The sequence below is a fragment of the Nothobranchius furzeri genome, chromosome 17 (genome assembly GCF_043380555.1).
Source record: "Nothobranchius furzeri strain GRZ-AD chromosome 17, NfurGRZ-RIMD1, whole genome shotgun sequence".
NCBI lineage: Eukaryota > Metazoa > Chordata > Actinopteri > Cyprinodontiformes > Nothobranchiidae > Nothobranchius > Nothobranchius furzeri.
The window spans coordinates 56,928,968-57,065,543 of NC_091757.1; the positions used below are offsets into that span (position 1 = coordinate 56,928,968).

General features: G+C 42.7%; 3 protein-coding genes and 1 long non-coding RNA gene across 9 annotated transcripts in view; 3 read left to right on the forward strand and 1 right to left on the reverse strand.

Annotated features, from left to right (window-relative positions):
- Window positions 1–9,438, forward strand: part of LOC107394311 (transducin-like enhancer protein 4) — a 79,854-nt gene extending 70,416 nt beyond the window's left edge. For all 5 annotated transcript variants that reach the window (XM_015973207.3, XM_015973208.3, XM_054731670.2 and 2 more), the window contains 6 exons: window positions 1–74; window positions 160–407; window positions 1,428–1,575; window positions 2,319–2,469; window positions 4,895–4,971; window positions 5,189–9,438. The exon at window positions 1–74 is cut by the window's left edge and continues 176 nt beyond it. In XM_015973207.3, coding sequence (XP_015828693.3) covers window positions 1–74; window positions 160–407; window positions 1,428–1,575; window positions 2,319–2,469; window positions 4,895–4,971; window positions 5,189–5,296 — 806 coding nt within the window. In that variant the 3' untranslated portion in view covers window positions 5,297–9,438. The remainder of the gene's footprint in view (window positions 75–159; window positions 408–1,427; window positions 1,576–2,318; window positions 2,470–4,894; window positions 4,972–5,188) is intronic.
- A 10,474-nt stretch (window positions 9,439–19,912) lies between these two features.
- On the forward strand, window positions 19,913–46,858 carry mccc2 (methylcrotonyl-CoA carboxylase subunit 2). 2 transcript variants are annotated; one of them, XM_015973209.3, is made up of 17 exons: window positions 19,913–20,152; window positions 20,970–21,036; window positions 21,275–21,359; window positions 21,467–21,568; window positions 26,860–26,987; window positions 27,118–27,230; window positions 30,121–30,234; window positions 30,391–30,455; window positions 30,709–30,808; window positions 30,895–30,990; window positions 31,671–31,743; window positions 31,827–31,903; window positions 34,661–34,727; window positions 34,825–34,981; window positions 38,900–39,014; window positions 41,028–41,113; window positions 46,473–46,858. In XM_015973209.3, the coding sequence occupies exons 1-17, from the start codon at window positions 20,021–20,023 to the stop codon at window positions 46,588–46,590; spliced, it is 1,695 nt and encodes a 564-aa protein (XP_015828695.3). In that variant the 5' UTR covers window positions 19,913–20,020; the 3' UTR covers window positions 46,591–46,858. The 2 variants fall into 2 exon arrangements, with proteins under 2 accessions (XP_015828695.3, XP_015828696.3); XM_015973210.3 differs by having other exon boundaries at window positions 41,028–41,147; window positions 46,473–46,658.
- A 4,107-nt stretch (window positions 46,859–50,965) lies between these two features.
- On the forward strand, window positions 50,966–117,050 carry tmem8b (transmembrane protein 8B). The gene is made up of 13 exons (XM_015973211.3): window positions 50,966–51,240; window positions 55,210–55,399; window positions 72,774–72,981; window positions 76,189–76,322; window positions 80,622–80,890; window positions 86,107–86,489; window positions 97,692–97,788; window positions 99,186–99,309; window positions 103,204–103,346; window positions 105,326–105,504; window positions 107,244–107,390; window positions 110,668–110,784; window positions 116,573–117,050. Exons 1-13 carry the CDS (start codon window positions 51,156–51,158, stop codon window positions 116,906–116,908), a joined length of 2,412 nt encoding a protein of 803 aa, XP_015828697.3. The 5' UTR covers window positions 50,966–51,155; the 3' UTR covers window positions 116,909–117,050.
- On the reverse strand, window positions 106,028–106,552 carry LOC107394315 (uncharacterized). The gene is made up of 2 exons (XR_001573979.3): window positions 106,343–106,552; window positions 106,028–106,218 (listed from the first exon to the last, which is right to left on the reverse strand). It is a non-coding gene; the product is annotated as an uncharacterized lncRNA (long non-coding RNA).
- Window positions 117,051–136,576: the final 19,526 nt, after the last annotated feature.

A 136,576-nucleotide genomic window follows, 5' to 3' on the forward strand; every position in this document is an offset into this window, starting at 1 on the left:
GCAAAGGCTGCGTGAAGGTGTGGGACATCAGTCACCCAGGAAACAAGACTCCCGTCTCCCAGCTGGACTGCCTTGTAAGTACAAACAACACAGACTGAATGCATCTGAGTTTGCCTTTAACGATTTTTCCTAAAGGCGGTGCTGTATGTGTCACATCAGAACAGGGATAACTACATCCGTTCATGTCGATTGCTCCCAGACGGTCGAACACTTATCGTTGGAGGCGAGGCGAGCACCTTGTCGATTTGGGATTTGGCCACACCAACTCCTCGGATCAAAGCAGAACTAACTTCATCAGCACCGGCGTGTTACGCTCTGGCCATCAGTCCTGACTCCAAAGTCTGCTTTTCCTGCTGCTCTGATGGAAACATAGCTGTTTGGGATCTCCATAACCAGACTCTGGTTAGGTGGGTGTGGCTGAAGGTTTGTGTCGGTAAATTCAAGCAACTAATTATGAATTCTGCTGAGTCAGCCTCTGTAGAAAAGTGCAGCTCCTGGTTTTACTGTTGATGATAAAAGCCAAGCATGCAGAGATGAATCATGTCAGAAGAGAAAGAACAAAGTGAGAAAAAGTGAAATACCAGTAAACATTACACGCTGGATCTTTGGAGTGTAGGCAGACACATTTGTCTAGATTTACAAAATGGAGACAAAATAATTTTTTAAAAATTTCCAAAAATGATCAGGACATGACAACCGAAACTATGACACACACAAACTAATCCAAATAATGTTGTTTGGGTCTATTAACAAAGCCACCGATGATTTCAAGGGGACATGTTGTGCAAATCTGACTTTTTGCATCCTGCTGTGTTGCCATGTGGGTCTCTACTGCCTCCATAAACACTCCAAATACCAACAAAAACCATTCATCCTCTTCTGTTGGTGTTTTGTTTCATGAATTATGTGCTTAAAATGAGAAGTTTGTAAAAGTCCCCGTTTGCGGCGTCACAATCGGTGGGCTTGGCAAAGAACCACACACACCTGTCAGTGCCTGATGAGTGGTGGCTCTACAAGGAGCCCCTGCCAGATTTCTAAGCTCCTCACCTCATAGCAACCAATCTGAGAGTAGAAGGGTGTGGCTAGCTCCAGCTTCTTTTTAAAGGTGCAATATGTTTTGCAGAAAATATTTTCCATCATCATTCTGTATCAGTGGTGTGTTTATTCTGGTGCTGCTGGGGGTTTTGTTAGAGCTAAAGGTGAAGTACCCCCTGTTTGCATGCACACTCACACTGTTTTATATCTTATTGAATTATCCACAAAACACTAAATATATTTTATTGAGTTGATCTGCCTATCAAACCCTTGCAGTTTTGTCTTCCTGATGCTGACTATTAAAAATATGGAACATTTTTGTTTATTTCCCAAACACAGAATACACTTTCGTAAGCATTCTCTTATTCAGAGTGAATTTGTTTTCTTTACAGGCAGTTTCAGGGCCACACCGATGGGGCCAGTTGTATAGACATCTCCAATGACGGGACCAAGCTGTGGACCGGAGGTCTGGATAACACGGTCCGATCCTGGGATCTGAGGGAGGGACGGCAGCTGCAGCAGCATGACTTCACCTCTCAGGTTTGCAAAAAACAAACAAAAATTAGTTTTTTATTTGGTTTAGTCAAAATTTCTGTCCTAACTTTCAGCATGAAACTGAAGCCACCTACGGTTAGTCCAGTCCCTTCTGAAGTTCCTAATAGTGATGGAAAAGCTCATTTCTGGGTGTTAGCTGGTGGTTATGTCAAAGTAAAAATGTCAGTGACGGATAAAAACGTGTGCATCACAGGACGAGTTGCTGCCAGCTGCAGTGTGTGTGATTACCGTCTCAGCTTTTGATTTATTGCAGCCATTTACAAGCTCAGTTCAGAGCATTTAACCCACACTAAAGGCCAGGCTGTTTTTGTCCTGCCCTCAAATACTTTTAACGTTAATCATACTTGCAGTTTGAATTTAGGGGTTTTCTTTTTTTTTTTTTGTCCAGATAAGAAGAAAAGCAGTAATAATAGACCATTACTGTAATTTTCCCGAATAGAGCCATTTCAGAGCCTGAGTGTGCACACGAGGATGTGAGTGTGAAATAAAGAGATTTCAGCAATGGGAAGAGCAAACAGGGAGCGATAAGGCTGAGTTCTCGTGCATTCTACTCTACGACTTTCAAGTCAAATGAATTACTCTGTGTTTAACAGGCTTTTGAAGCTATATGGTGCATTTATGGGAACATTTTCCTTTTATTCACCATGTGGGAAAATATAACTTCTTTTGTCGTGCACAGTTATTTTATTTATTACCTTTAAAATACTACGGGTTTGATTTTATGGCAGATCTTCTCCTTGGGTTATTGTCCAACGGGTGAGTGGTTGGCCGTGGGGATGGAGAACAGTAACGTGGAGGTTCTGCACGTCACCAAACCAGACAAGTACCAGCTCCACTTGCACGAAAGCTGCGTGCTTTCTCTCAGATTTGCTCATTGTGGTAAGAAATGAACCCATCCAGGTGGAAAACTGCATTTCTAATTAGTTTCTTTTAAATCTGCTTGCATTTGAATTATAATAAGAACATTTATGGCTGGTTTTAAACAAAATCCTTCATAGCATCCTCATAACTTTTTTTTTTTTTTATAAAAAAATTCTCCCTGGGCTCTTAAACACCTGTAACTGAGACAAAACGTGATGCAAGAACAAAAAAAAAACCTCCTCCATTCATCAAGCTGGTTTGCTCACAGTTCAGAGACTGGAGAGTTCATTTTGGGTCACCGATAACGCTTCCTTTTACACTCCCCTAATTACTAAGTACTTACATGGTAATTACTTAGTAAGTTAAAGTGTAATATTGTTTCTGAGTTCTTAAACAGTTATTACCACGTAACTCAGGTTCAATCATAGTTTTTATTTTATTAATCATTCCCAGTAAATACTGCTTTAAACAATGATTACACATTATTACAATTATACACTTTAATTACACAATAATATACTTTAACTTACTATGTAATTACCAAGTAAGTATAGTTATTAGGGCACTGCAAAAGGAAGCCTTACTGGGTCACCTAGGTGAAGCTTTGAAATCACAAATGAGAAAAACAAAAGTTACATCTTTTATTGCATCTATATGCATCTTTACTGACTTGAAGAATTCCATGTTTAATTACAGGTGTGTATTGGCAATAATCTGGTGATACTATATGTATCACAGGGAGATGGCACACAGTAAAAACCAGATTATTTTTGAATGAATTCGATTGGAAAACCCAGGCAAGATGCTTCCAAGACACACCCAGCGTTGTGGTAAGACGCCCCATAGGGAGCCTAAGTCACCTCCGTATCACGGGTCCCCGGAAGAATGCAAAATGAATGCAGGTCAACGGGGCTAAAAATGCAATTTTCTAATTCCGCTTGTTTTGTGCCATGGATTTCACATATGATATCCGTGAATTTTAAAGACGCATTTTGATAACAAGAATGTGCTTGTTTTCAAACGGGGGAAATGCTATTTTAGGTTTTGTGTGAAAACAAGTCCAAAACCACAAATACGCTTCACAAAAGTGACTTCATCGAACCAGACACAAAGCAAACGGAGGGAAAATGGCTGTAAGTTCAGCAAACCTCCCACAGGAGGAAAGAACCATCATAAATCTGGTCATTTGGTAAGTAGCAGCTACTTTGGGGAGAGGAGTGGTGACGTCACATATGCGGCGTACCGATTTCTAGTTTGTAGTAGTGCTATTTACGAACTTTTACAAGCTAATAAATCTCAAAGTACATGACTGGCGTGGTCGAAACACCCAGCATTACTTTTCATTTAAACTGCAGCACAACATCTGTAGGTCTATCCAGGGTGTAAGGCAAAGCAGATTAGAAAATAACGTTTTTAGCTCCGTTGACTTGTATTCTTTTTTTGTTCTTGCGGGGACCCATGATGCGGAAGTGACTTAGGCTCCATATAGGGCGCTGGAGAGCATAACAGTGTCGCCGCCATGTTAGATGGGTCTCTTCATTCTCCAAAGTCAATGCAGAATGAGCAACTATGCCCACTTTTGTGCAGCCTATGGTTGCAACAACAGATGTACTACTGAAAACAGATCACGTGGGATTAACTTTTCTAGCCTACCTAATGGGAATTTATTTTTCATTAACTTTCATTTATTTTGTGTAATTATATCTATATTTCAATTATAATGCCATACCATGTGTCTGATTTTGTGAAAAAGCATGATAACGTGTTTATTAGTTGGGTAAGCACCTTCCTCAGTAGAAATAAATGCACTGAGGGTGAATGAAGAACCATTTAAGATGGCGGCCGGCCGCTATGGCAGCTCCAAAAGGCAGCGCCAGTTCACGGGACATCTACGTGTCTATGGTTATAGACATCTTGTTTCATCAGAATGAAGCTGGTAACAAATGCTGCCACCTAGCAGTTGGAGTTTGAATTGCACACAAAAGAAATACAGCAAATGTTTGCTTTTAAATTCACACAAAAAATATCAATAAACTGCTTTTAAATATTGACTTAGTATAACGTGAGATATCTCATTATTTCAGTGTTTTTTTTACATTCCTAAAAATAATATAATTCATAGGTATTTTGTGCTAAAACAGCTGATAAATCGCACAGCATTGCACCTTTTAAAGCTTAATGTTCATGTTTTTCATAATATTTTTTGTTGCATTTCATGAAAGACATTGTTCATGTTTTAATTTACTGTAACCAGAGGTGATAAGGAGCCTGTTACCGTTGTATACATTTTCTCTGGCTACTCTTGTAAACCCGTGTGACTGTTGGATAATAATGACGGAATGGAGGTCTGAGACTAAAGTGACAACAAGAAAGTATACAATAGATGTACATCAACACACAGACAGGTAATCATTACGTTTATAACTTTTTCTGTTTTCTGCAGGGAAGTGGTTTGTAAGTACAGGAAAAGACAATCTGCTCAATGCCTGGAGAACCCCGTATGGAGCCAGCATCTTCCAGGTTCGTGTGCGTGGCAGAGATAAAACTGTAGTGTTTAACATTTTTAGATAAATCAAAAGGTTAATATTTGTAAAGCTTATTAAAATGCAGTGAATGCTGAATTATATGCTCTCAGAGGTAAAGCATGAGCTGTCACTGCTGCTAAAGCATGGTTTCATTAAAAAAAACAGATTTTCCTTTGTGATTGTCTCACGCGTGGCTTCTTTCCCCCTCACAGTCGAAGGAGTCCTCCTCAGTTCTGAGCTGCGACATCTCCATAGATGATAAGTACATTGTGACGGGCTCAGGAGACAAAAAAGCAACAGTCTATGAGGTCATCTACTAGGGCTGATGTCAACCGGCCACAAAACCTCCGGTATCCGGTACGAATTTAAATGTGTATCAAAGTCAAACAGTTCAAACCAAACTCTTTCATGGACCACGATCGTTGAACTTCCTGGTCCTGGCTGGCCGGGGGATCAACACGAACAAGTGGAACTAAGCACAGAGATTATTTTTCTGTCTTTTAATTTAATTTCTATTATTTTGTTGTGAGGATTAATGAATGTCCATGTGCACTGAGTTTCGAGTGACATGATAACATTTCTTTATGTAACACAAGCCTCTGCTTCTGTATATTTGACTTTTTATAGACAAACAGCTGTAACACAAGTGTCTTTGTTCACATATAATATTATCTATATACTTTGTATATATCTGGCTTTATAATCTGGGTTTGCTCTGTGCCTAATTACAATTTACCCTCAAAATAAATTAGGTATTTTTATTTTCATCTATGAATTTAAAATAATTATCCTGCATTATTGCACCTAAAAGAGATGTGATCATTTCTGAGACTTTTCTGAGACTTCTTGATAAATTGAAGTACGCCCAAGTGAATTAGTGTTAAAAAACAAATATGTAGGAGTTTGTTAAAAAACAAAGTAAAGTGCTTTTATTAATATGAGCTCTAAAGGCAAAATTTATTTTTACTTTATAATTTTTTTCTTTGAGTGCATATTTTAAGTCACTTTTTAAAAATGGTTATTACTTATGAAAATCTTCTCTAACAAGTCTTCTACATGTGAAAACACAACTTAATTTCATTACAGTTGCATGCTGAGTGGTTCTTTATCTTGAAAAGGTTTCTTATTATCTCTCAGCTCCTTCAAGGACTGACAAACCGAAGCTACGTGATGAAAAAATTGTGGTGTCCTCCTTCAGGGATCTGCTGTAATCACACACAAACACACTCTCACTCGCTGCAGAAAGAATAATAGGACCGAAGCCTGTTTCACAGTGGGGCGTGCACGGAGGCGGTCCAGTTTCCATGCAGCTTCTGGACGGGCTGTCATTCACTCTATCTGTGGTTCGTGTGCAGAAAGTCTCTGGATATCTGCTCCCACAAGTGCATCAAAGGATTAGAAATTTAACACAATCTGTTTAATTTTTCTTTACCTGTAAAAATAGAGAACTTTCAATATTTTCAAATCATTTTCATTTTCTTGAACCAGTATGTACTAAAATGACCCTTTACAGGGTGAATTAAATGTCTCTCAAACCCCCACCGTCCTCCGTGGCCAGAGTATTGCACTTGCAACTTCAGAGTGGCAGCCTGTTGGACTTAGTAAAATGGAGCTGACATGCCTGGTACTGGAGTCTGCTTCCAGCATGCTTCCAGCATGTTTTAGATGGTGAACGCAGCTGATTTGAATGACTGAGTGATTAACTGCTCCTGTAGTAACTAATGAAGGCTGGGGAGACATTTCAGCAGTTAGATTAAGGTGTTAAAAGACAAACGCACAGCGAGGAGATACGTTTTGTTTTTTGTTTCACTTATGGACACTGTAGGGTGCTAAAACTAAGAAAAAATACATATTATCCCTTTAAAAAAGAAATAATCAACGGCAGAAATAACGTGACACAGGTTTTCTTTTGAAATATACCGGATGCACCCCGCTGCAACACATCTCACTTCCTGTCGGGCTCATGTGAATTTCCTAAATGTCATTACAATCAACATGCAGCAACTTTCTGGAGCTCCACGTCTCTATCCATGTGAAAGCTATGATCGGACTAGATTTTTGATCAGTGCTGCAGCCGTAATGAAACCCGACCGCACCCATTCCACATTTGGTGTGAAAGAGGCTTTAGCATAGCTTAGCATCAAAACGGAAATTATGCTTAGCTACGTCAAAAACAGATGATGTTAGCTGTAAATACACACGTGATGCATTTCAACTGTAACAAGTGAACACTAAACAAAACCAGTATGTTAAAGTGAACTATGTTTAAAGGTACATTTGCTCGATGCCAACATTTATTGAAATGCGGTTTTATTTTCTGTACCCTTTGTTTAATCAAAGTTTTGACTTTAACGACATTTTATGTGTCTTGTGTGTGTGTGTGTGTGTGTGTGTGTGTGTGTGTGTGTGTGTGTGTGTGTGTGTGGGCACACGCGTGTGTGGTGTGAATGCTTTGATCTCGTGGGCGCTATGTGAACAAAATAACAAGACTGCCCTCGGTGTCCTCACTACTGACTGACACTTGCACTTGGTTCTGACCCTCGGTTTGGACTCATGTGGCTGTTTCTTCTGATAGATTTCAGTGAAACTGATTTTGTTCAGAGGTCAACCTTCTCGTCTCTAAACTTGATTTCTTTTTCTTCATTTTTTTTTTAGTCTTTTTGGCTTTTATTTGAAAAACAAGTGGACAGTGATAGGGACATGATTCATCTTGGACATTTATTCTGTTGGCTTGTAAAAACAGACACAGTGCCTTTATGCTGCTATGCTTCTGGCATTTTATCCTGATGATTGTTCAACACAGCAGAAATTGAACTTTTTTTGATCTTGCAACTTTTAAGCACATATTTTAATAAGATCAGCGACAGTATCTCAGATTCACCACTTTTGTTTGTCCCCTTTTGGACAAAAATAGAGATTCTAAACCAAATCATCTAAAACACACTGACCAAGGTCTTTGCTGTGACTTATGTTGCATTTCACTTCTGACTGTGCCTGAACCCGACCTCTTGGTTAATGTAGTGTGATTGCACTTGCACGTGTGCAGCAGATGTTCTGCAACAGGAAACAGTCTGACCAGCAAATGGGGTATAATCACTACTGTTGAGTTTTGTGTTCCAGATCCTGATATCGCAGATAATTTAATCACTTTGTTTTGCTCTGTTAAAATGGACACATGAGCAAATATTTTGCATGTCTGTGCAAATTAACCAGTTATGTTCTTTAATTTTTAGTATTTAAAGGAGACATATTATGCAAGACCACATTTTGCATCATTTTGTGTTGACATGTGGGTCTTTACTACCCCAATGAACACTCCAAACGTTAAAAAAACTGTCCGTTTTCTGTCAGTGCTTGGTTTTAACAATTTTGTGCCTATTAAAAGCAGTTTCAAACAGTCCCTGTTTGTGACATCACAAAAGGAGAAATTAGTATAGAACCATCTCTCACGTATAAGAGCAGCAGCTCTACTCTGAGCCCTTTCCGGATATTGGAGTTTTTCAGCTTATAGCAACCTGAGAGGGGAATGGGTGGGCTTGGCCAGCTCCATTTTGTTAAAGTGACAGTGCCCTGAAACAGCTCATTCTGGAAGGAACTGAAACTTTCAAGAATAAAACTGCTGAAATGGCTTTATATTCGAGACTGATTTAGTCTGGGCCCCCCTGCTTAGGCCACTGCCCCCGCAACCTCGCAAAGAACTTCATAATCATGATTTGTATCAACCTTAAATTATTCTAGTGTAAAACAGTCATAACATGTCTCCTTTAAAAACAGATCTAAGGATAAGAACAAAAACTGTCAAGAAGCTTTAATGCAAGTATCATTTTTATGTTTCTGCAAAAATTCCTTACAATCATTTTTCTGTTTGAATACATTGGGAAACATTTATGTTGATAGTGAAGACAAAAAGAGCACAAATGCATTTTTTAAAGCAGACATCAGGATTCAAATGTTAGTTTTCATGCAGGAGAGACTGCAAAAGACAGCTTATTATAGTAAATGTAATTGTGTTTCAGTCTTTGCTTCACAGTTTCAAATGTCCTGTTTGCTGCAGCTACATAAATGACTAATATTCACTTTTCTGTCACTGACTTCTCTCCTGTTTCTGCTTTCAAAGAGATCCTCATCAGCTCCTCTTCAGTCTTCATCTGGAAACTGTTAAATGTTCTTTACATGGTTTCCTGTTTGTGTAAATATTCAAACCTGATTGTTTCTCATTTGTTTGCTCTTAGATACACGACCTTATACAGAAATGTTGTTACATATTATAATGATGCACAGAGCACAGCGCTTGACTGAACTCGCGAAAGTGGAACAACTCGACTGTAAACATGTAATTATTTGAGCTTATGGCAGAAAAGAAACTTCCTGTTGCCAGCTGAGCTTTTTTCCATTCTGTGTAAATTGCCTTTGCTCTTTTTTCTAGTCTGTGGTTGATTTGATTAAATTATTGTGTGGAGTATTCTGTCTGCATCTCATTCACTGCTTCAAGGAACAATTAAAAAGATGTGCTGAAATTTTATAGTTGAAAAAAAGTTGGCTCCTTTTTTAACTAATGAAAAGATTTGGAGATATTATTATTATTATTATTCCATTAGAATTTCCTGTTAAACACAATTTGTCTCATCTGTATGTGGTGAGCACGATAATTTTGTGGGCTGTGAAACGCGGATATGAAGTGTTTCAGGTTGGCATTTCACAGCGAACCGACAGGTCAGCGCTCGTGTCAGTCCCGCCTCCCATCGTGAACGTGCCGTGCTCATGCAGAGCACAGCACAGGACTGCTGAAGTGGATTAAGTGAACTAAGTGAGAGCTGTGGAGGAGGATGCTCTACCATCATAGTGAATGATACTCCTGCTGCAGTTCTTTAGTGACCACTTCATATGAGAAGGAGGAAAAGTGGGAATGTAACGTGGGAATGTGCCACTCTACTTTAGCGTGAAACACGAAGGGCGCTTAGGAGGATGCAAATTGCTCCTTTTTCCTGACAAGCAATAGATGGATCAAACAAACAGGCCACATAATCACTTCAGCTTATATGCACTGCAAAAACCCGCTGTTGTATTTGGCTACAGTGATGGCAATTTCTTTTCAACACAAGAGCTCGTTTTGATATTTAAAGTGTTGACTTTCTTGTCCTTTCATAACCCGCCATGATTACATTAGAGACCTCCCAGGCTGCTGGAATAATGTTTGCGAAGTGCCACTTTAACCTCCACCTTCGGAGTGCTGTCAGAAACGCTCTTGATTAATTCAATGTTTTACCATCCAACACGGCACACTCTGGAGATGCTATAGAACGAGGCCTGGAGAGGCAGCCAAGTGAATATTTATAACAGTACCAAACAATTACATGAAGTTCTCCTGAGCACAGCTTAGAGCCGAAGCATCGACATCCTCACCAGCAGCTCTCTGATGTCAGGCTGAGCGAAAACAACTAAAACGTGCTGGTGTTCAGCAGGTTAACAGCGTTTAGTTTAGCCCTCCAGAAACCTGGAGGACCACAACCCTTCGTGCTTCTGTCTTTCAGCGCAACTGGTTTGAATCAACGACTGACTAGGATTCTGCAGAACTAGAGGAGATGCTAAAGAGAGACTTCAAGCATCAAATCAGGTGTGTAAGAGCAGGGAAATTATTAAAACATGCAATATACATTCACTGGCCACTTTATTGGGTACACCTGTCCATCTGCTTATTCACATGATGGCAACCCGATGCATTTAGGCGTGCTGACATGGCCAAGACGATCCGCTGCAGTTCAAACCGAGCTTCAGAATGGGGAAGAAAGGTGATTTAAGTGACTCCGAACGTGACGTTGTTGTTGGTGCTAGACGGGCTGCTCTGAGTATTTCAGAAACTGCTGATCTTCTGGGATTGTCACACACAACCATCTCTAGGGTATACAGAGAATGGTCCAAAAACGGGAAAACATCCAGTGAGTGGCAGTTCTGTGGGTGAAAATGCCTTGTTGATGCCAGGTCTCTGAACGCACAACACGTCAAACCTCGAGGCAGATGGGCTACAGCAGCAGAAGACCACACCAGGTGCCACTCCTGGCAACTAAGAAGAGGAAACTGAGGCTACGATTCGCACAGGCTCACCAAAATTGAACAATAGAAGATTGGAAAAATGTTCCCTGGTCTGTTGAGTCTTTATTTCCTCTACGACACTTGGATGGATGGTCAAAATTTGGCATCAACAACATGAAAGCATGGCTCCATCCTGCAGTGTATCAACGGTTCAGGTTGCTGGTGTAATGGTGTGGGGGACATTTTCTTGGCACACTTTGGGCCCCTTAATACTGATTGATCATTGTTGCTACACCACAGCCTACATACTAGAATACTAGAGTGCTGCTGACCATGTCCATCCCTTCATGTCCTCAGTGTACCCAGCTTCTGATGGCCACTTCCAGCAGGATAACACACCATGTCATAAAGCTTGAATCATCTCAGACTGGTTTCTTGAACATGACAATGAGTTCACTGTACTCACATGGCCTCCACACTCACCACATCTCAATCCAATAGAGCGCCTTTGGGATGTGGTGGAAGGGGAGATTTGCATCATGGATGTGCAGCAGACAAATCTGATTGATTGAATGATTGAAACGTTTATTTGAACATAAGACAAAATATTTTCAAAAAATCAATTAACATAGTGGAAAAGAAGATATACCAATAAAAAAGAAGTCTTTGTCCAAATGGAGTAAGAAGAAGCAAAGTGCTTATTCAATCCCACCCCCTTGTCTCACATTACTAATTTACTTTACAAGTTACCATCTATACATACATACATACATATTAATATATATATATATACATATATGTATGTATATATATATATATATATATATATATATATATATATACATACATACATACATATTAATATATATATATATATACATATATATGTATATATATATATATATATATATATATATATAGATAGATAGATAGATAGATATATACATATATATATAACTATATGTACATATATATATATATAACTATATGTACATATATATATATATATATATATATATATATATATATATATATATATATATATATATATATATACATACATACATACATATTAATATATATATATATATACATATATATGTATATATATATATATATATATATATATATATATATAGATAGATAGATAGATAGATATATACATATATATATAACTATATGTACATATATATATATATAACTATATGTACATATATATATATATATATATATATATATATATATATATATATATATATATATATATATATATATCAGCTACTAATGAGAGCATTTTGCATTAACATTTTATGGTACTAGTGATAGTAATAATAATAATGATAATAACAATAATAATAATAACAATGACAATAATAACATAAACAACAGCAAAAGAATAATGACAATATCATAGTTTCCATAACCTCAGAGAAACTCATTTTCATATCCATTAATTATCATTTAATGGATTTAAATGTGTTTATATTTGGACTGTTTGTGTATTTCCTGCATCCCATTCCACAGTTTCACACCACATACTGATACACAGACACTCCTTTTAGTGGTTCTTACCCTGGGCATTTTAAAATTGTTAGTCCTTCGTAAATGATATCCCTCATCACTCTGGTTGAAGAGCTTTTGAATATTAGGTGGCAATAAGTGCGTACTAGCTTTAAACATGATTTGAGCTGTTTGATAATGAACCAGGTCTTGAGTTTAATGTATTTTGACTGTAAAAACAAAGAATTAGTATGATCCAGATACCCAGCTTTATGAATGACACGTATTACCCTCTTGTGCAATACTGATAGTGGGTGTAGTGCATTTTTATAATTGTTTCCCAAAAGCTCTGTACAGTAAGTGAGATATGGCAGAACTAATGCACAATACAGAATATGGAGTGATTTACAGTCCTACAGTTGCTTCATTTAATTGCAATGTTTTTGCTGCTTTGGTTTGTATGTGTTTAATGTGGGGCTTCCAACTGGGTTTCTTATCCAGTATCACACCCAAACATTGGATTTCATTAACATTCTCAAATTTTCCATCGCCAATCTTTATTCATACTTCTGTTTTGTTTTTACAAATGCCAAACGTCATTACTTTTGTTTTTTCTATATTCAATGATAATTTATTATTATTCATCCATTTTTTAGTTTACTTAATTCTTTACTAATAATATTAATTATTTCATTGAGATCATTTCCAGTGTGGAACAAATTTGTATCATCAGCAAATAAGATCATCTTCAGAGTTTTGCAGACTTGAAAAATGTAATTTATATATACATGAAATAGAGCAGGTTCTAATACTGACCCCTGAAGAAGAAGAAGAAGAAGAAGAAGAAGAAGAAGAAGAAGAAGAAAATATCATTTCTATAGCGCCTCTCAAGATAAAAATCACGAGGCGCTTCACAAAAACATAAAAAGTAAAAATATTAAAAAGCATTTAGAAAATGTTGAAAAATATATTTAAAATGAGCAAAAATAGATAATTGTGATTAAAAAAATGTAAAGAAAGAGAGAGAGTGAACAGGAAAGAGGGAAACCAGTGGATCCTGAGGAAGGTGGGATAGGTGGGGAGAGCAGAATAAAGAGAGAGAGGTGAAGAAGGTCATACAAAAGCCAGCTTGAACAAGTGAGTCTTCAGCTGCTTTTTAAAGGAGACCACTGAGTCCACTGATCTCAGACTCAGGGGGAGAGAGGTCCAGAGTCTGGGGGCCACAGCAGCAGATGATCTGTCACCTTTGACCTTTAGCCTGGTGCTGCACAACCAGTAGGCTTTGATCACTGGACCTCAGGGACCTGCTGGGGGTGTAGAGACTAAGAAGATCACCAATGTAAGATGGTGCTTGTCCATGTAAGGCCCTATAGACCAGAACCAGGATCTAGAAATGAACCCTGAAGTTGACTGGCAGCCAGTGAAGCTGGAGGAGAAGCGGGGTGATGTGGGTGTGTTTGGAGGACTTGGTCAGAAGCCGAGCACAGGCGTTCTGAACCACCTGTAGACGGTTCAGGGAGGTTCTGCTCAGACACGTGAAAAGAGAGTTACAGTAGTCTAAGCGTGAGGAGATGAAGGTGTGGAGAACTGTCTCAAGTTCAGAGCGGGACAGAATGGGACTCAGCTTAGCAACGTTCCTGAGATGGAAGAAGGAAGAGCGAACAAGAGAACTGACATGAGAATCCAGGGTGAGAGCTGGGTCAAAGGTCACACCAAGATTCCTGACGGAAGGTTTGGTGTGGGAAGCAAGCTGACCAAGAGAGTCTCTGACTTTGGGAACCAGCTTGTCTGGGGCACAGATGAGGATCTCAGTCTTATCTTCATTCAGCTGAAGAAAGCTCCCACCATCCAGGTTTTGATAGAGTCTAAGCAGGTGTGTAACAGCTGCAGCTTAGACATCTCATGGGGCTTAAAGGAGATGCACAGTTGGATGTCATCTGCATAAAGATGGTAGGAGATTCCTTTGAAGGAGCTCAGGATGTGCTGAAGAGGAAGCAGATAGAGGAGGAAGAGCAGAGCCCCCAGCACAGAGCCTTGTGGGACACCATGGGTAAGAGAGGTGGTAGAGGACCTAAACTTGGAGACGGCCACAGAAAAGGAGCGCTCAGAGAGATAAGAGGAGAACCACTCCAGAGCAGTTCCTGATAGGCCTACCCAGTCTCTCAGCCTCTCCAGTAGCAGGTGATGGTCAACAGTGTCAAAGGCTGCAGTCAGGTCCAGCAGGACCAGAACAGAACAGTCCCCTGCATCACTGTGAGTCAGAAGGTCATTAGAGACCCTAAAAAGAGCTGTTTCAGTAGAAAGAGCTCTACGAAAACCTGACTGGAAGCTATCATAGAAGTTCTGTTCATCAAGAGCAGCTGTGAGTTGTTTAGCCACAACCTTTTCCAAGATCTTGGAGATGAACGGAAGTTTAGAGATGGGTCTGAAGCTGCTATGGAGAGAGGGGTCGAGACTCGGTTTTTTAAGAAGCGGGTGGATTACAGCGTTCTTAAAGTAAGCAGGGACCTGACCAGAAACCAGAGAAGCATTAATTATAGAGAGCACGCTGGGACCGATGGACTGAAAAGCACTTTTAAACAAAGATGAGGGTAAGATGTGGAGGGGGCATGCAGAGGTCTTCATAGAGTTAACTAGTTTGGTTTACTCAGGCACAGAAACAGGAGCAAAGCTATCTAGGATGATGGGCCTGGTTGGAGTCGGGAGAGGCGGCGATAAGGCTGAAGGAGAGATGCTAGATCTGACCTTATTGACTTTGTCCACAAAGAAAGACAGAAAGTTCTCACAGTCTGCAACAGAGTGGATGGAGGCTGTAGGAGAGGCAGGAGAGACGATGCTGCTGATGGTGTTAAACAGCACCTTGGGGTTCCCTTTGCTCTGGGACACCAGGTTGGAGAAATAGGAAACCCTGGCGTCTCTGACTGCAGAGTTAAAGGATGACAGAAGATCCTTTAGGTGCAGCAGATGGACATGGAGATGGGTTTTCTTCCACAAACGCTCAATTTTTCTGCATTGGCGCTTCAGGCTGCGAAGGCTGTCATTAAACCAGGGAGTAGGGTTCACTGCAGGACCTGATCTGGTTCTGACAGGACAGATGTTGTCCATAATGGAGAGGCAGTGCTCGTTAAACTGAGAAGTTAAGGAATCTGGGTCGTTATCAGAAGAACAGGGTGGATCAAAAGCAGCAGAAACATTGCTAGCTGTGCTCTCATTAAGAAAACGAGAACTAACCATACGGCGAGCAGGAGGTGGGGACGCAGAAACTGACAAGTTAAAGAAAATGCAATGGTGTTCTGAAATATAAACGTCCTCAGGACAAACACTGTCAGCATTTAGACTCAGGGTAAAAACAAGGTCTAGAGTGTGCCCCCTGGTGTGTGTGGGGCCAGAAACATGCTGGGTAAAGCTGAAGGAGTCCATAAGGCTGGAGAAATTCATGGCAAAGTGATCGGAGGGATCATCAACATGGATGTTAAAGTCACCAACAACCACCAGTCTGGACAGCTTCACAGTGGAGGATAGAAAGTCACTAAACTCCTGAAGGAAAGAACTGTTTGGACCAGGTGGACGATAGACCACCTCGTCCAATTACACCACCAAACAGTTCCCAAACAGTTCCCTAGCACGGCCGTGTCTGCAGCTCAGTAACACTAGGAAAACTCAGAGTGAACAGAAAGACAAGTGAAACCAGTAACCTGTCCTGTACTTTAACAGTCTAATAGAAGATCTTTGATACGTACAGAATTCTTTGCATAATGCATCAGACAAAAATCCGTCCTTGTCATATCTGACTTACTAATTTTCCTCTTTATCCATTTTCACCTTGCTTGTACCGCCACATCTTTAAAGGAGACGGGATCGGGATGCTTGCTTGTACCGCCACATCTTTAAAGGAGACGGGATCGGGATGCACAGGCAAGCTTCTCTGGTGAACGCTGGAGGACCTGTAAGATGTTGCGCTCTTCAGGACAAGTTAAAGGGACCAGGCCCAGCTGATGCCGCTGACAATACCTGCCTTGTTGCAGGGAGGCCAGATGACTGTTTCATGTTTCTGTCATCCTAACAAGGAGTTGCCATTAGCAGGAGGGGGCCTGCAGCACTCTACACTAATGATTACTTTGAACTGTGAAACGAGCATCATTATCTTGTTTCAAAAAAGGAAAGGATGAAAGCTTTCTGCTTCAACAAGACATGGGAGGAAGAACAGTGATGAGTGAGTGATTTACAAAGCCTTGCACCTTAGGGAGAGGATGGGAGAGGGATCATTGTTCATGTTTAATCAAACAAACAAACTATTCGTTTGATTAAAATAGATCTAATTGGAATCATTTACTTTAAACCCTCTTATTGCTTGAACTGAAGGACCTGGAGCACAAAATGCCGTTGTGTGGAATGATGTAAACTGTTACCCTGGTGGTTGTCCAGCAAAGTAAGCTTTTGTACACTGTTATACTAATCCACACCAAACTGACCTTAAAGCGACCAAATAGAGCCTCGAGATAAGTGTCTTCATCAGAAACCCGTCATATCCAGTCCTATACGTGTCAAATTCAAAATGAAGTTCGATTTACCGGTCGATCTACGTTCCTACCCTCACCTGTGCTCGCGAGCTTTGAGTAGTGACCGAAAGAACGAGATCGCGGATGTAAGCGAACAAAAATGAGTTTTCTCCGCAGGGTGGCTGGGCTCTCCCTAAGAGAAAGGGTGAAGCTCGGTCATCCGGGAGGGGCTTGGAGTAGATCCGCTGCTCCTCCGCATTGAGAGGAGCCAGTTGAGGTGGCTCTGGTATCTGGTCAGGATGGCTCCTGGACGTCTCCCTGGTGAGCTTTTCCGGGCACGTCCAACTGAGAGGAGACCCAAAGGAAGAGGACACGCTGGAGGGACTACGTCTCTCAGAGAACGCCTTGGGATTCCCCCAGAGGAGCTGACCCAAGTGGCTGGGGAGCGGCAAGTCTGGGCCTCTGCTTAAGCTGCTGCCCCCGGATGAGCGGAGGAAAACGGATGGATGGAATTCCAAATCAAGTTCCTCCATGTATTACGCGTGATTGTCATGAGCCGGGGTGAGTACTCCTCATTCACTTAACATCTCTGAGTCTCTTGCCAGGAGAGGGAGTGCCACCAGCTGTCCCTGATCTGCAACCAGCGGGGTGCTTCCTACATGAGGTGGATGGAGGACACAATTCAACACTGGAAGATTGCCACAGCTTGGTAGTACCCAGCCACGCATGTTCTCTAGGATCTCTAGGATTCATCTTTGCTAGTGGTGTTTTGCTCTAGGATTTAGAGTTTTGGATTTTACTCACCTCCAGGATTCCAGTGTTTCCCTCTGGACGCTGAGCCATTTGGATACTCACCTCAGGACTCCTGGGTTTGGAAACTCAGAACCTCCAGGACCCACTCACCGTTCTCCGTAACGACTCACCGGACATTTCGGCTCAGTGTCTCCCATCCACCAGGACGCTCTGCTCACCTCCACCTTTGCTCCCTCTCCTGCGCTTCTCCCGGCTCTCGACCTGCTCCCTCCTCCAGCCAGCTACTCTTACCTGACTGTAAGTCCCTTGAACCTACCTCAGGACATAAATGGACCTCAGGACATACCTGCAAATACTCACCAGTGTTCTCCCTCCTCCAGACGCAGAGCTCCCATGTCTGTGAACAAACCACTGACACTCAGTGCACCTTCAGTTCTCTTTTTGTAAATAAACAGATTATTTTTTCTCCCATCTTTGGTCTGAGTTGTGTCCTGCATGTCTTGGGTGAGGCGCCTTCCCCCAAACATGACAGTGATTATGAAATGTGATTATTGATCACTTATATGGTTAGTTTAAAAATGAGTCATCGTGTTTTTTTTTACATATTTACTGCTTCATGTGTATGAAAATACTATTAGTTCTGGTCTAATTTGCTTATTACAAATTACTATCAATTTAAATTATTAAAATTCATTCAACTAAACACGTAGCAGCAGTACGCCAGTCCATATGTTTTTTCATCATTTTTACTCTGCGCTCTCCTCTGAGTTGTCTCAGTATTTAATCTATCTTTTTTTTTTCACTAAAAAAGTAAAAAATAAATAAATAAATGAGGCTTTTCATGCTGCTACATCTATTCAGTCACCTCACGGCTGCAACATCGAAGAGTTGAAAGGTCCCAGAAAAGAGCGGAGAGCTGTATGAGTGAGAAGGTTTGGGTTCATGCACAAAGTGGAGGATTGGATATTCCCTAAGAAAACAGGAGCAGCCATTTGAGTGGAGGTCACGGACATTTCTATGCACGCCTTTAGAATAGGTGCGAGTGTTGGAGGAGAGAGGCCTCTCAAAACCAAATGAACTAAAAGCTCTTGGTTTGAATGCTCTTCAGCCCATATTCTCTGGCAAAGGTACTCCAGCTCGAATAAAGCACTCAGGTCAGAAGGGATGCTTTTTTAAAGCTTTTAGGCTAACTCTGATTCCCACTTAAAACCAACTTTAGTTCCCATTTCTGAACAAGAAAAATACCTTTTTTTATGTTTGAATTTAGAGCCGTTGTATCACACTGTGAAAGAGGCCTTTTGTGTGTGAGTGAAGTGTTTTAGACTTTTGGGAAACCAAATAGAAGACCAGACATTGAATGTTATTCAATTCCTAAAGTAAAAATGCACAATGTTCAAATATTCACATAGGCTATGGTCCAGGCTGAACACAACATTTATGCTATTTTGATGCAACCCGTGGTCAAAATTTTACCCTGAAAACGTCTTTCAGCAGAGCCAGCATACTATTTTATTTTAAAGATTAAAAACTTATAATATTTGACTTTCATGGATGAAACTAGAGGAAGACAATAGTAAATTACACAAAACAGTCTTGTTTCAGTTTATTTGGGGAATTTCCCCCCAACAACACAGACTTTTCAAAATTAACTGGATCTTAATCATTTAAAGAACTTGCCCCTTTCACTCAGAATATTTACATATCAGGACCGTGACGACAAATTTGTTTTCCCAATAAAAAAAAATAAAATAAAAGAAGAGAAAAACACTTCTGTCCCATGATTACTCCAGTTGCAGTACTTAAAAATCCCACTAGGTGGCAGTTTTGATCTGCAGTGATTCATTCCATAGTTTACGTTTTACTCATTTGAGCCTTATCCGTCCATCTTTTTCTACAGTCGATAGTTGCGTCAGATAATCGTTTCTTTCTTTTGCTCTTGTCTGTTTTTAAAATAGAAAAAAATATTTATTCATTAGCAACTCCACAACTGCAAGGACCAAGCTATTTGTAGCAAAGGCAGTTGCATTGATATATTAGTATTTGTTTTTACAAGCAATGAAACGTAATAACTGCTAAGAAGACAAAAAAGACTTCAAAATAAATCATTATTTTATTGTTAAAATAACCCTCGAAAGCTTTTGTTTTGTAGAAGACATATTTTTGAACAGCAGATGGCGCGCCAGGACGTGTCCGCCTTCTAATGATAACCACAGAAGAAGACAAGCTAGCCGTTACAATTTAAAGCTTTCGGTGACTTTTAAAATGCTTCTGCCGTCTGTTAGGCTGGGGTTGCTTCGCTGCAGGAGCTTGTCGCTGACTTCTACAAGAACTTACTACGCTGACCAAGTAGCTCGACTCGGCTCTCAGCCTGATAAACAGTCACCCGAATATCAGGTAGGTTAGCATGTTGCTAATGTTTGCTAGTCAAACCAAGTTTACCGCTAATCAGATGAAGCTGCATTCATCTGACACGAATATAAACAACATTGTTTACTCAAGTATTAGGTTGCAACTGATTTAGGCATTAATCTACGCTGAAACTGATTAGAGGTCAAACCACCAAATACTAAAGTTATTAGCTTTATGAGGATAGTTTTTGTGTTTTGAGGACTTTTAAACTTATTTCCAGATCTATAAAAAGGTCACAGTCGTACAATGGCTTCTGATTTCTAAGGATTTATTTATAAAGAGAAAGTTGCATTTTTCATCACAGTAAAATACGTACAGCTGAAACAAATTCAGTGTAGGACTTTGGGTTTATTTTGGATATTGGTGTTAAAATAGCTTTAAGCTATATTTTCAGTTTTTAAGTATTCTGTAATTTTGCTAAATTGAATATGTTGTCATATAATTGTCTGTTTACTGACAGAACAACAACAGGTTTATAAACAAGTTTTATGTAAATGGATTGAAAATGTGCAGTGTGCAGAAAATTATTTCCTAATCTGTGATTTTGTTTTAATGAAAAATATGGATAGTAAGAAATTTGGTCATTTTCTTTAAGTCAATAGAAATGACTGCAGGCCAGGACTGGCTTGCTTTACCTATTTATCAGATTCAGTGCTCCCAATACTAAAAACAGCAGTATGTCATCACTGATCAGTGTGCAAGTCCAAACTTTAAATTTTAGTTTAGGTTAATCAGTCTGCTGCACTCTAATAAATAGTTAACACAGACAAAAGGAACTGTGTGTGTTGTTGTTGTTTTCTAGGAAAATTATGAGCGAATGAAAGTTCTGGTTGATGAACTTAAAAGCCGTTCAGAGAAGATCAAGTTGGGTAAGTTTCCTGCACCAGAAACACTTTTTTACTTGAATTCTTGCAGGTTTCTGTAATTTGGTGCCACAACTGGAGCAATCAAACGAAGTTCCAGTTTTATTTCAGTATATTTGTTGTGAGAAAAGAAAATGGAGCTTTTACAAGTTGTGCAAATATTAACAGATCTTATAGTTATGAGGTTAGTTGGCTGAATGGTGCAGAATAGTTTTTTAACATGTTATTTCTCTTCCCAATAAAGGAGGAGGAGAGAAAGCAAGAAGACTTCATACTTCTCGAGGAAAACTTTTGCCGAGAGAGCGCATAGACAGACTGCTCGATCCAGGGTATTCTCATCTTTTCTCATCATTAGAACTCTGTTCAGTTTTTCAGCTTAACGTGTAGATGACCTTTGTTTCCCCTAATTGTGGGTATTTATGCTTTTTCCCCCCAGGACCCCGTTTTTAGAATTTTCCCAGTTTGCAGCTTATGAGTTGTATGGGAAGGAGGAAGTCCCAGCAGGTGGCATTATTACTGGGATCGGCCGAGTTTCTGGGTAACTGTTATAAACATTTCCAACATTCGACAAATGCTGTTTTCCTCATTAAAGTTAAAGGTTGAATTGGAACACTTTAATAAAAAGCTATATTGAAGAAAAAAATCCCTCCACAGGGCATTTAGAGGTGTGCAAAATAAAGCTACAGTATTTCCTTTCAAATCTTTATTTGAATTTAAAGACAAATAATTATTTTGATGGGCACGACACTGGGTTCATGTTTACATCTACCAGCCACTAGATGTCACCATTGTGGGTTGCCAAATACGTTAAACAGTCCGCGTGTTAGTGATGGGTAGGTGAGGCTAGTGATGTGTCTGATTTGTTGACGCTGTAATGCGTGTGTCGGGTACCCAGGAAGATTTTTTTGTGAAGCGCGTATCAAGGCTTGTGTCGATTACGTAAGCAATGACATGACGTTAAAGGCCTTGTTGGCAGTCCTTACCACGTGACCGATTCAGGAACTGGCTCGCCGGTTCGCGTCGGATTCGAAATAAGAGGGGCAGCCAAACATGGTTGATTCCCCTGTCATATTGTGCTGTGGAAACCCTTTGTCCTGTTAGTTTCCTTTCTCTTTTGGACCAGACAGTATATTAAAAGGACAGTTTAAGACAATATTAAGAATATATTTCCATCATAAGCAATTATTTTGTCATTTTAAAGTTTTACTTGAATCATCCACTTGATGGCAAAATAGAGAAAATGTTTATGTTTATTTATTTAGCAGACGCTTTTATCCAAAGCGCCTTACAATTTATAACCTATAGGGCATGTTGTGATCTGTGGGGGAAACCGGAATACCCGGAGGAAACCCACGCATGCATGGGGAGAACACGCAACTCCACACAGAAAGGCCGCAGCAGAGTTTCGAACCTGCAACCTTCGTGCTGCGAGGCAACAGTGCTAACAACTGCGCCACCATGCAGCCCCAAATGAATCATCACGGTGCCTCGAATCAAGAGTCAACCCGTTGGATGAAAAGCTTCAGCTCATCACCATTAGATGATTCCTCGTGAAGCATTATGGCACATTACCCAAACTGTGTCAGCGCCGTGGCGCTCTTTGACTACAGACACCTGCTGGATCATAAATATCATTGCAGGCAGACCTAATAGGGAGACTTTACTGACATCAAGTCCTGCTGTGCAGTTTACCCAATGTGGGCTGGTCTGATCTGCACCCACCACGGTCATCCCCCGCTCTGACGGCCGGTGGGACGGACAGATTTCCACATGCATTTTGTCTGTGATGTCTCAACATTGATGAGGTTCTTTTATTACCGTAGGCGTTCCCTGGCCAGGTGAGAGACAGTCCCTCCACCGTGTCCTGGGTCTACCTTTAGGTCTCCTCCCGATTGGACGTGCCCGGAAAGCCTCACCAGGGCGGCATCCTGACCAGATGCCCGAGCCACCTCAACTGGCTCCTCTTGATGTGGAGGAGCAGCGGGTCTACTCCGAACCCCTCCCGAATGACCGAGCTTCTCACCCTATCTCTAAGGGAGAGCCCAGCCACTCTTCGGAGAAAACTCATTTTGGCCGCTTGTATCCGCGATCTCGTTCTTTCGGTCACTACCCAAAGCTCATGACCATAGGTGAGGGTAGGAACGTAGATCGACCGGTAAATCGAGAGCTTCACCTTCTGACTCAGCTCTCTCTTCACCACGACAGACCGGTACAACGCCCGCATCACTGCAGATGCAGCACCAATCCGCCTATCGATCTCACGCTCCAGCTTTCCCTTACCCGTGAACAAGACCCCAAGATACTTAAACTCCTCCACTTGGGGCAGGACCTCATCCCTGACCCGGAGAAGGCATTCTACCCTTTTCCGAATCAAGACCATGGTCTCAGATTTAGAGGAGCTGATTCTCATCCCAGCTGCTTCACACTCGGCTGCGAGCCGCTCCAGCGAAAGCTGAAGATCACGTTCTGATGAAGCCAACAGGACCACATCATCTGCAAAAAGCAGAGACCTGATCCTCAGGCCACCAAAACGGATGTCCTCTACAGCTTGGCTGCTCCTAGAAATCCTGTCCATAAAGGTAATGAACAGAATCGGTGACAAAGGGCAGCCTTGGCGGAGTCCAACTCTCACTGGGAACGAGCCCGATTTACTGCCGGCAATGCGGACCAAGCTCTGACACCGGTCATACAGGGACCTAACAGCCCATATCAGAGGGCCTGGTACCCCATACTCCCGGAGTACTCCCCACAGGGCCCCCCGAGGGACGCGGTCAAACACCTTCTCCAAATCCACAAAACACATGTAGACTGGTTGGGCAAATTCCCACGCACCCTCCAGGATCCCCCTAGGGGTATAGAGCTGGTCCAGTGTTCCATGGCCAGGACGAAAACCACATTGCTCCTCCCGAATCCGAGGTTCAACAATTCGATGGACCTTCCTCTCTTAAACTCCTGAATAGACCTTACCAGGAAGGCTCAGGAGTGTAATCCCCCTTTAGTTGGAACACACCCTGCGGTCCCCCTTTTTAAATAAGGGTACCACCACCCCGGTCTGCCAGTCCAGTGGGACTGCCCCCGATGTCCACGCGACATTGCAGAGCCGTGTCAGCCAACACAGCCCCACAACATCCAGAGCCTTAAGGAACTCCGGGCGGATCTCATCCACCCCTGGAGCCTTGCCACAGAGGAGCTTTTAACCACCTCAGTGACCTCAGCACCAGAGATTTGAGAGTTCAACCCAAAGTCCCCAGACTCTGCTTCCTCACTGGAAGACGTGTCGGTGGGATTGAGGAGGACTTCGAAGTATTCTGCCCACCGATCCACAACGTCCTGAGTAGAGGTCAGCAGCACACCGTCCCCACTATAGATAGTGTTGGTAGCGCACTGCCTTCCCCCCTGAGGTGCCGAATGGTGGACCAGAATCTCCTCGAAGCTGTACGGAAGTCTTGCTCCATGGTCTCACCGAACTCCTCCCATGCCCGGCTTTTTGTCTTGGCGACCACCCGAGCCGCGTTCTGCTTGGACTGCCGGTACGTCAGCTGCCTCTGGAGTCCCACAGGCCAAAAAGACCTGATAGAACTCTTTCTTCAGCTTGACAGCATCCCCCTAACTGCTGGTGTCCACCAGCGGGTTCGGGGGTTGCCACCAAGACAGGCACCGATGATCCTGCGACCACAGCTCTGGTCGGCCACCTCAGCAATGGAGGCATGGAACAGGGTCCATTCAGACTCAATGTCCCCGCCTCCCCCGGAACATTTTGGAAGTTCTGTCGGAGGTGGGAATTGAAGCTCCTTCTGACAGGAGACTCTGCCAGACGTTCCCAGCAGACCCTCGCGATACGTTTGGGCCTGCCTGGTCTGACCGGCATCCTCCCCCACCATCTGAGTCAACTCACCACCAGGTAGTGGTCAGTTGACAGCTCCGCCCCTCTCTTCACCCGAGTGTCCAAGACATGCAGCCGCAGGCCAGATGAAACAACAACAAAGTCGATCATCGAGCTGCGGCCTAAGGTATCCTGGTGCCAAGAGCACATATGGACACCTTTATGTCTGAACATGGTGTTCATTATGGACAATCCATGACTGGCACAGATGTCCAATAACAAAACACTCGAATTCAGATCAGGGGGCCATTCCTCCCAACCACACCTCTCCAGGTCTCACTGTCGTTGCCCACGTGAACATTAAAGTCCCCCAGCAGAACAAGGGAGTCGCTGGAAGGAGCGCTTTCCAGCACCCCCTCCAAGGTCTCCAAAAATGGTGGGTAGTCTGAACTGTAGTTTGGTGCATGAGCACAGACCACAGTCAGAACCCGTCCCCACACACGTAGGCGGAGGGAGGCTACCCTCTCATTCACTGGGGTAAACCCCAACTTACAGGCACCAAGATGGGGGGCAACTAGTATGCCCACCCCTGCTCGGCGCCTCTCAGTGGGAGCAACTCCAGAGTGGTAGAAGGTCCAACCCCTCTCAAGGAAACGGGTTCCAGAGCCAGAGCCATGCGTTGAGGTGAGTCCGACTATATCTAGTCGGAACCTCTCAACCTCACACACCAACTCAGGCTCCTTCCCCACCAGAGAGGTGACATTCCATGTGCCAAGAGCCAGCTTCTGTAGCTGAGGATAAGACCGCCAAGGCCCCCGCCCTCGACTACCACCCGTCACACACTGCACCCAACCCCTTTGGCCCCTCCCACGAGTGGTGAGCCCATGGGAAGGGGGACCCACGTTTCCTCTGCGGGCTGTTCCTGGCCGGGCTCCATGGGTGAAAGCCCGGCCACCAGGCGGTAGCCAACGTGCCTCACCTCCAGGCCTGGCTCCAGAGGGGACCCCGGTGACCCACGTCCGGGCGAGGGAACACGGTTTCCATTCATATAACTCATCATAAGAGGTCTTCGGGCTGCTCTTTGTCTGATCCCTCACCTAGGACCTGTTTACCATGGATGACCCTACCAGAGGCAGAAAGCCTCAGACAACTTAGCTCCTAGGATCATTGAGACACTCAAACCCCTCCCCCACGGTAAGGTGGCAGCCCAGGGAGAGGACAGTTGAACAAGTGCAACATTTAACTTGCAGTCTAAAAGAATCATTTAGGAACGAAATTCTGATGGATCAAGCTGAAACGGAGAGGAACAGGATGAAACAAGGAAATAAAACAAAATAAAAAGAACAAAATGATCCCTCACGGACCACCATCTCCTTTCTTTCTGGCTCCATGATGAATCCGTGGAATAATTTAGCTTCAAAATATGAACTTTTTGGTAGAAACTCGTCCCGTTGACAGATGGAGATGCTCCTCCATTTAAACACGGTTCAGCACTTCGCTGACAAGCGAAACAGCAGCTGCATCGGTCACATGACCACTTCCTAAATGAAATGCGCACCAACATGGGGTCTTGCTCTATGAGCTAGATACACGCGCCGACGCATCAGCGTTGCTGGACCCATCGCTACCTACCGCTCGGCTGGCACTGTGGAACATGGTGGAATTCAAGCAGTTGCTTCTGAGCCCAGAAGATGTTCCAACATTAAATCCTGTTTTAAACTGAACCTGTTAGTAGAAATGAGTCCTTACGCTGCACGACTCGTCACTGGACATGGTGCTGGCTGGTCACTTCTCGTGTCCTCTATTTTTGCAGCTGCAACCTTCATACACTAGATGTTGCTTTGGTGTTCATGACCCATATTTCACCTTAAAAAACGACATTTATTTTGATAACAAAATGAAAGAATAGACGTTTGTTAGAGAATAATAATGCTTATTAATAACTACGGTTTTTATTCTGATTTCTGACTCGGTTGGGCTTGATTGTTTTATTTTATTTTCACTAGAGTGGAATGTGTTGTTGTTGCAAATGACGCGACTGTCAAAGGGGGTACATACTACCCAGTTACTGTGAAGAAACACCTTCGTGCACAAGAAGTAGCCCAGCAGAACCATTTGCCTTGCATCTACCTGGGTCAGTATGCCAACATTTGGGTTAAAACACAAGTAGCTGACCTAGTGCATCAGAAAAAGTCTGTAATAGAGTGAGGAGGCATGTGATGATTGTGTGAATAACAACTTTATTAAAATGTGATCTCTGTCAGTGGATTCTGGAGGAGCTAATCTACCCAGACAGGCTGATGTCTTTCCGGACCGAGACCACTTTGGCCGCATTTTCTTCAACCAGGCCCGGCTGTCGTCAGAGGGAATAGCACAGGTGGTTCTTGTGTTTGCTTCCTCTTTACTCTATGCCTGCCTTACTTTACCACTAATCACTGATGTTTTTAACAGGTTTAAACTAGAACTTGTGATCAGTGGATGTTTTAGAAGAATAGAACGTTCTGTCAGAATTTATACTTAACTGTAGTGATCTACAAAATGTCTGTCGTAATACGATTTAGGTGAAAAAACATTATCTTGTTTTAAAATTAAACAATATATGAATTTATGTACAAATGCTGATTTGACTTTTTTTTTGATATTCCTGAAAAAAAGGTAAAAATTTTCTTCGTCAGAGAAAAGGCAAAACTTTTCATACCAGCCAATTAAAATAGAATAATAACCGAAGATATTGCTTTTGTATTCTGTTGTCTTTTTCTTTCTTTACACTAATCTTTCCAGGATTTCACCACTTTTTGTGGACAACATGTCTTAAACATTGATGAAGGGTTAGGGTTCAGACCTGCTGTGTGTTTGTGCAGCTGTTAAAGTAAGGCTGTGCGATATGGACCAAAACTTGCGTCTCCATATCTTTTAGCTAATTTCTGGTATATGATATAAATCTTAATATTCTTTTCTCCTGTAAAATATTTACAAGTGAACTCCCTTCAAGCTGTCATGAGAAATTGTATATATTGATTAATCAGCATATTAAATGCATGAAAAGGTATTGATTCTTGTCCAACATTAGCCTTAGTGCCGTTCTGTACCGGTCTGAGCTTCAGAAACATGCGTAGGTTTATACATGGTACCGCTGCAGCTCTCCATACCCGTTTCCTGATCACACGGGGAGGGGTTTGGCCTGTCTCTCTACACAAGCAGGGTAAACAAATCTCCGCCAGCAACCACGGTGAACAGGCTTACTAAAACACAAACGAACGTCTCCAAATAATTAAAACCATGAAGCCAAATGCAAAGATTAGGGTGGAACATGGAGCCAGAGGTTTCCTGATCTAGCAGACGCGTGAGAACATATGTAATGACCTCAGACAGAGCAAGCTAGCGGTAGCTGTGCCTCCCAACTCTAGAAATACACTGATTGTATATTTATATATCAATGTAAAGATACTGACTCTTGTTTCTTGTTTGAAATTAATCAACATTTTAAAAATATCGACATCGCCCAGCCCTAACTTAAAGGTGGGCTGGGAGATGTTTAGCTAAATCCTATTTTCCATACAGCTCATTTACTGATGGCAACCGATCAATTTTTTTATTCAGAAAAAGAATACTTTAAATTATTTCTGAAATGTTCAGTCTAGGAAAAACCATCCCATCATCGGGAGTTTCTCGGTCTTAATGAATTGATCCTGATCCAGCTATATTAGCTAGCACGCTAAATGTTTACACAGTTCCATGTCATGTTAGGAATTATGGCGGGAAAGGTGCCAACAACGGTGGAAAACGTAAACCTGACCCCGTGGGGAAAACCTCGGGCCTATATGTGTTCTGGAGGCGTGGCCTAGAAATTCTTATGTGCTAGCCGCTGATGTTTTAGATTTGACATTTCCATCATTCAGGAGGCGTTTTTAGCCCAGCAGAACTTTATGTTGTAGGTGAAGTTTTGTTCTGGAAGAGCAGTTGTTTAAAAGTTCAGCTGTCCAATCTGAAACTAGTAGTTCATGAACTTAAAGGGACATTATGGAAGTGTGACAGCCAAAACACGTATAGAAATAATAAATGTCTTCTTCATACGTTCTCCTGCAATGCCCTGGTCCTGTAGAATGAGCCCTGGCATTTTAACTGTGATTGCCTGTTTTTCTGTAAAATCACAGAAAAAGAGAGATGCTCGGGTCGAGCAGGCTGCTTCATGCGCGTTCACGCTCAGGCATCGCCCGTAGCATTTGCTATCCGTAGCTTTAGCAGCAGAGAGAGAGGCAGTGCCACTTTGTCGCTGTTCCTAACGCCTAGTGACAAAGCTAGCTACATTTCTGAGGACCCTTAGCTACTTTCTGTAGAACTTTCTTCTAGATATTTCCTGCTACTTAGCAACAAAACAGCCATTTTCACTCCGAACCGTTCTTTGGTTTGACGTTGTTTCAGCTGTCATCAAGAATATAAATGTTACAGATACTGTGAATGTTACTAGAGTGTAGCTCATCTAGTAAGATGTCTGACTCCCATGTAGAAGACCTGGGGTTTGATTCTGGATGTGAACATAGTTTATTTAGAGTTTATTTTTTACATTAATGGTATATTTTTTTACAGTAAGACGCCCAAATTTTTATTTGAGACTCGCCGAACGGCATTGGATTCACAGATAAAAAAGATGTGGGTTCAACTTTAATTTTGGAACAATTTTTCAAGCAAGGGAAGGGAATGATCTGAGCATGCAGGAGGACTGACCCATCATAAACCTTTGTCGGCTGTGCTGAAGAGAAAGCTACAGAACCAAATTATTTCATTAATTAGCTGCACATTCTCCTGTCCTCTGTCCTCCAGGCCACACACACACACACACACACACACACACACACACACACACACACACACACGGGACTGTCTCAGCTGTTATTTTCATTAAGGAGTGTGCACGTACGGCATGCGCGCCTCGTGCACGAGCCTACTATTGAAGCTGCCGTTACGCTTTTGGCCTGAGGGGGCGATCGCGAGCATAAAAATTCAAAACTCCGTAAAGTCCCTTTAAATAATCTTTTTAAAATTCCACATAAATAAGGAAGGCATTATAATATAAATGTAAAAATTTAATTCACATATAGTTCATGTTTTTCACTGATGGATGGATCACAGATTACGTTTTTATTTTGGTGTCATGTGTCTAGAAAATCCTCCAAACCTCACAGTACGAGTCAGAATGTGTATATCTTTATGGTTCTCTGTACACGGCGAGGAGGTGCTAGTTAACATTTTCCTGTCTCGTATTCCAGATTGCTGTTGTGATGGGCTCTTGCACTGCCGGAGGAGCGTATGTACCAGCCATGGCCGATGAGAGCATCATCGTGCAAAAACAAGGAACCATCTTCCTGGGAGGGCCTCCGCTGGTGTGCAGAAGTTGAATTTAGTTAAAACAGTCAGAAGTGTCGTGAAAATACCAAACGACGAGTTGTTTGACTTTGTGATTTAGGCGCCAGGAAAAACAGAAGAAGAAGAAGAAGGAAACATCACATGATTAAGATGGAGTTTTTCTGTTTTTACAGGTCAAAGCCGCCACGGGGGAGGAGGTTTCTGCAGAGGACCTTGGTGGGGCTGATCTTCACTGCAAGTGTGAACAAAACACTTAAAATTACATTATTGATGCACAGTGGATCAGTTTAGCTGAATATTTTAATGTCATGTTTTCTGTACATGAGTTAATTACTGATTAACATGCCTCCTATTGAATCTATGATGCCATAACAGAATTGTTATTGGTACTCTAGACCCCAGCTTCATACTACACGTGCTCTCATCTTCATTATTACTTTTATGTAGTGGCTTATGTGCTGTAATGGCTTCATTTGTTGTTTATTTCACAGAAAATCAGGTGTGACAGACCACTACGCATTAGACGATAATCATGCGCTCCATTTAGCCCGAAAGACCGTACGACGCCTTAATTACAGGAAAAATATTGAGGTTTGTCAAAAGATTGGAATGATTACTTATACTTAGTGCCTGTGTCCGCTCCGCCTATCAACGCTGCATCTTTTCTGTTGTTTAAGGTTACTATTGAGCCCACGGAAGCCCCCCTTTACGCTGCGGATGAGCTTTATGGGATAGTTGGAGACAACCTGAAGAGAAATTTTGATGTCAGAGAGGTATTTGACGAGTTGTTGCTCTTTATATTAAGGGAGTAAGAAGAAAATCTCGGATAATAACCCAAAAACAAACTAAGTGAATTTGGGTGTTTCCTGTAACAGTTGAGCATCTGCGTGGGTTTGCATATTGATGAGTTGGAAATCGTTCCTCCGCTCCACTCAGAGTCCTAATTAGAAAAAAACTAAGATTAAGTTTAAATGCGTGTGAAGAAGGGCAATAAAATAAGTGAAGCTGATTTTATTTCTGGAACCAAGACTTTTATTTGCCACAGATATGTGAAGCACAGCCAGTGGAGATGGCTTTTAAAGGCTCGGAGTGAACGTTGAGTAGTGTTTAGATGTCGTGTTCTGGTATCAGGCTCTGAGTCGATGATTGCTAGCTGGCATCAATCACGTTGTTTTCTTCTCCCCGGCTGAGCCCGAGCCTTTGATTCTCGATGCTGTCTCAGGAGCAAGAATTACTGTTAACTGCAGCCGTGCCAAGTGTTTATAGTGTAGAACGGTATCGGCGATCCGTTTAGGATCCGGATCAGCCAGCTGCTGCTTCCTTACAGGAGTTGTTGGTTCTGTAATCGCCTGCTTTACACACTCGGTTAGGTGCATCACCTGCTTTCTTTTACCACACATGTTTTCTGACGTTAGACACGTTCTTATAAGCAAACATGTTCACTGGATTGCAGGTTATTGCCAGAATTGCAGACGGCAGTAAATTTGACGAGTTCAAGGCGTTTTACGGAGACACGCTTGTTACAGGTATATTATGATTTATTTGGAGTGGTTTGTTTAGTTTAGTTTTTATTCTGCCAGCCTCACAAATCCATGTTTGTTTTGTGCAGGCTTCTCCAGAATATTTGGCTACCCCGTTGGAATCATTGGCAACAACGGCGTCTTATTTTCAGAATCTGCGAAGAAGGTATTTATCCTTTGAGCCCGAAGCAAAACGACATGAAAAGATTTAGAAGGCACAAACGAACGTCTGAACCAGCGTGGTGTTAAAAACGCGTGGCCCTGTGATCACCGTGAAGAGGGAGCATTAGGATGTCTGTGCTCCTGTGAAAATATCAAGGACTTAAAACAAAACACTGACGCCGTTGGGGTAATCAGGTAATCTCCACAGGGATTTGCTGCCTACAGCGCTGAATACCAATAGGCCCCTCCTGCGGCAGCTTGGTGTTCATAGATGTTCTGTAATGACCCTTCACGGTCGAGGTGCACGGTTCCTCGCGGAGAATAAGCTCTCCGATTGCTCCTGTCTTTGTTATTTTACAAGTAATCTAATGAATGGGTTCTGGATGAGCTTTCAGCACCGCGGACAATCATCATTTTCTGTTTTCTAACTCTTAACTTTGTGAGCCGATTTGCAGCCAGCAGAGCAGAACTCTATGCAGACAGGCGATGAGTTGAATTTACAATGAAACACCAATATGTTTCCCCCCAAGCGCATTTTGAATTGGATTACAAGCTTGACTTGGAATAAGGAGTTCTTTCAGGTTTCCACATTCAATTATGAGCCAAGGCCATCTCCGTCGGGGAAGCTGCTGTCAAACGGGACTGACGGTGTTTCATGTGGACGGGACTCGCTTTAAGAGCTTAGTCGGTAAAATCGATACAGCACCTGCTCTTCAGGTTTCCTTTATGAGCCACTCTGTCATCACTTAAGACAAGTCTGTGCTTCTCTTGTAATAACTGCTGGACTATTTAAAAGCCCCCTAGGTATCTGGTGGAGAAGAGACGGGTGATGAAGACTTGGGGTTGTTCCAGTAGTCTGGAGCAGACGGTTGGGTTATTTATCGTTAATGTGGCTGCTTGATGATGTGCAAAAAGTCAAACAGAATTTAAAATGATTACTCATGAAGATTTCCAGAGTTCACATTTTAAGGTGCAGGTGGAGGTCGGCAGGTGGGGGTGTGGTGCCGTTCTGTGATTAACACTTTTTATTCAAACGTTATTTCTTTTGAGTCCTTGTTAAATGATAAATGATAAATGAGCCGCACTTGTATAGCGCCTCTCAGAGTAAGGACTCCAAAGCGCTTTACACTACAGTGTATCATTCATCCATTCACACACTGGTGGTGATGAGCTACGATGTAGCCGCAGCTGCCCTGGAGCACACTGACAGAGGCGAGGCTGCCGAGCACAGGCGCCACCGGTCCCTCCGACCACCACCAGCAGGCAAGGTGGGTTAAATGTCTTGCCCAAGGACACAACAGCATTCTCTGATTGGAGCCAGTATCGAACCTGCAACCTTCCGATTACTGGACAACCCGCTCAACCTGTTGAGCTGCTGCTGCCCCAGTTTCCCCACCGTTCTGTTAGTTCTTTCTATCTTCAGTTGAAAACCAAAAGTCAGAAAATGAAAAAGTTGTTGTTTATTTTTCATGAATGGATTTAGAATAAGATGTAAAAAGCCAAAAAGTACTTTTGTTTCCGATCAAAAACACGAACTGGAGAAAGCGGCTGCATGACAAAGGATCGGGTTTTTGCTCTGATCACCAAGAGGGCCGAAAAACTCAAGATGATCATGTCCAGGATGACGGGATCTACACTGACGTTATAGTAATAGTAGTTGCTGTCGGTAGCAGTCTAAAGGGCTGGGAGCAGACTGTTTTGTTGGGCAGTACACAGATATGACCACAAGGTGTCACTCTTACTTAATGCACCTTTAAAGGGGCAATATGGAAGTTTGACAGCCAAAACATGTATAGAAATAATAAATGTCTTCTTCATACGTTCTCCTGCAACGCCCTGGTCCTGTAGAATGAGCCCTGGCATTTTTACTGTGATTGCCTGTTTTTCTGTAAAATCACAGAAAAAGAGAGATGCTCGGGTCGAGCAGGCTGCTTCATGCGCGTTCACGCTCAGGCATCGCCCGTAGCATTTGCTATCCGTAGCTTTAGCAGCAGAGAGAGAGGCAGTGCCACTTTGTCGCTGTTGTTGGAACAATCTTTCAAGCAAGGGAAGGGAATGATCTGAGCATGCAGGAGGACTGACCCATCATTGACCTTTGTCAGCTGTGCTGAAGAGAAAGGTACAGAACCAAATTATTTAATTAATTAGCTGCACATTCTCCTGTCCCCTGTCCTCCGGGCCACACACACACACCCACACCCACACACACACACACACACACACACACACACACACATACACACACACACACACACACGGGACTGTCTCAGCTGTTATTTTCGTTAAGGAGTGTGCACGTAAAGCATGCGTGCCTCCTGCTCGAGCCTACTATTGAAGCTGCCGTTACGCTTTTGGCCTGAGGGGGCGATCACGAGCATAAAATTCAAAACTCCGTAAAGTCCCTTTAAGTTGAAACCCATGTTAACAGCCGCTAATTTAACCCGACCTTCTGTGGGATAACCAGTCACCTGAGTGCAACTAAGAGAAACAGCGCTGCTTAAAAAGCAGAGAAGAGCCGTGTGCACATGAGGGGAGTCGGTGTGCTTATTAATGAGATTTTTTTCTTTGCAGAAGCCTCGATACCTCAAATAGAAACGTAATCAAAATATAGCTGCGAGTGCGACTCCACAGGGCCAATCGAGGTCGTGACAGAAACGGAAGGCGTGTGTTCAAAGACGAATGAAGATCCAGATTGGAAATGAGGCTTCAAGTCCAGTTGTCATGCAGTTTAAACAAGATTTTCTTACCTGTTTTTCCCTAGGGGACACATTTCATTCAGTTATGCTGCCAACGCAACATTCCACTCGTTTTCCTTCAAAACATAACAGGTTGGTGCAAATTATTCCACTCTGGTTTAATATTGCATTTTAAACCAAAACCAGCACGGTCTTCTATCTTCTTCTGCCCCTCTGACTTCATTTTTAGGTTTCATGGTGGGAAGAGAGTATGAAGCAGGAGGAATCGCAAAGGATGGAGCAAAGATGGTCACTGCTGTCGCCTGCGCCAACGTACCGAAGATTACAGTCATCATCGGAGGCTCCTACGGCGCTGGCAACTACGGCATGTGTGGGAGAGCGTACAGGTAAAAAGCTGCTCTCTGTAGGGATGGGAGATTTTTTACAACAGTCAAACAAATAAAAAATGAAACGGCTTCCTCCAGGATTGTTGGAAATAATCTAATATCTGCAGTAAAAGAATCATGATTTCCCCGTTTAAGGCGAATGAAACATTCAAACAAGCATTTACTGCAGCTCCTGTCTGCTTTATTGTTCTCTATTTTATTTGATAACATTATGCTTATTTCCTAATGTTTGATTAGAGAATTTTTTTTTAACTTTGTTGGTTGTATAATAACAGAACCATAAAAATACTATAAATGGTACAGAAGTACACAGAAAGAGCCTTTCTCAGCTGTAAGGATCGTTTGGCTCGTGGTAAATATTCTCCTTCAAAGTGCAGCTTTTAGATGCTTCAGTATTTTTTATAGGACTGACAATTATTTTATTCTCTCGTTTTTTCAAAACACAGTTGATAGGTGCTTTGTGTGTGAGAACGGGATAGAAAACAAGTGGAAAACGCAGCAAAAACCTTTGAAACTTCTTCAGAAAACTTGTAGAAATATTGATATTTTCACTATAAGAGGAGTAGAAGAAGGGCTGCGTTCTTAGAAGTAAAATACTAAAACATCTGAGGTTATTTAACACTTTTACAGCAGCGTCAACATCAAGGTAGCAAGGTTTTCCCAGGAGGTCTGAGGTTGTTTTATCAGGACCTTGCCAGACCTCATTCTGCACAGCTCATGTTGGCGGTTCCAGTACCGCTGAGTGCTCGTGTTTGACGGTCCAGCTTGTGTTCCAGATCTGTCTCCTTAGAAAAACGTTTGATGCATCGTAACGGATCCGGAAGAACCACAGCAGCTCAGGGCTCGTATTTAGCAAAACCTGACACATCAGTTAGCTTCTACTTACTCAGTGTCCCGTCTTTTTATTTCTTGAACTAATTTCTAATAAAATTCAAATAAAAAATCTGTTTTATAATATTTTATAGTTTTTTTTCTAACTAGCTGACATTAAAGGGTTAGGATGTTTTTCTTGCCGTTCGAGGAACCTACTTGAAAATACACAACTCAAAAGACCAACGCCCTTTCTTCAGGCTTCTTCCATCAGGAGCTCGGGGGTAGAGTGGGTTGTCCAATATTCTGAAGGTTGTGCGTTTGATCCTGGTTCTTGCCAGAGAATTCTACTGTTGTGTCCTTGGGCAAGGCGCTTAACCCACTTTGCCTACCAGTGGTAGTTGGATGGATCGGTGGCGCCAGTGTTGAGCAGTCTCGCCTCCGTCAGTGCGCCTCAGGGCAGCTGTGGCTACTTCGTAGCTCATCATCACCAGCGTGTGAATGTGTGTGTGCATGGGTGGATGACTGACTGTGTTGTGAAGCACCTTTGGGGGGTTGTTTAACCCTAAGAAGGCACTATACAAGTGCAGGCCCGTTAGCATTCTCTTGAGCCGTTCCTTCAGAATACAGGAATGAGTAATGCTCGTTCTTGGCGATTGTTTTACATTTTTCACCGTTTTTGGCAAATTGGCACCTTTTCCACCAGAATTCCTAACCCTGGCTTTCCACCAGATGAGTACGCTTCGTGTAAATTCGGCAAAGCGTACTACGTAGCTAAGAGCCAACGTTCTAGTTGATGGGTGTGTTTCCACCGGCCGTGAAACGACGCGTCTAGGATGTGCTCCAGAAGTGCTGTGTCCAATCGCTAAATTTAAACTTTGAGTCTTTTTAGCGCGACGCTTCCAGAAGCTCAGCGGTTCAGATTGGGCCAGACATGAAGGGAAGCAGTGTAAAGCAGCATCTGGCAACATAGTCATCCAATGGAAAGCTGAGGAAACGTAATGCACCTACGTAACCCTATAACAATTTAGTATTCTAGCTAATATAGAGTGGCACAGAAAAATTAAGCTGTTTTTAGCTTTCTTGGTGTATTATTACCTTAATAATCCCAGCAGCTCAGTGCTAGGGATGAGCGAGTACACCACTATCTGTATCTGTACTCGGAATGGGCGTGACATTACCCGGAAGTGGGCGTGGTTTAACCGGAAGTGGGTGTGGTTTACATCACTATATTTTAAGTCTGAAATTGATATGGAATGATCAGAAGTTGATATGTGTGTTGTTTATTTGAAAACTATTTACGGAGCAGCCTCAGAAATTGAGATTAAATATTTTTGATCACAACAGTAAAGAAACTATTACAGAACAAGTTGTTCAGTAAAATCAGAACATTAATATTTGAGTGCATGGATTAATACATCTGAACTCATGCAGTAGGAACTAGGAAATATGAAATGCTAGAACCAGACACAACTTTATGTATATATTTTTATTTTAATTTGATTAAACTGATTTTTTCTTAACGTTCTTGGCATTTTGCCCCACACAAAGTTAAACAAAACAATGTTGGTTAAGGTGTGTGTGTCTGAGAGAGATAGAGAGGGTGAGAGGGAGAGAGATGGAGTTAAAGAAACTAAAAAACCCGACCGGAGCGGAGGTAGTGAGTGACTGATGCAGCACGTCAGCTCTGTCTTGTCAAACGCACCATGTAAGTAACGAAAAAAGTAACTTTAAATATTCAACCGAAAAAGAGGCGAGCTGAAGGAAACCTAGGGAAAACTGAAGAAACGCGAGCAACAGTGAAGCAATCACAGCGAGATCCGTTACTGTCTGTGTGTGTGCGCGTGGATGAGCCGGACGGACTGCGCTCCTGGCCGGCTAGAGAGTTTTGTGTGTAGGGAGGGGCGGGCGCTCTATGTGACTGGCCAATCACAGAGCGTGAAGACAGTCAGTTACCCAATGAGGATTTTCCTTCAGCACGATTACAGATATTTACGAGTTTTACTCGTTTCATGCTCGTACTCGTCAAAAATGCTTTATCCGTACCTCATCCCAATCTCCGATCAGGCAGGGGGTCAGAGAAAATTACGGAGTCCGACATTGTTTTGGCAAACTTACACACCGAAGCAACATTAATTTTAGTGACCTCCGATTGGCGTAACCGGGTGTCGTTACCGCCAGCGGGAATAACAATCTTACTGTATTTACGCTTATCCTTAGCCAGCAGTTTCAGGTAAGATTTAATGTTGCCTGCTCTGGCCCCAGGTAAACATTTAACTATGGTTGCTGGAGTCTCTAATGCCACGTTTCTGACTATGGAGCTGCCAATGATCAGAGTCGGCTTGTCAGTGGGTGCGTCACTGAGCGGGGAAAATCTATTAGAAACGTGGACGGGTTGGTGGTGGCCCACGGGCTGGGTTCTATGCTTCCTGCGTACCGCCACCCAGCCGGCCTGAGATCCCGGCTGCTCGGGTTCTGCTGGAGGACCGCTACGGGGTGGTTCTGAGCTCGTTAGCCCCGCGCTAGCTAAGTAACTACAGCTGTTTACGGGTTTTCAACAGCGCGGAGCCGGGACTCCAATTCCGACACCCTCGCCTACAAAAATGCTACATTTATTACACGTACCATTATCACTAAAGGAGGCAGAGGAGTAACTAAACATCTGACACAGAGCAAGAGATAGGAGACGGAGAAGCAGAGACAGAAGTAGCCATAGCCGTGCTGAGGCTAAGCTAAGTGGACGAGCAGCAAACTGTTCAGTACTAAATAAACTGCGTGCAAACTCAAATGGTTCCCTAAAAGCTAGGTGGAATAACAGAAAATGTGTGTTTTAGCGTGCTTTTGTGCTACAATAACTCAGAGATATCCTAGTACAGAGAAATTAAATCAGTTTCAGCGAGCCCCAAACACCAAACAGCTACACGGAGTGCAACACTGAAAACAGGAAACGCCTTACCGCCAGGTGTAAACATTCAGTTTATTAGTTACCATCGGTATGTGAAGGGCATTTCAAGCAATGTGGAAAAAACGCTCCAGAAAAAGATGTCATACTTCACCTCTAAAGTAGACATTTGTGCTCAAATTGACATAATTTATTTCCCTCCGCAGTCCTCGATTCCTCTACATGTGGCCCAATTCCAGAATCTCTGTAATGGGCGGCGAGCAGGCAGCGACTGTCCTGGCTACCATCACTAAAGATCAGAGGGCGCGAGAGGGAAAGGAGGTAAAGACTTCTATTAATCAGCCCATCTGTGCTTTTCTGAAGAGACGTAAATTAGCTTTGGCTGAATCGCTGCCTAAACAGCACAAAAGACACTTTTCTTTCTGTGATGGTCTAACATGACAGAATAAAATGAGATCAGTGTTAAGTGTTGCTGGGATGACTTATCCATTAATAGTGCAGTCATCAAACGGCTGTAATTAAACAGTGACAGGTTTGATGTTAGGGTTGTATTAATAACGCGTTAACGGCTTCAGAAAGACACCACGTCAGCGCTCTGGTGACGGCCTTTTCATGACACGTAAACTATCTCAACATAAAGAGATAATAAAACCTAATATTCAGGTTTTGAATACAAGTCTAATTATTCCTTTTAGTAACTGAATTAAACCTGTGTGTATCCTAGTGGAGCTAACTGGTTCTGAGTCAAACAGTACTAACAAGTTTAATGTTGACTGGTGATGTTAAAAAATACATTTACAACAAAATTTGACTGACAAAGCTGCCAGTTTTCATGGGTTATTATTATTGTGTTGCAGAAACTTTTGTCTCCAACCAGCCAGTCTTCACTTCTCATTTCCTTCACTAGACCAGGTTCTGTGGTGATAGCACATATGTGACGTCTGCTCGGCGTTAGCCTACTAGCTAACAGCTGCAAGTTATGGCATCTGAAGTCAGTGGTAGAGTTTTATTACTGGTATCCAATCCGAGGTGAGACGTTCAAATATCAGGAAAGAAGAGTCCAAACCCTCCCATCTGCTGCCACTCTGTGTGGCAGCAACAGGTCTGTAGATGATGCCATCAACATGGCTCTACACTTCATTCTACCGCATCTGGACTCCCCAGGGACCTACGCCAGATAGGCGGGGCCACAGGATAGGCTGGGCCTCGGGAAGCGGATCCACAGGATAGACTCAACCTTGTGATGTGTAGCCGCAGAAGGCGGAGTCACCCAAGAATGCTGGGCCTTAGGAGGCAAAGCCACAGGAAACTGGACCTCCTGAGAAGGAGCAGCTGGAGCAGAGCCACTAGAGTAGGCTAGGCCTTGGGAGGTGGAGCCACAGGAATAGGCTGAATCCCGAGAGGCATAGCCGCAGGAGGTGGAGCCTCAAAGGGTTGCCACAAAAGGAAGTTGAGCATTGGGAGGTGGTGCCACTGGCGGAGCCACGTGGATAGGCTAGACGTCGGGAGGCAGAGCCAAAGGAAGTGGAGACGCAGGAGGCGGAGCCAAAGCCATTGGAGGGGGCTGGTCCTTGGGCAGAGCACCTAGAGAAGGTTGGGCTCTGGCGAGCCACAGAGATAGCCTGGGCCTCTGGGATAGGCTGGCCCTGGGGAGGCACAAGGCAAAGCCTCGGGGATAGGTTGGGCTAGTCCATATATTGGTATTAGATATGAAGAGTTGGACAATATCAGATACCAGTAAAGTCAACTATCCCTGGTTCTAACACATAAAACTAACCAGACGGGCTAAAGATGTTCACCACTGTGACATCGTTTCTCTTTTGGAAGTCTAAGTTAGAAAATAAATCAAAATAGTGTTGTTTTCTTACTGAAATCGACTTCATTGTTGTCCTTAAGATTCATCCATTCCTACCAGTAAACCTTAGTTCTGATTCATGGAAAACTACTGAAGTTTAGCCTCAAACTTGAACTGAAAGGTGAATTTTCTTCTGATTGTTATCTTTGAAAACCCAAGAATCTAGTACGATTTCTGCTGTTTCACACCCCTTGAAACCATTTGAAGAGGGTTTTCCCTCCTGATTCTATTTATAGTTGGTGCTTTACGGTATTTTCACAGGTGAGTTTGCTGCACTCATCTTTGACTAAAACAGGAACAACTGCTGCGTCTGCTCAGGGATTCTCTGTTTTCCTCACAGGAATGGGTTCTGGTCTTCGCAGACTTATAAAAAGGCTTGCCTCTTTACATTTCAGCGCACCTTCAGTAGCTCAGACAACCTGTAAAAAGCCTTTGGCACCTGCCCTTATTGCCTTCTTCTGTTTTCTCAATTTATTCAGTTCACAGCGGAACAGGAGGCGGCCATGAAGGAACCAATTGTTCGGCGGTTTGAAGAGGAAGGCAGTCCGTACTACTCCAGTGCCAGGTGATGTTCGGTCACAACGCATCATATCTCTCAGGTGGGGCGGATTGAGATTAAACTGCACGACCTCACCTCTGCAGTTCTGGTTTATTGCCTTTTGTATGGAAATGATGGCAGTTTGATGCTGTTGCAGGGAGAAAGTCTAATCTGTGTAACGACACCAATGGGCAGATGTCAGCTCTGCTTTCTGCTGCTTTAGGTAGAAAATGTCCAATATTTGATGTTATTTCTTTTCTTCTGAATGAGAAACCAGACAAAAGCCTTGTTTCTGTGTTGGGGTTCATCTCCATGAAGACGGCCCGTTGTTTTGCCTTTCTTTACTTTTAATTGACTTTCTTTGGCTGTGATGAATGCGTCTATGAGCAAGGCAGATGATGGAGCTTTTACGGCAACATTGTGTGTAATTGTAATATTTCAGGGACGCAGTTTTATAAGATAAAATTCAGCAGATTTTACTTTAATTTGGATTGAAAGTCGTATCCTCTTTTACGGGATTGCTCTTGCAAGAGCTGAGCTGCAGGGCTCTGTTAAAACTCACAATGAGCATTGTTCTAGAATAATAAGACGTGGATCATTGTGTAAATCAAATCAAATCAAAGATACTTTATTAATCCCAGAGGGAAATTAGAGTTTCAGTACACACCATTCAGAGGTCAGACATACATGGGCAAGACACATGACAAGAATTGGTGACTGTGGTCATTCGCAACCCTGAGTCGCGCTACCTTAATAGAGATAAGAGGGTTACATGAGGATTGGTTCAGGTGGAGGGAAAAAAAGGCACTTCAGAGTTACCCTCCACCGGGAGGGCAGCTTTGCTCTGCAAAAAAAAACAAAACACCTCAGACAGAAATGCAACAGACTTCAGACAATGCAACATGTGTCCACTAGGTGGGGTGGTGGGTTGGGACTATCCCCACTTCAGTTCCTGCAGCCACTACGAGCAGCGCATGTCACCTCAGTGTGGATGGGGGGAGGAGCATTGAGGGTTGGAGGGTTGCAGTGACCCTGGAACGATTTGGCGGCCTTCCCGCAGTCCCACCCAGGCTGGGAAAGCAGACAGAGTTGAGTTGCCATAGCGACGGCACATTCCACATATCTTCTGAGGGGGGAGTTTTCGTTGGAGCCTTGCAGGCTCAAGGACGCCAGATTCCAATTAGAAATTGTTTTGGGGCCAGACAGAGATAATTTCCTCTGTCTTACAGTTTGTTGGTCCTCAACCTCTCAAAATCCCAATAATGGACATTAAACTATCCCAATCCGTGCTGATTTGTCCACTCTATCCTTGATGGCATCCATCTTTTGTGCCAAAGAATGAATCTCCGCCAAAGTCCCAAGCTTACGACTCATCTCGACAATTATGTGAGTCTGTGAATTCACAGCACGGTGCAATCCATCTCTGAGCTCCGGGATCAGGCCAATATTCCTCAACAGCTCGTTAATTTTCCGGTAAGCCAGGAAGCCTCCAAGGCCAATGAGCAGGAAACCTGACACCAACACCACGAATATCCACACGTCTTCAGACATACATTTTCTCTTCCTGCGATTGCAAAATGAATTGAAATATTTAAGTTTGCTGGCGTCGTGACGTTTTGCTTTAGGCCGAGTCTTCGTTAGATCACCCCGAGCACAGGGCTGGGCAGGAATACTCATGTTGGTAACTAGCTTCCAAGTTTGTGATCCAGTGTTTTTAGAATAGTTGAATACATTCGTGTCCCACTTTGCATTCCCATTACTCCCAGGAGATGTTCTCTGCATCAGCTCTCTTCACAGTGGATAAACAAGCCCATTTATTGAAGAGGCTTTTCGGTAAGCAGCTGTTTACCACACGGGGGTAAGATAGGCTCGCTTCCCTCTGGTTCGGTCCAATTAGTTCCAGAGAACAGCTGCTGTATATGAGATGTGTTGTACGTGCTCAGTGTTGCTCTTGTGGTTTGCACTGAGGTGTGTTCTAAGTTTCTCTCATTTTAATACCATACCAGTTTATTTATAAAGCACCATTTCAACATAGCATGGCAGCTAACCAAAGTGCTGTACATAAAAGCCAAATGCTTGAACAGATCAAGAAAACACAATGAAAGCAGGTAAAATACATAAAAACATAGCATAAATAATCAAGGATAAAAATTCCTGCTAAAAGCAATAGAATAAGAGAACAGTTAACAGCTCTATCAGAAATACAAATCATGCCACGGATGATAAAAAACATTTAGCACAAATAAAACCAAAAAAGCTACAAGATGGTGCGAGGTGTTAAAAGTGAGCTACTGAATCGTGAAAACTAAATGAAGAAAAATTAACTTGGTGCTGGATTTTCATGTAAAGTGTCACGGAGGGAAGGCGATACTGAAAACGTGTGTTTTTAAGGGCCGGCTTGAATCTGCTGAATTCCTACTCATGCAGGGTGTCCGCGGGTCCTTAAAAAGTCTTAAATTAGCTTTTCCAAATTTAAGGCCTTAAAAATCCTTAAAAATTACAAATAATCCTTAAATACAGTTTCTAAAGGTCTCAAATTACCAAAGACCCAATAAACAAGATTACTTTATTTCTATGAAAATTTTGTGAATTTCTAGTTAGCGTTCAGCATTTTTTGTGTACGATGTTGCCGTAAGCGGAACCGTACACCTTCAGCTGGTTATGAAAGGGGGCTATTTTTAGATGAGCACATTAGCTCATCTAAGCCCCCCCCCCCCCCACCCCCCAGGTATGTTTGTGTTACACTGAGTAGGAGATGCTCTGTATCTCACTTTACACCTGTATAGTGACAATAAAGGCATTCTATTCTATTCTAGCTGGTTAAGCTAGCGGGAGCTTGCGCCATGGGGAAGTGCAAGTTTAATGGTAACTGGATGGCTAATCCCACGTTCGCCACGTGGTTAGCACCGGTTCCAGGTAATAGCTGGAAGTTATAGCTTAAATTTAATTTAAAAAATAGCTTAAATTTGGTCAAAGTGGCCTTAAAAAGTTCTTAAAAAGTCTTAAATTCGGCTCCCTTAAACCTGCAGATACCCTGTTATGTATATGTATGAAATAATCAGCTGATTGTAATTTCTTACAAGAATATTTAAGCCATTTAAAGTTTTTCTTTGTAAAAGTTAGAATTACTGTCTGAAAAGACTCACTCTGGAGAAACAAAGATTACACCACTAATGCGCTAACGATCACTTTGAGTGCAACAAAGACCAACATTTATTTTTGCACATTATTTTAAAGGTCTCATTCACTTGTTCTTCCTGTAAATTAGCTGTGGCCTTTAGTATGAACCAATGCCTTGTGTATTGTTTTCTGGGGGGGAGGGGGGGGGGGGGGGCTGCTCTCTCCTGACTGTAAAAATCAGCACAGCCTTCCACGGTCTTAGGCCAATGTAGGTGATGAGGTCGTTTTTCATGCACAGCACGCAGATGCAACTCAGAGTGGTCGGCCATATTTTGAAAACAAGTTTTACACATTTTGTCTGATCGAGCCCTTTAAAGCAGCTCCAGTCCTCTATGGTGCATTCACATCTGGGTCGGCCCAGACCAGTCTTGGTCTGGTCAGCCCGCCCCCACATGACCATGTTTTGTTCACAATATGATGTCAGTGGTTCACAGCTGGACAGATATCTCTAAGCATGGGGAGGGGGCACAAATGCAGGTGTAAGCAGTGCTGCACTAAGAGACGCATGAAGCGCACAGCTTCTGACTCTCACTGAGCAGCGGCGCTGCCGTGGGCTCCCCTCACAGCAGTCTGTCCTCACGCGCCCTCGGCCGGAGCGGTGGGTCTGAGCTGCAGTCAGAAGATGTTTACCCCGCTGCATCCTGACCGATGCTGAATCACGCATGCGGGAAGCCACCACTGGCTGATTCTAGCTGCCAATCAGAGGCTCCTACAAGTAGGTAGGTATGAACTTCAGCTAGCCAATCAGTCCGTAGTGGATGTGTTGGGTCGGCTCCGCGCCAAACTGACTCCCGAGAGAAGGTAAAAGAAATGGTCGGATGAGCTCGTAAAACTCAAATTACTCAGATGTGAACACAGTCACTCTAACCGGGCTGGACCAAGCCGACCCAGATGTGAACACAGTCACTCTAACCGGGCTGGACCAAGCCGACCCAGGTGTGAACGCACCGCTATATGGTTATTTATGAGTGAAAACATCAACCTGGCACCAACATGTAGAACTTCCTGTTAATCCGAGGTTAAATGTGGCAGGAAGTGTTTTAAACTTCTGCTAAAATAACCGTGCTGCGCCTAACTGATAACAGTGTGACAGATTTACATCATTAAATGCTTCAACTGGAGTGAAATTTAGGATATTGGAGCTACTTTGAGGCAGCAGTAGATAACATTAGTCTTAGTTTAGCTCAGGCTAGCTGCTAGCTGCTAGCCGATTTGTCTGTTAACTATTTCTCAACACAGAGGCTGTTCAGGAAAAGTTTATAATAAACTATTACACAGAAACGCCCTTCAGGAGGAGTAAAATCAGCATCTGTTAAGTTCCTGAGAGGTCAAGAGGTCAAACTAAACTACAGGAGACATTTCTCATTTTTATCAGCAGGATTTCTTATGTTTCTGTAATTTTATAGTAACGTCTGGTTTATGCTTCTCCGTCAGCTCCGCCAGGGACAGACACGCACGGATTGACGGAAGCGTTTTGCTCTCATACTTCTCCGTCTCCTGGAGAGTGTTGCAAAGCAATTCCCCCGGCAGGACAACAGAGGGCGTAGCGCTGTTCTGTGGTATCCTGTCATGTATCCGGTCCAGGATCGTGTTTATATTGTTTTTTTTGTGTATATAAGAGACTTTTAACACGGACATATTTGTCTCTCATTCTCCCACCTCTTCATGCTCTCCCCACCTCTAAACCCACGTTTCCTGTCATTTCCGTCCACAAATAAAACGCTTGCTGTGCATCTTTTCACTCCTCCAGTCACGGGAGATTAAACGTTCATATTTTTAGAGTTTTTTCGCGAGGTATTCTTCAAGCTTCTCCTTGTCTGCCGCTAGTTATCCTCGGCTCTCTTTGCAATGGCGGCGCTGTAAACAACAGCGGCGTCCTGACCAATCACAAGCTTGCGTAATCCGTCTGGTTCGACGGATGTTTAAAAAAGTGGGCTCGACTCCGTACGTACTTGCGTGCCTGCCGGAGCCCTACGCAAGGACGTTGCGTGTCTCCGCACTGACGCAGACAGAGAAGCATAAACCAGGCTCAACAGTTGATGATAATTCTACATCTTTATTTGCAAGTTGAGATCAGCCTTAAAACCAAATGATGAGGAGGGAAACAACCAAAACAATCTCACACTCTGTTAAATAAAACCACACGTACACTTGGAAGGGAGGATATTAGTGACATCTAACATCATGGAGCTCTTTATTTCCACAGACTTTGGGACGACGGCATTATCGATCCTGCAGACACTCGTCTGGTTTTGGGACTGAGTCTGAGCGCGGCTCTCAATGCACCAACGAAGAAGACGCATTTTGGAGTCTTCAGGATGTAACACTCATAAGAAAGTCGTGCTGTATTTACGTTTCTTTGTAGTTTTTGATGTGATTTGTTGACCAGATTAAAACAAATCAGAAGAAGCTCCTGACTGCTGACGGGGATGTGACTGGATGTGGTTTGGGGACGTTTGTGTGGTGAGGTCGAGCCTTGCTGTTACTGTTTACTAACGCAGCGGTGGTCATTAAAACACTTCATGATTATGCTTCTGTCACAGACTGTAAATAAACTTTGTAAAGGATTAAAAAATTCAAGTTAAAATGAAATCCTCTGTGTGCATGAAGGCATTTATCCATAAGGGGGCGCTGTTTAGCCACAAATGAGACTTCATTATTTCTGGCTGTCTGTCTCTCCTTCGTTTTCTTTCATATTTATAATCTATTAGTTTATAGCTGGCACAGATGATCTGTGGTTTCATGTGAACTGGAACTAAGAAACTGTCTGACGGCCCTTTAATCTGTCTTGCTGAACTGTAGATTTAGTCTCCGTTTTACTCCTCAGGACCGACTCGAGTCCAAGGACCTGGTGCATCTGGACATTTGCGTGTTTTCACGAAGCCAGATGGTTAAAGTGCGAAACTGGAAGCTTTGCGCTCGTCTGTGATTGAGGCTGTGGAGAGGTTCACCTCAGGGAGAGCAGAAACAACTCAAAGCACAAGATCCTCTAAGTGCATGTGTGTGCCGCCCACGCCTCCCCAAAAAAAGTAAAACTGGTCAGCTGCCTTTATCTCACTGAGCCAAATGTCGCTGTAGGAGGCGATCCAAGGCCTCCTCTGTCAGCTTTCCACTCAGACTCTCAGAAGTTAGCCGTGATGCTGTGATCCAGTGATTCAGAGGAGTTGAAGACAGACTGGAGACTCGGGGTGATTAGAACGACTTCTCTGATCTGGTCTGTCCTGCCTTTGTTGTCAGTTTCTGTGCAGCTTCTGGGTCTAAGTGAAACGTGAGTTTGTCCCTCGTCTGGCCAGAATATCTGGAGAGCTTTCCATCTGTTACGGAGCACTTTGCTCTCGGGGTTCACGGCCTTCCTCTGCAGAGACTGGATTAAAAGGCAGTTGAGACAAATTGTCAAGCACACAGATGGGCGCTCTCATCAACAGCAATGCGTGGACAGTTTGTCTAAAAGAGACCGAATGACTTTGGGATGATCCCCCACACACACACACACACACACACACACACACACACACACACACACACACACACACACACACGCACACACTTGGATCTGCATTAACAGTCAAACCAGAATTCTTCGAGGCAGCAGTGACAGAACGGGTCTTTAGAAGTGTGAAGCTGCTTTTTACACCCCCGACACCTCAGGGTCACTCTCAAAAGTGACCTTGTTTGTTTACGGGGTGCGGTTGCTAAGGAGATGTACAAATTCAATTCAAGTTTATTTATAAAGCGCCAAATCACGACAAGAGTCGTCTCAAGGCACTTCACATAATAAACATTCCAATTCAGGTCAGTTCATTAAGCCAATCAGAAATAATGTTTCCTATATAAGGAACCCAGCAGGTTGCATCGAGTCACTGACTAGTGTCAGTGAATATACAGCAATCCTCATACTAAGCAAGCATGCAGCGACAGTGGAGAGGAAAACTCCCTTTTAACAGGAAGAAACCTCCAGAGAATCCTGTCTCAGTATAAGCAGCCATCCTCCACGACTCACTGGGGATGGAGAAGACAGAGCAGGCACGCACACACACACACACACACACACACAATAATGTGTCTATAGTTCTATTGTGATGTCTTAGTAAATATTGTATTTGGTGAAAGATAAACTTTATTGTATTTACTCTAGTGGATCTATTATTAAACGGGTAAACTAGTAGTAGCACATCAAAAGTCAATGAAAACAAAAAGTTATTATCAGGAGATTCGACGAGAACTTGGTAAAATACTTGCAGCTACATCAGCTGTTTTTGATCATATGATCAGGGAATTTTTAGGAACAGGGTTGACTTAAACAGGAAGTAGCGAGTTTATTTAGCAAATTTTACGTGAAACTGGAAACAAAGTTAATTTATTTCAGTGATTCATCTTAAAAAGGTGCAACTAATAAATGATGCAAAGCCAGATATTTCAAGACTTTATTTATTATAACTGCAAGTATTGATATAGATTGCTCTCTCGTTCATTCCCTGATTTTGTTGATCGATGGAAATAAATGGTTGACACTTGTAGGTGGATCAAGCATCTGACTGAGACGTCTCGCTCTGGTCATTTCCAACTGGAGGTGTCCTGAGAACGTCCCACTGGGAGGAGACCCCCGCGGCTAAAACCTGAACTCACTGGAAGGATGTCCTGGATCTCCCAGGAGGAGCTGAAGAGTGTCGCTGTTGTCTTCACTTGCCTCCTGGACTCTTTTCTTACACAACCTGATCTTGGATACGTCAGAAGAAAGTATATATGGAGAAATCATATTTGCATCTAATTGGCTTCACATCACAGTTCAGCCTTTATTTGTATGGTGCCTTCTTCGGGTTCTACAACCCCTCAAAGCGCTTCACAACACAATGTCAGTCATCCACACACCCATTCACACGCTGATGGTGATGAGCTACGATGTAGCCACAGCTGCCCTGGGGCGCACTGACAGAGGCGAGGCTGCCGAGCACTGGTCCCACCGGTCCCTCCGACCACCACCAGCAGGCAAGGACACAACACCAACGTTCTCTGGTCGAGTGTAAGTTTGTTTGTTTTATAACTTGTTAACAATTGAACCAAAAATGTTTTGAGTACCACTAAAGGGCTCGGTGAGTCTGCTTGGGATCCTTGTCTCACAGTTTGAGAGTCAGGGATCAAGTAGTAATGTGAAGAATATTTGCATTACTTCCTGCTATTTCAGCTGTTAACTTAATTTTCTCTCTAAGTGTTTTTCTCCCCAGAAGAAGCTACAACGATGTTCTGCTGAGCTGTGGTGGCCTCATGGAGGGGGCCATCGACTAGCACACTGCTGCTAACCACTAAAGCATTCTCCCTCTCCTGATAATAACTTTTTACTCTCTTTGACGTTGGATGTGCTACTACTAGTTTACCCGTTTAACTATAGATCCACTGTGTGTGTGTGTGTGTGTGTGTGTGTGTGTGTGTGTGTGTGTGTGTGTGTGTGTGCCTGCTCTGTCTTCTCCATCCCCAGTGAGTCGTGGAGGATGGCTGCTTCTACTGAGCCAGGATTCTCTGGAGGTTTCTTCCTGTTAAAAGGGAGTTTTCCTCTCCACTGTCGCTGCATGCTTGCTTAGTATGAGGATTGCTGTAAAGACTCTGACACTAGTCAGTGACTTGATGCAATTTGCTGGGTTCCTTATATAGGAAACATTATTTCTGATTGGCTTAATGAACTGTGAATTGGAATGTTTATTATGTGAAGTGCCTTGAGACGACTCTTGTCGTGATTTGGCGCTGTATAAATAAAGTTGAATTGAATTGAATTAGTGCATGAATTGATACCTTCATTTTTTTCTTCTTTACTGAAATAGATCCGATACATCTGGATAAAAATAGACGAGTCCTCTTGCAAAATAAGACATGAAAATATGATAAATTTAAAAAATAAAGATAATAGTTAAAAATAACGGGAGGAATACTGGAACATAAAAAATGGTTTTTATAGTCTTTTTGAAACAGCAGAAGTTGAACATAGACATATCTAGTGTTGGCATATATATTTTTTACAAAATAAATTACACAGATTGTTCACGTTTGTATTCAAATGTTCATAATTTCATCGTAATATTTGATAGACTATTGGTAATTTTGTATTAAAGTGGATATGTGCAATATTACTTCCTATTATTTCCAGTGGACCTGCAATAAAGAGAACATTTGTGTTGGTTTAATGTAAAACTATAGATAACATGCATCATTTAAATGCTGTTATTATTTAGACTTAGTCTGCTTTATTTCTGGTCATTATTTGCAGTTTTACAGTTCGTGTCTCCATTCCATGTACATACTACAGTATTTAAGTTTTATGTCTTAGAATGTGTACACATATTTATATTCAAGAATCTTACTTCTGCTATGTTCTTTAATCGGATTTACTCTTTGATCTTTATTTCTGAGTCTTCTGTTACCTGGGACTGCTTCTGTTTCTGACCCTCTGCTCTCATGTGCATTAAGAAGACTGTGAGATTTTACCAGAAAGATCAAATAAAACAGTTTTCTCAGACTGAAAATGTTTTTTTGGGGGGGGGGGGGGGTTGCCGGTAGACTTGGTCCTTGTTCCTAACTTTCTGTGCCGGTGTCACTGGCTCCCCGAGTGCGGTCAAGTGACGCGTCCTGTGCCGCAATCCACGTCCTCACGCGTGCGCAGACTGACAGGGACCACCAGCCAATCAGATCCCAGGACAGATTCAGGTTGTCAAATCAGGGCCAAAGAAGGTGTGCCCTACCGTCCTCGTTCTAATGACGTCATGCACAAACAGCTGGTCGCTGGCAAAAAGAGACAGAGAGAGAGAGAGAGCGGAAAAAATCTGAAGAAATGTAGACCAGCAGAGCGACGGAGAACCGCAGCCGGGCTGGAGCCCCCCTCACCACCGCTTAGCTTTTAACGATGTGGCAGCTGGAGCGCCCGGGCCCCGGATGTAGCCCTCCGAGGCTCCTCTTGCTTGTTTACAGCTTCTTCTGCGCAGCTGGAGGTGAGTGCCTCTGCTCGGCTTGTTGGGAGCTGTCCCTGTTGTCGGGGTGCTGAAACCCTCCCAGCAGCAGAGGCAGCGCCGCATCCCGGTTCTGGCTCCACATCCTCAGCTGCTTGCTCCAGTAGCACAAAACAAAAGGACTGGCTTCAGCTGCTGCTGCTGCTGCTGCTGCTGCTGCTGCTGCTGCTGCTGATGATGATGATGACTTTAGCCATCCTCACAAATCCTCTGAAAGCTTGTTTCAGGTGTTTGATATGAAAACCAACCGTACTGGACGTTTTCATTGTAGTAAACTTTTAGTTTTCTTAAGGGGGGCAGAAAGCATCCAGTCACTTATGGGACAACGGAATTTACTGACATGAAATGAAAGAATTACTGTGACATCATAACTTTAACCTACAGAAAGCTGTTATGATGCCACTGTTTTGCGTTTCAAGCATCAATGGGAGTGTTTTTGTGGTCCACTTCTCAGAAATGTTCTGACAGATTCTAAAAACGGAGCTTTAGAAGAAACACCCGAGTGCTGAGCAACAATAATCTGGACCTACAGGACACACTGTACCGGCGGCTGTCACTACCCCAGGGTCTGTCTGAGGATGTTGCTGACTTGTTGCTGTTTTGCTCCATCAGTTCTTTTCATCTTGGCTGAAGACGGAGAGCGCGCTCCGTCAGTCCATCTCTCCCCGGCTGTTGCTGCTTTTTATTCCACAGGGAACCTTTTGTCTCTGATAAAATGTTAAAAATTGAAAAGCTGAGGATGAATCCAAAGGTTCAGACAGGTCCAGTCTCAGGGTCCCTCTCTAATTCTGGCCCTGATCTAGTTTTCCACACACTCACTCCTGATTTTTTTTTGCATGAAGCAGAAGGAGGCACAATTAAACATGTGAACTTATTTCCTGTCACAGTTAAACCGTGCCTCCTACATGTTTAAACAGCCAGACGGCTCATCCTCGGCTGCTGGTTTTTGTTTAAGGGGAAAGCAGGAACTTACACCAGCAGCCTTTTCCTCAGCCGCTTAAAGAAAGTTTAAAGACCGTGTGAGTGTGTAAATGTGACAAAAAGCAGGATTATGTGTGTATTAAGCTTGTGAGCGAGTAAAACGGTGGTAGGGAGGTGCTCGTTGAGGAGATTACTGGATTCTGAAGCCTGTAAGCGCTCCGATGCTTTTATCTTCAAATGAAATGTCTTCATTTAGCCGCCAAACTCACAGCAGTATTTAGATGTTTTAGCATTTTTGCAGCTTCTCGTTACACTCTGTGTCACCGAGGCTGCGCTCTGGGTTAAAACGGACACTGTCTTATTTTTGAGGTGGTTGGTTATTTCTTACAAGCTTCTTGAATTCATAACAGCCTCAGATCTTTCTGTGTTTTCAGTGATGATGTTTGAAATCTGCGTAGACTCTGACAGCTGCACAAATAAAGTGTTGCAGATGGTAAACATGTTTTTATTTTCCTGCTGGTCAGGCTCACAACAGAGCTGCTGCAGATCTGTCTTCATCATTGAAAATATTGTCTTGCAGCTTTGAATGAAAAGTGGTTTTGTGTTTAGCTGAAAATTATGAATAATTTTTTGGTTTTTTTGCGCAGTGAAAATGTAAAATAGAATAAAAAAAACAAACAAAATGGAGAAAAATCTGACAAAATAAACAGCAAATGCACAGTGAGATATTGATTGTTTTACTCAGAAACCCGGTGGCCATCGCAGGAAACAATCTGGAGCGTGGAGGCAGATTTTTAGGGGTTACTTTCCTTAATAGTGACCTGTTTTCTGGTTAATAAAAGATCAATCAGTCACTTTATGTGAATTTTCACTTTGTTCACTTTTTTCTTGTGTCTAATCAGAGAAACACAACCTACAGTTGGCTTTGTTGGAGTCAGACTCACCCTTTTGCTTGTCCGTTTGTTACCTCAGGCAAAGATTTCCATGTAATCAACGGGCAAAAGGGAATTTGACCGTGGAGGAGGTTCATATGAAATGCAGACAGACCAGCTGCTGCATGAAAGAGAAAGAAAAAGAGGTTTTGGAGCTTTGCATGAGATTAGGTTTTAGCTTTGACGCTGAGATTGGTCCGTTTCTTTCAGTTTCCGCTGCCTTCTTTGGCATCTTTAGTATTCTAGGTTGCCTTTGGTGCTGTAGGTGAGAATCAGCAACAGCTTTGAGAATTGGTTCAGAGTGAGGGGGTGGGAGGAGCAGGAAAAAACATTAGATAACACGGCACACTCAAGAAAACCTTTTACTTTATGCATCCACGCATCAGTCTGCTCAGCACACAGGGTCACCTGGTTTACTCTTCACTGGTTTGCTTCAGCAAAGGCAACAGAAACATTTATAAAACACACCAGGAATGTTGCTGTACGTCTTTTAAAAATTGTAAAATGTATTTTTTGCTACACAATTGCACGTGAGATGCACCATTCTCAGTTGAAGCCGAGATGTTGCTGCAGGTGTAGGTGGTGCAAAAGTTGACAAAGTAAAGGTGTTATAAACGTAAAACACTCACCCTTAGTGAGGAGTCGAGATGCCTCCACATATCGCTCCCATGGAAATCTGCTACCTTACTTGTGTTCATCTTCATGAAAACACACCTGCTTTATAATCTGGCGGGGCAATTAACTGACTCACACACAGCTTCCTGCGCTCTCTGCCCACCCGCTGGGTGTGCTTGATGTCGGTTCAGCTCTTGCAGGTAATGTGGCAGATCACACCTGCCCATTGTTCTCTTCTCACAGGCAGAAGCTTTAGCAGATGTAATCCAAGAATTTGACATTATGCCCAATCCGAGTGAGAGTGCGTCCATGCATGAGGAAGTGTTGATGTCTGGGATGCAGGAAGTGGTTTGCTAGCATCAAGGAGGAGCATCTGCCTTCGCTGTGTTGACTAAATGTAGCAACGACTGGTTTTGTGCTCAGATGTGAGGCTTTAAAAGCAAAATCGTTGTTTTTACCGACTGCATTGCTTTTAAAGGAGGTAGAAGAAATTAAAAGACTTTTGTTGATCACCTTTTATTGACGACTAAAATCAAAGTTGTTGCTGTTTGTCAGCATTTAAAAAATAACAACCTTTTTGAACACCGTGCAGGATTATGGAGGCAAGGCTGAAGCACAGCAGAGAGGGACGGACCCACCTTCCTAAAGACAACTTTTTCTACGTTAGACTTTTCAGCATCTGTTGTTACAACAAGAAAAGCTTTTGGTGGAAGAAAGCTTTAGGAGTTTTTGAAAATTCAGCAAAATAAATTTTACTAATATTTTTCACGAGCTTCTTTCCATGCTGGTGTTTTTTTATTTTTTTCATTTCTACTTATTTTCTACCAAACTTTTTCATTTTTATTTTTGCTTTTTTTATCTTAATTTTAGTTTTATTGTTTTAGCATAATTTATTTTTCATTTTTTATTTGATGATTAAAAAAGTAGAATTTTATCTTTTTAATGTTTTATTTAATCTTTATACCTTTTTTAGTTTATTTGTTCATTTTTAAATGTTGTATTTTAACTTTAAAACATTTTTAGGCAATAAAAAACCTTCTTTTCCTCCTCCTCCTCCTCCTCCTCCAGAGTGCGGGTGTATTCAGCGTCCCAGCTGCAGGCTAAGTCCTGGCGTCCATGTGTGCAAATTCTTGCCACAAGCAAAACAAACAACAGAAGTAATCGGTAAACTGAGGGTAAAAGCTTCACCAAAGCAGCAAAATAAATAAATAAATAAATAAATAAATAAATAAAAATTGGAATATAATTTGGAAAAGTAAATACAAATAAATTCAGCTTTAATCAGTTATGTGTTTCCTTTATTTATTCTGACATTGGTTCTTTTATTTATTGATTCCTTTTTAGATTTATTCTTTGTGGAAGTGCTTTTATTTCTTCTTTAGAAAAAGCGAAATGGGACTTTTATCATCCAGTAGAAGATGATGTATGCCACTGGTTTCCTCAAACACTTTAAAGGACAGTTTTATCTTTCTGTTTTCCACAGATTGCCTTTTTGTGACTGATTATTTCACCCGCACGCCTCGTAAGCTGAACGCTTTCAACTCCTTCGCCAGTGTGGAACTGTTCCACTTCAATGTGCCTGAAGACACAATGATGGCCGTCTGGAACCTCATCACCTTCAAGGAGCAAGGGGGCACGTTTGGGGACAGCTGCCCGAACCGCAACGTGACAGTGTAAGACCGTGGTTTAGTCTTCTGATGGGAATAATAATAATAATAATAATAATAATAATTATTATTATTATTATTATATTATTCTCCTACCAGGGGAGTGGATGGAGGGGGGCTTTAGGGGGCTGATTAACTGCAGGACACATAAAGCAGTTACTATAAACATTAAAAGATTTAATGTTCTAATTTATTAGACATAATTAATCAGAATATTTAAAGTCATTTCTATGTCTTTAGCTGTTCCACATAAGCACCATATGTTTTCACACCATTAAAGGTGCAATAAGTAATAATTTTACAGTGGAAAAAAATCACATTACAGCCAATTGTCTCAGTCATGATGGAAGGAAGGTTAGGTTGATGCTGATTTCCTTCTCACCTGGCTATTTGCCTTTAAAAAGGCAGATGAGGGATGTAGTCTTTGTGTACAATTTGTCCCATCTCCATACTTCCTGGTTCTAGAGCCAGTCATATGTGAGCCCGCAAAGCTGCCACGCTTGCACCGGAATTTGTAATTCGACACCGATAGGCAAAAAGGAGCAGTATGGGGAGAAAAAGTTTCAAAAGATCTGTGCGTGTGTGTCTACATTTGTGTGTGTGTGTAGGTGTGCATCTAGATTTGTGTGTGTGTAACTCTTGATTCGTGTGTAACTTCAGTTCTTACACATATTAATCATTGAATACACAAATAAAATCACCTGGTACAAACGGACAAAACTACAGTACACACAGATCAGTTTACAAGTACAAAAATCCTTTTGAGGCTGTTTTCTCACCTGACTGATTTGTGCGTGCATGGTGCGTTTGAATGCTGGGTGGACGCTGGGAAATTAGAATTTCCTTTGGAATTGGTCTAAACTTGTGTTGACGGGACACATATGTTTTTCTGTGGGAAAATATAGTAACTCAGGATCCTGTAGTTATAAAAGATGGACCTACATTTAATTTTTAATCATCTAAAACTGTTTATTTATACATGTGTGTGTTTGTGAGCCATGAAAATGTAGTGAAAGGGTTATAAGAAATGACCAAATAAACAATAATGAACAAGGACCTGCTTCTAGACCTGCAGAAAGAGAGAAGAAAAAAAAGCAAAAAAAAAAAAAAAAACATGGGACACACAACAATACAACAGGAGCAAGCTATCACTGCGTCAACTTGATGAATAAATATAAAATCAACATTGTTTAACTGAACAATCACACGATAATAAATCACAGTGCATTAAGTGCCCACCATAGTCTTAAGACCTGTGTTGAACGTGCCCAAGTCCATACTTATGAGAGCACCATGTGAGCACCTGTGTGTGTAGACGCGCTTGTTTATGTAAGGTTTATCCATAGGAGCGTCCAACAGAGAGTGTGAGGGACCACAGATCTGCCCCCTAAAGATGTACAGGAGACGGGGGGAGCTCCAAGTCCCAGAGATCCAGGAGCTGCCCCAGAGCACAGGAACTCCAGGGAGACTGCGACCAGAAAAGCCCCCCACCCCCCTCAAGAGGCGCAGAGGATCACCCCGGAGGGCCACAACCAGCAGGTGGCAGAGTCCCGGGAGACATCAGCGGCAAACACACAGGCCCGCCCGTAGCCCCCCATCCCCTAGCCGGCTGAGCCCGGGACCCAATGACCTGGGACCTAGGGGCGACCACCCCCGCTGGGGACCCAGCAGAGCCCAGGGACCCAGACCCCACCAGGCAGCCACCGGGATTGATCAGGCAGACGCCACAAATCTTAAACTCCCTGACCCGGGAGCCACGACCCAGGCAGACTAAGGCACTGCACTCCACACCAGGTGTGGCAGGGGGAGGGGAGACGAGGATCTATATCATCAAAAGAAGTTCCAGGAGAAGGGAGGAGTCAAAGGCCCCACCTGACATATACAGTCATACACAAACACAGTCACACACTCCATCCCTCATGCTCACACTTGCACATACAACCAAAGACTTACAAAAATGCACGCCGGACACCCACTCATGCTCCCCATACACACCCTATTCACTCTGGTCCCGGTACTGCTGCACATGGGGTACAACCATCACCGGTTACCAGAGTTCGACCCTTTCTGCTGGGGTGCTGATGAGCAGGCTCCCCCGCCCAACGCTGAGCACAGCAACCCATCACCCCAGACCCCAACCAGACGACCAGATCCCCCTCCTAGCCTCCAGCCTCAGGAAGCCAAGCGATAACAGAGGTGTGCTAAGACCCCTAGTCTCCCTCCGCCTGCTCCAATATGGTGTTAGTGTGTGTTGATGAGGTGTACTCCATGGTTGTGGTGAGCGGGCAGTGTGGGCATTGTCTGGCCTATGCCAGCTGATGACACCTCACCGCCCCACTTGCACCTACAGCCCTCAGTGTCTAATTGCAGTTTAAAATTGGAAGTGGGCACCGGCACTTGGGATGAGGCTGAAAGATCCCCCTGCCAAATGCCGTTGGATGTGCTCACTCCCAAGGCCCCAAGTGTGTGTTTGCATGGAATGTCGTCGGTGGAAGTGTTTAAGGTGCAAATAAAATTGGGGGGCAGGTTGCCACAAGAATGCGGGAATGGGGTCCATACCCACACTCCCTGACTTGTCCACCCCCCAAGGTCCTATGTGCATGTTTGTGTGATGATGTGAGGGAGCAGGAGGAGATAAATGTGCGGGTATCGGGAGGAATGGCTGGTTGGGCTTAGCCCTCCAGGGAGCCAGCTCCCCCACTGGCCCCAATAGGCACCTCTGTTGTCAAAATGCCACCCAGAACATGGAGACCCCAGCCCATCCTGCCAGGGCCCAAAGCAGCAGCATAACAGAGCCTCACAGATTCCGAGGGCACCAACCCAGCCCCACCCCAGCAGAATATCTACGCCCATCCCTGTATTTGCACAACTTCCGGATTATAAAAGACATAGGACATCCAGGTAAGGTTCCTGGATTTTTTTAAGGAAGATCTTTGCTTCCTCGGGTGTTTTAAAGGAAAGCGTTTTACCCTCGTGAGTCACCAACAAGGTTGCGGAATGAGTCACACCATGTCGGATCCCCAGCTTTCTTAGTTCTGCAGGAATCGGGTCAAACTTCTTCCTCATCTGGGCAATCCCGGCAGCCAAGTCCGGATAAGAAGGAACCTGTTGATCCTTGTAGTATATATCCTTTTCCCCCTCGCAGCGATAAGGACTACCTGCTTGTCTTTGTAGTTGCTAAACTTTCTCATCAAAGTTCTCGGTCGCGATGTGTTGTCGTTCTTCTGGCCTATCCTGTGTGCTCTCTCCAGAACAACAGAGGACTGCAGCCTCTCATTCTCCATTGCTTCGGGTATCCACTTCTCCAAGATGGCACGTATGTCTCCTAGTTCCGTGCCCTCCGGTAGGTTCACGAGCCGTAGGTCATTCATACGTGACCTGGTTTCTAGATCCACAAATTTGTTCTCCATGGTTTTGTTTTTAGCTACTAACTTTAGCTTGCAGGCTAACCAGCTCTGCCTCTGCACTGGAGACGGGTTCCTCAGCTCACGACATACGTTCTCAGCAGTCGTTAATATCTTTCTTCACCTCTTCTAATGTTGTTGCCATATTATCCAGTCTTGACGCGAAGCCCGTTTCCATTGAGTTTATCTTTGCCAGTATCTGGTCAGCTTTGGTACCCATGGGTTCATTTTCATTGTCAGTCTGCGTAGCCATGGCCTGGTTAGCATTAGCTGCTTCACCTCGAAGACTACAGTCAAACAGGCTTGCTTGTTTAGCTGTTCCTCCTTTTCCCTTCTGTGACTTAATCGCATTAGGAGTTGTTCCACAAAATCTTCCTGATTTTTAAGTTATTAGTGAGCAGGAGAACATTAGAACCAACCTGGCAGCAGAGCAAAAAAAAAAACACGTCCTCCTGCATGGCCGCCATAACCGGATCCCTCAGCTTTTGTTTTTTATTATAAACTTTCACTTTAAAGGAAATTTTTGTATCTGTCCTGAAAATAAAGTTATACAAATAAAAATACAACATTTATCATTTTATGTTCAGATTAACAGTAAATAATTAAACACCAATTTTTTAAAATAGGTAAACACATTAGGGAAAATCTGTTTAATTAAAATCAATAAAGTTTAATTCAGCATTAACTAATGATGATTAATTAATCAAGGTCGGATCTCCAGCTTTAATTAATTAATTAATTAATTAAATAAAATGAATAAAAATTAATGCTGCATTAAGTTTTACTATTTTGCCATGATCTTTTTTACTTTGTTGTTATAGTTCTAATTAATTAATTAATTATTGCAGCATTAAGTTAAATTAATTAATTAATTATGATTAATTAATTAATTATTGTCTGATCCCCAGCTTTAATTAATTAATTAATTAATTAGAACTATAACAACAAAGTAAAAAAATAATCATGGTCATGGAAACGGAATCTGCCATCATCTTCCTTTGATGATGTCATAAAGGGCACATGCCTATATAAAGGGCAAACACAAAGCAGACGCACACAGACCTATATAAAGGGCAAACACAAAGCAGACGCACACAGACCTATATAAAGGGCAAACGCAAAGCAGACGCACACAGACCTATATAAAGGGCAAACACAAAGCAGACGCACACAGACCTATATAAAGGGCAAACACAAAGCAGACGCACACAGACCTATATAAAGGGCAAACACAAAGCAGACGCACACAGACCTATATAAAGGGCAGACACAAAGCAGACGCACACAGACCTATATAAAGGGCAAACACAAAGCAGACGCACACAGACCTATATAAAGGGCAAACACAAAGCAGACGCACACAGACCTATATAAAGGGCAAACACAAAGCAGACGCACACAGACCTATATAAAGGGCAAACACAAAGCAGACGCACACAGACCTATATAAAGGGCAAACACAAAGCAGACGCACACAGACCTATATAAAGGGCAAACACAAAGCAGACGCACACAGACCTATATAAAGGGCAAACACAAAGCAGACGCACACAGACCTATATAAAGGGCAGACACAAAGCAGACGCACACAGACCTATATAAAGGGCAAACACAAAGCAGACGCACACAGACCTATATAAAGGGCAAACACAAAGCAGACGCACACAGACCTATATAAAGGGCAAACACAAAGCAGACGCACACAGACCTATATAAAGGGCAAACACAAAGCAGACGCACACAGACCTATATAAAGGGCAAACACAAAGCAGACGCACACAGACCTATATAAAGGGCAAACACAAAGCAGACGCACACAGACCTATATAAAGGGCAAACACAAAGCAGACGCACACAGACCTATATAAAGGGCAGACACACAGACAGCTTCATTTGCACACTGGTTTTAGACCTGAGCACACCTACGATGGCTACTGGTGGACCACACGTGGACAACATGGAGTTATTTTCAGACATACTTAAAGCTGAATTTGAACAAAAGAATGAGCTTTTACAAAGAGACTTACGAGATCTGGAAGCCAGAAAACTAGTTTTTGGTGACCAGAAACACGACTTTCAACAAACGGTGGATGCGTTTGAGAAAAAGATAGCTCGCATCAGGGAAAGTCTCCAGGAGGAAAAAGAGAAACTGGAAACAAAAACACAGGATCTGGAGAAACGAGAACGTCACTTTGAGGATCAACAAAAGAAACTAACGAATCACTTTGATGAACTAAAGACGAACTGTCAGATAGGAAGAGATCATTTAGTTTCAGCTCAGTTACTCGACGAACACAGAGTACAGATTGAGCTGGAAAACAGGCAACTGCAGAAACAAAGACAAGAAATTCAAGATGAGTGGTATAAGATTAAAGAAACAGAAAGGGAGTTAACAGCAGAAAAGGAGACTCTCCGCGATGAGAAGGAGCGTTTAAACGCTGGGAAAATGACTCTACAGAACCAGATCGTTGAGTTTGAGCAGAAACAAACCGAATCAGAGCAGATCAGACAGATTCTGCTCAAAGAGAGACTAGATGTTCAACTTCTGAGAGAAAATCTGCAGAAGGACAAAGTGGAGTTTATGGAAACAGCAGAAGGGTTCCAGAAAGATTTCAACGAAAGTCTAAAGGATTTGATGGAGAAGCTGGAATTTCTGAGTCTTGAGAAGAGAAGTTTGGAGGAAGAGAAGCAACGTTTCCTGATGACTAAGTCAGAATCAGAGACGGAACAAGGGCAGATTTACGAAATCCTTCAGGAAGAATTAGACAATTTGCATCTGGGAAAACAAAGTCTGGAAACACAAGTGATGGACTTTAGGGAAGAGATTGCTGCAGCAGGTACGATCTTAGAAGAGAAGGAAACGGCTCTGGAAGAAGGGCTGGAGGGTCTGAGACTTCAGAGAGAAACTCTGGAGGAAGAAAAGACAAATTTCCTGTTAACAAAGTTCAGATGGGAAGAGGAGAATAAGGAAATACAGGCTTACCTCCAACAAGAGCTGAAAAGAGTACGAGCAGGGGAACAGAGTCTAGACAAACAGATAATGGAGTTTGAAGAGAGAAACATGAATTCAGACCAGATCATTCAGGACATTCAACGGGTTCTTCAGGATGAGAGAGACTGTTTAGTAACGCTCCGACAAAACCTGGAGGAAGAGAAGCAACGTTTCCTGATGACTAAGTCAGAATCAGAGACGGAACAAGGGCGGATTTACGAAATCCTCCAGGAAGAATTAGACAATTTGCATCTGGGAAAACAAAGTCTGGAAACACAAGTGATGGACTTTAGGGAAGAGATTGCTGCAGCAGGTACGATCTTAGAAGAGAAGGAAACAGCTCTAGAAGAAGGGCTGGAGGGTCTGAGACTTCAGAGAGAAACCCTGGAGGAAGAAAAGACAAATTTCCTGTTATCAAAGTTCAGATGGGAAGAGGAGACTAAGAGAATACAGGCTTACCTCAAACAAGAGCTGAAAAGAGTACGAGCTGGGCAACAGAGTCTAGACAAACAGATGACGGAGTCTGATCAGATAGACATAAATTCTGAGCAGGTCGTTCAAAACATTCGACGGGTTCTTCAGGAAGAGAGAGACTGTTTAGTAACGCTCCGACAAAACCTGGAGGAAGAGAAGCAACGTTTCCTGTTATCAAAGTTCAGATGGGAAGAGGAGAATAAGGCAATACAGGCAAAAGAGCTGGAAAAATTCCACACTAGGCAACAAACTCTCATCAAACAGATGACGGACTCTGAAGAGAGAAACATAAATCCAGAGCCGATCATTCAGGACATTCAACGGGTTCTTCAGGAAGAGAGAGACTGTTTAGTAACGCTCCCACAAAGCCTGGAGGAAGAGGAACTAGAGTTTATGGAAACAAGGGAAGCAGAAAATCATCTTTTAAAGGAGAAACAACGAGCTCTGGAAGAAGAGGTTGAACTTTTGACTCAAGAGAAAATGATTTTTGAAGCGAGAATGGACGACGCTGATAAAAAAATTGGAAGGATTCTCCAGCTTTTTCCAGAGGACCAGAGACATTTAGATCAGATCAGGCAGGAGCTGAAAGAGCAACCACAAGCGTTGGAACTGAACGCGGCATCTTTAAACATGGAAGACGAGCAGCCACCTGTGGAGGACGGGTCAGACAGTCCCACAGCTGCGTCTGAAGATCTGGGGGAACGGAGTTTAGGAAAAACAAAGACAAATTCAGAAGAGGAGCATAAAGAAAAGTATGAATGCTTCCTAGATGAGTTCCAGTATTTAGAAGCTGGGAATCAGAGTTTAGAAGAACAGAAGATGGACTCTCAAGAGAACGAAAAAGATTCAGCCCAGATTCTTCAGGAGGCGCAAGCTGACCATGTCTTGGGAACTGAATACCCGTTAGGTACCCAGTACCTTGGTACCCAGCAGTGGGTTAGAGGGCACTTGTTACTTGGTACCCGATACAGGGGCCCTGGCTACGCAGCATGTCCTCCTAATGATGAAACACAAACGATGGAACTGAGGGAAGAAATGCAGAAAGCATCTTTAGACGTGGAAGACGAGCAGCCACCTGTGGAGGGCGGGTCAGACAGTCCCACAGCTGCGTCTGAAGATCTGGGGGAACGGAGTTTAGAAAAAACTGTGAGTACCCAGGTACCCAGTGACGGGTACCCAACTGTTCCCGGTCTTCATGATGATAACGACGAGCTTCCAGAGAACCCCGGGCCTGCCCATGGGAGCGCTGAAGAAGACTGGGAGCCTGAAGAGCCAAGGCCTTCTACATCTGGCCTAGGATCCAGCTGGGACCAATCCGACTTCTACTGGAGAAGTCTTCTTCCAGAACACCAATGAAGATCAGAAAAGCATATACAAGTGAAGTAGGGAGCTTGGGATGGGCTTAGATGTTTTAAAACTAGGAAACAGAGAATTTGAATCAGGAAAACGTAAAATTTTCAGAGAGAAGAAACTGAATGGGTGAGAGTAGACGCTGCAAACCTGCAGGAACAGGACATGCAGGCGGAGGAAATAACACGAGCAGCCAATCTAAATTTAGTAAATAGTAACACACAGGAACACGAGGGAGTAAACAAAGGCTCAAAGTTTAGAAGAGCCGAAAATTAACCTGAAGTTCTCCAAGAGCTTCTGCAGGAGGAAACAGGAATGGGTGAAATATTTTAGCTCTAACAATTACGCTCATCAGAGCTTCTAGTTTCCGTAGACTAAGAGTCAACACCTTAGATGGGTTGGCTCTTGATTTAAAATGCCACAACATTAAAGAAGTTTTACTCTATGTGTCTAGGATGTAGCTTCTTCCACCACCAGGTACTAAAACACAAACGAAAAAAAAAAAAAAACGCAGCACAGGTGAGATCTCAACAGATCAGATCATTTCTGTGTCTCCGTGTGCTGCGTGGGGGTTTTCTCTGGGTGCTCCAGTTCACCCCCAACCCAAAATCCTAAAATCCTGACACGTTTAGCCTAATTTATACTTCTCCGTCATCGCCACGAGGGAGAGGCACGCTCGCACAGACGGAGACAGTTTGCCCTCGGACTTCTCCGTCTCCTGGGGAGTGTCGCAAAGCAATTCCCCGCCTGGACATTTAACCCTCTCAGGCTCAAAATAAGTGTTGATAAAAGGACGAACAACTAAGTCCTTCAGGGGTACTTCTGAGTTAAAAATGCTCATGAAACACGTGTGTGGAGTAACCAGGTAGGTAGGTTTTAACCTGCCTGCCTCCAGAGGGTTAAAAGTGTTACTTTTGACAGGAAATTTTAATTTTATTTTAGTCTTAGTCTTTTGGCTAAAAATTAATTTTAGTCTTAGTCCAATTTTAGTCATTAGATTTATTTTAGTTTTAGTCCAATTTTAGTCGACGAAAATAACAAGTAATTTTAGTCGATAAAAATAAGCAATTTTAGTCAACAAAATGCATATATTTTTTCTAATGAAGTAATTTCCTACTTTTGTATAGAGCACGGAAAATCTAGTGTAATTTAATACACAGGGTCCAAACTCTTAACCACCACTGATCAGATATAGCACACACAGCTAAGAACATAGAATATTTGAATAAAAAAAACTTCACATGTTTAACACTTACGTGTTTAATAATAAACAAAAAGCACACTGGAAATTACAAAGGTGCTCTTTTTAGCAACTGCACAACAAGAATTTACAAGAACAGCAAATTTAAACATGTTAACCCTGAGTCTGTAGATATTCACTTGTTACAACACAGGCTCAACCAAACAGTGTGAATATTTATTTGGTACGATTCATTTTGAGAAAAGCACTTCGTGCTAGTGTGACCTTTGCTCGGTTGCGTTTCCCACAGTAGGAATGAGAAAGCAAGCAGCTGCTACAAGTGGGGAAAACTTGTCATCTGAGGGATCAAGTACCCAGGCAAAACGCTGGTTCACATTCCCTTCCATTTCATGTGCTAGAGCAGCAACATCTCGACTTGTGTTTTGTTCCACATCTGCCGGATGGCTGAGTAAATCAAAGAGAGCAGGGAGTGTTAATGACATAGACATTGTGTCACTCTGAAGAGTTTGTGTGTGCTCAGCAAAAGGCTGCAAAAGTTCTTGCATTGACTTCAGCTTCTGCCACTCACTTGAGAGCAAGCAGTCCCATCCCATCTCGTCTGCTACTTCACAAACAGATTCTTTAACTTTGAGGAGACGTGCAACCATTTCATAAGTACTTGACCAGCGTGTGGGGCAGTCATTCCCAACAGTTAGGCCGCACTCATCCAAAATCTTCTGTGTTGCGACTGATGACTTGTGAAAAAGTTTCACGATTGATCGGACTTTGTTCAAGACTCTGTTGATGCTTTCCTCCTTGTTTATCATGTGGACAACAAGCTGCAGCGTATGGACGACACATGGCATCCTGTCCATGCCCATGTCCTGACACTGCAGGTTTTCTGTCTCCTTGGAATCACTTTCACTTAGGATGGATGCATCTGGATCATCGGAGCTGGAATCTTCATCTTCTGGAGCACCATGTTTGAATGCTGCCACCATATTGCTACCATTGTCTGTTATTACGGTGAGAACTTTCTCATTTAGGATCCCCCATTCTTGCATGCACTTTTCCACACAAGCCTTAATGGACTGGGCAGTGTGTGGATGGTCAAGTTGTTCAAGAGCTAGCAGTAAGTGTTCTGGTTTTTGTTGTTCAACACAGAAAAAGCAGCAACTTATGCCAAGGAATGATGCTGTCAGTCCCTTTTTAGTCCACAGATCAGTCCAATACATACTTTTCTGGCACTAGACAGTCTTTTCTTAAATGTAGCTTTTTTGTTTTCATAGTGTTTTTCAATTAGATTACTTATCTTGGTTTTCTTTGGCACAGTAAACTTCTTATCCAAACTTTCCATCATCAGAATAAAATCCTCATCTTCTACTGTTGTGACCGGCAATCCTGTACATCCAATCCATGTAGCGATAGCCTCTTCTTTCATTTGTTGTTCTTTGGCATCACTCTTGTACTTTGTAGTACTTGTAAATGCGTCCTCAATGTTCTGGTTGGACATTTTTGCCTTTTTGGTAGCTGGTTGACCACCATCAGCAATGGTTTTCTGCAACTGCAAAAAAATAAAAATACACAATTAAAACACTTTCTAAAAATGATTTACCTGTTGCTTTTTGAGATTTCATACATTATATATATATATATATATATATATATATATATATATATATATGTATATATCGTTATAAAACGAACCGGTAAAACATCTGTGCGGGCTCGGGACTCGGATCATATCAGTGCAAACCAGACATTGTGAAAATTATAAACAGCCAACAGCATGCTTCACTTTACTGGTCTAGTCCTGGTTTAGAGCGCACGTACAGCGAGCGGCTGCGACCCAAAAAGTACCAGAACCGCTCACGGCGCATGCGCAATCATGAATCAACACTACTCGCCCGCTATTTCCCTAATAACACACGTTATAGTCATGAAAATACGGTACTTCCGAATTTTTATCCCAACATGACAGTGTTGATACAGTTTTATTTGCCTGTATATTACTTTTCGGGTCGTCACGTGTACATTTAAGTGGATTTACCTCGGAGAAAATGGCGAAGTGGCCATTCTGTAGATGCCTCTTAAGATTCGTTGTGTTCTTTCCTCGAAACGACTGTCCACACTCTTGGCATGTAGTTTTGGTAGCAATGTTATCATAAGTAAAATGTCTCCACACATCTTCTTTTCTTTTTCGCCCAGTAGTTAACATTTTCCTCTACTCCTTCTTCTTATGCCGTCGATATAGTCAGTGAGCTATGTTTAGCACACCGCGCATACCTGCCCCTTTATACTATTCAGGGTCTGTCTTCGCTCACGTCCCGCACGTTCACGGCACGCCACGCCCCTTGTCTTCTACTACGTTCACGTCTCACAACAACACAATAGTCGCACCGCACCATAGAGCGCCATGTAGAGGAGCGTCATCGTGGATTTTCGTCTCGTCTTTCATTCGTTGACTAAAAGTTTCAATCAATTTAATTATCGTCTTCGTCCTTTTCCAAGCTTTTATTTTGATTTTTTGTTTCATTTTCGTCTGTAAATATATTTTCGTGACGAAAAAAAAGACGAAAATATTTTGTCAACAAAATGAACACTGTAAAACACGATGAAAACATACTTTCTATCAAACATCTCACATCAACCCAGTTAATTTAATAGGTTTTAGAGATCATTGTCACGGTTCTGTCATGGATCGGTACTTCTCTGCATGGACTCATCATGTTTGGCTCCCCTGAGCTTGTTGCAGGTGGGCGTGTCGGAGAGTCTCAGCTGTGGCCGATTTTCCCATCAGCAATTCAATTCAAGTTTATTTATAAAGCGCCAAATCACGACAAGAGTCGTCTCAAGGTGCTTCACACAGTAAACATTCCAACACAGGTCAGGTCATTAAGCCAATCAGTAAAAAGTTTCCTATATAAACCAAGTCATGTTTCTATGGTTACATTGTGATTTCTTAGTAAATGTGCGTAATCACCGCTCTGGCACCGGTAGAGGGTCTTAAATGCATTTTAATGAGTACTTAGAGATTGTTCTGTTGTTCTGGCACCAGATGACGGTTGTTTCATGCACCGTTTAGGGTCTCCAAGTCCTGTTAAAGAACACAGACAACATCCCATCTGTACATCTGCGCCTCCCTCCTGATCAGCCTGACAGCCTTCATGACCCAATACATGCAAGGCATGCTAAAGACAAAGCAGGCTTCTTCTATGGTTGGATGGTATTTCAGCTCTCGTCCTGATGACTTAGGTTTGGGGTGAATTAAAGGTGAATTTATGTTCTAAACATAGATTAAATGTGTTTTAGAACATCGTGTGTTTGACGGCATCTGTTCAGGGTCATAAATCATTTATTAGCTGATAGATGAAATTCTGCATCCCTGACATAAATCTAGGGAGGACCCCCGAGACCCCAACAACTCAAAAGTATCAACATCAATTACGATAACGTTAATATATATTATCACTACAGTACATATACAAAATAGTGATCCGGTCCCAACATGTCAGTACCAGAACTCCCGATCCGATCCCAACTTGTCCATTCCGAAGTACTCATGTCGCCTCTCTTCTTGCAGCCTGCCGTCTGGCCCAACACGCTCGTCCGTTAGCCAGTGGCTAAATCAGCGTTGTTTACTTAACACGTTACTAACAGCGACGTAGTTCTCCACGCGTTACAGAGACGCTCTGACACAGGGCTTCTTCTCAAATGTTACCTTTAGACTTGGGTCTCCTTTTGCTGGTGATCCGTGGGAGTTTACACACAGCGTACACAGCGTCTCCCCGGCTCCAGCCATGGCTAACTAGTAGCTCGGTGGCTCGTGACGCCGATCTCCACCACACCAGCCGTGAGCCACGATTAGCTGGTGGATAAGTCAGCATTGTTTACTTGATCTCCAGCGTGTCCCTGGCTCACCAACACTCCTTCACCAGCCGTAGTTAATGATCAGCCAGTGATCGCTCCATATCCATGTAAGCTGGTAGCGGCAGCCAGTTTGTTTACATCGAGCGGCGCGCTCCGTGATCCACGTGAAACGAGTGTCGTGGGGAATTATGCTCCCTGAAATAGTCTGTTTCCCTTAGGCAGTCAAGAGCAAATATTCCCAAATTCACAGAACGTCTTGTCCATTACGAGGACTAAACTACCTCAAATAAAAGATGTTAAACTGAGTGAAATTACATGTTTTTACATAACTAAAATAACTCCACTAGTTTAAATACACATACTTTTCCATTTTGTTCGAGCATAATGCTGCTTCAAATTTAATTCCCTTCTCAGCTTATATCCACCTTGTCTTTATGCAAACAGTTTTTGAATATTTTCAGGTAGTATTTTTTTATTTACTTTGTACATAAATAATGCAGTCCTCAGTTCAATCAAACCTTTGAACTTTAAGGTTTGTAATTTTATAAACAAGCTATTTGTGTGTTCATCATATCCCACATGACTGACCAACCTTATGGCTCGTTTTTATAACGTACAAAGCGCATATAGGGTTGTTTTATAGATGTTTCTCCACACTTCAACACAGTAAGTTAGGTATGGTACTATCAGTGTGTAGTACAGTGTATACAACGCCTTTTGATTCACAAAATGTCTTACTTTCCCCAACACCCCAATACTCCGTGCTACCTTTCCTTTAACATATTTTATGTGAGGTTTCCAGCATAATTTGTGATCAAGGATTACACCCAGAAATTTACTTTAATACACTCTTTCTATAATAATGTCATTCATAGTTATGGCCATATGTGTGTTTATTTTACGTTTTCCAAACAACACAACTTTAGTTTGGTTTAAGTTTAATGATAATCTATTCAAATCAAACCATAGTTTCAGTTTAGCCATTTCTGTTGTTACCATCTTACAAAGATCTTGCAAATTCTCTCCCGAAGCAAAATTCTACACAGAGTACACTATACAGGCCATCGGATGTTCAAGATGGGGTTTGTGTCGTCTGACACATGTACACACTAGGGGCTGCATGACTTAATTTTTTATAAAGTCGACAGTCAAGTAATGAAAATCGAGTTGACTTCGACTAGTCGTTGATGACGTCATACACTTGAAGCGCGGGGGGGGGGGGGGGGGGGGTTGTCGTCTGACACCTTTACACACTGCACAAACAACATTCCTGACAATTGCATTCACGCAATTGGGGTGTGGCGGTGGCCGGCCCCGTGGGGAGGATCTGGGCGGGGCCTTGGGGGTCGGTTCCTGACATATATGCAGCCGGGGGAGAAGGCAGGAACATGCGGCAGTGCCTGGCTCGGGTTCAGGGGCCTCAGGTAGACCTTGGCTCCTCTGCTGTCCCATCACAGGGGAGGGGGAAGTCCAGGAGCGGGAGGACCAAACCTTACCTGGATGTCTTATGTCTTTTATAATCCGGAAGTTGTGCAAATGCAGGGATGGGCGTAGATATTCTGCTGGGGTGGGGCTGGGTTGGTGCCCTCGGACTCCGTGAGGCTCTGTGATGCTGCTGCTTTGGGCCCTGGCAGGATGGGCTGGGGTCTCCATGCTCTGGGTGGCATTTTGAGAACAGAAGTGCCTATTGGGGCCAGTGGGGGAGCTGGCTCCCTGGAGGGATAAGCCCAACCAGCTATTCCTCCCCATCCCCACACATTTCTCTCCTCCTGCTCCTTCACATCATCCCACAAACATGCATATAGGACCTTGGGGGGTGGACAAGTCAGGGAGTGCGGTTATGGACCCCATTTCCGCATTCCTGTGGCAACCTATCCCCCAATTTTATTGGCACCTTATACACTTCCACCGACGACATTCCACGCAAACACACACTTAGGGCCTTGGGAGTGAGCACATCCAATGGCATTTGGCAGGGGGACTTGTCAGCCTCATCTCGAGTGCTGGTGCCCACTTCCAAATTTAAACTGCATTTAGACACCGATGGCTGAGGGTGTAAGTGGGGCGGTGCGGTGGCATCAGCTGGCATAGGCCAGACGATGCCCACACTGTCCGCTCACCACAGCCATGGAATACACCTCATGATCACACAACACTATATTGGAGCAGGTGGAGGGAGACTAGGGGTCTTAGCGCACCTCTGTTATCGCTTGGCTTCCTGGGGCTGGAGGCTAGGAGGGGGATCTGGCCGTCTGGTTGGGGTCTGGGGTGATGGGTTGCTGTGCTCAGCGTTGGGCGGGGGAGCCTGCTCATCAGCACCCCAGCAGAAAGGATCAAACTCCGGTAACCGGTGATGGTTGCACCCCATGTGCAGCAGTACCGGGACCAGAGTGAATAGGGTGTGTATGGGGAGCATGCATGGGTGTCCGGTGTGCATTTTTGTAAGTCTTTGGTTGTATGTGTATGTGTGAGCATGAGGGAGGGAGTGTGAGACTGTGTTTGTGTATGACTGTACATGTCAGGTGGGGCCTTTGACTCCTCCCCTCTCCTGGAACTTCTTTTGATGATATAGATCTTCGTCTCCCCTCCCCCTGCCTCACCTGGTGTGGGGTGTGGTGCCTTGTTCTGTGTGAGTCGTGGCTCCCGGGTCAGGGAGTTTAAGATTTTTGGCGTCTGCCTGACCAATCCCGGTGGCTGCCTGGTGGGGTCTGGGTCCCTGGGCTCTGCTGGGTCCCCGGCGGGGGTGGTCGCCCCTGGGTGCCGGGTCGCTGGATCCCGGGCTTGGCCGGCTAGGGAGTGGGAGGTTGCAGGCTGGCCTGTGGGTTTGCCGCTGATGTCTCCCTGGACTCTGCCGGCTGCTGGTTGTGGCCCCCCGGGGCGATCCTCTGCGCCTCTTGAGGGGGGCGGGGGCTTTTCTGGTCGCAGTCTCCCTTGAGTTCCTGTGCTCTGGGGCAGCTCCTGGATCTCTGGGACTTGGAGCTCCCCCCGTCTCCTGTACATCTTTAGGGGGCAGATCTGTGGTCCCTCACACTCTCTGTTGGACGCTCCTATAGAGAAACCTTACATAAACAAGCATGTGTACACACACAGGTGCTCACATGGTGCTCTCATAAGTATGGGCTTGGGCACGTTCAACACATGTCTTAAGGCTGCAGTTGGCACTTAATGCACTGTGATTCATTATCGTGTGATGGTTCAGTTAAACAATGTTGATTATATATTTATTCATCAAGTTGACGCAGTGATAGTTTGCTCCTGTTGTATTGTTGTTGTGTTCCATGTTTTTTTTTTGCTTTTTTACTTCTCTCTTTCTGCAGGTCTAGAAGCAGACTCTTGTTCACCCCCCCCCCCCCCCCCCCCAAAGAGCATTCAAAAGCATTCAAAAGCAATAACAATAAAGTTTTAAGTATCAGGCGTGGCATAATATAACATATATATAATTATATATTTCATGAACCCGCCCCAAACCGCACCGCACTGAAGTAAAAATTTATTGACCCGACCCAACCCTACCCGCAAGCAACCCGCTCGTACCGTGGGTTAGAAGTCAATCCGCGCTTCAGTAATATGCATACTCAATTATTTGAATATGTAAGAACTGAAGTTATACGCGAAAATGTAAACACAAGTTACAAATCAAGAGTTACACACACACACACACACACACACACACACACACACACACAAAGATAGACACACACGCACAGATCTTTTGAATCTTTTTTCTCCCCGTAGAGCAGTGTTGTGGTAAGAGTGGGAGCCAGTAAAATGGAGCAGCCCAGTAAAAATAAAGGTATTGAGTAAAGAAGGCTAACACTGAGCTAACAATGCTAACAGTGAATTAATACCTCAAGTTACTTATTTAATATAATTAGCAACAACTCAATATTACAGTGAAGTGTATTTATCTACTGGCAACTATCATTAAACTCATGAAGGGGAAGGGGGAGTGGCTTAGAGTGGACTCTTGTTTTGACACATGGACTGCAGTACCCAGATTTGACCACAAGATGTCATTCTTACTTCATGCTTGTTTATATGAGTTTCATTGTAGATGTATATGTTGTACATCATAATATCAGAAATATAAAATGTCTTTATAATTAACAGGTACTTCAGGTCTGGGGCTCCACCTGTAATCAACCCCCTCCACACCCACTTCCCTCGAGATACAGTCATCCCAGGATCCTTTGCGGTGACGCTCACCTGGACTCTGCCAAACCGAACAACAGGAGCGTTCAACGTGACCAGCCCTCTCCCTGGAGACTGGTTCCTAGCTGCACATTTACCCAAGGATGAAGGGAAGATTTCCGTCAAGGTGAGCCGAATGTTTGTCACGACTCCCCACATCTCCGGCACACGCTGGGAATAAGCGTGTCCTGATGTTGACCCACAAGTCCAATATCACCGTCTCTGCAGCCTGGCTGTGAACTCGGCTGAAATGTGAAACACCAGCATCTGGTGTTTAAAGCAGCAAATTAAACGCTTGAGTTTCTGTTATGTTGCTCATTACTCACCAGTGGTGACTGGTAACATAACTTTAATGAGATCTACTCTTATTTTCATCATGGTTGTTTAACTCCCTCTTTATGGATGAAAAAAGAAAAAATGATGTCAGCGGCTGCCGGGATTAGTTTTCCAGCTTGTGGTTTGGAGCCTAAAGAGGCAGAACAGTTTCAGACGGTTTTTCTTCATCTCATCGTGTTCTCCTTTTTGGCTGGATAAACACCTGCTGATTTCCATTTCAGGCTATTTATTTGTCACTGGCACGGCGTTCTGTTGCGCTTCCTTTGTGGTTTCCAGCGGCTGGCAAAAGTGCACCTGGAGTACACAACAATCAAAAATATCATCAGAAGTTACCGTTGAAATCAAATGGTACAAAATAATTGGTTTGCTTTGGGGGCGCTGGGGGAGGAAGCCACCGTAGCTAAAATGCGACCAGCTTGCAGTGACACAACGCATGGATGGAAATACCAAATTTTGCTTTATGAAGCAATTTTCAGACAAACACGATGCTTTCAGTTCAGATAGGAAACACAAATAGAAGTGATGCAAGCAGAGCAGAAGGATGCAGACTGAATTTATACCCATCCCAGCTGGATGCTGATGCTAGGATTCAACAGCATAAAGTAATATTTATCTGTTTCCATGACTTATTTAAAGTCATGTTAAAAACATTTTTTAATTATTATGTCTGATTATATTCGGCCACTCTGAGTTTTTCACGCAGGCTGAACATGAAAATAGTCTCCTACCCCTATGAAACTGTAGGATTTGAAAAGCCTGACAGATCTACGTCACACTGTCACTTAACATTCATGGACTCACCCATCTTGAAGGCTGTTGTTGGTTTAGTGTCCAGGAAACAGCAGAGAATGTCTTGGCTAGCAGAAGCTAACCATTAGCATTAGCCACTCCATAACACAGCTGGACTCCTCCAGGTTTGTGTTATTTGTGGAGGTAAAATGTCATTGTTGCAGAGCAAACAGAGTCAGTGGTAGAGTCACATTTCTGTGAGCCAATCAGAGATGAGATGATTAAATATCAGGAAATAAGACTCCAAATCCTCGTATCTATCTATCTATCTATCTATCTATCTATCTATCTATCTATCTATCTATCTATCTATCTATCTATCTATCTATCTATCTATCTATCTATCTATCTATCTATCTATCTATCTATCTATCTATCTATCTATCTATCTATCTATCTATCTATCTATCTATCTATCTATCTATCTATCTATCATCTATCTATCTATCTATCTATCTATCTATCTATCTATCTATCTATCTATCTATCTATCTATCTATCTATCTATCTATCTATCTATCTATCTATCTATCTATCTATCTATCTATCTATCTATCTATCTGTAATTAAACATGTACATATATTATTTGTTAATTTGATGTATTTTACTCCATATTTTATTACTATTGCTGTTGTTATTGTGGACAAAGTAACTTTCAATCTAAATTTGATATCAAGTAATCAAAAAAGTAACTAAGTCACCTTTTAACCAGTAATCTGTAATCAAATTACTCTTTCAAGGTATTATTGGCAAACCTGGCTGGGAGTCACACCCGACACAAACTAAATCTGCGTTCAAACATTTAAAATCCTTACTGGAGTTAATCCTGTCTTTTAAATAATCTCCGATTTGAATCCAACTTTCAGATTCTCCTCACCAGATGTTCATTTATAGATCACACCCGATTCAAGATGGCTGCAAGAGCCATGAATGAATGAATGATGAATATAACTGAGTCAGTTTGGGCGTTGTCGTTAGTTTTAAGCAGAAGGTAACGGAGCGCCGTTGATGCCGCCATGCTGTGCAGGATCTAGCACTGATGAATGAGAATGTTCAACACAGTGATACAAATTCCATAATAGAATAATAGAATAATAATAGAAACAGGCTTTAAAGGCAGCAGGCGATGTGCGTTCTTTCAAAGACTTGTTTTTATTAAGTTTGCATTTGTTTATGTACAAAGCTGTCCCTTAGATGAGACCTACACGTATAACACAACCTCACAGGGCGGCTGCTACATCGTGTTTTTCACACTGAACTCATTAAAGTGATTTTGATGCAGCAACACTGAACAACAGGCTCAGACATGAGCAGAATTCAACAAATAGACATTAACTCAGTAGTTGCATTAAACTCCAGCACTGCTGCACGGTGAGGCTCAGGTACTTTCAGGTGCGTCTAATAGACTGAAAACTTCCCGTGTCCCCTGAGCTGACACCCCCCTTACCAAAGCATGCACAGTCTCTCTGGGCATGTCTGAATGAAGGAGTTAAAATAATGTAATTAGTCAGGATTTCTTTGGGGAGTCTGAGTGCTTTATGGCTCTAACTGAGTCTAAGAGGCTTTAACAGCTCGCCACAACAGAAACAGTGCTGAAAAGACCGGAGCGCCTGAATCTGTGTTGGTATGTGGAGGGTTGAATTTAAAGCCTTCGTTCAGAGCAAAAGCACAAACCTTCAGGATCTCACATGGAGCTAAAACAACCGGCTCCATGATGCTGGTTGAAGGGACAGGATGTGATCAATCAAAGGGTCACCCTGGCACCACAGTAATTGTTGCCTGAGCACAAAGGTTTAGTGGTCAGCTGATGGAAATAAAGCATCTCATTTGGCATTTGCACCTTTTCTCCTGAATCCGATTTCCTTTCCTCTTTATAAATACGTTTCAGAGTGGATCATGTCTGAGAACAATGCACGGTCTCCTGGCTTTTAAGTCGTTCTCTCTGCTTGGCTCATCTCACAGCATTAATGGATCAGAGCAACACAAATGAAATAGTGTGTGTGCGTGCTGCACCGCGTGGCAGCGAGAGAGGAGGAGAGGGACTGAGTGATATTAATCCAGGACGCCGACAAGCTTAATGCACACAGTCCATTAGGAGTTTTTGGCCAGTTTGAATGATATCGAATCTTTTCTTTAGCAGCTTTAGAGGAATATTGGTGATTTATAATCTAAAGTACAATTTAAACTCTTTTTATGACGTTGTTGCAGGGTCTGTCTGAGGAGTGCCAGTATCTGTTCCAGCCTCAGCTCATCGTCCAGAAGCTGATTGGAATTTCCGTGCTTTATCCCGGTTACTTCATCGACCAGATGATCCCAGTTCACAACAGATCAGCGCTCTACAAGTAAGTTCGTGTGAACCCCCAAAAGTAGAAGTAAACAGGTTTTCTTTTCATGTTTTGATTCAGAAAACATGCTCGTTTGTTTTCTTTAGAACGAGTCTTCTCAATAAATGACAGAAATATGAATGGAAATAAGCAGGTTGTTATCTGAATTATTGGTTTGATTAAATGGATTCATGCTGTTTAAATATAAAGTAATCTTGTGGCATTTTAAAAGAATGTCAAATGTAATCTAAATCAGAATGTTTAAAGGGATGATTGCAACTTTTGCAACTTTTTCATATTTTTTAATCATTTTCTTGAGCTAATTGCAGAGGCGGGGAACCCTGGTCCATCGAGGGCCACCATCCAGCCTGCTTCAACACACCTGATTTCAATCAACAGGTGATTAACAGGCTTCTGCAGAGCTTGATGAGCTGCTGAACAGGTGAATCAACCACTGAATCAGAACTGTTGGAGCAAAGGTGTGCAGGATACTGGCCCTCGAGGACCAGGGTTCCCCATGCCTGCTTTACAGGGTTAGTTAAAGGCTACCCAGCCCCTATTGCCCCCTGGGGCCAGAATATTCCACTTGCAACTTCAGACTGGTGGACCGCTCTGTTGGGATTTAGAAAGAAAAAAAAGAGCTGTCATACCTGGCACTGCAGTCTGGTTCCAGCACGTTTCCTGCATGTGTTAGATCACAAACACAGCTGGTTTGTTTAATTTAGTGAGGAATCACTCCTCTGGACACTAATGAAGGCTGAAGAGACAATTCAGCTGTTAGATTAAGGTGTTAAAAAGATGAACGCACAGCACCATCATACATCGGTGATCTTCTCAGTCCCTACACCCCCTGCAGGTCCCTGAGGTCCAGTGACCAAAGCCTGCAGCAAACATTGTCACGACGGCAACATGGTGTCCACGGCCAAAAATGGTCGTGGTCGGTTTTCTTAAATTTGCAAAAACACATGTAACAGAATATTCCTTAAAATCCATTCAGATATATTTGTACATGTCAGCAGTTACATGTATAATTCTTATTTTGACAATTAGTTACACTTAGTTAAACATAAAGCATCCCAGCAGATATCGGTCCGACGGCAACGTCTTGTCCACGGCCAAAAACTGTCGCCATAGGATGGCTTATGGTAAAAAATATGTAACCGAACATTTCCTAAGAGTCCATTCAGATACATTTGTACATGTCTACAGTTATCTGGAGTTACGTTGTGAATCAGTTGTAGGTGTATATAATCACTGGGGGACCCTTGTTACAGGCCAAAGAGGTAGCTCAGCTAGTAAAGCATCTGCCTTACCTGCTGAGGACCTGGGTTCAAATACAGGCTGGAACATGCAAGATTCACTCAGATGGTGTGGAGAATGTTGTTCCATGAATGAAATTTTTTACAATGATGACATATTTTTTACATTAGCCCTCTGGAGGCAGGCGTTGCAGATTAGCAACATTAAAACTTGCCTACCTGGTTACTCCACACAAGTGTGTCATGAGCATTTTTTAACTCAGATGTTTCCCTGAAGGACTCAGTTGTTCGTCCTTTTATCAAAACTTATTTTGAGCCTGAGAGGGTTAATACAGTAACAAGAAGCCTAAAGTTTAATTATTAAACGTACAAATGAGATGCACTGAAAGACGCTTATGTCAAGGCCAGAAAAGACGTCGGTTCAACTTTCATCTTGGAATTATTTTTCAACCATGACGGAATTTGCTGGTTTGATGTTGTTTCGTCGGTCATAAAAAATCTGAATATTGGCTGGGTACTGGTTGTGCAGCACTAGGCTAAAGACCAAAGGTGACAGATCATTTGCTGCTGTGGCCCCCAGACTCTGGACCTCTCTCCCTGAGCCTGAGATCAGTGGACTCAGTGGTCTCCTTTAAAAAGCAGCTGAAGACTCACCTGCTCAGGATTTGGCGTGACCTTTGTCACCACCCTCTCCTTATTCTGCTCTTATTCCGCCTTTCCCGGTGTTGGTACAGGATCAGCTCGGGGTCCTTCAGCTGCCGATGACGTCGCATTACAGCAAATCTACTCGGCTTTCACTCACACGTTCTGGAAAGACATCAGCAGTTTTGTTAATACATTCTTGTTTGTTAACATCTAAATGTTTTCTTTATAATTGTAATTTGTTAATAAAGCACCATATTATCTTTGTTTTGTATAGAATGTGAAACGGCATAAAACCAACATCGGACTGACAAACAATAGAACAGTTCTTATATGTGAAGCCACATTCTAGGAACATGGCCAGTTTTATTAGTCCTCCATGACAACCCAGGGTCCAGACCAGGAAGCAGAGTCGTAGTTTAACCCACCCCTCTGCAGCTTCTGTACTGTTACCCACCCACTACCCCATAGAGACAGTGTCCTGCCCACGGCCAAAACCACACAGATTAAATATCAGGCTTAATAAAGCAAATCATGGAAATCTCATAAAAATTAGAACAAATTCAACTGAGCAGAAAACTAGAAAAATTAAATGTGGGTTGTTGAACATTAGATCCATTTTTTCTAAGACTTTGTTAGTTAATGACTTGATTTGTGATAATCAGATCTCTTTGCTCTCTCTCACAGAATCCTGGCTGCAGCAAGAGGACTATGTTAGCTTAAACGAGTCAACTCCTTCAAATTATTTAAATCATCACATTGCTCGAAGTACAGGGCGAGGAGGAGGAGTGGCAACCATTTTTCATTCGGACTTATTAATCAGTCCCTTACAGATTAATAGCTACAGTTCGTTTGAACATCTTATTCTTAGTTTTCCTAATCCAGATAGCAAAACTGTAAAACCACTCTTGTTTGTAGTTTTATATCGTCCACCAGGCCCTTACTCTGAGTTTTTGGATCAGATCTCTGATTTTTTTATCTGATTTGGTGCTAAATACTGATAAGGTCATTGTAGTGGGGGATTTCAACATTCATGTGGACATTGAAAATGATAGCCTCAATGTAGCCTTTAGTAATATCTTAGACTCAATTGGTTTCACTCAAAGAATACATACAGTAGCTCCACCCACTCCTGCCATCATACATTGGACCTTGTGCTGACTTATGGCATAGAGTGTGAGGAAATAACGATCTTTCCACATAATCCAGTCCTCTCGGACCACTTTCTGATAACCTTTGAGTTTTTTTATAACTGAGTTTTCGAGACATGAAAGTAAATTTCACTATAGTCGGTCTCTATCTGACAACGCAGTTGCATCTTTTAAATCAACTGTTCCATCTTTACTGTCCTCAGCATCTCAGAGGAACGTAGCAGAGGGCAATATTTTCAGTTCTAGCCCCTCACAAATTGATGCCTTAGTTCATCATGTTAATTCCTCTTTACGTGTGGCATTAGATGATGTTGCCCCTTTAAAAAAGAAGGTAATTAGGGACAGGAAGTTGGCTCCCTGGTTTAATTCTCATCTACGAGCCTTAAAACAAAACTAGGAAATTGGAGAGAACATGGCGCTCTACGTACCATGAGGAGGCCTACCTATCCTGGAAAAATAGTCTTGTGCTTTATAAAAATAAGCTTCGACAAACTAGAACTGCTTATTTTTCAGCATTAATTGAGGAGAATAAGAATAATCCTAAATTTCTTTTCAGTACAGTTGCTAAACTTACACAGAATCATAGCTCTGAGCCATCTATTCCCTTAGCCCTCAGCAGCAATGACTCCATGGGATTTTTTACAAGTAAAATTAATTCTATTAGAAACAAAATCTTTAGCATCCTCCCTTTAGCTTCATGTTCATGTTCATGTTCATGATCGGCAGTCGACGGACCCCGAGCAGATCCTGTACCGACACCGGGATCCACTGATCCCTCTTAGTCTTTTTCTCTCTCCCTTTCCTTTGTAGAGGATAAGATGGTTTAAAAAAAGGTTTTGATCACAATTTTTATTTTTTTTTCTCATTTGAAACATATTTGTAATAATTTTTTGAAATCTTTTTTATATTTTCATTTTTTTTTGTTTTTGTGAAGCGCCTCGTGATTTTTATCTTGAGAGGCGTCATATAAAAGACCGTTTTCTTTCTTTCTTTCCCTGTCGCCTTCCCCCTTCCCAGAAACTTTCCTGAACTCTTGCGGTGGGAAGTTGGAAATGCAGCTTGTGAGTCAGATCTCTCAGCGGCAGAAGCAGAAAGCAGCATAACCAAAGGGATGGCCCAATTAAGTCCCTAGCTATATTCTTTATATAGAATTATTTCTTATTTAATAAGACTTGTTACTGTTGTTCTGCTAGTAGTCATGCTTACAGACATATTCTAGTGTAACATGGTGCTTAATCTGTCCCTGTGTGTGTGTGTTTGTGCAGGGTATTTGTCCCGAATTACATATCGAAGGTGAAGGTTCAGCTGGTAAACTGCAGCACCAAGAACAAAAGTAACGACACCTGTCCTGTGGTGTTGAAGATAAGAGCGCGGGCGCCACCGGTGCATAATTCAAGTGCCCTCGACTGCAGGGAGTGGAACCCGTGTGAATTAGTCGCCCTTGTTCCTGCCTGGGAGCAGTGGTACTACATCCTGGTGGAGAGGTATCTGAGTAACTCAGACGTCTACTTTCGCATCGGGGTGCAAGTCACAGGTGGGCACGTTCAATAACATTAACATTTTTTTCATCCTGTACCAGTTATCACCGATCTTCTGTTTCAGAACTCAGAGGGGTTCTTTTTTCAGCTCTGAACCAACGTCGCTTTAAGTTAAAATTATTTATGTTAAAACCTGTGAAGTTATTTCTTAAACCCTGTTAGTTTAAGCCTATCTGAGCCTTTTCACTTCATTTCCTGTCTAAAAAATTCAGTAATGAGACACGAAATAACTTTAATGAAGTTAAAGTTGGGGCGATGGTGGCACAGGAGTTAAGTGTTCGCCCTGCAATCGGAAGGTCGCAGGTTCGAGACCCGCTCAGTCTGTCACTGTCGTTGTGTCCTTGGGCAAGACACTTAACCCACATTGCCTGCTGGTGGTGGTCGGAGGGACTGGTGGCGCCAGTGCTCGGCAGCCTCGCCTCTGTCAGTGCGCCCCAGGGCAGCTGTTGCTACATCGTAGCTCATCCCCACCAGTGTGTGAATGTGTGTGTGAATGGGTGAATGACTGATTGTGTTGTAAAGCGCCTTGGGGGGTTCCAGGACTCTAGAAGGCGCTATATCAAATACAGGCCATTTACCATTTACCATAACACGGACACAGGCAGAGTAATAAAATCAGCAACACATTAAAATTAAAGATATTTTAGCAGGAAATAAATGAGATTAGGTATTTTTTTTAATTAATGGTGTAATTTCTAAATTTTTGCTAATAAAACCTTTTCACATTTTGTTACACTGTTAAAAACAAAATGATGGAAAATTTCTTCAGATTTTCGCCTTCACATGTTTTAAAATAGATTCAAGATTTGCTATGTTGGATCTGTTGCCATGGCAAAGTGAACACGAAGGACCTTTGAGCAATAATGTACATCAGTATCGTATTTTCACAAAGTACTTTTATTGGTTATCAGAACAAAATCAGAACAAAAACAAGAATCCAAGTTTCAGTCAACAGCTGAAAAGTTGCGTTTGAATCGTTTGAATCTCCTCTTGTTTATTCTGTAGCGCAGGCAAATGGATGATTTTTATTTGTTATGACCAGGAAGATGTAATATTCTATATAAATATGAAATATGAACCTGCTAGGTCTTTATTTTATGTTATTCAGAAGATTCTAGGATTTAATTCAGAAGATCTAGGTACTTTGCTTTTTCAGTGATCAACCACACTTCGTGTTACTTCAAGAAAGAGTCAGGTTTATAAAAGTAAGAATTTATTTTACAAACAATTAAAACATGACTAATGAACTAAGCATTTACTGTGAGTGGATGTAACTACATGTGCTGGAGGAACCTATGTGTGAATGCGATGTCCGTCAGAGCTTCCTTATCAAAATACGCTGAGTTCTGGTGAAAAGAGTTTGGTTTGCTCTGAGCTACAAAGTTCTTCTCATCAGAAGCACATCAGACGCGATCTGTCATGTCTACTTCACCCGTTTTGGAGAGACCCTCTTGGTGGATCTGAAAGTCGCAGGGGTCGGCTGACCTCTGGCACCGGAGGGCTGTAGAATACCGTGGTACTGACTCTTCAGTCCAGAGATGTCTCGGGTCACAACAGCTGGATGGAACCGTGCGTCTGGCGGACTCTTAAGGAGTCTAACGATATCAGCTTTGTTCTGCAGGAACTGTTCGCTCATCAGCTTTGCAGGTGCAAAAAGGTTTTGACGACGTGTCAAAATCTTTGATGGTTAAAGAGGTTTTGCTACAGGTGGCCGGTCTGAGCGACTCTCTAGAACTGTCCAATCACTCAGGATGATCCAGTTTTAAGGTTTTGATGTTATGATTTGCACAGCCAATCAGAGGCTGACAAGTCTGAGATGTTACCAAGACAACTCAGAAACACGCCTTCTTGATACAGGATGTTCTGACTGGTTTAATACGATGTGTGTGTCAGGGTTTAACTTAACCTTACGTGTTATGGTGTGAGTGCAGGTGTGAGGACCTCGTCGTCTAAACATGGTGAACCCAAGGCAGGTTCTAGTAGAAAACATAACATAACATCCATTCAGTGAACACAGATTAATGGAGCATTTCATTATACTATAATTAATTATAAGTAGTAATAAACAGATGTTTATTTAATGATTATCTAGATTATAAGTCATGGAAGAAGTTCTTATTGATTTAGGAAATCATTCTTGAATTTAGCAACTGATTGGAGCTGGAGTTGTTCCTTCTGTGGAGGCAGACAGATGGGACCTTGGGAAAGAAAGTTATTGTTTATCTTTCAGACTTGCAGAGTGTGTGAGTCCCAGCTGGTATGAAGGCAGGCTCATTTAAAGGGAACACATGCAGTGTTGTGTCTCCTTTCTGACCAGATGTTGAATAGATGATGAAAGGTCAGACTGTACCTAAACTGACCATTGCTGGACGTTACAATGTTTTATTTAAAACGACGACGTTCATGACGGACCAAAGGTTTTGGAGAATAATCTGGAGCACGGCTGAGTGGTGAAAGAATAAACGACCTAAAGTTGAAACATCGGAGACCAGTGAAATAAAGAAAAATGAGAAAACTAATAATAACTGTGAAGCGCCAATCCTGCACAGAGTTAGAAGAGAGGAACAGTTTGTTTTTGACATTAAAACAGATGGTCTTTTTATTTCGTTGAACACTTCGAGTGTTATAAAAAGACGAGGTGATGCAACAAAGTGTTGAAAATTCCCCTGGCTGAATTTAGTTGAAGGTGTAACACTTTTCAGATGAAAACAGAGCAAATACTCCTCTGATGACAGAAAAAGGCTCAATCAGAACGTTTATTTGCATCACTTTTTATTATCAGATTTTTTTTTATGATCTTACAGCTTTTTCTGTAGAGACAAGGGTTGTTTCCTGGTACTAGTCAGTAAAAGCTGCAGCTTAAAGAGCAAGTCACCCCCTACCAGAGTTTCACTCCGCTCTCACTTCCTGTTTGAAAAATGCAACAAATGCTGTTGCCTAGCAGACCGAGAGGGCGGACTCGCTAACAAATACACACACACACACAGAGGCTCACAACGACATTGTGACATCATATGGTTCCAGCTAACGTTCTAGGGTACCTCTTAGCCAATAGCGATGGCACATTTAAATTTAAATGCAATGCAGAGTTTTTACCTGACAACGGCACAACACTGACAGTTTTAGGCAAAACATTTAACATTTAAAGGTACAATGTGTAGTTTTTACCATTAATTTCTGGAAATATTCACCAAATGAATTAAATGAAGCCCAGTTGTTGAAAAATATTGGTGGTTTTGTAACATACAACCATAAAAATCAGATCAGAAATACATGGGAGTGGATGTAAGTCTCTGGGCGACGCTATATTAGATGCCAGGATTCCTTCTACAGGAGCCCATGAGGACAAAAAGTATTTACTGATTTGTAACAAATGATTATAAAACTTTCATCATTCTTAAATGTTGTTGTTTTACACATTTACCTCTTCACTTGTTGCCAGCGATAAAGAGAGTCTCATGTTCTTGTCATTTAGCTTAAGTTTGCACTCCCCAGGGCTTTTTGACCCTAATAGGCATCCGTTGGTAAGGTCTCACTCAAAGACAAAAATACTGCTTGCTTGCATTGACTTAGGTATCAACTGCCCGCATCACCAGGAAAAATACACACTGTCACTTTAACTAAAATGCACTAAAGTGCAAAACTGTTGATTACACATGTCTGCAGCACAATTAGACACACATTTAGAAAATAAGTTGATTTGGGGGTGACTTGCTCTTTAGAGTTACATTTAAGAAAATTTGAGATATTTTCTTCATCACTTTGAATCCAACACCTTTGTCAAATGTGCATCTTTAATCCAATCTGGCTGTTTGGGGTTAGCAAGACTTTGAAAACACAGATAAAACCCATTCATGTGTGTATTTTTTGTTCAGAAACGAAAATATTTGACTAATTCGTTTCATTTAGGAATGTTCAGCATCAAAAATTTTACCGATTTTCGATATACCGATGTAGTCTAACTCAAATGGGTAGAGATTTGTCCTTGAACCCAGGCTTTGATTGCAAACACCCAAAATGGATCTAGAGACTTTTGAAGGAAGAATTCCTGAGTGATTCAGCAGGAGCTGAAGCTACAAGCTGGTTTTGAGCAGAGGACATTCTTTCTATTCAGGGACGGTTCACAAATCTGTGGGAAGTCCACTCCCTTGTAGCAACCCTCTTCCCTCCGTTCCACAATGTACAGTGCTCTTTGTCACCATGGCAACACAGACACTAATTATTCACACACTGTCTCCTCGCCTGCCTGCCAGGGAGATCTAACTTGACCTTTTCTGGATTTGAATTGAGGAACACCTCGGGTTCAGAAGGGAGACCATCTGGAGCTCTCACCTTCTCACATTAGCTTGATGTTACTGGTAAATGTTCTGCGCCTTCAAGGAATTGGAAATATACAAAGTTACTTGAATCCAGTCCAGGTCACAAGTATGAAAAGTGTCTGACTAGACAGCGTAGTAAACCAAGGTTTATTACTGATGGTCGTACACAGCTTTGTTCTGCAGGCGTCTCGCCCAGGACGGGCGGACGAGGAAGAGAGTTTGTGTGTTTTGATCTGTATGAAAGCAAAATAAAGACATTTCTTTAACTTTTAATGTCATGAGACATATGTTTACAGCCTTTGTTCCCCCAGCCACCCACGCACATATTTACATATGTGTCTGCTTCCTGCTTCACACGAGTCGTTAGACATGTGCACTTGTTGTAAAGTCACTAGTGCCTCCTGTGTGTGTTTTCAGTGATATTTTTAGGTGTGCTTCAGCTTCCTGAATGCGTGTCAAAATACTTCACACTCTTTCAGAGAAAAAATAAAAAAGCCATGCAAACGAGGCTGAGCTTTGAAAAATGCTTCCACCCCCCTTTGGGAACTGGTGGCATTTGATGATACTTTGCCAGTTGCCATGTCCATTTAGCAGCGAGTTGCTTTGTGCTGAAAGGCAGCATACTGTTTTAGTTAGAGTGAATCTTTGTGTCATTAGGAAGCAGTCTGCAGCTCTGAAGTTTGCTGTTCACATTACGGAAGCAGGCTGAAGGCACCCATTTCAAACAACCAACAAAATTTGGTTGCCTAACATGCAAACCAGCAGAAGTGAAACTTTAGATTTTACAAAATGTTGCAGGAGGCATTTAGAGCCTTTTTCAGCGAGCTAATAACACTGAACCAGAACGTTTAACTCATGCAGCCATTGCTTTGATTTTTGTCTTTTCTGGACAGATTGTTCCAAGTCTCATTTGTCAAAGGACCGAGCTCAGCCCAGCTCCTCCATGAACATGCCGCAGTCTTTCGGAACGGCCATGGGTTTCTCGCTGTCTGAGACGCTGCTAATGGCGTCCCTGCCAGGGCTGTCTCAGAACGCCAGTCCCCTCCACACTTCAGAGGACAGCATCATTTACCTCGCCCCAACCGCAGACACTAACAAATGCTGGCCCATCCGTCCAACCCTGCGTAATGAGCTGGACACGTTCTCCGTGCACTTCTACGTCTTCTTTGGTCCGAATATATCAGTTCCTCCAGACAGGGCTGCTGTGTTCGCCATTAACCTGATGCCTGTTTTAGACAGTGGAGGAGTCCTCAACATGGAGCTCAAACTAAACTTGGTGAGTTCTTGATTACCGTAGTTCTTCATAGTCTACAGATGAGATGGAATTCAAAACCACACGTGCCTTGTTTTTGATTAAAGACAGCTTTGGTTGTCTAATGTAGCAAAAGTCTGTTGTGTCTCCGACCTGCTTTACTATGTAAATCAGTACTGTAGTAATGGCCTCAGAGAAACGGTTAGCTCTGAGAAAAGCTGGTTTAACATGTCATGAGCTTAGACACACCACCATACATTAGCAACCCACTTCAATGTCTGCAACATATAAACAGTCGTAATAATGCTAACCGCAGAGCAATGTTAGCCTGAGCTACAGCTAAAACTAGCATGAGTTACTGCTAACTCTATACTGAGATACTGGTATGGTAGCTTGACCTACAGCAGGTTGTCTACACTACTGCTAACCACATTAGCCTAAGCTACTGCTAACACTATCCTGAGCTACTGCTAGTGCTAGCCTGAGCTACCACTAACACAAGCCTAAGCTACTGCTAACCCTAGCCCGAGCTTCTGCTAATGCTAGCCTCAGCTACCACTAACACAAGCCTAAGCTACTGCTAACCCTAGCCCGAGCTTCTGCTAATGCTAGCGTGAGCTACTGCAAACACTAGCCTGAGCTGCTGCTAACACAAGCCTAAGCTACTGCTAACCCTAGCCAGAGCTTCTGCTAATGCTAGCTTGAGCTACTGCAAACACTAGCCTGAGCTGCTGCTAACACAAGCCTAAGCTACTGCTAACCCTAGCCCGAGCTTCTTCTAATGCTAGCTTGAGCTACCGCTAACAACACTAGCCTGCAGGGCTGCCAACTTTTGAACATTTAAATGCCTGACAGTGGGGGGTTGGGTGTGCATGGACCATTTAACCTTGTTCGCTGACCGACACGTTGATTGATCGGCGTGAGATACTGGAGGTGTGGCATGAGAGTGTGTGAAGAAGGTCAAATGTGTGTCTCACGCTCAATGGGTGAAAGTTGGCAGCCCTGAGCCTGAGCTATTGCTAAACCTAGCCCGAGCTACTACTATGCTAGCTTGAGATACTGCTAACAACACTAGCCCAAACTACTGCTAGCGTCCCTATTGGACACGTAGAAAACAACAAAAGAGTACGTTAAACCTAACCCTAACGCACCACCCATATTCCAGGATGTGCTGTGAATATTTAGACGTGGATGAATGTGAGATAAATTCATGGCTTGCGGACTGGTTTCCTGCCCTCCCCGACCCCGTCCCACACACAGCATGTTTTACACAAAGTGTCTAGCTTCAGGCAGCATCAAAGAGCTGTCTGGGTAAACCAGCCAATCAGCATGCAGCTCATTTAATATTCATGTCCTGGTCGAGTGGGTGGGGCAAATCAGGGTTTCCAATGCAGGGCTTTATTATGGGGTTGTGTTTGGACATTTATCAGGTCTCCTGGGCCATTTGGAGTCCCTAAAGTGTGCTATGTGCTATATGCTGTATAGAGCCTCAAAGAACATTTTTCAAATGTACAAAGAAGTTTTTCTAGATTTAAGGGAAAAATCATTGAATTAAAATGTTTTATTTTGCATCGGTAACATCTTAAAGAGCAAGTCACCCCCAGATAAATAATTTTTTTCTAATAAACTATATAAATGCGTGTCTAATCGTGCTGCAGACACGTGTAGTCAATAGTTTTGCACTTTAGTGCATTTTAGTTAAAATTTTAATGTCAGTGTTGTGCCGTTGTCAGGTGAAAACTCTGCATTGCATTTGAATTTAAAGATGCCATCTGTAATGGATCAGATAGAGGGTAACTGGATAAATTGCTTTAAAAGCTATTTATTTCTATTCTCATTACTTGTGACCCATAGCTGTAATACTCTATTAATTATAGAATATCACCTTGCTTGGTGTTAGGATGATTAATTAGAAGGTTCTAGGATTCTTTTAATTATTAAGGGATCGTTCACACTTTATTTATGATTCAAGAACCAGTCAGCGGTTGCAAACAAATAAGAATTTATTTTACAAACAATTAAGACTTAACAAATGGTTTAGATTATTATCCTGTGAGTGGATGGAACTAAAAGATGGGTGTCTGAAAACTATATGTGAATATGAGATGATGAATCAGAATCTCTGTATCTTCAGAGACGTGCGTTCTGGATAAGAGAGAATTTGGTTTGCATCTAAGTTAAGTTGTTTCTTATTGAACTGCATACAGACGCTATCTCACCGTGTTCTATGTACCCAAGAGGAGACGCCCTTGCGGATCCGAGATGTCAGGAGGGGTCGAAGACCCCGAGTACAGAAGTCCGTAGACCAACTTCTATACGACCAGGTCAGTCCAGGATCGCTCCAGGTAACACAGCTGACTGAAAACCACGCGTCTCAAAACAACGCTGAAGAAGTTTTGCGTCAGCTTTCACTGCAGGAAAAACTATCTTGTTGTTCAGCTTCGCAGGTGCGAAAAAGGTTTAAGGTTTTGACAGCGTGTCAAAATCTTTCTAAGCTTGAGATCTGCTAAGAGATGGCCAGTCTCCAGCTTTCTCTCCCGACGTGACACGTCTCTCTCTGTGAAGAACCTTGGGGAAAGAATGCTACTGTTCGTCTTTATTATCTGTCTGAGCTGCAGTTCAGCTGATGAAGTCAACTGATTAAAGTGCTGAGTGCAGATTACAGACTCCTGTCAAGGGAAAATAAAGCAAAACGTGGCAAAGCCAGCGTAAGTTGACCTCCCTGCGCGTTTGACACGTGGAATCTGAAACTCAGGCCAGTTCGTGACATTACACATCGCTATTGGCTAAGAGGTACCCTAGAATGTTAGCTGGTACCATATGATGTCACAATGCCGTTGTGAGTCTGTGTGTGTGTGTGTGTGTGTGTGTGTGTGTGTGTGTGTGTGTGTATTTGTTAGCGGCTTTGCCTTCTCGGTCTGCTAGGCAACAACAGGAAGTGGGAGTGTAGTAATACTCTGGTAGGGGGGTGACTTGCTCTTTAAACTTGTTGGAATCTGGAATGTTTTCTTTTGATCTTTCCTACTTTGTATTGTTTTCCGCAGCAGTTGAGTGTAAATGTTGCATGTAGAGCAAGAAAAAATAAATCCCCAGCTGGAAATCTAAATATGGATGCACGCATTGTCCTGGATGTTTCTGAGGAAAGAACAAGTTCAAAATGAATCAGACGCCAGTGTTTGCCATTGTGACGTATGTCTCTTGCAGAAAGTAAATAAAATGCAAAAATAATCCAAGCAGCTGAACTCTGTCAAGCACAGCTGGGATTAGGAATGGACCTACGGTGACTCTGAAGGCCAAAAAGCCAGAGAGATTTTCATATGCAGGCATCAAGCTGATATAAGTAGAGGATTAGGCCCAAAACGGATTTCTTTGATTGTGCAGTTCAAAAGAATTCCCTGACATTTTGGGATTCCCAGGAGTTAGGCTGATATCAGGATCATCTTGGTGAAAATATTTTATTTAAGGACATTTGAAGCCTCAAGACCCATTCGGCGGCTCAAGGAAATCACCCGATTGAGCCAAGTAACAGAGAGCTTGCTCATGATATTTAATAAAAACAGTCTCACTTCCAGCCTCATATGTGTGCGAACGGCGGGTCTGGAGCTGCAGAAACGCCGCCGCAGCTTTTCACGCTGCTCCTCCCCGCCGTCAGAAACACATCCCTCATCTCCACCCAACAGAAAGAGATGAAATTGGTAATCAGTCCTCTCATCCGACCCCTGCTATGAAAGCAAACGGCCTATTTCCCGAAAACGTCAGAGACACACAGCAATAGTGGACTGATAGGAAATGGAAATAATATGTAATTAAATGGAGAGTTTATTCAGCGAGTGTGTGGTCAGCGGTGCTACTCGGGGCAGTCTTGGTGATAATTTATGTTTTCTTCTGATGGGGCATCATCAGTCTCATCTGCTGGCTTCGTCTGAGCCGGCCGGCTGGTTTCTTTCTCCTACTGAAGTCACAGACAGGATCAGACCTGACGGGACGGTTTTCTCCTTAGAGACAGCATCATGCTATATTACATTACGGACAGATCCCTAGCCCTCCCGGCGATGATCTGTCACTAGCTTATAAAAAGGAGCAGAACTCAGTCGGTGGGGACTCGGGCAGATTTGCAAAGCTTTAGGAGACGGCAGCTGGAGCTCCGTCTCTGCCTGCCTGGCACTTTTCCCACTTCTCTTTAGGCAGGGTTTACTTTAAAGTCTGTTCTAATCAGTGTGGTTTCATTTGTGTCAGAGGTTAGATGTAAAACACATAAACCAGTAAAACCATTGTTGCATAATAGTGAATTATTTATTATTAAACTTTACTTTCACGCTCTAATTGAGCTGTTTTATGTTAGAGATGCATCGATTCTGGTTTCAAGGGCCAAAGCCGATTTACGGATCTTGCACAACTGACCTAACGACGCAGATTTGACCGAAAATGAAAAACTAGTCTGTTTTGGATGGTAGGAAATTCTCTTTTTACTTTTTGTTTGTTTGTTTGTTTAACATCTATTTCTGAACATAAATATTTGAACTTTCATTTCTGTCTCTGCATTTATTTACAAACTCTTTCTCTCATCGGTGAAATAAACCTGCTCTGTCTTTGAGATGCTGCTTTCTTCTCTTTTAGACATATTCTCTCCTTCTTTGTGTTTGGAACTCTTCATTCCTTAATGGTTGATATTTTATTCGTTTGTTTGTTTGTTTTTTTTGGGGGGGGGGGGGGGGTTGCTGCTGTTGCTCATCCCCACCAGTGTGTGCAGGTGAATGACTGATTCTGTTGTAACGTGCCTTAGGGGACTCAGATACCGGCCATTCACTGTTTAATGATGACGTCTCAGATCCTCGGCTGAAAAATGAATATGAGATTAAAACATGACATAAATAAAACTCCAAAATGAGGCTGCTCGTTGTGTTTAGGAGTGAGGATTCCGGGTGAAGCCCGTCGCCTTGTTTCCTCTACTCAGGACAGATACCTTAATTCTTATTTCACCAAGTCTCCCGACAAGCCTCCCCTCAGTGAAATAAAGTGTAATTTATCTCGTCTTTATTACCAGAACATTGGGTTTTTACCCAGCGGGCTGTCACGTACCTTATAGTGAGTAATGGCTTCTGTCTGACCGTAATTGTGCGGCTGCTGGAGTGCTGCACTGATAATTGTCCTTCTGTAAGGGTCGCCCGTCTCCACCGCTGAACCTTGGATCTCATATCCCCAGATACATCCTCAGCTTGAATTGTACCTGTCTGACCTTCATCCTTCATAACAGTGTAGGAGGTCAGTCAGCACAGTTTAGGATCTCAGACGTCTGTAACTGTTTAAGCTTCTGTTTCCTCACAATGAAGCAGATTATTGTGCTGTTGGGCGCGATCGATGCTTCAGAAACACTTCAGTATCAGTCCTGAGATCTCTGCTTCGACAGAATCCACTCACTGATTTTTCTTGAACAAATACCTTTTTAACTCTCTCTTTCTCTCTTTCTCTCTCTCTCTCTCTCTCTCTCTCTCTCTCTCTCTCTCTCTCACACACACACACACACACACACACACACACACACACACACACACACACACACACACACACACACACACACACACACACACACACACAGTTGAGTCCTCATAAAAAGGAGATGTATGTTTTTAATGACATTCTGTGAATGCAGTTATTGACAGGAGTCAAGTTGCAAAGACCACATGCAGCAAGTACGTCCAAATCAGCAAAACCCCCAAATATTTATGTAAATATGTTTTTCAGGCTTTTAGATAAAGAGGAAAAGGAGTGGGGTGGTGGCACACACGGGCTCCAGGTTGCACTTTAGACATACCTGACCGAAAGCATAAAGGAGGACACGGTAAAAAGTGTCAAAGTTGGAAGAAAGGTTTTATTTACTATAACAATAACTTATTTTTGTAAAATATCATGAAATGTACTTAGCATCAGGCTTTAAGGGGATGGTTTAATTTTCTTGATCTCCAAAATAAAATAACATTGAAAAAATAACAAGAAAAGTTGTTATTGAATTTATTATTATTATTATTATTATTATTATTACTACTACTACTACTAATAATAATAATATATTTTATACATTACACTTAATTTAACAGTTTTGCACATTTTCCAACTTCTTAATTGTACGTTGTAAACTTTACTCCCAATTTCTAGAAAATTATGTTGAATCTCAAATGCAAATTTTAAAGTGAAAAAATATTTGGAAAATGGTAAATGGTCTGCATTTGATATAGCACCTTCTAGAGTCCTGGAACCCCCCAAGGTGCTTTACAACACAATCAGTCATTCACCCATTCACACACACATTCACACACTGGTGGGGACGAGCTACGATGTAGCCACAGCTGCCCTGGGGCGCACTGACAGAGGCGAGGCTGCCGAGCACTGGCGCCACCGGTCCCTCCGACCACCACCAGCAGGCAACGTGGGTTATGTGTCTTGCCCAAGGACACAACGACAGCGACAGACTGAGCGGGGCTCGAACCTGCAACCTTCCGATTACGGGGCGAGCTCTTAACTCCTGTGTCAGAAATGACATTTAATTTGGTGTCAGCCAGAGAAAAACAGCTTATCGAGATCATTGTTAAATTATATATATATATAAATATAAATATATATATATATTTTTTTTTTATTTATATATATATATATATATATATTTATATATATATATATTTTTTTTTTTATTTTTATATATATATATATATATATATATTTATATATATATATATCAGCAGGAATATAAAAACAGGCATTTAAATGTATTTCCCATATTTTTATGACAGAATTTAAAATATTTTTGTTCTTGTGATTTATTTAAAAGCACATTTATGCAGAATCTTTACAGCAGTAATCATTTTTTTATTTTTCAGCCTTGATTATTAATTTGCTGCTGGATGGCTCTTGTGACTGAATGATTCCTCTTCCACTCGCATTTAGCCGTCATAACTAACAAAGGCATAATGGATCTGGCACATAAATCACAATAATAAATGCAATTCATTTAGCAGTGTTCACAACATTGTTACAGAGTGTTTTAGGCACACTGGCAGTAAATAACAACTTGTGTGAAATTAACATAAAAATGCTAAACATGAATTTGTAATGCAGCTTAACCAAGAGCAAGAAATGATTGTTAATTAATGACAAATCACATAATGGCTTGACAAGGACATGTCTAGACATGCTTAAACAGATTTTTCTCTGTTGTCAAATTTAAAGAAGCACATTTTTGAGGATGGAAGTAAAAAACATATAAATCCTCCAAAGGTATCAGGTTCATCTTAATTTAGATGCCACATAGACCTGCAGAGCAAAGCTGCTGCAACGATGGTTTCTGCAAAACGGAAGGATGATGCATCTAAAACAGATTAAACATATATATCACAAAATAACCATTTTTATCTTGAGATGATCTTGCTTCCTCTTAATTGTGAAGCAGGATGTTTACAGTAAGTAAAGAAAGGAGATCACCTGACGAACGATCTCCCGGTGAGATGAAAGGGCTGGAGCTCTGAGAAATGCTGCTTCTGAAAGGTGCCTGGAGCATAACTGCCTCTCTGCAGTGGAGGGGAGGGGAGGTCAGGGAAAGTTCACTCGAATGAAAGGAGTCTCGGCATGATTTGTTTTAGACATCTTTTAAATAATCTTTCCGTTTTCTTGCATCACATTCTTCTAAACCTGTGAGGCACCGGGTGGTTGAAACCAACGTCTTAACTGAGAAACCCTTTGTGAGCTCAAACTCGAGTTTTGTTCAGGCTAAATGACAGACAGTGATGTATTTAACTGGAGATTCCATTTTAATTCCCAATAAATCTTAAAACTGTGTATTTGTCCACAGGCGCAAAGCGTCACATCTGAGTGGGTGTTCTGCATCGCCGCTGCATGAGTAGCAGCTTGATCGGTGTGAGATCATGCACGAACCAAACAGCTTTTAACTGTAAACTCAGAACTGGACCTAATCAGTCGACTGTGGCTGCTTCAGAATGGTGCAGGACGACAGGAAATGAAAAGTATTTCGGTTGTTCTCTGATTCATGACCACATCCAGGGAGCTCTCAGTCAAATTATTAATATGTGGAATTAGAAATGCCAAAACATGTCCTTACAACTATCTTCTCCATAAAATAATCTATTTTAATGTTTTATTGGCATCGCCCGACATGTTTTTACATTTAACATTTTAAAATTACCTGCAGCTTTGCTTAATTAAACAGCTTATTTGATGTTTTGTGGGACAGCAGCAGCTCAGGAGGTAGAGCAGGTTGTCCAGTAGTCAGAGGGTTGCAGGTTTGGCCCCGGCTCCGACCAGAGAGTGCTGCTGTTGTGTCTTTAGGCAAGACACTTAACCCGCCATGCCTGCTGATGGTGGTCAGAGGAACCAGTGGTGCCAGTGTTCGGCAGCCTCGCCTCTGCCAGTGCGCCCCAGGGCAGCTGTGGCTACGTTGTAGCTCATCATCACCAGAATGGGTGGATGACTGTGTTGTGAAGCGCCTTGCGGGATTGTAAAAGCCTATCAGAACCCTAAGAAGGTTCTATACAAATACAGGCCATTTACCATTTTTGGACCTTAAAGAGGCCCTAGAGCTTAAAACCACCTTGCTGTTGCAGATTTTAGGCAGCGTGGTGTGTCTAATGTAGCGTACCAAAATGTCTGAGTCATCTCCAACCTGCTTTTCTGAGTGATTTGGTGATGTCGTAATGGCCACGGAGAAACGGTTCGTTCTGAGAAAAGCTCGTTTAACACATCCTGAGATTACACCCTTAAAATTCCCAACCCACTTCAGTAACGGCAATGTGTAAATGTTGGTCACAGTAATGCTAACCGCAGAGCAATGCTAGCTCTGAGCTACCATTAACACTATCCCAAGCTATGGCTCATGCTAGCTCTGAGTTACTACCAATGAACTCACCAAGGTACAGCTAAAAATAGCCTGAGCTACTACAGGAAGTTTCTCAAAGTCAAGGCGCCTGGCCTTGTGAGGCGATGTCTTGCGAGGCCAGGCGCCTTGCTTATGAGGACACTGTCCTTGGTCAAAGAAAACTGTTAAAGGGAACAGACTTGCATTACGTCACCGCGGCTTCCACGGTGGTCACGTAAAGTCACGTGACACGGGAGATAACGTTATATTTTATACGAATTAGTTTCTATATAAATGTATAATGAGACTTTTACTTTTTAAATTATGTATATGTTTATTAAATTAAATATATAAGTGAGTTACTACCCGCTAGCCACCGAAGCTGCAGCTACTAAGCAACTAACCAACCATAGATAACTTCTTTGGATCTAAAAAAACATTTTAAATTAGTTGACTTTCTTTTAAATTTGAAAATCTTCCCCGAAGTAGCTGCCGGCTTCTGATCCGCCGTCCTTTTGAAAATACTGCGGTGTATTCTGGGTAATTTTTGACCAAGGCTAGGCTACAAGACACCTCCAGTGTATCCTCGCTCAGCTAGCTAAACGGCTAACAAACGGAGAACACACGCTCGGTAGAACATGAACATTGGAACACGTCTTGGTGGCTCCCGATGACGTATCTCCTAGGCAACCGGGGCGGGGCCAAGACATCAAGACAAGGCTCGTTGGCATTAAGAAACACCCAATGTTTTCTCCAAGCTACTGCTAATGTTAGCCTGAGCTACTGCTAACGTCCTTGTTGGACAAGAGGAGCAAATGAATGTCAGACCACTCATGTATCGCTCCAGGATGTTTCCTGTGGATAAATACCAGATAGATGCACAGCTTTCAGTCCTTGTCCTCTTGATTATTCATCGTTCACCCTGTAAACCAGCCAATCAGCACCAAGTTCATTTACTATTCATGTCTTGGCCGAATGGGTGTGGAAAACCAGTCTTTATTATGGAGCTGTGTTTGGTTGTTTATCAGGGCTCCTGAGGCTTTGGGAGCCCCATTTCCATATGTAAAATAAAAACTTATTCTAGGACATCTTTAAATCTAAATATACATAATTACTGCAAACGTCTGCTGATAATACTAGAGAATCATCAGAATTCACCATCTACACGTGTTAAATAACTTCTAAAAATTCCTGCAATCCGTCAAAAAGTCATTGAGATATTTCCGTCTGGATCAAAGCTGAGGACGAGGCATCACGCCGACATCGCCGTGCTGCTGGAATGGATCAAAACCCTTCTGCTGTTCTCTCAGCCCTTTGAACTGAAAACAGAGGATCTGGATTTAAGCACCCCCCCCCCCTTTCTATTTCTTGCTTTCTCCGGGCCTGCGTGCTTAGAGGGCCCTTTCACCATTCCACACTTGAGAATGTCTCGCTTAATCCTTCATTCCCATACTGTAGGAGAGTGAGAGTTGGAATTAAATATAGGGACGGGGATGGGGGGGGGGGGGGTAGTCTCCGTACCGAGAGAGCACGGACCAGATGGTGAGTTTAGGTCTGAGATCTCAGCACCTGGAACCGTGTTTGTTAGGCACCGCTTTAATCAACAACTTACCCTACGCCCTTCATATGCATTTTGCTCATTTAGCACTATGAGGTGCAATAGAAATCTTATTTATTCCAAAAATAATTGCCTGACGCTGTCCTCCCTATCGTGCACAGTTCCCCCTGGACACAAAGCAAAAGCATGTAATGAACCAAGTCGTGTTCTATAAAGTTTTTGTCTCAGATGGAATGACTTATATTCATTTTGAGAGCACTTTCTAGTTCAGCACCTTACTTGGACAGTTTTCATATCAGTTGTAAAACCTTTCATTGCTCCACTGCGCCTCCTCTTCACCGCAGCAGACAGCGACACTGTGACTGAGTGGAATTTGGAAACTTGTGAAGTGTCAGACGAGGTGCTCGAGAGCACTCTAACGCTTCATGAACGCATCCTTTCTTCCCATTTGTGCTCCTGTTGTTTAACGTTTGACACCAAACCGGTCTGCATCACCTCTCCTCCACGCCGCAACAGCGTACGAGCTCTCAGCGCTTGAATAATTCCTCAGGTTTTCTCTTATTTTTTGGTGCATAAACATGTTAAAGTCTAATTGAAGCCATGAGGAGATAAACTGCCAACATCTTCATTTGGGTGTCTTTGGCAGACAGAAGAATGGTTTTTCACTTGATTTGTTGGTTTTAAAGCATACCGTTTCACAGATGAAGGCCTCAGGTAATTATGAATGGTATTAGCTCAATGGCACGGCGGCAGCAGATGCTCCATGGTAGCACAGACTGATGGGGCATTTGCTTGTTTCTTCTCACAGTCTACGCTGAAAGGAGCTAATCTCACTGTGTTTGGCTGCCTTAACCACGGAATGCCTCTGTTCTTGCGGGAAAACTCATCGCCGAAGTGTGAATCAGGTAGGTCCCGTTTAAAGTGATGTCCTTTTAAACTGTTTGTTTCAGGAAGGATTAGAAACAAAAAACATCCTTAAAGCTCTTTAAACAACTTTATTTTGGGGAAAAAAATATGAGTTTTCACTGGATTGACAAGCTAATGACTAGTGACAGCTTGGGTTTTTAATTTAATGCAATTAGTATTTCATGATCTTCTATTGGTGAAATTAGCAAATAAATGGTTATTTATAGAGAATTATGCAGTTATTTGGAGTAAAATGAGCTGATCTAGAATTTTGTAGAATTTCCAGTTGTGTGTGTTCTACCCCGGCGTTTTTCCCGTGACCTCGGCTTTGCATCCCTTCCAAAAGCGAGTGTTTCAGACCACTGACTGTTTATGTCAGATGGACGAACTCTTCCCACTGTGGCCCATGCATTTCTAAAGAGCTGGATTCAAGTCCAGTGGGTGGTTCCTACCACCGCCATCTTGGCCGTGTCACGCAACTCATCATTTCAGAAAAAATAAATAAAAATTGAGCTGAGAGTGAGGCTGTGAGGGTGGGGGAAGATGACAGAAACCCATCAAACTCTGAGCCAATGTAGCTATGAGCTAACTGAAGCTAACAGAGATTGGCAGGCACTTTTATTCGGGAAACCGCAGTTTTCTACCATCTGACTAACAGTGGCTGTTAGCTGCATTTTACTCTCTCTTCGTAGACATTACACAATGCTTACGTGTCTAGTAGAAAGTCGGGGGAACACTTTCTGCTGACAAGTGATATTCCTTCTAATGGGAAAACATGTCAGATGCCAGGATTCATTTTGGAGCAACTGTTTTTTTTTTTTAAGTGTTCAAACTGTTAAGAAAATCTTTAAATTAGAGCGATTTTAGGAAAGCAGGACCTACTCTCACTAGCTGTTACAACCGGATCTAAGCTCTTTCTCCAGAACGAGGTTCGTTAAAGCAAATGTTCATTGTTAATAACCTTTCCAAAGAAATCTACTTCAAGTGATTCCTTGAACCAGGGGTGCCCAGTCCAGGTCCTGGAGGGTCAGTATCCATCACGTTTTAGTAGTTTCCCTGCTCCAACACACTTGATTCAGTGGTTGAATCACTTGTTCAGTAGCTCAACAGGCTCTGCAGAGGTCTGTTAATCGGTGGCGGCTCGTCCATAGGGGGCGCTAGGGTGCCGCCTCACCAGTCTCACAGGAAGAGAAAGAAAAACATAGAAATCGTAAAATATATAACAAAATTATTAATCAGCTGCCACTGCTGTTAATCACCTGCTGATTAAAATCAGGTGTGTTGGATACCGGCTCTCCAGGACCGGGATTGGGCACTCCTGCCTTAAACGTTTAAAAAATAACTTCATTTCTCTCTAAATCTTTGTCTAAACGGTTTAATGTTGACTTTTCTTCAGAGTCGGCGGCCGGGTTCTTCCTCTCTGTGAACGTGTCTTCTAATATTACCAAACTGAGGATTCCCTACCCACAAACAGGAACTTGGTACCTCGGTCTGCGCTCTCTATGTGCCACTGAACACGGGTGAGATTGCCTCTAGCTGCTTCACTGGAGAACTTAATGTGTCGTTGTTAAAAGAAACAACAGAGACACATTAAAAAAAGAACATCTTTACTGTCTTTACATGGAAAGGGAGACGCTGAGATACGTTTAAGGAATATCTTAACTCAACGTTGATGAATAAAGTCATTTTTATAGCTTCATGCTGAATCTGCTGGGTTTTAGAGGTGAGTTCAACTGAAACAGGAAGAGCAGCTTGATCCATACGTCCAAATCTTTCTGACAACACGTGAGGAGTTTCTACTCCTACCTCATTTCCTGAACAACTAGCTGTGCCTTTAAAATGGAAACAGCTTTATAAATTGTAATCCCTGGAGGTTTTAACCAAGAAAGTCTAAAATAAAACATGATTTACAAGCAAAAATTCACTGAGTGCAGTTGGCTGACTGTTGCTCATACATTTTTGATAGTCTCATAATCAGTTCAGGCTTGGTCCCAACACCCCACAGCAACCCCTGCGAGACAGTGTTTACAGTCTATTGCAGGAAGACAATCTCAAAACAAGACATAAAATATTTGTTATAGCACATCTTCAAATTATCATCGCTGCTTTGTTTACCAGAATTAATATTTATTCACACTAATATAAAATAAATATCAGCCAGTGGATCAGCCGGAGCCTTCACATGGAAGATAGATTTAAAAAACAAAGGTTATGTTTAAACATCACGGCTAAAACTGCATTTATTTTAAAAACTCAGATTCATGATGTGTTTATTATAAAAGCCAAATACATGGATGGGTGAAAAATGTTCCCAACTTAATAATAAATAATCAAAAGTCTTTCATTTAACACCTGCAAACATAATTTAATGGACGGCTCAGGAGTCCATGAGTGTTACAACCCGGTGATGGTGAAGAAGGGTGAAGCACAAAGAAAAGCATGCGTGAGAAATAGCCATTAGTAAAAGTTTTATTTACAGGAGTTCATAAGAAAGCTAGATGGGATAAACAACTACACAATCTCTGTAGTTAACATAACACTACAACTCAGAAATCTCGGAGGTAATCAGAAAGAATTACAATCAAACCCTAAAATGGGTTCTGACCTTTAACCCCCTCAGGCTCAATATAAGTTCTGATAAAAGGACAAACAACTAAGTCCTTCAGGGGTTCTTCTGAGTAAAAAAATGCTCATGAAACACGTGTGTGGAGTAACCAGGTAGGCAGATTTTAACGTTGCTGATCTGCAACGCCTGCCTCCAGAGGGTTAAAAGTGAGAAAAACAACTCTTAATCAAACATACTTAGGATATTTCAAGGTATTCATGTACAAACTAGAAAATCAGCATAAGGGCTTAACAGCTGCAAACACATATTGTCAGCGCCGGTCTGTAGCTCTTAACACTAGAAAAACAAGGGACCTCCACCTTAAAAAGGAGAACCGGCTATTTGGCTATCCAGATCACCATGCTTTAACAATGTGATCTGAGGGCATTAGAGCACCACTGAGACCCACACGGGTCTGGCAGCCTGAGCTTTTAAAGAGTTGGGATCAGCTGCAGCCAAAGGGAGGCGGGGCAGAAGCAGGGGCTTGACAGAGCGCTGTCCATGGTGCTGAAACAGGGGAACAGAGGGTGTGCTGTCCAACGTGCTGAAACAGGGGGAGCAAAAGGAGCGCTGTCCATGGTGTTCAAGCGGGAACCACAACAATGAGCTTTACAGCCTGAAGACAGAAAGTTGTCCACGTGGTGAGGCTGCTCAACCTTCAGCCTGAGGGTGAGAGGGTGAACAGTTTTTAGGCTGGATTGATAGCGTATGTTCCTGGGATGTTTGCTGTGGCTCTGCATCTGCTGGTGTAAATGTTCTTTATAGAAGTGAGACTGCATATTGACCTATGTTTTGTAATGCCTATTCAGTCCCAGAGCAGTTACCAAATGGTTGTTGAACATCTCAGGATGCTTTTCTCCTCACTGAACAACAACATATTGAAGACGCTGGCATTTTAAAAGTGAAGTTATTGGTGGGCCTTTTGAGTTATGATGGAATGCTCAAGCCCCAGTATTTATAGTTTACCAGAAGCTGCATAACGTTTTCTCTAATTATAGTAAAGTTTATTTATACAGCACCCATCACAGAACAAAACCACAAAGTGCTTCACAAATTACATCAAAATAAAAAAGGTTAAAAGACAAAAGAGAATATAGATATTTAATAAGATCATTAAAACAAACCATTAAAGACAATTAAAAAAATATGAGTAGAGGAAATGTGGAAGCTTTTTATCCAAAGTTCTCCAGGTTAGGCCAACAACAAGAGTGTTGCCTGCAAACATCATGTCAGAGTGCTAATGGTAACATGTACAGGAGGGGGCTGAGGACACAACCTTGTGGTGCACCTACAATCTAAAAAGCTGAATTGAGCTGAGACTTCATGATTTAATTGTTTTCTTTAAATACATTTTGGACTTTACTTTAAAAAGAGGTTTTTAATCATTTATAGACTTGATAATAATTTCTAACATCATAATTGTCATGGATTCTCCAAGCGTCTTTCCACCTCCAAGAAACATTTCTGGTAGAATTTGAGAACAGCATTTCCATATAACTTCATGTTTTTTAAAAAGTTTGTGCATACTTCCAGCAGATTGAGATGTTTTTCCAAATATTTAATGACCCAAAAATGTGAACAGAATTAGACTTTTTCTTCACCCTCCTGCTGCCCCTCTGGAGAGCTCCAGCTGAATTTGAATTACCGATATAAACAGATGGTGTGGGACATTCTCATCCTCACTCGAAAGCTTAGCTATGAAAATGGTGACAACGCTCTCATGGATGTGTGTTACATTTCACACTTTTAGTTAGACATGTTAAATCAGTCCAGTCGTGCAATAGAAACGGAGCCGTACTGGGAACGGTGGCAGGTCCTTTTCAAGGCTGCAATTAGCTTGATTGATGCAATACAAAAATTAAGAAAGGAGCAATTTTATCGTTAACAAATTTAAGCATTCTGGGAAAAGACTAGAGCATATTTATTATCTCCTGGAGTTTCATTTTTTATTGAATGTCAAATCTTTCCCTTTTGTTTGTTGTGATTTTAAAGACAAAGAAACTAGGTTGATTGCAGTTGCAGTTACATGAACAGCACTTGTGTTTCGTTTGAAATAGCTTTTTGGGAAAGTTATAAATGGAAAAAAACAGCATTTTGATTATTTGTAGAGCATTTGTGAAAATCACGCTTTGGCCAGGTAATCAAAATATCTCAACTTTTCCATGTTGGCTTGTAGAGCAAGCATCATTTACAGAAAGCCGCTTTTGTGTTTTCTTCATAGAGACGAAAACTGCTCAAGCTGAATGAGACAAAGTTGTGTGACATCCATGAAATGGAAAAGAAAACATTTAAATCTCTAATATGTCTAGGAGAAAATGACTCCACACTCAGAACAAAACAGGGGGCTCCAGTGAAATATGGATGTTTGCACTGTAATGCGTGAACATTTACATTTATTATGCAGATGTGATATTTACTAAAATCATTCATTAAGTAAACCATCTTATTGTTTACGCTGGTCATTAACACTAAACAGGAGGCTCAGTTAACGCTGGAAGTGTGGCCTTTCATGATTATTATGTTATCAGCATCAATTAACATTTATAAAATAGATTTCTCTTCAAAGTCGCAACACCGCAGAGTGCTACAGAAGCGGCTCTGCCAAATGTACGTTAAAATGTTGGCAAACAAAGGTGCTAATTACACAAATTTAACTGAAAAAAGGGAGCGAGAACTCCGTTCAAGCAACTTTGCACCTGTTGTTTATTGTTTACAGTTAACTGTGGATGTATATGTTTAATATTTTTAATATTTCTCAAATAAACAAAAAAACATTTCAAAAGCGCATTCTTATACTTTATTTCTCCAGATTTGAAGCGTGCACCAACGTGACGGTTGAGGTGTACATGCGCTCTTACCTGACTCCATGCATCAACGACTGTGGGACGTATGGACAGTGCAAGCTCCTGCGCACCAACAACTACCTTTATGCTGCGTGTGAATGCAAAGCAGGTGAGCGGTTGTTCAGAGAAGCTGTTCTTCACTGGTCTGTTGGTGTCTTCCCCATATTTTACTATTTAAAGCCGAGGTTCTCTGAGAAACACGTCATACTTTTTATAGAACATTTTGATTTGTCTCACTGAGAGTCACATACAGGCTGAACGTGAAAGTTGTCTTCAATCCCTGGTTCCTGACTTTTCCGCCAGAGGAAAATACACAGGGAACACCGTGAAGCGACCGTGAAAGCTGCTGATTTAGCTACCAGGAGAGAGCAGAGCAGAGCAGGTAGTAGAAGCTAATCATTAGCATTAGCAACTCCATAACATTGCATTTTTACCCAAGAGCTAAAGAAGGCAGTGAGAGGAGGCAGAAGAAGAGCTACATTGCCGTTAGCCAATCAGAGGCGAGATATACGCTTAGCATGAAAATCAATGAGTAAGGCTCCAAATCCAGCCACTTTCCCCCTTCCTTTCCTCCAGCTTAATTCTATTTCCTGAAACAGGAGCACAACGATATTTTTTCCACGCAGAACAAATCACAAGGAATTCGTTCACACCCGACACCAAGCAAATTCATCCATCCATTTTCATCCGCTTATCCGGAGTCGGGTCGCGGGGGCAGTAGCCTAAGGCGAGAGGCCCAGACTTCCCTCTCCCCAGCCACTTGGGCCAGCTCCTCTGTGGGAATCCCAAGGCGTTCCCTGGCCAGGTGAGAGACAGTCCCTCCACCGTGTCCTGGGTCTACCTTTAGGCCTCATCCCGGTTGGACGTGCCCGTAAAACCTCACCAGGGAGGCGTCCAGGAGGCATCCTGACCAGATGCCCGAGCCACCTCAACTGGCTCTTCTCGATGTGGAGGAGCAGCGAATCTCCTTCGAACTCCTCCCAGATGACCGAGCTTCTCACCCTATCTCTAAGGGAGAGCCCAGCCACTCTTCAGAGAAAACTCATTTCGGCCGCTTGTATCCGCGATCTCGTTCTTTCGGTCACTACCCAAAGCTCGTGACCATAGGTGAGGGTAGGAACGTAGATCCACCGGTAAATCGAGAGCTTCTGACTCAGCTCTCTCTTCACCACGACAGACCGGTACAACGCCCGCATCACTGCAGATGCAGCACCAATCCGCCTATCCATCTCACGCTCCAGTTTTCCCTCACTCATGAACAAGACCCCGAGATACTTAAACTCCTCCACTTGGGGCAGGACCTCATCCATATATATATATATATATATATATATATATATATATATATATATATACAAATAATTTCTAATTAGGTCAAGTAGATGCCTGACCTAATTAGGTCGATGCTAATTACTAATTAGCATCAAATAATGTGAATGACGTGCAAATGAATCAATGTTTTGAGTTAATTTATTGAGGACAGATACACATCACCACTTTTATGAATGTATTTGATGCAGAGTCACATAAAAACTGAAGTAAATTTGAACTATTTACGTAGGTACTGGTAGCTAATGGTGTTCATCTCCTAATAACAGCTGTTTTTAAAAGACAATAAAACTTAATTACAACAGCCTTTCAGTAAACGATGAGCTCATGCAGCTTAAGAAAAGTATTTCCTGTCTTTGATGTTTTTTCTTTTCTTGTTGAAACCAGTTTTTATTTTCCTTTCTTAAACTCGTTGTCATACTTCACGTCTGTCTCTGCCTCCTGGCAAGCCCTCAGCGCTTCTCTTGGCTTGTCTGACTCTGCAAAACCGGTGTTCACAAATATTCAATCCAGGCTAGAGACATAAAAACATGTTTTTTGGAACAACTGGCGTTCCACACCGTTTTATTTACCTGCCACCTGTAAAGGAACCCAATCAAGAGGAAGTTCTTTTGTATCTATTGTCTAATTTGAATAAACTTTAAATATTTTCTAGTATTTGGCAAAAGTTTATTTCTCAATAATGGATGAGTTGAGTAAAAACGCAGCTAGAGGACCTCCTCCCGTGCAGGACTGATGGTGTCTTTGTGTATTTATTAGGCTGGAACGGCTGGGGATGCACCGATAACTCCGAAGCCTACTCCTACAGCTTCCAGCTCCTCTCCACGCTTCTGCTCTGCCTCAGTAACCTGATGTTTGTCCCGCCGGTGGCCATCGCCATCCGGAGCCACTACCTGCTGGAGGCTTCCGTCTACATCTTCACCATGTTCTTCTCCACCGTGAGTCACTTCATCACAATCAAACCCGTGACTGAAGTTCATATCTTTGCATCTGAAACGAGCACAAAACAACCAACAAGCTGCTGCTGATTTATATCCAGCATCTGTCTAACGAGACATGAGATAAACGGAGTCAGTCGCTGTGAATGAGAGAAGCGCTCTGATTGTGATCGTCGTCGTTTAAGGATGTGTGCCTGGCTCGTTTGTGCTGTGGATGAGCTCAAAGCTGAGCCAGAGAGGCGATGCAGTCCAAACCTCTGGTGCTGGCGTCATGCTGCTCTGCTGATCGACAGTTGATGATGAATATGCAGGAAGGAGATGAGGATAAAGAGCTAAATTATAATTGCAATTGTAATAAGTATAAAACAGCTTTTTAGGAATGCAACAATGTTAACAAAACAGGCAAATAACCACAAAAAACAAGTCTTTAAAAGACTAAACAGGTTATTAGTTTAGATTAAAACAGTCATGGTGGGGTTCAGGCGTCTAACCCACGACATACAGAATCAGGACTGAGTCAGAGTAGTGGTAAAAAGTATTTATTACAGAAGAAACTGAGGTTGCAGCATAAAGTGAGCTGATCCCGTTGGTTGATTCCGGTACGTGGGAAGTCTGGAGACGGAGGAGAGTTAGAATCAAGAGGGGGTGGGGGCTGAGAGACAACAGGTCGGTAGTCCAAGGTATCCAGTCGAGAATGAGCAATGAGAATGAGGCCTGGAAATAGAGCAGGAGGTCAAAGGCAAAGTCAAATCCAAAAAATCCAAATATAGGTCAAAATCTCAAAATTCCATTGGTTCAAGAGCTCGAACGTAATCAAAGGGTGGCTGTCAGAAGGTACCCAGGTGGAGTAATCATCCAGCGAAGTGTAGATGTCTCTCAGCTGCTTAAATACATCTGGCCGGCTGATGAGCAGATCTGCTGCAGCTTGGTCAACCTCCAGACACGCCCACCTGCAGAGGGAAAGCTCAGAGACGGAGAGTGACAGCAGAAAACACCTCAGATCGTGAGAAAATCCACTGAATTAAAATTGGTTTTTAAAAGAAATATTAATGCTTTAGGTATTAGTTCTGTGGTTGATATAAAATATGTTAATGAAGTTATTTAAATTAAATCCATCTCACTTAAAGCGATTTTAGCCGTTTTATTTTCGACTATTTCAGTACCTGCCAGAATGAGCCGCTTCAGGGCTCTGTCGCGGACTAGAGCTGCTGCTCATCCAGCAGTATGTGAGCAAAAATCTCCCGTAAGAGCTGTGTACGTATTAGCAGTTAGCTTAAAGCTCCTAATGTGCACTCATCTCATAGGAAAACAGTGGCTGTAGTCATCCCCAAGTGCACTGTAAAAACAAATGTTCAAATAAAAAACTCATTAATTCTTTTGTAACAAATAAATGGTTAAGGTTAGGGTAATAGCACGCTCTTAGGGTTCTACAACCCCCCAAGGCACTTCACAACACAATCAGTCATTCACATGCTGGTGGTGATGAGCTGCAGTGTAGCCACAGCTGCCCTGGGGCGCACTGACGGAGACGAGGCCGGCTGAACACTGGCGCCACCGGTCCCTCCGACCACCACCAGCAGGCTAGGCGGGTTAGTGCCTTACCCAAGCACACAACAGCAGCGTTCTCTGGTCGGGATCGAACCTGCAACCTTGTGATTACTGAACAACCCGCTCAACCTCCTGAGCCGCCGCCGTCCCGTCGATAAGCAGATGCTTCACTTTTCTGTCTCTCCCCTCAGTTCTACCATGCTTGTGACCAGCCGGGTATCGTGGTGTTTTGTATCATGGAGTACGACGTCCTGCAGTTCTGTGACTTCCTCGGGTCGCTCATGTCGGTGTGGGTCACCGTGATCGCCATGGCGAGGCTGAAGTCCATCATCAAGCAGGTGTGTGTTTCTGTTGTCATTCTAACCTGTAAAGATTCAAGACGAGACACATTTCACCTGACTAACTCAGACAGACTTTTACATTTTCTCATGATTATGAGTCGTTATACTGCTGCGAGGGTCTCTAACTCTGTCCATATTTCATATTTCATGCCTAAAACACAAACTTTAGTTTTCCTTGGTGAATCTGACAAAGTCGTATCTACCTACTGCTGTAACACCAGGCAGGCGTGTAGAGATTAGAGGTCAGCAGAGCTGCGTGGAAACAAATTTCACCTCATGTCTCCATTCTTGGTTTTAAATGAAAAAATCAGAGTCAGAACCTCCGAAACGCAGCAATAAACCTGCTGGTTGTTGACATATTGTAGAGAATAAACACTAACAGGTGCGCCTCCTCCCTGGGTCACCCTCTGGCTGCACACCAATATGGAGCAGTCACAAGAAGAGTGTGTGTGTGTGTGTGTGTGTGTGTGTGCGTGTGTGTGTGTGTGTGTGTGTGCGTGCGTGTGTGTGTGTGTGTGTGTGTGTGTGTGTGTGTGTGTGTGTGTGTGTGTGTGTATAAATGAGACAGAGGGAGAGTGGGAGACCAGAGATGGGGTGGGGTTGTGTGAGGGAGGGGGTGAGCGTGAACATCTGCTGTCCTCTAGGGTATATTTCTTTTGCTGAGCGCGGCAGTATGCAGTCACTAATCAAATCGCACATGTCAGGACTGGCAAGAGGAACTGTGTCACGTTTGTGTGCTTGAAAGAGAAAATGTGTGTGTGTATTTGTTACCGTCTATGACTACTGGCGGGTAAACGACCCAGAATCGTCTGTGTGTGTGAGTGAGTGAGTGAGTGAGTGAGTGAGTGAGTGAGTGAGTGAGTGAGTGAGTGAGTGAGTGAGTGAGTGAGTGAGTGAGTGAGTGAGTGTGTGTGTGTGTGTGTGTGTGTGTGTGTGTGTGTGTGAGTGTGTGTGCTGCACGCCCAAACCCCTGAACTCCAGCTAGTCCGCCTCCAGCAGCTGCTCCAGCTGATTTGTTAATCTTATAAAGATTATTTGTCAAAACGACCAATTAAAAAGAAAACGGTGTTAGTCTTTTGGTACACGTGTCTAACGTCGTCTCCATCAGAGTAGCTGCTGACGTTCTAGTTTCTACGTTTAAACACGTCGGCTAAATTAGGTTTAAAAGAGGAAACACTGAGCAGTTACAGCAGGCGCCGCATGAAAACAACCTTCAAATGTTTCCATGTTGAGTTAAAAGCTTCTAGTCGGACAAATTTGTCGTCATAAGTAGATGAAAGAAACTATTTTTTACAGAACGCCTCATGATAAAACGCTTCAGGGAGGGTGGTTCCATGTGTGTGCGGCATCGTAGCTAATAGCAACACATGGCCTGTGTTTGTGTAGCGCCAACCCCCCAAGGCACTTTACAACACAACCAGGCATCCATCCATCCACACAAACATTCACATGTTGTGATGATGAGCTACAACGTAGCCACAGCTGCCACCAGCAGGCAAAGCAGGTTCAGTGTCTTGCCCAAGGACACAACAGCAGCCTTCATTCTCAGAGCAGATTTTGTGATGTAATTGGGAGATAGTTCATGAGGAGGTCAATCAGTCAGCAGGACATCATCAGCAAGCACAGCAGTCATTATAGGAGGTAGGTCACAAAAATGTGCATAACAATAAAACCAGATCGATGACCTTTAAAGGGATGAAAGTGTTTTCAACATTATTACGTTAGTAATTAGCTTCATGGCTCTACAGCTGAGGAATGTTCCGGTTTCAGGCACGTTTAAGCCCGTGAGACAGCCTGCCGTGGTGTTCACATCAGGCATAAGTACTTCATGCATGTGCAGAAACAAAACACAGGAGGTTGTGTTACTGTACATCGGCGAGCTTCGGGATACGTGTGGCTGATAAAAATAGACTAGCGCAAGAGGCTGTATAAGCTCGTCTGTCATGGTGACAGAAAATGATTCATTACAGTGAAAAAGCCCTGCCTTCGAGTGCAGCCATGCTTGTATACGGTGCACGCATGTCTGAGTGCCTCCGTATGATCCGGCAGCGCCGTGTGACTGATGACTGAGGCTGCAGGAAGCACCACGCAGCTCCTTTTCTCCTTGGTCTGTGTCAATTAGTCCTATTCTCCTGCTGGCAGGTCATCCCCTCTCAGCTTCAAAAACACATCCCACTGTCCTGTCACTTTGCCCAGCAGACACAAAAATGCAAACCCTAGAAATCCTGCACAGGCTGCAGTCACCCTGCAGCTCCAATAAACAGCTTATTGATTTTTATCTCCTATCCTGTCTCTGTTATCAGTTTATTGTGGCTTTATGTTCAAAACATTAAAATGACAATAACTGCATTTATTTATAGCCTAATATCTACTGTTTATGCTCTACAAACGCTTAAAAATATCCTCTGTGACTTCACCTCAGCCTGCGTTCTGCACCAGACTGGTGGCACATTAGCATAATGAGCAGCTTTTAACTTCTGTATCACACACTTAGCATTTGTGAAAATCAGCTCCAGTTGTAGGCGTTAGAAGTGAGAATCAACATAGTTTACTGGGTTGCAGCTCAAATTACCACAGCGTGACTCCAAAGTGACCACAACGAGATTCAAAATGACCTAAATGGATGCAAATTGAGCTAAAATAAGATGCAACACACTGAAAAAGATTAGAAATGACTGCAGGGAAATGCCAAATCCCCAGAAAATGACACAATGACATTCAAAGCGACCATAAAAGGATGCAAAATAAGAAAAACAAGTCACAGCAGACTAAAAAGATGCAGAGAAATGCAACTAGACTCAAATCTTAAAGATAATTAACAAAAAAGAGCTCATTTTTCCATAAATCACCTTAATAAGGAAAGCCCTTCTTAAATTAGATAAATTGAAAGAAAAAATGTTATAAAATCAGTTCTTGGTTGTTTCACAAACGAGAGACTTCATACGTGTTTTTAACCCAAGAACAAACAACTCATCATCATAAAGTCAGACACATGCAGCACAATAAAGCACTTTGATGCATTAAAATGCTTTAATTCATATCAGTCATAGTTAAAAACCATCAGAACCTTCAGTTTTTCCTCCAGATGTGAGAGAAAAGCAACGACTGGAGATCCGTGCTGCAGCTTGACTGCACCATCATCCCCTTATTTACTGGTGATGCAGTGGTGTTGACAGTGTTTACAGAGTGTGGTTATTGATCTGTGTGTGTGTGTGTGTGTGTGTGTGTGTGTGTGTGTGCGTGCGTGTGTGTGTGTGTGTGTGTTTTCATGCAGGTGTTGTATCTGCTGGGAGCCATGTCTCTGTCCATGGCTCTGCAGCTGGACCGTCACGGTCTGTGGAACCTCCTGGGGCCGAGCCTGTTTGCGCTGGGCATCATGGCGGTGGCGTGGGTGAGGGGATTTTATTTTATCCTTAAATACTCAGAAGATGATTAGTCTTTTTACAATTTTACAATTGTGTTTCATTGCAATTGAAAAATAGCAGAAGATTGTAAATGTTTGGATTTAAATTCACATGTTGAGTCAGAAGGTAAAAGAAATAAATTAAACCAACTGAAACGTTAAAAGAATAACATTTAAAGGCAAACTTGGTCATTTTGGCTTGTTTTTAGCACCCCCAATGTCCATTTGGTACAACCAAAAGTAAAACGTATCTCCTTGGAGCGCGTTTGTCTTTTTAACACCTTAATCTAGCTGCTGAAATGTCTCCCCAGCCTTCAGTGGTTTCTACAGGAGCTAAATCAAACAAATGAGTTTTGTTCCCGATCGTAAACGTGCCGGGAAGGTGCTGGAAGCAGACTACAGCACCAGGCGTGTTTGCAGGTGGCAGTCTGCCAGTCTGAAGTTGCAAGCATGGACATAATTTTTGGGGGGGTGGGGGTGGGAGACAGGGGGGACATGTCCCCCCACTTTTTCCAAAGTCAAGTTTTGACCCCTGCACTTTTTACCATCCAACAACAATATTACGTTATATTAAATTGACACTGGTTGAGCTCTAGGACCAAGTGGAAAACAACCGTTTCTATTGAAGCCTTTTTCCCATTAGAACATACCGTAACGATACAACACCCCCCCCCCCCCCCACACACACACACACACACACACACTTCTAAAGTGGAAATTACATCCATGGTTGCAAGTGTGATATTCTGGCCACAGTGAGTGGTGGGGGTCTGAGGGACGTATCAATAACCCTGTTAAGGGTCGTTTTAGCACATATTGGCTGAAGGAAATTACTTAAAATATGAAAAAGTATCATAGTGTGGCATTAAGACACGTATACAACTGAGAATAGTTGTTTCTTGTGCATTTTTTATTCTAGTTGATTTTAGCTGTGCGTTTGGGCTTCTGCCACCCCTGACAAATAAAAATAATAAACATCAGGACAAAACTTACTAATATTTCTTGTTTTTCTCATCACTAAAACAAAACACAACCATCCACTTCACCAAGCAACTTAAAAAAGAGAATCTTTTAGGGCAATTTGACTAAATTTTAAATATGGAAGCCATGTTTTCAGCTTTGCTGCATATTTCACCGATGTACGATTCAAACGAGCCGTTCCTTGTAGTAAAAGTCACTAATCAGGCTTTCTGACAAGAGGCGTCGTTACGACAGAGAACAAAATGACGGACGGGGGATTTAGGAGGGAGCAGTAGTAAACGTAGAAGCTAACTATTAGCAATAGCAACTTCATAACATGGTCGTTCAGGTTTGTGTTGATTTATAGATAAAACGTCAACATAGCAGCGGAAGATTCGTGTAGCTTTTAGCCAATCAGAGTCATTTTCACATCATAAATATTAATGAGTAAGACTCTAAATCTTGTTTTCCACCCCCCACCCCCCCACCCCCACTCTTCTGACTAACTCTGGAGGCAGGCAGGTTAAAACCCACCTACCTGCTTACTCCACACGCGTGTTTCATGAGCATGTTTTAACTCAGAAGTACCCCTGAAGGACTTAGTCGATCGTCCTTCTATCAACACTTATTTTGAGCCTGAGAGGGTTAAATTCCTGAAACAGGAGCAGCAGAGCGTTTTTCTGACAGAAAACTAATTATTCTCATACTTTCTAATGAATCCAGGGTTTTAACGCAGTAATGAAATAAGTCGTGGCGAAACACCGACGTTTCTAAACCAATGGTTTCAGTTAACACGAGCAAAGGCGAGGCTTCAACAGTTCATGTTTTTCCACCTCTGGTTATTAGCTCTGGATTGCAGTTCCATTATAACTCTGCATGTACCTCTGATTCATAATGTGCTCGCTCAGCTGAAGATAAAAAAATAATCACAGGAAATAGACGGAGTCTTTACCAGCACACCTCTGACATGAGTGTGAAAACAAGGCTGGTGGTTTTCTTGCAGAGCGCTTTGTGCTGAAGACAGAGTGGGAGTGTTTTATGTATGAAGACGATCTGGCCGTGAGCTGAAATAATGATAGATGGAGTCCTGATGAATTCATGCCTGTAAACCCTCCAGCCTCAGCATGGAAAGCCTTTCATCGTCAGAAAGTCAAAAACAAAAACAAAACCTCTGCTTAGCATCAACATATTAAACTAAACGCTTCGGCTGGAGCTTCGTTATTGCTTTAGAGGAGGTTTATGTCGCTTCCGGCTTTAGCAGGTTTCTAATTCAATCACCCAAAGCTTGTTCACACAAATGATGTGGCAAATATAAAATGTGCGTTATGGTCTTGCATGTTGTAACAGGATCTACAGAATAGGAATGTAAACTCTGACACGGCATTTCTGTTATCGCAGCAGATGAGACCACGCACCCGCTTGATACGACACCGAGCTCCACGCAGCAACTTTCCTATAATAAAGCCATTGGATCTCATGCTAATGTTGCAGCTTTTAAAGATAAACCTGGGCTCTTGCTTTGATTACCTGACAGTTAATCAGCCGAGTGTGTCTGCGTTCAGTCTTTCCTCACCTGTCAGGTGGAGCGCGGCACGTTTCCTACAGGCGCCCTTTCATTCTCGGCTCGTCATGTTTCTGCAAAGCTTGGCATTCAGAACGTTCCCAGACACAACCAAATTAGATCAGTGGAGCGGAGGGCACAGAGCGTCTGCTGCCGCGCGAGGGGTGTCATTAGCAGCCAGAGGAACAGGAGCAGTTAATTCCAAATATTCCCTCATTTTCCAAACTAAATGAGGTCCCTGACTGGAGGGTGACGAGTCCTGTTTTGGAACGGTTTGCTTTAAAAGAGACATATTATGAATTCTTGTTTCTTAAGTTATAATAGCTCTACGGTCGACACAAAACGTGTGTAAGGAGTTCTTTGCACTGAATTCGTCTCACGTGAAGCGATTTTAGCAGTTTTATTCCTGACGTGTCCAGTACCTTCCAGAAAGAGCCAAGTTAGGGCTCTGTCACTTAGAGAATAAAGCAGGAGCTGGCCACGCCCACCCATCCCCTGATTGGCTGCTATAAGCTGAAAAGCTCCAATACCAAGGACGAGCTTGGAGTACAGCCATTGCTCCTCTAGCAGGAGCTGCTCTCCTCTAGGTAAGACGTGTTTATTCTCTAATTTTCCAGTTTTTGATGTCACAAATGGGGACTTTTTGAAACGGCTTGTTTTTAGGCACACACTTCATAAAAGCAAGCACCTGACAGCTAATGGATGGACAGATTTTCATGTTTGGAGTGTTTTTAGAGGCAGTAGTGTTAGTAGCAGAAGGATGGTTCCACACCCCTTTAACTGGGAAACTTATGCAGCTCCCAACAGGCTCAAGTAGTAAAAACAAATCTGATGTTTTTCTTTACTCGGCTTCCCGCAGATTAGTCGTCCTTCATCTTAACTTAATGACTTCATCACAGCAATTTCCTCCAAGAAATATTTGTGATTATTTTTGTAAAGAGCTTAGATTCCCTCAGTGCAAAAACATGTAAACACAACAAAACAAAACAAAAAACAAGTGATTTATGAGCCGAATAGAGAAAATATGTCTGGAATTCTCTTTTTTGGTTTGTTTGTGACGTTTGCGGTTTATGTTGGAGAAAACTGGCTCTGAAGTGACACCACATGATTTCTGGTAAACACAACATGAAAGTGGAAGACAGCACAGGTAAAGGAGTGAGTAGCGAGTCAGATCCATCTGCTGATTAGTGCTGAAGCATTACTAAATGAATGAAGAGCCCAACACAAGCATCAGCTGCTAATTTACAGAAGTCCCTCTGGTCTGTAGTTTTAGTGACCCCATGTGTGAGCCATCACACTGAAATGTGTCCATGAATATGAACGGATGAGCTAACATTAAAGACGCCGTGTTAAGGACATTTTGGGCCAGTTCTTCTCCTTTAGTTCAGCTTTTGCATGTTTCGTAAAAAGTCAGCAAAGTTAGAACTTAAGTCCATATAAAAGGGAGTTTTTCTCTCTTCTAACAACGGGAAGACACCGCCGCTGAACTGTGTGAAAAGACTTGTTTGTAGTCCAAACTTTGTATTTTGTCATAATTCCTGACCCTAGCAGCCAGTTAGGCACCTCCTCAAAGAAAACAAGTAAACCAATAAAGCTTATTGACTCACTTCAAGCACCCAAATTGTACCACATCGATTATTTATCTGCAAAAACACCACAGACTCGATTATTTCCTACACCTGGAGAGCTGGAGACTTGGTGGATTTTGTTATAACTTTCACCAACGACGTCTACAAATAGGGAAAGTCATTAAAGGGGACATTTTGTGCCTTTTGTTTATTGCAAAAAACTGTTTAATTCTTGACATTTTCAGTACCTTCCAGAATGAGCTGTCTCAGGGCACTGTCACTTAAAGAGAACAAGCAAGAGCTGGCCACGCCCACTCAGGCTGCTATAAGCTGAGAAGCTCCGATATCCGTGTTTCTACTGATTACATTTTAAAAACAGCTTTGATCTTTTTTTATAACCAATTTTATTTCAGCTCGTCACTGTAAAAAAAATACAAACACCTATCCAGATTAGCAGCACCAACTGGATAGAGTCAGTTAGATTTTACACACTGACACTATTGGTTTGTGCCATCCACATATAACTCTATGCATCAAAGGGTTACATTTCTTTTCAATTGGCGTAAATATGGCTGTCACAGCTAGCCCAACATTAACATTTTTATATAATGTAATACAACATGTAATAATCTAATACAACATGTAATAATCTAATACAACATGTAATAATCTAATACAACATGTAATAATCTAATACAACATATAATAATCTAATACAACATGTAATAATCTAATACAACATATAATAATCTAATACAACATATAATAATCTAATACAACATGTAATAATCTAATACAACATGTAATAATCTAATACAACATATAATAATATAATACAACATATAATAATCTAATACAACATATAATAATCTAATACAACATGTAATAATCTAATACAACATATAATAATCTAATACAACATATAATAATCTAATACAACATGTAATAATCTAATACAACATATAATAATCTAATACAACATATAATAATCTAATACAGCATATAATAATCTAATACAACATATAATAATCTAATACAACATATAATAATCTAATACAACATGTAATAATCTAATACAACATATAATAATCTAATACAACATGTAATAATCTAATACAACATATAATAATCTAATACAACATGTAATAATCTAATACAACATATAATAATCTAATACAACATGTAATAATCTAATACAACATATAATAATATAATACAACATATAATAATCTAATACAACATATAATAATCTAATACAACATGTAATAATCTAATACAACATATAATAATCTAATACAACATATAATAATCTAATACAACATATAATAATCTAATACAACATATAATAATATAATACAACATATAATAATCTAATACAACATGTAATAATATAATACAACATATAATAATCTAATACAACATATAATAATCTAATACAACATGTAATAATCTAATACAACATATAATAATCTAATACAACATGTAATAATCTAATACAACATATAATAATCTAATACAACATATACTATGTATGTACATATACTATACATATGATACTATTATATTTGGTGAACACGTTTTTTGGAGAGGTGTGGTAGTGCTGCAGCCCAACAGTGTTATAGAGGCTTTATGATCAGAAAAGCTTCAGTGGTACTGAAAGCCTTGTGTCTCTGTCATGTCCTGTCAGACGGTGCGGACCGTCCGGCGCCGGCGCTGCTACCCGCCCACCTGGAAACGCTGGCTCTTCTTCCTCTTCCCCGGCACCATGATCGCCACATCCGCCATGGCGCTGTACGCCTTTGTGGAGACAGAGGAGAACTATTTCTACATCCACAGCATCTGGCACATGCTGATCGCCGGCAGCGTGGGTTTCCTTTTGCCCCCTCGCTCCAAGCCCGACGCCAAGGTCACCCCGCTGAAGCGCAAGCGGGGCTGTGGCTACCAGCTGTGCGTGAACGAACATGAGGAGCTGGGCTTGGTGGATCCAGCCATCATCTCCATCAACAGCATCTGTACCAGCTGATAAACTTTTGTTTTTTTTATCTTTAGAGACACTCCATTGCCTTCCTTTACTTGGGAAGTTCACTCACGGGAAATTAAGCCACAGAACTTTAAAGGAGCAACACGAAACAACAGAAAGCTGTGTAAATACTTCAGTCCTCTCTAGAATTAGTTTTTCTGTAATGGTCATAGTAATTATGATCAGTATGTATAATTATTATCTATAGTTCCAGTTCTGACAAGTCGTGGGTGTATACTGACACGTGTTGTTTGTGAATATGTATTTAAGTCAAGCTGAAACACTGCTGCTATCTGACGGTGACTGTAAAGCTGCTTCTGTTGGTTATTTATTCTGGGTCTTGTAGGCGGGCCGGTTGCTCAACGGACGGACTTTTACCGAGGGCACGGCTCTTCCTGAAACTCTTTTGAGATAATCTTTTGCACTGAGACACAAAAATGTAATTCTGTACATTTTTACAACAGGAGCAGGCACCACTAATGTAAAAACCTAGTCGTCATGTGGAATGTTAGATCGTATTTGGCAATGTACACGAATGTGCTGATGGGGTGGGGGCAGCTCCAGAGCTCCTGCAGGAGAATGCAGGGAGGTGGGAACACTTCAAGAGACCTCAAACCAAGACCTCACCTCCCTGCTCTTGTCTGACAGGACCTGTGAGGCGCCACCTTCATGAACAATAAATGTTTCCTTTCCTTTTGGGCTCGGCATTTACTTTGCTGCTCTCTGAGCTTTTAAACGAGGCGACAGTGCTGAAATCTCTCACAAAGACATCACATCGCAGTTCCTGGCCCGAATGGAAGCCAGTGGTTCTCAGACAGTGAGATGAGATGCTGTCAACAGCATCCTCCCAGGAACGGAGCAGGAGATAAATAATTCTTCTACACGGCAGCGATATGAAGGCGGTTTCTGTCGATATGTGGCCTCTCTCTTCCCTCTGGAGGCAACAGCACAGCTCTGAGACTTTTATGACTTTCTTCTCTTTTCCTTTTAGGTGTGATCCGTCATCCCTTGTGCACTCCACATATTTTCTTTCTGATGATTTCAGGAAAAAAAAGGAATTCGTCATTTTAGTGACTGCATATCCTGAAGCCCAGCTGCTGGACTTGATGTCACTGTGAGTTTTAAGGTTTGACATTCAGGAACGTGCACTCACTCACTCACTCACTCACTCACTCACTCACTCACTTTTTGGTCTTGACAGCATTGCCACCGCTCCCTTTTATGTTAACACAAAGCTTCAGCCGGAGAACGATTAGCTGGGAACAAAAAGGCTGGAATCGTGGGGAAACGGCTTGACTGGGTCTGCTCGAGCTGAACGAATGAAAGTCTTTAGAGGTGTTGGGTTGCCATAGTTTCAGATTTAACAAACAGAAATGAGAGGCATCGATTTCCCTCTGCAATAAAACACGTTAAAAAAAGTTTTCCAATATGTCAATCTACTCCAAACATAACACTAAAATAAAGGTGAAATGCATAATAATCATCAAGGAAAATAACTTATTTTTGAGCTTTGCAGGATCTTTAAAGATGTGAAGGATTATTTTAAAACACTGCTGCTGACGTTTAGCATGTCTTCCTTTTTATTACATATTCAGCTTTGAAAGCGTGATGGAATGAGGCTATAGGCCATAAAATATTACTCTCTCTCTCTCTCTCTCTCTCTCTTTCTCTCTCTCCCTCCCTCCCTCCCAGTTCCCAGTAATACACTATATTCTGTGGAGTTGTGACTTATTTCACCACAACATTAAACTACACAAAATGTTCTTGATGCTCCAAAATGCTTATTAAAGCAGAATGGTTAATATGCCTTCTGTTTGAAGATAAAAAAATATGACTTAATTAAATTGCTTTCAGTAGAATTTTTAAAATCTTTTGGGGATATTTACTTGGTCTATGGCCAATAATTTATGTGATGAAAAAAAAAAGAAAAATGCACATTATTTACCTCAATGCGACAACCTGGACTGTGAAAAGGTTTTATTGCAAATGGTTTGTATTTGTACGGCGTCTTTTTAGGGTTTTACAACCCCGTAGGTGCTTCACAACACATCAGTCATTCACACGCTGGTGGGGATGAGCTACAGTGTAACCACAGCTGCCCTGGAGTGCACTGACAGAGGCTAAAATTGAATTGCTTTTATTTTCGATTTATTCATCATGTCTCATGTACCATGTTCAGTGCTTTGGGCTTCCCGGCAGGGTCGCGAAACGCGCTTTATAAATAAAGCTTTGATTGATTGATTGATTAAAATTCCAAATCCTTTGGAATTTATTTACTTTGACCACAAAGGAAAAACACAAACAACACAACTGAGAGTCAGACCAATTTCCACTGATAAATGGTGCTGGTATGCATGGTACGCTAAAAAAGTCCTTGTACTGCAGTTAAAGCACTGTCAATGTTATAAACATAAACAGTGGTCCTAGTCCCAAGCTACTGCTAATAGCCCAAGTTACTACTAATGCTAGCCCAAGCTACTGCTAATTGACCCTTTGCACGTGACGTCACGCCACCCATGTGACCATCCCTTCGCCATGATGGATGGCAGAAAGACCGTTTACACCCGTAGAAACTCCAGTGAAGCTAGTCAAAACAAGCCAGTTTGTAGCCTTTTATCACTTTTATTTAGCTGATTTAACATTAAAACGGTTTTAGCTTGCTGCGTGGCCGGCTGCACTAACAGACAAGGACGTAAACTCAACTCACTTTGTTTTTTAATAACTTTGATGGAGACTGAGGACGGAGATGAACTGCAGCGTCAAGCGGGCTAGCAGCCCTCAGGTATGCAGCGAACGTGTTTTTACCGGGTAAGATTAACGTTCATTTATTTCACGAGGAAGACAGGGACAGGGATAAATGTGATGTGTTTATACTAGTTATTGGTAATCCTGATGATTTGACACCATTTCTCACAGCATACTTCTCAAAAGATTAGCATCTATCGGCATGAGTCACACATCCCTAGTCTGGTTCACCTCATACATATCGGATCGTACTCAGTTCATTCAACTTCAATCTCACTCTTCTAGTCCTTCCCCGGTTACTGCAGGAGTTCCCCAAGGCTCAGTTCTAGGCCCTCTTTTATTTATCATCTATTTGCTCCCCCTTGGTTACATTTTCCGCAAATACAACGTTGATTTTCACTGTTATGCTGACGACACCCAGATGTACATTTCCTCCAATCCAAATGCATCCCTTCCACCAATCTCCCTCTCTAACTGTCTATCTGAAATTAGATCTTGGCTCTCTCAGAACCTACTTAAACTAAACAGCAATAAAACGGAACTCCTACTCATTGGCGCCGCTTCTGTTTTCAAAAATTCTCCCAACTTCTCTATCAATATTGACGACTCCACAGTTCACCCATCCTTACAGGTAACAAGTATTGGTGTCATACTAGATGGTACACTTCCATTCCAATCTCACATTAACCGTGTTACTCGAGTCGAATATTACCATCTTAGCAATATCAACAGACTCCGTCCTTTTCTCACACCTCATGCTGCTGCAATCCTCGTTCATAGTCTCATCACCTCTCGCGTCGACTACCGTAACTCCCTTCTGTTTGGTCTCCCAACTAAATCCCTTCATAAACTCCAACTTCTCCACAACTCTGCAGCACGCATCATTACTGGGACCCCCTCAAGAAGTCACATCACTCCTGTTCTTAAAAACCTACACTGGTTGCCAATAGAAAATAATAAAATAATAAAAAATATTGAAAAACCAAAACCAAACCAGCAAAGGTAAAATTAGATTACAAATAAGTCACAATGAACCGCCCACGTGAAAACAACTTCACACTCCAAGCCAGTATTCTGACCTCATCATTGTTCTTCCAACACTTTCCAAAAATAAACATTGCAGACCTTGTTAAGTTGATTTTCAGGTAATGAAGTAACACCTTATATGCAGGTGTGTGTAATTATTCGGCAGCTTCATTATCTCAGTTAAAATGGGCAGGATGACAAGAAAAGAGAAAAAAGGGCAAAAATAAATAAATGTTGTGTGTTAGCTAAATAAAATCTGTGGAACTAGACATTTTTAGGAGCTGTAAACAGAGAAGAGTGTAAATGAACTGCAACGGCTTGAAAAAAATTAAGTCACTCAAACTCCTTCAGTTCCAGAAGCCTTTAGAAGGGGAGAGGAAGAGAAGCAGTTTCAATAAGACGCTTTCATTAAACAAGAATATGCATAAATCTAAGTTAAAACCGCTTAGATGAAAACTCCGTAAGAGGAAATCCTTTTTTATCTTTGTGTAAAAAATATGAGGATGTGATTTTGTGAAATGTGGGTTCTCTAAAGAAAAGGGCAAACTAGCTGCTCTAGTTGTTTAAATAAATGTAGGATTTATGTCTGTTATAAAAAACAACGTTACTAAAGAAAAAAAAGTCTTTTGTCCGTCCAGAAAAGTTTCCGTTTGACAAAAAACTAAAGGATTGATTTAACTTGTTTCTCATTATTAAACATGCTCAATCTGTGATGGTTTAGGATTCCATCTGCTGACAGTAATCCAGTCCAGGGTTTGTTATGCATGACCGCATGGCAACCAGGAAATATGATCTCATCTTATCTGACCAGATGGACACCAGGGTGTAAATTTTACTTTATAATGACGCGAGGTGAGGCTGGTACGAGTTAAGTGATGTACCTCATCACAGGTAAAGCAGTAAAAGATCGATATTTTCATAAACGCTCACTGAAAACATCACGTTTGTGTTTCCGTACAACCATCAAGAGGCAAATTATTGAATTTTTTGCATCCTAATCGATTTATCACTCACTTAAATTGATTTTTAAACAGTAACAGGCCTCGTTTGCGTTATGAGACTGTAAAGTTGTGGTTTAAATATTAATGAGCGATCAGTCCGTGTTCACGAGGGACATCAGGAAAAAAGCAAAATCAGTGATGAATTCGCTCAGCTGCTGTTGCTCCAGCAGGCGAAGGAGACGAAGAAGCTCAACTGGAAAGCTTAACGAGGAAAGCAAACAGCTCAGAGACTGAAGGGAAGGAAGACTCCTGAGTTTTGTTTCATGGCTGCCGGTTAAATACTGCAACCTAATGAGCATCAGCGATCAGCGTCTCTAACAGAAGGAGTCTACAGAGATTTGAACCTCTCAACAGGACACTGCGCTCCTTGGTTTATCTTTAATATCAGCCTGTTTGCAGTGTTTACCTTTGGTCATTTCTTCTCAGTTTGCAGGCGATTAATAACACATAAAGAAATCCTCAGGGACAGCCAGAGATTTGTGCCGTTTAGTTATGACTCTGTTGTGTGTGAAGTCATAATTAAACTGCGATAGAGACGTTTAGCCTTTTATAGTCAGACACTTGCTAACAGCGTGGTAAAGCTGTAAATGAAATGTTGAAATCTGATTTAAAACAGAAACTTTCATCAGAAACCTGCCGTATCAAGTCCTAAACGTTACAGTTAAACAGATGTAGACGTATTATAGTTTCATAGATGACCGTTTGTGAGCTTCAGCTTGATTCGCTGCCAAAACATAAAACTATTATCTGACACAAAAGAGGATTGTGCATGGTGGTGCAGTTTTAGTGAGAAGGTTGCAGGTTTGAATCCCAGCTGTGGACTTTCTGCCCTGAGTTTGGGGCGTGATATATTTGCTGTGTAATGATGCAAACACATGTTTAAAATGGCTGCCAAGCGTTACTTGCGTTGATTTGAAGCATCATTTGTGCCTTCCCCCCCCCCCCCCCCCCCCCCGGAAATTAACGGGATGCGTCCCAAAGCGGTCACAGACGAGTAACCAGTAGGTAGAGTTGTCAAAACGAGCAAGACACACCACACCATCTGTGGTACCAGATTTTTCTGTCACAATCTCAAAATTAACCAGTTATTGAGCTCTTTTATTGCTGCCATGTTTGTTTTGGTTGTGCCCCCAAACCCAGCTCTCTATCCCCTCTGAGTTCTCTAATGCAACCCCTAGTGGAACACTCCAGTACTACATGCAGCGCCGTGCAGCAAGTATGTGAACAAGCCTGCTGTCTGCACCAACGCAAGGTTAAACAGCAAGTATTTTCCGGCCCTTAGCATGCTCTTCTCATGAGTTTTCTCCTGCAGACCAAACATATCCTTGTTAGGTTAAACGGTAGCTCTGAGTTGTCCTTAAGTGTGAGTGAGTGCTTGTGTGTCCCCGTGATGGACTGGAGACCTGTCCAGAGCGTCCCCTGCCTCTGACCCAGTGGCTGCTGGAGTTAGGCCCCAGCTACCCCTGACTCTGCTGAGGAGAGGCTGGTTAAGATCATGAGAGAGTCCTAAAACATTCATGAGTTCAGCAGTTCTGTAGATAAAGTTAAACTGTTTTTCCCAAAACGGTCCCTGTTCTGGTGCCTTACATATGAAATAAAACACCCTGAACCTTTGATAAAATGATAATTATATAATATGTATAAGTGTATTAAAACACAGAAAAGCTTGATAAAGTAACAGATCTGAATAAGCAGCTCCATCCTCCTCGGCTCTGCTCCTTCAGATTCCTGTCAGCACGTTGAACCCAAACACATCACGCAGACAGCCGGGCCGTCTGATGAGACCAGAAAGGTCACGCTACATTTCAGATGCTGCGTTGAGAGGGACCGGCTGAGTGTTGTTGGAGCTGAGAGATTTATTAAGTCTGCCGTGGTCGTATGCAACGTGTAAACCCCAACACACACACACACACGCACGCACGCACGCACACTCACACACGCACACACACACACACACACACACACACACGCACACACACACACGCACATACACACACGCACACACACACACACACGCACGCACACACACACACACATACACACACACACACACACACACGCACACACACACACATACACACACACACACACACACGCACACACACACACACACACACGCACACACACACGCACATACGCACGCACACACACACACACATACACACACTTCTGTGTCACAAACAACAAAATGACAAGAGGCTTTTGACACAGTAAAAAGCTCAGAGCTTGATGGAGAACTGATGATGCTCTGAGTTTAAAACGCAATAATGTTGTGACGTGGGAGTCTCTCTCTCTCTCTCTCTCTCCCTCTCTCCCTCCCTCCCTCCCTCCCTCCCTCGCAGACCTGACAGCTGCTGCAGGAAGGCTGGTGCTCTGGTAATCACTGCTGAATGCCAGCTCAAGTTAACAATCTGAAATGCAAATATCACAGATCTCAGATCTGTTTTCAAAGTGAGCTCCTTATGATCACTATCACAATAATCTGATGTTTGGGATTGATCTTTAAAAAAACATGAGAATAATTTGCTGCTTTACCAAAATATTACAGTGTTAATCCTGCAAGTTTATTTCTTTTTTGTTCAAATCTTCCACATCAAAAATGAGTTTTGTCATTTTTTTGGACAATTTCTTCAAACATCAAACACATGATGAATGAATGATAAATGACCCGCACTTGTGTAGCGCCTTTCAGAGCCAGACGACTCCAAAGCGCTTTACACTAGTGTGTCATTCATCCATTCACACACACATTCGCACACTGAGGATGATGAGCTACAGTCACAGCTGCCCTGGGGCTGCCAGCAGGTGCCACCGGACCATCCGACCACCAGCAGCAGGCAAGGTGGGGTAAGTGTCTTGCCCAAGGACACAACAGCAGAATTCTCTGTCTGGAGCCAGCATCAAACCTGCAACCTGTGGAAAAGACTTCAACCCTCATCACCTACAGTAGAAAAGATCTTGTCAGAAAAAACACACACAGATCTACAACACAGGAAAAATTTGAATTCATGGGCTCACCCACCATGGTTTGTGACCGCGGGAAGCTGTTGAGTTGCTGCAGGGTGAGAGCAGCGTGCATCTCGGCTAATAGCAACTCCATGATGGTGGAACTCGTTCAGGCTTCTGTCATTTGTGCAGAAAACACATCAGCGTCGCATTTGTTACCCAAGAAAGAATGAACGGAAGCAGTGGAAGAGTTGCAATGCTGTTAGCCAATCAGTGGCAAGATGTTTGTCATGAATATGAATGACACACACACACACACACACACACACGAACAAACTGCTATCCCCTGAAAGAGGAGATATATATACGAGGGACCGCAGCAGATTTAACAGAAAAACAAGTGAAAGAAGAGTATAACACAAGCCCCGCCCCCCTCGCTGTAGGGATGATACTTCCTCGCTGACATGGGAGCACCCTAGGATCCATCAGGAGGATCTGAGCTTTTTACCAGGGCGAGAGACGTTTGGACTTCTCTTCAGAGTCTCTTTAGAAAGACTGAGAATTCATTTGAATCTTTTATTGAAAACGTTTCCTGCTGTAAAATCTCACATCCAGGCAGCTTATTGTTCAGCCTCATGTGAAAAGTCAGACAGCTGCTTTCGTTTCCATTACTTTTAAACACGTTGCTGATTTATTTTCTTCCTGTCGCGTCACAGTAAAATTGCTGTGGAGCCCATCACATCCCCCTCTGGTCTTTGGTGGTTATTTCACATCATGAGAGACATCTGGCCTCTATGCTGCCATCAGGAGTGTAATGAATTATGCTAAACAGTCAAAACTATCAGCGCACCACACGTAGGCTCGTGCCAGCTGCTGCATGTCAAGGAATTATGAAAATCGCTCTAAATTATGTCATAAAAACGTTAAATTACCTTTAACAAACTTTGTTGCCAAACTTTGTGTCTGTATGGTTATTTATGATTGTTTACTAGGTAGACTAATGAACCTCTCTTGTTAAATGACATAGTGCAGTTTAAACATTTTTCCTGGTAAATGGGTGAGGAGCAAACAGCTTGCCCCTAAAGATTCAGGTTATTATGATGGACACACGTCATGGCAACCGTCTCTCTCTGGTTTTGAACGCTGATGGGACGGCGGTGATCTGCTCAGCGTCTGCCCCTCATGTCAGACTCTTATCCTGAGCTCGGAGTCACGCAAGCTTCATCCATGACAAGTCTCTTCTTCAACCAGCTGAAGTTAGCGCACATTTATAAAAGTAAATCAAAGTTCTGGATAATGCAACCAAATCAATTAATGGAAATCTTCTTGGTGATATTTATAATTCTAAAACTTGCTCTTAACCCTTTCAGGCTCAAACTAAGTTCTGATAAAAGGACGAACATCAGGGGTACTTCTGAGTTAAAAATGCCCATGAAGCACGCGGGTGGAGTAACCAGGTAGGTAGGCTTTAACGCCTGCCTCCAGAGGGTTAAGGTTAGAGCAGGATAACTGATGGAGGAGACCATCACCACAGCTGCTCCAGAGAAGGGGCCGAGTGGTAATGCCAGTCCTGTGTAAGCCCACCGCCATCTCCTTGGTTCCACAGATATAAGTAACGAAGATCCCTGCACCTTCACCTCCTGCTGGTACGTTGTCTCATCCTGCCGCCGCTGAACCATCTGCAGACCTGTGAGCGTTTGCGAGTCGCAGGTTCAACAAAAAACAATATTATTTTGGGAAAAACGTCCCAGTTACCCAAAGGGAGCATACCACCTTCACCCAGGTAAATGGCCTGTATTTGTATAGTGCCTTCTTAGGGCTCTACAACCCCCCAAGGCTCTTCACAACACAGTCAGTCATTCACACACACACACATTCACACACTGGTGATGATGAGCTATAATGTAGCCACAGCTTCCCTGGGGCGCACTGACAGTGCCACCGGTCCCTCCGACCACCACCACCAGGCAAGGTGGGGTAAGTGTCTTGCCGGATGACACTAAAGCAGCATTCTCAGGTGGGAACCGCGATCAAACCTACAACCTTTTGATTACTGGAAACCCCGCTCTACGTCCTGAGCTCCTGCTATCTCCGTGACCTCAGACTCTGAGGAAACCAACTCAGATCTCATCGTCCCGTGCACTCCCGAAGGTCTTCGCTTGCAGACACCAACAGAATGCTATCATCTGCACAAACAGACGAGGGGCGCTGAACTTGATGGTTTAGTTGGAAACAGCTGGACATTTCTTCATTTCCTCGAAGACGTTTGGCCTCTCATTCAAGAAGCCTCTTCAGATCTGGAACTTGGGTTTGGAGTAGAAGGTTCATACGGCGTGGTCTGAAACAAACATGCAGGTGGTACAATATGACGACGGAGAACCGACGCAAACATAAGGGGCCCTGAAGGTTTCACCCGCAGCCAGATGTTGAGGTCCTGTCCAGAAATACAACAAACAGGACTGGAGACAAATGGCAGCCTTGCATCCAGCTTGCACTAAAACCAGGTTGACTTTTGTCTAAGAATGCAGCTGCAGGTTGTATTTCGTGTCTTTAATGTGTATTTACTTCACTTTCTCCCTTTTGTCATCCTCGACTAAATGTTCATTTAATTAGACGACATTCAATCTGATTTGAGGTTTTGGAAACGAAAAAAGGTGAAACCGTGAAACTATTTGTCGTGATTTTATGTTCTTTTCTAAAACGCTCCAGATAAAAATGCCGCTCAGTGCTTCCTAATGGCACACAGACAGCTGGTGATTTCAGGATAAACATGCTGTAACTCTGGTGTGTGTGTGTGTGCGTGTGTGTGTGTGTGTGTGTGTGTGTGTGCGTGTGTGTGTGTGTGTGTGTGTGTGTGTGTGTGCGTGTGTGTGTGTGTGTGTGTGTGTGTGTGTGTGTGTGCGTGTGTGTGTGTGCGTGTGTGTGTGTGTGCTGCCACCGGTAGCTACACCTTAACAAGCTGCACAGCCGGCATTCAGTTCCCTCCCGTGGAGAGGAAGACATCCTGATTGGCTCATTCTTTGCTGTAAGCCCTCAGTCGTCCCAATTAGGGGTCCAGGACGTTGCTGTGGAGGTGAGGGACTGGGAGTCCAGGAGGCTGGGTCAACCACTGGGCACAGCCCGGTCAGCCGCGATGCGCTTGTTGCTGTGGGCGCTTTAACTGAACAGGTGTGTTGCTGTAACTGGAAAGAGCACTGCGATCGGTAAAGCAGATTTATTTATTTACTTATTTATTTTTTGACAGTTTGAAAGAAGGATTTGTCATTAAAACTTTGAGCTGGCACCCACACTAACAATGTGCCAATTCTTAGCCTGTAGCTACGTTTTCTCAAGCTGCAAAATGTGGCGTTGGAATAGAAATATATAAATTTAGATCTGCTTCACAGCATCACAGCGAGTAGATCTTGATCTTTGTGAACACCTGAAATTAGCACTAAGTGACTGAGGGTGATTTGCAGCAAAGATGTCTGCTGAAAATGTGACACCTGGTTTAGAGGAGCAGATGGTAATTATGATGGAAGAGAGCCAGAAACAACAAAACACAAGTGGGTACAAAACTTTTTTCATTTGTATTTTTAAAGGCCAAGTTCACTGAGTTTAGTTTTAGTTTCACATGCAGGCTAAACGTGAAAATAGTCTTCTACACCTTTTTCCTTCATCAGCTTCTGACGCTCACCATCTTGGCTCGCAACAAAGAGGGCGACTCAGCAAACAGGGCGATGTGTCGGTTCAGCAGCCAGGAAAGAACAGAGCACGTTTTGACAAGTAGAAGGTAACAGTTAGCGTTAGCAACTGCACCACATGGCAGAACTCCTCCACGCTTGTGTTATTGGTGGAGATAAAACACCGGTGTTGCAAAGCAAATGCAGTTGCGTGCTGTTAGTCAATCAGAGGCAAGATGTCCAAATAGACCCACGAAATAAGACCCCAAAACCCGTCTTCAGTTTCCTACTGCTCTGGCTCTCTTCATGTTCCTGAAACAGGAGCGCCAGAGCTTTTTTTCCCACAGAGATCAACTCAAAGGCATTATTTTGTGTTAGAGACTACTGCAAACGAGCAAACAAACAAACGTGGTCTTTAAAAACCAAAATAGGTTCTAGCATTGAGAGGATGCACTGATTAAATGCTGCTGTAACCTATTTTCTGTCTCTTTCCATTTAATCAGAAAGCATGTTTATTCGTTTTATTTTGACATCCTGATTACAGAATTCAGAAGATCTTTCATGGATGTACAATCAAAGAGTCGGACTACCCGGCCCGGAGGGTTACCGGGGTCCCACCCTTGAGCCAGGCCTGGGGTTGGGGCCCGTGAGCGAGCACCTGGTGGCCGGGCTTTCGTCCATGGGGCCCGGCCCGAACTGGATACATGGGCTCATCCAACTGTGGACCCACCACCCGCAGGAGGAACATGAAGGGTCCGGATCAATGTGGATCGGGTGGCAGACCGAAGCGGGAGCCTTGGCGGTCCGATCCCCCGACAAGAAAACTGGTTATTGGGACATGGAACGTCACCTCGCTGGCGGGGAAGGAATACTTTGAGGAGCTCCTCAATCCCACCTATGCACATTCCGAGGAGGAACCAGAGCCGGGAGACCTGGGGATGGACTGTCCAATCTCTGGGGCAGAAGTTGCTGAGGTAGTCAAACTACACAGCGGCGGAGCCCCGGGGGCGGATGAGATTCATCCTGGGTCTCTCAAGGCTATGGATGTTGTAGGGCTGTCGTGGTTGACGCGTCTCTGCAACATTGCGTGGTCATCGGGGGCAGTTCCTGTGGAGTGGCAAACCGGGGTGGTGGTCCCCATCTTTAAGAAGGGTGACTTGAGGGTGTGGTCCAACTATAGGGGGATCACACTCCGCAGCCTCCCTGGAAAGGTCTACTCCAAGGTACTGGAGAGGAGGGTCCGATCGATAGTTGAATCTCAGATTGAGGAGGAGCAATGTGGTTTTTGTCCTGGCCGTGGAACTGTGGACCAGCTCGATACCCTTGCAAGGGTGATGGAGGGGGCATGGGAGTTTGCCCAACCAATCCACATGTGTTTTGTGGATTTGGAGAAGGCTTATGACCGTGTCCCCAGGGGGACCCTGTGGGGGACGCTCCAGGAGTATGGGGTAATCATGGTATCGATACAAAATTGTGTTATGATCAAATTAGTGATTTACAGGCATGTCGAAACAATCACGGTCTCGGTCAAGTAAACAAAAATGACATAAAGTGTTGATGTTTTAGTATGATTTTTCTCCGTATCAATAGCTTAGCGGATAAAACTGGGTTCAAATATTTTGAAAGTTGCATTTAAAGAAGACCGCAGCATCTCTTGGTGCTGACAATTGGGTCTCGGCTGCCTCTATAAACACGCCAAACATGAAAGTCCATCCGTTTTCTGTCAGTGTTTGGTTTTAGGAGTTATGTGCCAAAACAAGCTGTTTCAAAAGTCCCCATTTGTGATGTCATAAATGTGGAAATTAGAACCGACAGCAGTAGCTCAGGAGGTAGAGCACGTTGTCCAGGAATTGGAAGGTTAGAGGTTATATATCCCAGCACCCACCTGCTGTTGTGTCCTTAGACAAAACACTTGACCCACCTTGTCTGCTGGCAGTGCTCGGAGGGCCTGATGGTGCCAGTGTTCGGCAGGCCTTGCCTCTGTCTGTGCGCCCCAGGGCAGCTGTGGCAGCAGCTTTTTTCTCCCAAATATCAGAGCTTCTCAGCTTATAGCAGCCTGAGCGGGGATGGGTGGGTGTGGCCAGCTCCAGCTTGTTATCTTAAAGAGATAGAGCCCTGAAACGGCTCATTCTGGAAGATACTGAAAATGTCAGGAATGAAACTTCTGAAATTACTTCATGTGAGAGGGATTGTGTGCAAAAAACTCATAAACGTATTTTGTGCAGACCCCAGAACTATTACGACTTAAGAGAAATATTACAATATGTCTCCATTAGGAAGAGTGTACATCACAGCATCGAAGCACACATTTACTCTTTCATGCTGAGGAAGAACAATTTCACCTCATCTGCAGAAGTAATGAATGCTGGCACATCCTCGAGTCGAGATGCACTTTAAGTTCACTTTTCCACATTTCACTCATGGCTGCATTGCAGAGTAAGATAGGATCTGCATCAATACATCTGAAAGCAACAAAACTGGGGAGTTTCAGTATTATTTCCTCACAACAAAGAGTTTGTGGGACTTAAACGGAGGCAAATGAAAAGTAGAGCTGATTTAATGCAGCAACAATGCAGCCAATCGATTCTGGCTTAAAGAAAAACAACAGATTAGACCCGGCGATGCTGGCGGGTCGTTCGCACTTCTCCCTCACACCCAAGGACTCAGAACGCTGTCACTGTATAAGCACTGGTGGGACAAGTCTGGTTCTATGATTAAAGGTTGTAATATTATGGGATGTATTCTGAGGAGTTTGTGTGGGTGTGGATTGAAGGTTGTAAAAACAACACATTTAGCAGCTGTGAACCACTGTTAGCATCTGTGGGTGCCATTCAGAGCCTGTGATGGGAGACGGTCACAGATGCACAAACCAACATGATGACAGGCTGATCACCCCTCTCATCAGGGTGCACACACACACGCACGCACGCACGCGCACACACACGCACACACACACACGCACACACACGCACACACACACACACACGCACACACACACACGCGCACACACACGCACACACACACACACGCACGCACGCACGCACACACACACGCACACACACACACGCACGCACGCACACACGCACGCACGCACACACTCATGCGCGCGCACACACACACACACACGCACGCACGCACACACACACACACGCACACACACACACACACGCACACACACACGCACACACACACACACACGCACACACACACGCATGCACACACACGCACACACACACACACGCACGCACGCACACACGCACGCACACACACACACACACGTGCACACACACACACACACACACACACACACACACACGCACGCACACACACACACACACACACACACACACACACACACACACGCACGCACACGCACACACACAGAAATAGACACTTTGAGCCACAGTGTTAAACTGTTTACGGCCACACTGACCCGATTGTTTTGCTGCACCGCTTCACCACAACAAGCTGCTGCTCGTTGTTTACAGCTAAAGATTTTTTTTTCCTTTTCAGTAATTTCACATTATGGCTTCAGATGTAATCACAGCTACTGGAGATCTCTGATTTATCATGCAACACTGAAGACTTTTAGTGCTCACATCTGTCTTCATTTTGGCTGTTTCTAAATAAAATTACTACATCATTGATTCAAATAATGAAACATTAACTGCCTGTAGAAATATTTTACTATAAAGCTGTTGAGTAAAACTAAGCTACATGTGCGGTTGAAAAAACAAACAAAGGCTGGTTTCTCTTCCACTTGAAGCATTTTGATAAAATAATTTTTGAAGTGCGTGCTTCATGTTTGAGACGGCTGTGGTCCAACAGAAAAATGAGACGTAAACCATTCAGCAACTCACCAAATGCGTATACGCTTTGGTTGAATTGCATTTCATTTACACCGAGTGCAAAACAGAAGCGGATCGTAATCCGTGTAGCTTCAGGAAAGACTGAAAACAACTGTCCAATCAGAGCACTCACAACGGCTGTGTGGCGGTGCGATTCTGGGGGCGGACCTGCTGAACATTTATACTTGGTCTCTAACTTTGAGTTGAAGAAATCACATGAACCAGACAGGAAGTGAGACGTGTGCCAGCGAGGTGCATCTGGGTTATTTCAAAATAAAACCTATGTTGTCATTAATGACAAGAATATCAGCTCACAGTGGATGATCGGTCCTGAAGAAGAGTGTGGCTTTTGTGTACCAGCTATTATCTACAAACACTACTGTTATTGCATGAAATCACCACTTTCTGCAGACATTCTGCACACGATCCGCAGTCGGTGTAAATAGCAGACCACCCAGAAGCTGCATGGATTGAAATGAGGGCTTATTAGGAACCGCACATTATGAAACTGGCAATAACCTCAAATAGAAAAAATAAATAAAATCCTACATGTGAGCAAATCAGATTTGTTCATTTAGTTTGTTTATTTTTCATCACTTTAAAAGTAGGAATGACTATTGGAGAACTCTTTTGTAGCTGAGACAATTTCTAAACCTTTTCATTGTTTTATAAATAGAAACACACATATAAGAATTGTCCCAAAAAACACAATTCATCAAAATCGTAAAGTAGATTTTGGGTGTTCATTTTCAAAAAATTATAATGTTTGGAAAAGTGTCACTAAAGCAGCTGGGACTCAAACTGTTCTCTGCCACAAAAAATCAAAATAAAAGGAATTTTCTGCAGAGCTGCTGCGTGCTGACCATCGACATATATACATATGGACAATGGGTTTCCATATGCTCCAATAATAAGTTTTTAAGCCAAAATGGGAGGAGGCCACCACCGGTTCCGTCAAGCCCAGACAATTCCACAAAAGGGAAGAGAGGTGTAGCTGAGGGTGGGGCTGTAAGGCTGGGATCAACTGACGACACCCGGTCGAACTAGCTACAAGCTAACCTGAAGCTAACCCAAAGCTAATGCTGAGGTGGGAGCTAAGCTAACGGAGGTAGCAACCTAGCTACAACCGGAGTTAACTGTGCACAACACCAGAGCTTCTGAGTCAGAGATTCTGCAGACAGGCGGCGCTGTGGTCAGGGATGCGCCGAATAGCTGCTGAGGGCCGGGAGGGGACCATACCGATAGTGGGAACCCAGCTCCACCAACATGTTATATTTCAACCCATTTTCTAAAGTGCAGCATTATGTTAAATGCACTGGGTTTTACTCTATTACATTTAAATTTCATGGTTAAACAGTACATGTTAAAATCTAAGCTCAGCTCGGCAGTGACCTAAAATACATAAATATAATTTTACTTACCAAAAAAAAAAAATGAAGTGGAGACTCCTTGGACGCTCTATTAGTGCAATTAATGCCACAGCAAGTCATTTTGTCCAACAATTGCACAAAAAATATCCAAAAAGAACGCACAAACGCTACAACTAACCCCGGCTTTCCACAGGAGCCGTCAGCAGCACGTTACTGCAGCAGCACGTCATAACTGCTCATAGGAACCGCTGTGGTCAACAGAACCTTTTCCACTGGAGCCGTCAGCAGCGCGAGTCGGCCGCGTCTCAGGAGCAGCATGTCGCGGCCTTTACGACGCCTCTCAAACAGGTCAAGTTCGACATTTTTGGGGAAGGAAAGACAGGAAATCGAACGCGGAAATGGAGAGAAGCTCCCGAGATTTTCAGAATAAAGGGGGGTTTGGAGGCGATGGGCAGAACAGGCTTGGGGTCTCCTTGCTAGCAGGGGGCCCCAGAGATCTGACATATATAATTGTACACTGAAAAATCAAAAAGAAATACATAGTCTTCTGCTTTTAAACCCATATTATATCTCCGGGACTTTTGCACACATTAATAAAAAAAAGACTTAATTAATTTCTCACTATTTTAAGGAGCAGCTGACTTTTAGAGGACATAAAAGAAACCTCAGCAGTGATGTGGACAGCAGACTTTAATCCCTAAAGATGATTTGTGCTTCATTTTTAACGGTTTAGCAGATTTCACAAAAAGCTAACCCTGACTCATCCTCGGCCAGTGGAAAATCCCACACCAAATGGGGGCAGATTAGCCATTCACAGATTATTAGACTCTACACACTGATGGGATTTATCACATGCAAGTTGTACATAAAGAAAACATCTTCATGTAAAAAATAAAAGTATAAAATTCTCATTCAACTCATTAGAGTTGCCTTTTTGCTTGAGTGAATGAACTCACTTTTCTGTGAGCAAGTTGAAAAAATCTCTCACCCAAGGTGCTGAGCTGATTGTGAAGCCTGAACCGTGTTCTCTCCCGTTCATGTAAAACTCCGTCTGGTCGGTTCAGTAATGAGCTCAGGCGGACTCCACTGCCCAGGCAGACTTCAGGTGAACCCAACTGAAAATCAGTGCACACAATCAGATCTGCAATCACATATAAACAGATAACCAGGGGTGTCGAACTCAAATTCCCACTGGGCCAAAATAAAAAACTGGGACAAAGTCACGGGCCAATCTCAATATTTTTCAAACAATGACGGCAAATGTGCACATTTTCCTTTATCTACAGATATGAATGGTTGAACCTTTTCATTTGGAAACAAGCTTATTTTTGCAGTAACACTGAATGTGGAATAACCAAACCACACCCCAGCAAGTCCGTTTTAAATAAAGCACATTGGTGGTACTCGTTACTTGTGTCTCAGTTTAAATAAATGTATTTTATTCCCTTAAATCTGCATATATTCAGCATTTCTTCTTATTTTTTTAATCTTTTGAATCTTTTAAGTGTTTCTGTTTTCTTGTTTATTCTTTATTTTTTACTCTCCTTTGTTGCTCCTGAATGTTATCACTGCTGTTCCCCACTGAGGGACAATTAAGGGATTTTCTGTTTTATTTCTACTCTATTCTTCTGTCTGTAATCTGTCCTGTTTTAAAGGAGGTGAAATCTTTTTTCACAGGCCAGCAACATAAATAAAAAATAGTAATTATCTTAAATGAAAATGCAGTATCGCACCTATTAACTTTCAGGCTTTGGAGCAGAAAAGGTTAATAAAAGCAAAATAATTCAATCCCAGTTTTCTCCACTCTGATTTCCTGTGATGCTCACCTGTTCCAGCCACACCTGCACCTGTGGGGTCGGGCTCTGAGCTGAGGAAGGAGTTCATCAGTGAGAAACAGGTTTGTGCTGCTGGACATGGAGAGCATCTGGACCACGCAGATGTGTCGGGGAGGGGAATAAAAGCTGCAGCAGCCACAGAGTCATGTGACTTGAGTGTCGGTGTTCGGTGCACTTTCTATGTCAGCAGCAAACATCGCTGAGCTGTTAAAATCCATTTCTGGACTTCAAAGTCGGCTAGTTGCTGAGTAAACTCGGCGCTGAGTAAGAGGAGTGTTTTCAGTTTGTCACAGGCAGAGGAGCTAACGCTGCAGACGCTGATGCTAGTAGCATGGATGCTAATGACTGTAAAGACATACCGCTTTTTCTCCTTGAAGCATCAACATGTTCCATCTTTGTTGAAACACCTTCCTTCTGCATCGATCTTCCTCTTCCTGGACGTGTTGGGATGATGTGGGGACAGTTATTTTCACTTGTTGCATTAATTAAACATGGACGTGAATACACTGCGTCCTAGTGGTGAGTCACTGCACTGGGAACACAATCGCCATGCATCATGGGAAATGTAGTTTATAGTCAATGTGTGCTTTGAAGCGGCATAGACTTATTTTAAGACACTTGAATCTCTCGCGGGCCACATAAAATGATGTGGCGGGCCACATCTGGCCCGCGGGCCTTGTGACTGTCACATGTGCTCTAAACTAAAGTCAAAGTCGGTGCTGACAGCCATCACTTTGATTCGGCTAATCAGCAGATTTAGTCATTAAAATGGTACATTTGTCTCCTATATGTCTAAAGAAAAACACCTCTGACACAACAAAGTATTAATTCTTTTGTTGAAACACGGCATGTTTCAGAGTACTCCTTTAGACAAGGGTGTTATGAGCTAAATTAAGTCCAATCCAATCCAATTTTATTTATAAAGCGCATTCACAAGGCATTACAACCAAACAAGGCGCTGTACAATAAAATGTTAGCTAAGTCACTTTGGTTCTCAATATTGATATAAAAAAAACAACAACTTTGCAATTTTACAACTTATTCAGAAATAAAATTCAACAGAAAATGATACAAATGCAACTTAGCATCTCATTTTAACTTTGCAGGCAGATGTATAGCCATCCATCCATTTTCCCGCTTATCCATGCAGGGGGGCTGGTGCCAGGCTTCGGGCATGCAGGCGGGGTACACCCTGGACAGGTTGCCAGTCCATCGCAGGGCAACACAAAGACACAGAG

Bases quoted from the DNA above. Each gene is read 5' to 3' on its own strand.
- mccc2 (XM_015973209.3), top strand. From the start codon at position 20,021: ATGCTTCTGCCGTCTGTTAGGCTGGGGTTGCTTCGCTGCAGGAGCTTG. The intron at 21,360-21,466 runs GTATTCTCATCT...TTTTCCCCCCAG, and splicing joins GACAGACTGCTCGATCCAGG to GACCCCGTTTTTAGAATTTT. The intron at 31,904-34,660 runs GTATTTATCCTT...GTTTTTCCCTAG, and splicing joins TTTCAGAATCTGCGAAGAAG to GGGACACATTTCATTCAGTT.
- tmem8b (XM_015973211.3), top strand. From the start codon at position 51,156: ATGTGGCAGCTGGAGCGCCCGGGCCCCGGATGTAGCCCTCCGAGGCTC. The intron at 105,505-107,243 runs GTGAGTCACTTC...CTCTCCCCTCAG, and splicing joins TCACCATGTTCTTCTCCACC to TTCTACCATGCTTGTGACCA. The intron at 107,391-110,667 runs GTGTGTGTTTCT...GTTTTCATGCAG, and splicing joins TGAAGTCCATCATCAAGCAG to GTGTTGTATCTGCTGGGAGC.